Source organism: Cynocephalus volans, chromosome 11, assembly GCF_027409185.1.
Source record: "Cynocephalus volans isolate mCynVol1 chromosome 11, mCynVol1.pri, whole genome shotgun sequence".
Lineage (NCBI taxonomy): Eukaryota > Metazoa > Chordata > Mammalia > Dermoptera > Cynocephalidae > Cynocephalus > Cynocephalus volans.
In genome coordinates, this window is record NC_084470.1 from 5197489 (window position 1) to 5341667 (window position 144179).

Below are 144179 nucleotides of genomic sequence, written 5' to 3' on the forward strand. Positions count from 1 at the left end.
CCAAGGATGTGAAAAATCTCTATGATGAGAAATACAAACCACAGTTCAGAGAAATTAAAGAGGACACAAGAAGATGGAAAGATATCCCATGCTCTTGGATTGGAAGAATTAGCATTATGAAAATGTCCACACTATCCAAAGTGATCAACAAATTCAATGCAATCCCCATGGAAATTACAAAGACTTTTTTCTCAGAATTGGAAAAAACAAACCTAACATTCATATGTCATAATGAAAGACCACAAATGGCCAAAAGAATACGGAGCAAAAACAATAAAGCCAGAGTCATAACATTATCTGGCTTTTAAACTATACTACAAAGCTATAGTAAACAAAACAGCATTGTACTGGCATAAAAACAGACACACAGACCAAGGGAACAGAATAGAGAATCCAGAAATCAACCCATACACCTACAGTCATCTTATCTTTGACAAAAGTACCAAGTCTACACACTGGGGAAGAGACTGTCTCTTCAGTAAATGGTGCTGGGAAAATTAGACATTCATATCTAGGAGAATGAAACTAGATCTGTCCCTCTCACAATATATCAAAATCAGCTCAAAATGGATTGAGGAATTAAATATATGTCCTGAAACAGTAGAGCTCCTTCAAGAAAACATATGGGAAACACTCCAGGAAGTAAGACTGGGTACAGACTTTATGAATATGACCCCAAAAGCACAGGCCGACAAAGGAAAAATAAACAAATGGGATTATATCCAACTAAATAAACTCTACACAGCAAAAGACACAATTAAAAGAGTGAAAATACAACCAACATAATGGGAGAAAATATTTACAAAATATACATCTGACCGAGGATTAATATCCAGAATATACAAGGAAGTCAAACAACTTAACAGCAGAAAAAACTGTTACCCAATTTAAAAATGGATAAAAGAGCTGAAGAGTCATTTCTCAAAGGAAGGTACACAAATGGCCAACAGACACATGAAAAAATGCTAAACATTACTCAGCATTCATGAAATGCAAATCAAAACCACTTTGAGATACCATCTCACTCCAGTTTGGATGGCTGATATCCAAAGTACTGAGAATGATAAATGCTGGCGAGTATGCAGAAAAAACGGAATCCTCCTAGACTGTTGGTGGGACTGCCAAAGGGTGCAGCCTTTACGGAAAATGTTATGGGGGTTCCTTAAACATTTACAGATAGATCTACCATATCACCTAGTATTCCACTGCTGGGTATATAACCAGAGGAATGGAAATCATCGTGTCAAAGGAAAACTTGTAGCAGCAGTATTTACAATAGCCAAGAGATGGAACCAGTCTAAATGCCCATCACCAGATGAGCGGATACGGAAAACGTATATCTACACAATGGAATACTACTCTACTATAAAAAAATAATGAAATACTACCATTCGCAGCAACACGGATGGACAGAGGAAGTTATATTAAGTGAAATAAGACAGGCACAGAAATAGAAATACTGTGTGTTCTCACTTATTTGTGGGAGCTAATAAAAATAAATAACTATACAAATAAATAAATAGTGGGGTGGGGGGAAAGAAGACACAATTATAACAACTCCTTGAACTTGTGAAGATAAGTGAACAGGTACGAGGCAGATGGGTGGGGGCAGGAGGGGGAGGGGAAAAGTAGGAATTGGGTAAAGGGACACAAAAATCAGCTACATTCTATATTGATAAATTAAAATAAATAATAAATAATAAATTTTAAAAGTTTTAGAAATGTGAAAAAAAGATGAAAACGCGTTCCTAAGCATCATTGTTTTCACTGAGCTGGCTAAAGTGACTTAGTTATAATGGGAAAGGAAAACGCATTTGTTGAACTTTCATATATGAAACCTCATTCAGTCCTCAGCAACTCCATGTGATTGTACATCCTATCCCCACCTAAAGTAGGATAAGCAGATTGAAAAAGCAACTTTCCCAGATCACACTGTCAGTAAGTGGCCCAGCAGGAATTTGCAACCCAGGAACATGTCACACAAAAGGCCTTGTATTTTCTATAATTCATTCATTCAAGTCAACCAACGATTCTGACTTCCACATGACTTTGTTCCCAGGAAGCTTCCCATAGATATGGAAGCAGAAACAATCTGGGACACTGAAGCCAGGCCAGCCCCCAGAGGGATGCACACAGACAGGAAAGTTCCCCACTGAAAGCAGCAGCACAGGTTGGGCCCCGAAGCTCTTGCTCAGACCATGCTCAGGACATTTGTGCAGGAGAACATGCTGTGTGCACAGTAGTCAGGTCCCTCTGGGAAATAGTAAGGAGGTGCATGCTTGCACAGGTCAGACTGGAAAGGAAGGGGTTTTGTTCAGTTCAGTGGCAAATTCTGATGCAGTGTACACCAGCAGGTGCAGCCGTACACCATGGTGTCTTCCCCAGCCCCTCAGTGTACCCTGAGGCTACAGGACAAGTTGATCTTTGGTTTCCTTGCTTCGTGTGCTTCCTAATCCCTTGTTCTTAGACAACCCTTTCATCTGAGGAACTACGCAGAATTCGTTTTATAGGCTGGTCTGGCTCTAGTGGTACCAGCGTACATATACATTCTTCTGTAAGCTGTTTGTATTTGGCATTCACAAAATGCTGTATTTCATTTTTTCTTGGTGATGAATGTTACAGGTTGTGTTATGAGAATGTCTCCACCTGTTCTGGGGGACCAAAAAGCAAAAATTTTGAAATTTTTCAAACTTGTGAAATTTTGAGTTCCATTAAGATATTATGCATTTGTTTTCTATAATGACGAGACTGGGGTCTGAAGATTACTTTTTCTTCCTGAGGAATTCAAGGTCATGGTGGAATTTGTCAGCTTACTTTGAGTGACCACATGGCTTTCTTCCACCCGGATGTGGTGTGATGTCCTTTGGCTAAAGCCACTTGTGAGTCTGCATGGTGGCCACCACAGTGACCAGCAGCAGGAACAGCCTCTGCCAGCAGCTGTCCAGAGAGGTGCCGAGCACGGCGATCACTGAGCAGCTCTGAGGTGTGAGGAGTGTCGAGGTGGCAGACTGAGCACAGAGCTGAGCCCTGCAGACTGCATAGAACAGGACCCGCTTCCACACATCCTGTGTAAATTGGTTTTCCAACTCAGTTTATCAGCACATTTCTCTCATTACTGTGTGGTGCTAACCATCTGAAGATGTTAGTGTCATGAAGCCATTTTCATGTTAAAGGTCTAAAGTTTCTTATTGGTCTAAAACAGAGAGAGAGGGACCCTAAAGTCTGCATGTGTCATACCTCCTGGGAAAGGGTTGTGACATCGCTGCCCATCACTGAACTTCACTGGAAACCATAGGCACAGGCTAGGAAGGGAGCCTACCTTGGTATGACCCTGCTTTATACATTATGTGACTCAGCCAGGGAAAAATTATTTCAGCCTCTCTTACCTTTGATTGTTACCATTAAATGGGAACCTCACAGATACTGTGTCCTCAGGGTGTCTTCATACACCTTAAGCACAAAAGTCATTGTTATTTCCTGTTACAAAATGAGCACATCCTCTACAAGGATATAAAGAAACACAGGCAGGACAGAAAACAGTCACTCTTTGTCCCACCATCCAGAGACAACGACTATTAACTGCTGGTTGTATTCCTCATGTGGTGGTCTCTGCCCATAATTCTGATTTGTTTCATGTAGATACCATAAGACCATTGCATTCAGTTTCATGCTCCGTCTTCATTGCTTAAGATGACACTGGGGACATTCTGTAGTCACTTCCTTGCCATTTTGTGACTCTTGGCAAGAACCCCCTGTTCACCACCATGTTGGGCAGCAGATCAGTTGGGATTCCACAGATTGCTTTCATTTTATATGGCCAGTCCCACAAAATATGGGAGCAGAAGAACAAGCCTGACTAGACTTTTCTACTTTCCTTAGACTAAGTTATCAGGATAGGAGTTTGGTTTTCTCAGGGCATCAGAGATTTCGGGGGACTCAGCCATACCCTGTTCTTGTCTCCCCACTTGCCTTTGAGTCTTCCCTTTGTTGGGCTCCCCGGAGAGCGTCTCTCCTGAAGCTCTCTTAGCTGTATCCCACTGCTGTGTTTACTGCAGGCTTGTTAGCATGGTGGTGAGAGGTGGGGAAGGGGGACGTGCTCCGCTGTTTTCATTACACTTCTCTCTTAAACAGGCAGAGTGGAACTGGGCCTGAGGTCATGGCCTTGCACTTTCTCTCCTCGTGCCCTCCCTCAGCTGCCACAGGAATGTACTAGTGCCCCCGGGCTGTGGTTGGATACCCACCTTCTGCAGATTAAAGCCTGGCCCTTGTGGAGCTCGGAGAGGTGGGTGTGGGCAGAGTTTAGGTGGGGGCCTCCTTTCTCCCCCTACACCTGTGATAAGATTCCACCAGGGCCCTCTCCTTAGTGCAGACTAAGTCTTCTCTTCTGAAGTGGAGAGGGGCTGGGATGGGTCTGGGCGAGTCTCAGCAGTGGCTTCTGTTCCCCTCCTTTGGCCAGTGGCAAGGAGGGAGCTTTCTCTGGATTCTCCATGACATTTCCCGCAAGAGACTTCTGGGGTTCCTGAAGAAAAAGCCTAAAAGATGGTGGGAAATTCCCTGTATTTGTGGTCCCTAAGTGTTTCCATTCTCCCACTAGTCTGAACTCAGCCCTTCTTATTTCACTAAGACTTTCTAGTTTCATCTTCATACCAGTTTTCTCTATAGCTGTAGGGAGCACATATTATGTACCATTTTTCTTCCTGTGCTTCAGAGGCAGGATAGTAGGGTGGTTAAAAGGACAGACATTGAGCCAGAAAAGTAGACCCTTCCCCACCCCATTTTGTAGCTCAGTGACCACGAAGTAATAATATCTCTATACCTCTGCATCCTCATCTATAAAATGAAAATCATGAGAGCACCAATGGCAAAGGATTGTCACCAGGATGAGATGAGTCACATGTATAGCATTCACCACACTGCCCGATAAGGAGCACGAGGCACTGAATAAATGGCCACTGGGCCATCAGGCAGGCTCACAGGCAGAATCGCAAGGAAGAGCATGCTGGTGGGGGTCTCTCCCCTCCACAGAGGATCTGAGGACTGTGCAAAAGGATTGTGAGGTTTGAGCTGTAACAAGACCCCTGGGTGTGAAATGCTCAGTGTCTTCCTCTCCAGAGCAAAGGGCTTGAGCCCCTACCACATTCACCCCCTACAAGAATGACACAGAACTGCTTCAGGGGGACAGGGCAAAGTTGAAGAAGCAGGGGTCTTTGGGTTTAAAATGTAATTTCATCTCTCTAATTATTCCTATGAATGTGTGAGAAATGAGCAGTACATTACAAAAGTGTTGTGACAACTGTGTGAGATGCGTGACGTACCAGCACGTGTCCTGCTGCTCAGTGATGCCTCCTGGAGTCTGAGCCATCTAAACCTCCAGGAAGTCTCCGGACATGAAAACGGCACATGACTGATCTCGGAAGATCCTGATGCGTGAAGGTAATCCAGGCCTTTTGAAGCTGAGGGGTCGGGTGCTGGGAGGTGGAGGACAGCCTGGGAACCGGGCTGAGGGCTGGTGCTCATGCTGGGCCGGATGTGGTAGGGACACACCTGAGAGGGGCTTCTGTGTGACTTGTCTTGGCGCCCCTCCAGCTGTGGTTCCATCAAGCACATAAATACCCACATTCCCTCTTCAAGGTCACAGTGGAACTGGGAACATCATTTTTGGCCCCAGCACCTACCTGAACTTGAGCAGGTGACATTGTTGAGGAAAATGTGTCAGGTCGTGCTTCAACCAGTATAAGTGGCTCGAGATCACCACATATTCTTATCCAGAAGTGAATATTTCAGGTAGCTCCAACCTTAACTGTCCCAAACCAACTGTAAGCAAAGAAGAGGAATCTGTATGAACATCTGATATATAAAGATGCAGCATTGAAGGATTCCTTTGCTCTCTCTTCAAGAGTTGAAATAGTTGGGGAGCAGCTGTGAGCCCAGATGAGTGCTTCCCACAGTGACATCCTGCTGTGTCCCAAGAGAAAGACAGGAAAGTGAGTTCTCAATGCCCAGATGTCTCATTGGGAACAGGAGTAAGTGTTCGCTTCTTCGTCTTCATGAAATTTAGTCTTGCGGTTCGGGTGGAAGGGTGGACATCACTGTCAGCCACAGCACCTGATGACAGGTGTCACTGTCAAGGAAACATATATCAGATGAGCCCAAATCTGACTTTGGTGTCAGCATCCCAGTGTATGGCTTTATTTTCAAAGTCTTGGCTGGACATTTTACAAGATAAAAAAGCATCTTTGTCTTTTTCCCTGGAAATCGATATTTTAAACTTTAACTCCCTGAGTATGACTGTGAACAAAGAAAATGCTCATGAGCACCTGGTATATAAAGGGAAAGGATTAAAGAATTTCTCCGTCTGTGGTACAGACTGAAGGGACAGAGGAGCAACCCTCAATGCCAGAGGGAGCTCCTGTCTGCCAGGCTGTGTCCCCAAGGAGAAGCAGGAAAGTGAGGACACACCAGTGGTTAAGAGATGTAGGTGGCAGGAGGCAGCATGGCCTGAGCCGGTGCCATGGAAAGAATGGGTGAGTCACGGGGACTCCAGGACACTCTTCCCTGTGGAGTACAGAGCGGGTGTGTCTGAAATGCAGTTTCTGCCCATCCCCCACTCCCCAGGAGTGCCCTGCAGATGTGGTGACAGGACACTGGTTGGAAAGAGCTCTTCTGGTGAATGGTGAGGTGTGGGTGGATGGACAGGGTGGCAATTAACTTACCTCCCTCCCCTTCTGATCTCTCCTCTTTTGTTTTACGCAGCAGCATTGCCCTAGCGATATGAGGACCTGTCTTTTGTGATCGATGCAAAAATTTCTCTCCCTGTGGATTGGCTATGGATCAAAAACTCTATCTAAGATACTGAAATAAGGCCTGTATTTTTCTGTACATAAAATAACCACTGAAAATGTGTTCTTATTTGATAACAAAATTTATCAATGATAGCAAAAGTACATACGTTTGGACAGTGAGATACACTGTTTTTTAATTAATTCGGAGGTCACCATTCATTTCAGCCTCAGAGAGACCAAATATCAACTCTGTGTTCCCATCTAGAAATGAGAGAGGACACTGTGGAAACAGGGTCAGTTGCACTTGTCCTGGCCTGTGGGGCTGGTCTCTTGAGCAGCCTGGCATGTGGACCCCTGCTCCCCAGAACAGAAAATAGACAGGAGTGACCTGGGGATCCTGTGAATGGGACTGTGACTCAGCAGGTCAAGCTGAGGCTTGCTTTCCTGCATTTCTGACAAGCTCCTAGGTGAAGCAGGTGCTGCTGGTTCACAAACCAGACAGCAAGTCCCGAGGACTTAAAGTATTATTCAACATGAGTTTATTTTGTAATGTGCAATAATAACCCTTGTAATCAATGAAATGCCTCCATTTATTGAGCATTAAGCATGCTCCAAACACTCGGAAGAATTTTTCATGTGTTATTTAGATTACTCTTTGCAACAGTTCAGGTAAATATGATGTTCTCTATTTTTGAATGAGGAAAATGGATCAATGATATGTGAAGTAATTGATCCAAAGTCACACAGTGAATATGGAGAGGGTAGATATATAGGAAACGATCCCTGAGAAAACAGAGACATTAGGAAACATAAAATTACATGTCTCTCATAAGTACATCACTCTAGGACAGTGATTGACAAATGCTTCCTATAACGGGCCAAAAAATAAATATTTTGGCTTGAAGTGGCAGCTACTGCACTGTCCCCTGCACTGCAGCAGCAGCCGGCACCGGGTGTGAGTGAGTGGGCAGGGCGGTGTGTTCACGCACCCGTGGCCACTGACCTGGTAGCAGGGTGTGACCCTTTGCTCCATGGTAATCACTGCTGCCATTAAGGCTAGTTATGGCTCTGAGTTTTATTTATTCATTGATTTATTCTTTTCTGAAAGCTATAGAGTAGTAATACGATTACGTGGGAAAATATACATATAAAATTATTTTGTGTGCCTTATGCAAGTATGTGTTGTTAGATAAGAAGTTTTATTATTAAAAGGGTGAATCAATAAAATATTGAATCTGTTTTGCATATGTGTCTTTTGAATTGATAGTAGTTTTTCACTAAAATGTGTAAAATCTGTAAAAGTGCCAAGAAGTAATTAAAACTATCCATCCTTCCAGAGACAACCACTCTGTCAACTTTGGAGAATTTCCTACTATTTGTTCTTCTGTATACCTTTATGGATTTGACAGTTTACTGTGTAAACCAGTTCTGTGTCCCTGCTAATGTGTGGTAAATATTTTCAATTTTCCTTATAATTTTTCAGAAAACATTGTACTAATGGCTGCATGGCATTTCATCCCTTTACAGCCACACAGGTAAGGTATCCCTGTCCCTCCTGCTCATCACTTCAGTATGTCACCAGCTCTGCATCCCCGTGAATATCCCAGGGGTGTGTGGAAAAGTCGAGGTGGCTTCTCCTCCTGAGATCTGACCCTGTGTGGCCACCGCAGTGGACTCTGCACTGCTCTGCAGATGAAATGAAATAATGTGTGGAAAGGACTTAGCACGGATATCGCGTGAAGCTGAGTCCCCTCTTTCTATTCACACCTGTCAGGAAAGCGTTGATGTTCCCAGAATTTTCTCCCTGTGACGATCCTCTTCTCACCTGTGCTCCTATGTACGCGTTAGGTGAGAGGCAGGACTGCTGAGACTCAGGCACTGGGGACATCCCACTGTGGAGCACCAGGGCCAGGAGTCGGGATGGGACTGGGACACACACCCCAGGGTGACGCTGCTGTGGAGCCCCCGGGGTCCCCTCATGCAGCGTTCAGCAGCATCTCTGCTCCTCGTGCTACACCTGATCCTTGGAAGGGAGACATGGAGAGTGAGCACGTGGCAGTTATTGCAAGAGCTCTATGTAAACCGCACGTGTGGCAAGTAGGTGGTAAGACATCGTGTTACTAAAGGCAGCGGCGTTAGGACCATTTCCAAAGTGAGCATTTTCCCTCATTAATCTCCTCCTTGTTTGGAAGTGGACAGTGGAGGTGGAAAAAGAGTTCTGTGGTTTTACAATTTACATTTTGTTTCACAATTCTCTGAAAGTTCCCTACCACTCACCTATGAATCACAGAATAAACAAAATAATCCTCAATAATTATTTTTTATTGTATTCGTCTGTGAGGAATATCACACTTGTTTCCTCTACAGATGCAGGGAGCATGAATTATCTTTCTTTTCAACCATCTCATCGTATCTTACTCAGGATTGGGGGGTGTTTTTGGCAGAATCCTGGAGAATAAGGCCTTGAAGTCACCTGTGCTGCATTGGCGTCACCAACTGTGCCCAGGGGCTCTGTTCCGATGGAGCCCTGAGTGTGGAGTGACCGCACCCTCTTCCCCTGGGACAGAAGACTCCTACTTCTGTCTCTCAAGTGCCGCAAGTAGCTCATGGTTTACTTAGAGCTTTATGGTCTCTGGATTTCTTCAGGATGGCCTCAGGGTGCTAATAAAAGTCATAAGATTATTACATTTGACAGATCATTCTACCTCTAAAAACCTCCAATGCTCATGAAAAATAACAACGGGAAACACTTACGTGGCATGCACACCCTCCCTGGTGTGCACCCCTGCCCTGCCTTCATTCAAAAGCTTTCAATCTCTGGAAATCACTGTCTGTGCAGTGAACTGATGGACAAATGGGTTTTGCTCTGACCCATCCACCCCATATTGTCAGAGTTTCAAGATAGACTAATTTAGTAGGAAATAGTGTCAAATATAGTCCTTAATTTGGACCGTAATTGCTGCCACCATGTGAGGCTCACTGTGGCACCAGAAGCAGAGACTCTTCCTGCAAAGTTCCAGAAGTGCTGCAGGGAGGGGAGGCCCGGGCCGGTGCCCTGTGGAGCTGCCCGCTGTGGTTGCCCACAGTGACAAGGATGTGGGTTGGCACAGACATGCAGAGGTTCTTGTGTAGCTTATTTCAGCAATTCTAATGCTGTGCTCAACCCAACAGGCACAGTAATATGTGGCCTCATCTTCTTTCTCTAAGAAACGTATTTTCAAGGTCACAGTGGAAGTACGAGAATTTTTACTTGCCTCGAGTTTGTTCCTCTTCCCACCTAAGTGACCTTGAGCAGTGGTTGTCGAAATGTACATTAGGTGTTCTAAACCTTGATTTGGTTTCTGCCGGTACCAGTGTAAAACTGCACTTTCAAAGTTTTGGACGGACACCTTACAAGGTATTTGGACACTCTGGTCTGTTGCTCTGGAAATTGACATTTCAGGTTGTTCCACCTGCCCAAGTCCACCTGCAAGCAAAGAAGAGAAATCCCCATGAGCAAACGACATGTAATAAGGCCATAATGAAGAGTGACTTCTGTCTCTCCTGTAGACTGAAATGACTGGGGGCTACTCACATGCCCAGAGGCCAGAGAAGAGGACCATCTCCAGCAGCAGCATCCTGCCTCCCAGGCGGGCTTCCCAGCACCCCGTAGCCGGAGGTCACAAGCCAGTGACAGGCAGGTGGGGCTGTTCTGGTGTCTCCGGAGAAGTGGTGGGTGAGGTGGCTCCCTGGGGCTTTTTATGAACTGCTACAGTTCTGAGCAGTTCTGAGGTCTCCTGTACCCACGAGTGCTGGGCAGATGGGTAAGTGGGTTAAGCATCTGGAAAGAAATCCCTAGCATGAATGTCCACATCGCGGGGTGGGGCAGGGCTTGTTCTCTTACCCATTCAGTCATTCACTGACATTCCGTACTCTGGAAATATTGTTCTGGAAATATAAGGACATACCTGCTGTGTTCAGTCCCTATGTCTATATTTCTGTGATTTGCTGTTGATTCAGGACTCACCTAAGAATGCTGATCTTTATTTTTCCATAACACACAACAGAAAAAACAGTTAGATGCTGGAATATCTCATTGACATTATTTAATATGCCATATACACAAGCACTGGGGTATTTAGTGTTTTTGAAATCAATTGAGACGTCACCAATCAGCTTATGACTCAGAAAAATCAAATTTTATTTGTAATCCGGATGCATCCAAGAATAGACTAGACTACAATTGCTGGCAGATGTGAGGCAGAGCAGGCTGTGGAAATCAGCTTCTACTTGCCCAGGACCTTGGAACTGGGTCTTGAATGTTTGTCACATGAAGTAGTATTTTCAAAGAAATATTATGTTTAATGTGTAGCGATAAGATTTAAGATTAATTTAGCATCTAATGTCCATAGAGGACTTGCTGCTTGTCAGGCATTATTCTTGATGCGTTCTTATATTATTTTATTTAACACCTCAACAGCCCTGTGCAATGGGTGTTATGGTAATCTCTGTTTGACAAATGAGGACAGAGACAAAGAGAGGTTAAGTGACTCATTCCAAGACCCAGAGCTGGTACATATAAGAACTCAGATAAATAATAACTCTTCATTAAAGAAAATCTCAGTAAAATGAGTTACAATACTGACAATAAATGTACCCATCCTTACCTTTTCCTTTGAAATTTTCTCTGCATATTTATAGATAGAAGTAGAATTGCTTGGTATTATTTATACATATATAAGAGTGGAATTTGAATATTTGGCTTAATATTCTCTTCTTTTGATTAACTTGTTATCATGAGCAATACTGCAGGTCTTCAAATAATCTATATGAACATTATTTTTAATGACCAGAGAAAATTAAACACACTTCATACCACTTAACCCTGTAGAATGTTGAGTATGTTATTTAAGCTTTGTGGGCCTCAGATTCCACACAGGTCTCTTGCCTATATATTTCTTGGAGGTCGAGTAGCTTATATTATAACATTACACAAGGGTAATGCAGAAAATGCTCAGATATTTGTACCTAGCACATCATGAGTCTTCAGTGATGCTATCAAGTCTTGGTATTACTAAGAAAATAAGAACAAAGTATTTTGTTAAATATTTTTTACAACAAAACCATAGTATCTCATTTAGGAAAAACATGTAACATTAAGAAAAGTACACAGAAGAAATTAAAACCATCTATTTCCTCAGGAATAATAATTCTTAAAATTTTGGAGAATTCCCTTCCCTTTCATAAAAAGAAATTCTTGTATTGATACAGACATATTTTTAAGAGGTTATTATATACTTTATGAATCTTTTTTTATATTATATTGTGAACATTTTCTAATTATATTGATAAATCCATAAAGCATTGTTTTCAAAGTCTACGTAGTATTCTATCATTTGAATGCAACATGAATCAGGTGTCTCTTTCCCTGTGTTTCATCATGTTGTCCGATGCCTGGTAAGTTCTTCTAAGATCTGAGCACAGGGTATCTCACTGTGCTCTGGGCTCTTTGCAGACTAGTTGGGACAACCGTGGGAAGAAGTTGGCACACGGGATTCCACAGCAGGTTTGTGCATTCCTGTCTGAAAAGGGCTTATGTCCTCAGAATTTTTGTGTTTCTCTCAAGTCTTTCTCTTTACTTTAATCCTGTATTAAGCATTTAGGTAACCAGTGAGGCCCTATATGGGCTCAAGAATTCAATACATTATCCTGTATCCAATACTATATGGACTCAAGAACTCAGTACTCTATCCTGTATTAAACATTTAGGTGGCCAGTAAGGTTCTATATGGGCTCAAGTATTCGGCCATGGCCCACGCTGAGGGAATGTGATGGTCAGGATGCATTAAAAATGCATGGATTAAGGGTATCCTTCATCGGTTTCACAACATTTTAGGAAGGCATCATAAATCAATACAGTTTTTTTATTTTATATTTTAAAAGACAAACATAATTTATTGGCATTTCACTTACTCTGTTGAAGACTCCTAATCACTCAAATCCTGCTCCATGGTTTAGCACAAAATGACTTGGACAGCAAATGTTTCACGGAGGTTAGTTTTGTCTTCCCGTGAGGGTGGGAGCAGCGTCCACCACTGCTTTCCACCCGCTTCCAGTTAAGACAACAACTTAGGAGCCAAAATGCCTGGGTCCAACCCTTCTCTGCCACGAACCAGCTGTGTGGCTTGGACAAGTGACTGAGACACACAGTATGTCACTTACTTCATGAGTCAAATGCACTTCAGGATAACAGAAAGGACCTCACAGGTGGCTGAAGGGTGTAGTGAGCTAATCTATGCAAGGATTGGGACCACTACTAGGGACCTCTTCCACACACAGAGTTACCAGCTGTGCTCCTGGCCCACTCTCTCCTCTTTCGTGGGCAGAACCAAGGCTGCCCACACTGTGCTGAGCTCATCTGACAGCCCCGTGGCAGGGAGCTCTGTTCTGATGATGTCATGTTGGCACAGCCTACAACAGCAAGTGAAGAACCATTTCCTCCTCCCCCAGAAAGAAGATACTCGATCCACTCCAACTTACCTTATCTGTTCTGTTCGTTACCGAATTGTCAAGGTGGCTTCATCGTCCAGTTTTTAAAACATCGTCATTTTGTTCTTGAAAATCACTAACTCTCTAAGCTTTAATTTCTTTATCTGTAAAATGGAGAAATAATAGATATTTTACAGGGGCATCGTGGTAACTACATGTGAGATCTTTCCCTTAGCCTGAGCCATTCACAGTCGGTGGAAGCCTCTGGATGCTGATCTGAGTGGGGCCTTAGCCTGTGTCCACTCATTCCCTGAGAAAACCTTAATTCACTAGGAAGCAGTGCTAGATGAAGATGTGGGGACGTCATGGTCAGGAATGCTTCCTCCTGCACTGACGTTAACCCAAGAGAGCTTCCTGGAAAGCTCAGGATGTGCTGTGGAGCAGGCAGGGCTGAGGCTGGAAGCCCCGTGAGGAGTTTGTTGGGTTTGCTCCTGTGGGGCGGATGTGGTTGGGCAGAGGCTCAAGAGAGGCTGTTGTGTGGGACACTTTGGCACCTCTGGTGCTGTGGGTCCCATGCAGCACAGTAGTATATGGCACATCTTGATTTCCCCTAAGTTTATGGTAAGGACTGAAAGAGACATCTGAATGTTTCTTCTTGCCTCACGTTTGTTGTTTTTCACATCTACGTGAACTCGAGCTGGGTGTTTACTGAAGTGGTGTATATCAGATGTCCTATAATTTGATTTTTTTTCTCCTGGTACCATTACGTAACACAAAGCCTTCCATGGAGACCGTACAAGATATGCAGGCACTCTTTTCTATTGCTCTAGAATTAACATTTTTGGTTGCTTCAAATTTAACATTCCAAGTCCAACTGCAAACAGAAAAGGGAATTCCCATGAACATATGAGATAGAGAGAGGAAATGATAAAGAATGTCTTTCATCTCCCATCTGCATTGAAATAATTAAGGAGCAACTCACAAGCTCAAAGGGAGAGAATATCAGTGTCCCCTGCAATGAACTCCTCCTGTCTGCCAGGCCATGTCTCCAGGAGAAGGCAGGAAGGTGGGGAGCTTGGTTGCTGCAGGGCCCAGGGGTGGCATGACTCAGTGCAAGAGGAGGAAGAGGAGGTCAGAGGTCCCCAATGCCTTCATGGCCTGCCACAGGGCTGAGCAGTACCCACACGTGCAGAAGGTTCATGATCTGGACAGGAATGTGTCTGTGGGCCAGGGTGGAGGTGGTTCTGGTGTTGACTGATTCTGTTTCAAACTTAGCTGCTCCCTCCTTAATTTTCAGACTACAGAAACACTGCTCTGGAGATGTGAGCACATGGCTTTTGCATCCAGCACAAAAATTGATCTCATTGTTAATTTGTTTGGGATTCGAGACTCGGGAAGATGAAACAGAACAGTACTTTATATTTCTTTAAAAACAGGCAAAATAATGGCTGCTGGTTCAGTGATAATGTGAAAGTCTGCTGCAGGTCAAATAAAACACCTATCCTACTAGACTCCATGAAGCTTCCATTATTAACTACTGTAAGTGAATTAAAACACTGGGCTACAAAAAAGACAACAACTTTTATGAAACAATAGTGGTGAGGTAAAGTGGCCAAAATGCTGTTCAGTCGGTCCCCACATCTTAAATTCAATCCTGGAGAGCCCGTGAGCACCAGCTCTTGGCCTTTCTAACCTCCCAAGTGGGTCATTCGAGGCTTGGCAGATGGATTTTATCCAGCTACCTTCCACACATGGATTCAAATATGTTTTGGTCTTCATCTTGGGTTGCATTCCCATAGAGATGAGCCCCTGCCTCAGCAGTAGAACAGATAAGTTGTACTTGGGGTACCCCTCTCGAGCTTCATAGTGATCACGGAACCCATTTTACGGGACATGTTTTAAACCAGTGTGTGCCATATGGCCAGTCTTCCAGCATTTCCACTGTGCGGATCGCCCCCAGGCCCCTGGATGAGTTGAACTCACCAGTAGTGTTCTTAAGATCAGGTTGCAAAAGTTTATGGAACTTTACAACTGCCATGGCCAGTGGCCAAATGCCCTGCTTATGAGTGCTCTTGAACTTAAGAGATGCACCCTGTGAATTACACAAGCTCTCATCGTTTGAGATAATTACTAGACATCCCATGCATCTGGCCCCAAAATGAATCAGAGGTGAAATGCTTCAGTATTGTAAAGGTATAATTAAAGCTACGAATTAAAATTATACTCTGGTAGAACAATCTTTCCACAGTGTGCTTTTAGGAGACGAAGACCTAAAGCAGCATAACCCACAACCAGGAGATTTTTGTCTGTTGGAAAAGATATTTGCAGAAGGACTCCCTCCAAACTTGCTGGAAAGTTACACACCAGGTAACTTTCCAGCTGACCAACTCCTGTACAGCCAAATTTAAAGGAATTGATTCCTGGATACATGTATTTCATTTAAAGAAAAATCATGTCCCGAATGGACCTGCACTCCTATCAATGAATTAAAACTGAAAATTCCAGGATTTGAAGCAGACAGCCCCTGAGTAGACTTTTTCCAAAGATGTCTAGACCAAGCCCATATAAGCTTTCCTTACTTTAATTTTTTTTACAGGAATAGAAATTGTGTACTTTTATTTATTTTTTTTAAACTTTATTTTGTCAATATACAATGTGGTTGATTATTGTGGCCCACTACCGAAACCTTCCTTCCTCCCCTCCCACCCAACAATGTCCTTTCTGTTTGCTTGTTATATCAACCTCAAGGAACTGTAGTTGTTATATCTTCTTCCCCCGCCCCCGGTTTGTGTGTGTGAGTGTGTGAATTTATTTAATTATTTTTAGCTCCCACCAATAAGTGAGGACATGTGGTATTTCTCTTTCTGTGCCTAACTCGTTTCACTTAATATAATTCTCTCAAGGTCCATCCATGTTGTTACAAATTGCCGTATTTCATTCATTTTTATACCTGAGTAGTATTCCATCGTGTAGATGTACCACATTTTCCGTATCCACTCATCTGATGATGGACATTTGTGCTGGTTCCAAATCTTGGCTATTGCAAAGAGTGCTGCGATGAACATTGAGGAACAGGTATAACTTCAACTTGATAATTTCCATTCCTCTGGGTTTATTCCCAACAGTGGGATAGCTGGGTCCTATGGTAGATCTATCTGCAATTGTTTGAGGAACCTCCATACCATTTTCCATAGAGGCTGCACCACTTTGCAGTCCCACCTACAATGTATGAGGGTTCCTTTTTCTCCGCAACCTTGCCAGCTTTTATCACTCAGTCTTTTGGATTTTAGCCATCCTAACTGAGGTGAGATGGTATCTCAGTATAGTTTGGATTTGCATTTCCCAGATGCTGAGTGTTGTTGAGAATTTTTTCATATGTCTGTTGGCCATTTGTATATCTTCCTTAGAGAAATGCCTACTTAGCTCTTTTGCCCATTTTTTAATTGGGTTGCTTGTTTTTGTCTTGTAAAGTTGAGTTCCTTGCATATTCTAGATATTACTCCTTTGTCAGATGTATATTTTGCAAATATTTTCTCCCACTCTGTTGGTTGTCTTTTAACTCTGTTAATTGTTTCTTTTGCTGTGCAGAAGCTTTTTAGTTCGATATAATCCCATTTGTTTATTTTTCATTTGGTTGCCCGTGCTTTTGGGGTCGTATTGATGAAGTCTGTGCCCAGTCCTACTTCCTGAAGTGTTTCTCCTATGTTTTCTTTAAGAAGTTTTATTGTTTCAGGGTGTATATTTAAAGGCTTAATCCATTTTGAGTTGACTTTAGTATACGGTGAGAGGTATGGGTCTAGTTTCATTCTCCTGCATATGGATATCCAGTTATCCCCGCACCATTTGCTGAAGAGGAAGTCCCTTCCCCAGTGAATTGGCTTGGTGTCTTTGTCAAAGATCAGATGGTAGTAAGTGTGTGGGTTGATTTCTGTATTCTCTATTCTATTCCATTGATCAGTATGTCTGTTTTTTGCCAGTACCATACTGTTTTGGTTATTATAGCTTTGTAGTATAGTTTAAGGTCAGGTAGTGTTATGCCTCCAGCTTTATTTATTTATTTATTTATTGCTCAGCATTGCTTTGGCTATGCGTGGTTTTTTATTATTCCATATAAATGTATGGGTATTTCTTTCCATTTCTGAGAAAAATGTCATTGGAATTTTGATGGGGATTGCATTGAATTTGTATATCACTTGGGTTGTATGGACATTTTTACTATGTTGATTCTTCCAATCCAAGAGCATGGGATATCTTTCCATCTTCTTGTATCCTGTCTATTTTCTCTCAGCAGTGGTTTGTAGTTTCAATTCTTCGGTTACTTTCACCCTCTTTTTCCAAGAAAGCCAATGTCCTTATCTTCATTTCCCAGTCTGTTACCACAGGGGGAGACCTTGCTGATTGTCAAAGTTGTCACCAGAAACCTTGATCTGTTACCCCTAGTTTAACCTGTAACAAAATTCTCCAACATCCCAGATGCAACCATCTGTACAGATTGTGTCCCTAGAAAATCTTATAGGATTAAACTTTCTCATCCACCTTCAACTCCTGTCCCCTGTCTCACCTACTCAAAATGGTGTTCTCATAGTTGTACCTAAAAATGTAGAATGGGTCATCACCTTTAGAATGTTCCCTGGGGCTCCCAAACATATGTAAAAAAGTTTTGGGGGCCAATTCTGAAAGGAGGGGCCATCAGCAATATTTAGTAATACAACTGACCCTTGGTTTAATTCCATTATTCGAGTATACAGAAAATGCACAGACAGAAGAATTGTTTGTGCTCTTATGGGGTACATTTAATTTTGTGGTTGGGACATTTCATTCTAGGCCTTCAGGTAGTTAGACACCTGGACAACCAGAGGACAAGGTGGATCAGGATATTTGCTCTCTTATCAATGCAAAATAGACCTGAAACTGATCACTGGAATAATCACTGAACTAGCCCCCTCTCACTAAACCTGAGGTCAAATGTGAGTTACCTGGTGAATTATGGGATTCTGGATTTGCTTCCTGTGGCAGATCTTTTCTACCATGGTGTGTCATTTCCATGAATGAAGAAATGATAAGAAATGTATCTGCTACCCTGGGAATTATTGCAGACTCCACTGCAAAGAGTATTGCTGCTCAACAGTGCTCAACTTCTCTTCTGGGACTGTCTTACATCATAATATCACTCGGTTACCTATCAGCTGAGCAAGGTTGTGTCTGTGCTATTGCTAGTACCACACACTGTACCTGGATGAACTCCTCTGGGGAAGCTGAGACTTAGTTGCATAAAACAAGAGAACAAGCGACATGGCTACAAGTCTCACCATTTCATGTGGACATTGATCTATTTAGTTTCTTCCCCTTACGTCTATGTTCATGGCTTAAAACCATAATACAAACTGGAATTGTTGTATTTCTGTTATCTTTACTCTGTATTTTCTTTTTTTAAATTCTATACTTGTTTCCTGTTAAACCTCTGCAGAAATGCAACTCCTGGCAAAGGAACACTGGCCCAGCACATTGAGATGGAACCGATGCTTGTGGAACAGACATCATCGAACTTAACTGTGAAATCCAGACAACCCAGGCCTCAGAGTTCTTCCTCCTGAGAGCTCCGCCTTCTGGCCTTCTTGCTGCTCACATGTGGCTACAAGGATCTTGACACTGACATCCAGCTGTTTATCACCTCCCCCGAGGTGGGACCAGACCAACTCTAACTGGGACAGATTCATCCCAGCATCGAGGGACACTTAAAGCCTAACAACAAGCTAATGGATCGGTGGTGCTTTCATGGAAAGACATTTTCATTTATTTCCTTTTCTTTTTTATGGGGGTGGTGGGGGGCAGTGACTGGTGGGTATGGGGATCTGAACCCATGACCTTGGTGTCATAAGGCTGCACTCTAACCAAGTAAGCTAACCAACCTGCCACAGAGAAAGACCTTGATCAAAAGGGGGAAATGTGAAAGTTGACGAAGGGAGTTTCTGTCAGACCCAGACAAAAGGGAGCCAGGAAAGGCACAAAGGAGGGGCTCATGCTAGCTTGTCTGAGATGAGAACTGTTTCCTAGAACCTTCTAAAAACCCACAGTAATCCCTTTCCCATCCTTACGCACGCCCTGCTTTGCGCACACTCAATTTTGTGGGACAAAGTCTGTCATCAGATATTCTTTACAACTGCAGTAATGCAGACAAGATGCTCCAAGAAGAACCTGCCCAGGAACAGCATCTCAAACAACGAACGTGGTGCTCTGAGAGACAGTGACAGCCTGTGTCCTCTCAGTCCACAGACAGGACTTTCACTCCTCAGGAATTAGTGTGAAGTAAATATTTTGAAGCACCATGCCTGGGGTCAGCTGGGAACTACTGTGTGAGTGTGACCCATTGTGGCTTCCTGGAACACCTAGGCAGGGCTGCAGAGAAGGCAGGCCTGAGGCTGGGAGCCACCTGGCCAGCTGCTTGCGGTGGCCCCTGTTGGGAAGGATGTGGCAGGCACCTACTTAAGGAGGGGGTCTTGTGTGGGTTGTCTCAACAGTTCTAATACTGTGGGTCCCACCCAGCACAGTAGTAGATGGCCACATCTTTTTTTCCTGTGAAATTTATGGTAAGGACAGAGCTGAAAATTTGCCATTTCTTTTTGGCCACCACTTTGTTTTCAATCCCACCTAAGGCTCTTCGAGCTGGGGATTTTGTCGAGGTTACATGAATCAGATGCTCCGAAGCCTGATTCTTTTTCTGCCGGTACCAGTGAATGACTTCAGTTTCAAACTATGTGCTGGATACCTTGCAATACATGTCAACACTCTTTTTCTCTTCTGTGGAAATGGATATCTGGGACTGCTCCACTCTTAATCCAAGTCCAACTGTAAGAAAAGAGGGGAATTTCCAATGAGCTTCTGAGAAGATAAGAAGGAAACGCTGAACAATTGCTCTGGCCACGCGTCTAGACTGATGGTCAGAGAGCGACTCACAGGCCCAGAAGGAGAAGGCAGCGAATGCTTCCAGCAGTGACATCCTGTCTGCCAGGCGTGTCCCCAGGAGAAGTCAGGGAAGGGGGGCCTGCGGGCTGGACGCCTAGGGTCTAGGGTCAGTGACAGGAGGGCGTGGCCTGAATCAGGAGAGGGAAGGAAGCAGGCGTTGAGTGGTTCCTTGGGCCCTGAGTGCTGGTGACAGAGTCAGCTGTGTGCACTTGCTGTGCACTCGGCCTGTCTCATGGTTGGCTGGTGGTCTTTGCAAGAATGGGAGGGGCCGGGGAGGTGCCTCAGTTTCAGTGGAAATGGGAAGCATTTCTACTTGCCTGGGAGTTATTTTCTGAGCCCTTTTTCTAAGCATCATATTCTTAAATAGGGAATGGAATTTGGAGCATGAAGCTGGCATCGTGCTGTCTGCTTCCTTTTCCTATCGCCTTGAGGACCGAGGGGACATTCAGGGAACTCAGGTGGGGCTGAGGCTGAGGCTGGGAGCAGAGACGAGGCTGCTCGTGTGGGAAGGATTCAAGTCCAGAAGTGAAGAGGGATTCGTGGACTAATCCTGGCTCCTCTAGTACTTTGAACCTAGCTGTACACGGCTTCAGCTACTTTAGTCTGTGGACTTTCTGGACAGACTGCAGTGGAGGTGACAGAATCTCTCAGCGCTTCTCTGTCATTCTTCTCACTTAAATGCCTGCAAGCAGCTGTTGTAACTACGCAAATACTTATCGGATGCTCCAGAGCCTCATTTGCTTTGTCAAGTGCATGGTGAAGGCAGCAGAAGCAAGTTGGGTACTGCACGTGAATACAAGATCCTTCTCTTCTGTGGATGTAGATATTTTTGGTCCTGCCGGTTTGATTGTCCAACTAGGAGGAGAGAGACGGAATGAAACAGACTTTTCAATAAATACCCAAAATATCAAGAGCAAGCACGAGATAATTGCCTTAGGTTCTCACATAACTAAACAAAGGGAAAAACAAACTCACTGGGCAGAGAAAGGGGCAGATGAGTGCTTGTAACTGGGTATCTGGTCTACCAGGCTTTGCCTCCAAAGACAAGCCAGAGGTCTCAGGTCAGTGTAAGGTGTGACTGCTGGTCTCAGGGGAGGAGACAGGTGGGTCAAGCAGGAGCCACTGTTCCAGGCCATTTCTGAGGTTTCTGATTTGTCAGGATGATGTTAGTGAGGTTGTGGCAACAAGAAACCCACCAGTTCATTAGCAGATAATTAGCTAAATAGTTGCCAGGGAGATAGAGAAACAGAGACAGAGACAGAGAGAGACAGGGATAGACACAGAGACAGGGATACATAGAGACAGAGTCAGAGTCTGAGATAGACAGAGACACAGAGATAGAGATAGAGACAGAGACAGAGACAGAGATACATAGAGACAGAGTCAGAGACTGAGATAGACAGAGACAGAGATCGACAGAGATAGAGATAGAGACAGAGACGCAGAGGTGGAGGTGGAGGTAGGCATTTGTAGCGCAGATAGCAATATTGGAAATGTCCCCAAAGGAAGATGTTTCTTGGTTAATTGTCCCAGTTATTTTACACAAGGGCATGTGGACAGACACGAGATTTAACCCCAAGTACGGTACTGACAATTAGTGCTCACCAAGTCCCTTCTCTGCTCCCGGCTTCATGCTGAGCACTTCGTGTTTATTACCCCAGCTGTCCTGACAGCAGTCCTGGCAGGGACACTACCATCTCTGCTATGCCAGTGGACAAAGCAGAAGAAAGTTGAGTTGACTCAGGCATCCCAACACCAGAGTCCCTTGACTTTATGTCACAGGACCTCCTATGCACAAGACTTTTATTAAACTATATATTTTAGGGCCATCAATTTCTCTCAAGGCTCTGGAATTTAAAATCTGGTTACCAGATTCAAACAATACTATTTTTATTAGTCATTTGATAATTCTTTTTATATAGCCTAATTCTGTCATTCCTTAGGGTTATGAAGGTTCATTGATTCCATTTATTTAAAACCCTGTGTCTTGTCTACATAACTCTAGGAATTTATTACCTTCTAATCCCCCGCCCCCCAGCACACAAGGGCTCTTTTTACTAATTATCCAAAGGCACATCACTAGGCAGAATAATTAGACACAGGCACCCTTTCTCTGGCTGACACAACCCAGCCCCTGAGTGTACAGGGGTTGGTTGTGGGATGGGATGTTGGTCACCACTGGTGACCCCTCACCTTGGGACCTTCGAGGAGGGCACAGTGGTGGAACTGCCACCAGAGGGAGGACAAATGTCATTACTGTGTATGACCAATATGTCTCATCTCATCCTCATTCTGATATTGGGGAGGCACTACGCTCACTGCTCTGCAACAGTTCACTTTGGGTTAGCTCGGTCTCTTTTTGGTACATTCTTGGTCCTTTCTGCATTTATCTCTCTCTTCTTCCTTGTCATCCCCAGGATGGCATCAGCACACAGGGGAAGCGTGTGTGGGTCCTTACGGTTGTCTTCCTTCTCCCCTCTGTGTCCTCAGCACCTTTCCCCCTGCTTTGCTGGTCTCTGGGACGTGACCTCTTCCTCTGAGTTGATGGTGCCACAGCCAGACCTGGACTCACCACTGGTGACTGCACACCACGCCTCAGGATGCAAAGTAGTCACCCTGCAGCTTCTCATGCAAGTCCCGGGCACCGTGTCACCCAGCCCCTGGCACCTCTGTACCCTCTTAGAGACCCTGAGAGGCACTTGCATGTCTTGTGTGCAAAGCAGTGCTGGCTTGGCCTCATCTTTGCAAATGCCTTTCACTGTTGAGTCTTCCACAGCCATACCGGGAAAGCCAGACAGCAGCCAGATGCTGTTTCTCCCTCCATCTAGCTCAGGTTTCTCTCCCCTGGGGGCGAAATCCCTCGAGGTGAGGGAACCAGGAGTCCCTTTGCTTTACCCTCTGCCCCTCTGACTGGCTCCCACCATCTCACACACTTCCCGCCAGAAGTGCCCCTTCTCTCTGGACGGTGCTGACTTCACAGACACCGTACCCCGAGTCTCCTGCATCTAGCACCTCCAGTGAAAGTCCGTGTTCTTGGTTTGCCAGGCTTGCCTTTTGATCTATGAATGGGAGATTAAGAGATTGAGAAAAGCCTTTTCTCTTGAAACATAATCTGATTTTCAAGCTCATTATCTCAATTAACTCAAAAAACTAGTTTGTTCTGGGCATGTCAACCATCTCTTCCTGTGCCTAATAAATCTCACGGTGTGGCCTTAACAGAAGAAAGGCCACAGGTGACATAATTTATGTGAGAGAATAAAAATATGCTGCTACGTATTTCCAAAACATTATCCTCATTTCATATTTTGAGCATTTACTTAAGTCCAGACTACAGGGTTTGGAGCCCACACCATGTTTCACCGCATGATATTTGCTGCTAAAGCAAGTTCACAAGAACAAAGAAGATATGCAGCTTTCTTAGCCTTCTTCCCTCCAGAGTGGAGAAAGGTCATTGGGCAGAATGTCCCAAAAGGGGACACTTCCAGGTCTGTGCCCAAGGCACCCTCTAAGCATCGCTTCTCGAGTGGCTGCTCATTCTGTCCTGACCAAGCTGTTCTGGGGTAGGTAGCAGGTCAGGGCCACCCCATATTTGCCCACAAATGCCCCAGCATATTCTCATAAAGTTAATAAGCATGAAGGGTATTCAAAGTGGCCTGACAAGGTAATTGAAACAGCATGGAGACTATTTGGGGCAGATCACTGACCCTCTCTAAGCATCGTTCTTTCTTCCATGCATAGGTTTATTTGCAGGGTCTTTTACAATGACCCCCTGAAACTGTAAAGCTATAAAACCTCCAGCATTTTATCTGGCTGCCAGTGGGAGCTGAATGGGTACGAATTCCATCTTGATCCTTCCTGGCATCCTCTCCCTGAACACCTCACCCTTACTGGAAACCTCTGGGAAAAGAAAGAATGAAGCTTACCTTCTCTCTAAAATAATCAGGCAATTTCAACATACATGGTCTCTAAATGGGAACCCATGTTATAGGAAATGATGCCAAACCAGACATTTGGGGGCACAGTTACTGCCATCTGTTGTGGTGCAATGACAGCCATCAGACTCCATTTCCGGTTTCCTCTGGTGGGAGGCATCTCCCCGAGGAGTGCAGGAAGCCCTACAGGCTGAGACCAGGCCCGGCCAGGCTGAGGGTCAGGCGAGCGCTCCAGGTGGGGAGGATGTGGTCACAGTGAGATAAGGGCGCGTGTGCTCAGGGGCAGTTATATCAGGTCACTGTGTTTTCTTCCTCTATGGATTTTATATTGAGGACCAAAGAGAGCAGACAGATTTCATATATACCTCTTGGTTGCAGCTCTTTGCCTCTAACTAAGCTTAAAAAGGGGGGTTTCTTTTGTTTTGTTTTGTTTTTGAGTAAAAATATCAGATCCTCAAAAGCCCAGTTTGGTGTTTATCAGTAAGTGTGTATGTATGAAAAGGTCTCACTAGCCATCCTATGGTGAAAATAATATGCTTCCTGTCTGCTGGGAAAATAAGTATTTTCTCTCGCTTCAGTCATATTCACTCCATTTCAACTAGAAATGAAAGAAAAGCATTTTCAACAAAACCAGGATTATCAAGAAATAAAACATTTATTTTTAAAAAAATCCCTCAAACAGTCTGAGAAACAGGGGACCAGGCTCACATTCCCAGAGTGAAGAGCAGGTGAGAATTTGCAGCTGCGACATCCATCGCCCAGGCTGTGTGCCCAAGAAGGCTGAAGGCAGGGAACCTGGAACAGAGGTGCCAGGGCAGGCTCAGAGGGGTGCCTCCGAGAGTTTAGCAGGGTAAAGTGTGTCTCAAGGCCCAGCGTCCAATCAGTCAGGACCACATAGGGGCTTTATTCATATACACATGATGCCAAAATAATCAGTCCATTTGTCAAAATAAAAGTTATTAACACCTTCTTACCTTGTGGTTCTTAGAAACTTTTAGGAACATTCTTAATTATTATTTCATCAACATTATTTCACTGATTTCAGGGGACAGTTTGTCACGTTACCAAGTCTGCTATGACCTGAAGTCAGCTTTTGACTTAAAATGAGAGTTCCCACTCTCTCTCTGCCCACCCAACCCTCATGACCCAGGTCAAACACTTCTGTGACCCTTCACACAGGGCTCTGGACCCGTGGAGCTCCAAGACCTGGGGGGTTCCTTTTGGAGTGGTGATGGGAGATCTCACCTCCGGACCTCCTTACTGGGAGTGGAGGGGACCTGCCAGGGCACTCCCAACAGTGCTATTTAGAGGAAGTCTTTGCAGAATTAGTGTCTCCAGGGATTCTCTAGGCTCCTCTTGTATCCAGGCTAAACATAGTTCATGAGCCAAAGGTTGGAGTTATCAATGTCCGCCTCTTAGCAAGTCTTTGGGAAATGTCACTAGCACAGAGTTTCGCAACCTCTGCATTATTGGCATTATTGCATTTTGAGCTGAGTATTTCTCCATTATGGGGGTCGGGGTCTGTTGGTGCATTGTGGGATGACGAACAGCATCACTGGCTTCTACTCACGAGATGCAGTAGCCCACTCACTCTGTTGTGACAACCAAAAACATCTCCCCAGAGAGGAGGTTGCCCCCAGCTGAGAATCACTGGTTCAGTCACTTTCTTTAGGATGCAGATACGACTTTTTCCTATTGTCCTGAGCTTTGGGTCTCAACCAAGATGGAGACAAGATGAAACGTCCACTAGACATCCAGCATGTGAACTTCCTACTCACCCGTGAGCAATATCATTTAACCCTCTTTGCCACCACCTCTTTCCTTGAGAAATTGGAGCAGATAGAACAACCAATGACCCTGTCGCTCACTTAGCACGTAGCTCTGCAGCTTCCCCTGCCCAGCTGTGACCTGTTACTTTCATATATCCTGTGCTCAATGTCATTTTTGCTACCTCAGGCATGTGGTTTAGTGATTGTTAGATTCCTTTACTGCTCAAGCAGGATGCCTTCCCTGCGGTGAGTGCTCTGCAAATACTGGTTATCGTTAGGAGATAATTCCTATTAAGAGGTCTTACTGGAACTAATGAAAGAGGCTAAACTGAAACTCAGTTTCATACTTTGAAATGGTATTTACCATTTCTAAAACACTTTTACATACATTGGCTCATTTGAGCCAATCAATGATATTTGGAGGCAGGAAGGGAGCCTCAGAGGGGTGAGGGTGGATGTAGGGCCTCTCAGCTAGTACACGGTAGAGCTGGGAATCAGAACTACTTTTTTAGTCCCAAGGCAACCTAGTGTGCTATAGCAGAGGGCATGAAATCACTCAGTCCTGCTTTTAATTCCAATTCTGCCTGTCATTCATTCTACTTGCTGCCGTCTGACACTCAGTGCCCTCAATTATGAAAACAAAATAAAAACATGTATCTCGCATCGTCGGTTTAAGGAAGGTGCATAACACAGCACCTGGCATAGCTGGGGAGCTCGGTGGACCCACAGCCTTCACCTCCGTCCTCTCGACCCTGCCTCCTGTTGAAGTAGAGAGTACTTCCTGAGTACAGAGCTACTGTGGGGAGACCGAATTTTGGACTTGGGGTATGCTTCTTGCATGATCTTAGTTCTTTCACTTAATCACGTCCACAGCACCTCCAGACAGAAGAACTCCCCAGTCTAGGCACAGTAGGGTCCTCAGCGTTGCCCTCCTGGAAGGCACTGTGGGGTGGCCACAGCCATCCTCTTCCCCAGAGAGACCCCCCACACCCCAGCCGGCAGCAAACATGGGCAAGGAGGGAACTGGCTGCAAATGTCCTATTACTCCTGTACTCCAGAGGTGGCGAAAATTAACTGAAGAGTCTGATTCAAAAAATAGTAAAGATCTGTAAACAATGGTATATTTGAAAATTTGGGTGCTGTTTTCCCAGGATATGTCCTTTTGGCACTAGAAAACTTGATAACAAAGCTCGTTAAGTAACCCTTCCCCTGCATCAGCCAGGCCGTCTGCAGCAGAAGTGGACTTTCTCCTTTTCTTACCTTGCAAAACTTCTACTTAAATCTTCTGGCTCCATGAAGCCTTCCCAATGACCCATTAATTTCTGCCTTTGCAGAGAACTTGCACATGTTAGGAAATCAAGGAGTCACTAGTTTAGTTCTTAGTGACCAACATGGTGCTGTTTCTACCATTAGTCAATCAAATACTCAGGCCCTTGGATTGCTTGATTACATTTCATCCAATAAATTGGAATTCTGTCTGCTTCAGCCCTTTTGATTAAAGGACCAAAATACCTAGTTGGGAACATTTGTGGGAACACATTCTGCATCCTCATGAATGTGCAGAGAAGTCAGACCCACTCTTCTCTCCTTTGTCCTTTAATTCAATTCTTGCTGGGTCAGTGTGGGGGGCTAGGAAAAGGGTCACTTTTAATGACAGTCATACTTGGCTTTAAATCCCTTCTCTGCTGCTAGTGATGCCTGCATGTGGCCCTGGGGAATGGAGCCCAGCCTTGCACGTAAAAGCACTAATCATGAAGTGAATTCTCTCTCTGTTTCACCCCAACGTGTCTCCATTGAAAAGTTTTTGAATGTTTTGCTCGTCACTCTGGGATCACGGAAATAGATTTTGTAATCAGAAAGACCTGAATTCAAATCCCAGCCTTGCTGCTTACTAACAAGTCACGTAATTTATCAAAGTCTCCAATTTGAACGTATAAAATATCTATAAGATAGAGATATAGTAATAATAGCTATCTCCAGTATTGTTATTAGGATTAAATGACATAAAGTATATAGAGTGCTTAACAGAGGGCCCAGCACATAAAGAGCACTCAGCAGATGATAGCTTGCTGTTACCACACTCATCGAAATGCTACTACATTATTTTTATATAGAACTGGTATCCTTGAGAGAATATCCTCTATAACCAACTCTGTACATAAAAACTAATTAATTTCTATCCTTTTCTTAGGCTAAGCGAAGAAAATAAGGAGGGTCAAAGGAATCTGGTGACGATGGACTGCAAATTCTAGTTCTGCCACTCTCAGAATATATCTATGGATTTGAGGTAATTACTTTTTAACTTTCAATTTATAAGTTAAAAAAGATAAAGACAACAGGTCGAAGGTAGAATACTCACGATCTGCATGTGATTGAAATACCTAAATGTTGACCCGAAAGTGTTTAGAACGTGCATTAAGGATCTAAAGAAGAGACAGCTTACAACAAGTGTGTTGGGGATAAGTTTTGGTTGACAGAATTGTGCAGGCATCTCTCTATTCTCAATCCTTTAACAGGAGTTGCGATTGTTTCACTACTTTACACTTATTGTTTTAAAAAACATTAACACGATACTGGATAAATCAAAATATTGATTCACAAAGCACTATAATCATTAATCCAAGCGTAGCTCTCTTTCCTGTTATTTATTTTATAATCTTGGATGTTATGAAAAAAATCTTGTATCTTACGAAAGTCAAGCATGATTATAACCTCAAAAAACATCAGGATGGAAAATAGCCTTCCTAGTGGCTTTATTTTGGAAAGTCTCATTTACAGAGAAGAAATCTTGAAGACAAGAAGTAGAATTCAAGAGTAGACTTTAAAACCATGTTAGTCAGACTGGGATGTGTCTTCTGTCCTGTGCCCTGTGTTCCCTTATGAACACATGTTGTGGGCAGGAGATAGGTAAAGTTCATGGAGGTATCTTTTTAACACTGTATATAAATGTGTGAACTTTATTGAAAACATAACAACTGTTAATATGACCGAGGCTTGAATGGCCATGTGATTAAATCAAATTCAAAGTAATAAACAAAGCAGAAGACATGATTATTGAAAACCGTGTTAAGACAGCACTCATCTTCACTGTCAGAGGCATCTGTTACGCGTGTCCCTGGCCCTGCTCCCTGGCCTGGTGCTTCTTCCCACGTTATCTAACGTTAACTCAGCCATTAGCCAAAGGAACGCAGGTGTCAGTGGCCCTTCTCTTCACCTGTCCGTGCTCCTGATCTTCACATCACGCTTCCTTCTCTTCCCTTCTCTTTGTTCTTTAGTACACTTCTCATTGAAGTCCTTTTTATCACATAAATATTTCTTCAACATCTTAATTACTCTTTCTGTATGTATAAAAGGCCACTTATGTATTATGCATAATCTGCATAATACATAATTTCTCTAACCAGATGCAGTCCAGAGAACTGAGTGGGTTTTTTATTTCACATTGTGTTTTGGTTTTGATGTTGTTCCCTTTTGTAGGGAGGTAGGTATTCCCAAGGGAAAGATGCTGTAAATACTGAGTTAAGGAATCCCATGCGTAACATGAGGCAATGTTTTAAACTACTTGGTTATTTATCCTTACAGTATTGCTTCATAATTTATTAACGAAACCATTATCTTTTTTTCAAAATATTTTTGAATATCACTTTTATCTAGGAAGTTTTTAGTATACTGATAATACCATTTAATGGTACTTCATCTTGCCAAGAAGCTTCCAGAATGGTGAAATCATTCCTGGCATCTGAATTTCTTCTCTTCCAGGACTCCTGATAGTTCAGGATGCTTCAGAGAGGGCGGCACTTATACCTCGTGGTCTTTCTGATGGCCAGTTTTATTCCCCTCCTGAATCTGAAGCAGGTAAAACATTTGAATGTCATTTGTGTTTTTGTTCCTCGTGCAAAAACTCTGCCTCTGTCCCTCTCCCTTCCCCCTCTATTTCTCAATACACTTAGCAAACATTTAACATACCAGGCATTCAGAACAGGAAAATAAGTAAGACACAGCCTTATCTGAGACCAGCGGTGAGACTCAGAGATGGAAGCATATGTATAGTAGAGGGGCACAGACACTGTGATTTGTGATCCGCATCTTAGAAGACGGACAGACAAAGTGGTGGCTCCTGACTCCTTCTGTGTCACCTGTCATCCCTAAACCAGCCTTACTGTAGGATTTCCTGCGTCTAAGAATAGCAGCGCCATCCTCCCACTTGACCACGTCAGAAGCCAGAGCCTCACTGCAGATTGTGTCCCTTTCTTACAGCTCACATTGTGTCATTCTCAAAGCTGCTGAGATTCTCCCTCCTTTATGTCTGCCTCCACGCTCTCATTTGAATCTCTCACTTCCTGTCAGTTCCAACCTCAGTTCAGCATTTCTTGCTTCAGTTTCTGCAACAGGCTCTGTCTCCCTGCCTCTAGTTTTGCCTTCCACTAACCAGTCACCAGAGTGCTCTGTTAGAAATAGCAGTTGCACTCAGCCATAAAAAAACAGACAACCCAATTAATAGTGGGCAAAGGTCTTGAATAGACTTTACCAAAAAGATATACAAATGGCCAAGAAGCGCACGAAAAGATGCTTAACATCAGTGATCATTAGGAAAATGTAAATCAAAACCACAATGAGATCCCACTTCTAACCCGTGTGATGACTATTATATGGAAAGAACAAACCAGGAGATAACAAGTGTTGGTAAGGACATGGAGGAATTGGACCGCTTGTGCATTGCCAGTGGGAAGGTAAAATGGTACAGCCTCTGGAGAAAACAGTGTGGCCTTTTGTCAAAAAATTAAACATAGAACTAGCGTATGACTCAACAATTCCAACTCTGGGTATATATCCATCCAAAAGAAATGAAAGCAGGGACTGGAACTGATTGTTGTTACACCTGTGCTCATGGCAGTGTTATTCACCATACCCAAAAGGTGCAAACAACCCAGATGGCCATCAGCAGGCGAATGCATAAACAAACTGTGATTTACGAGGATGCTTCAAAAAGTTTGTGGAAGGATTCTTGTAATTTTTAATTCTATTTTTCCATAACCTTTTGAAGTTCCCTCGCATATATATCCCATGGGATATTATTCAGCCTTCAGAAGCCGTGCCAACACATGCTACAACATGTATGAACCTTGAACACATTATGGGAAGTAAAATATGCCAGACATGACAGGACAACTATGTATGATTCCACCTACACGAGGCACCTAGAGAAGTCAAATTCATGGAGAAGATGTAGAACGGTGGTCTCCAGGGGCTAGGGAAATTCTGGAGGAGGAGGGTGGTGATGGTTGCACTACCATGTGGATGTACTTAATTCTACTAAATGGTACACGAAAAATGGATAAAATGGTCCATTTTATGTTAACTATATTTTGCCACAAAAAAAATATTTAAACAATTGCTAACACTGTTGTAAGTGCCAGGTGTTGCTCTAAGGCGTCACTAGAATACACTCATTTCTCCTCATGACCAGTCTTAATTCTTATTGTCCCTGCTGTAGGGATGAACAAATCGAGGCACAGAGAAGTGACACACTTTGCCCAACACCACAGAAATAGTATGTGGTGGAGCTGGGGTTCGAACCCAGGCTTCAGGGTCAGAGTCCGTGTTCTTAACTACTAACTGACATGGCCTTTCTGTATTTACAGAAAGTAGAATTGATTCTGTCAGACCCCTGATCAAAGGCCTTCAGAGGAATAAAGGATTGAGAATGAATAGATCCTCAGCCTGGCAAAAAGTATCTCTGTGACCACTTCTAACCAGTTGTCCGACCTCTTGCCTTGTTACGGCTTCCTGTGTTCTATTCATGACTTTTCTTAAAATGCTGTGCTGTGAGGCCTTCAAGCCATTGTGCACATTGCTGTTTCTGTTCCGAACATCATCCCCTCTGCGATCCTAGTCTCCACTCACATATTCCAAAGGCTTCTACCCCTCCACTCCTCCCCACCCCGTCGCTTTGCCAGTCTTAGTTAGGGTGTTTTGCATGATCTTAGGGACCGCTTTCACAACCCAGTCATCCAGTGTCACCTGCACTGTCTCAGCACTGACCTGGTCTCTTTCCACCACTGGGATCTAAACTTGAGTGTTTTAGTCCATTTCCTGTTGCTTAGAACAGCATACCTGAAACTGAGAGTGTATAAAGAAATAAAACGTATTTCTTACAGTTTTGGAGGCTGGGAAGTCCACACTCATGTTGTGGGCACATATGATGAGGGCCTTGGTGGTGACTACAGCGATGCAGAGTGTCACATGGTGGGAATGGCTGAGCAAGAGAGGGCTGAGCAGCTCACTCACTCTCCTCATAAAGCCATCAGAACCAAGCCCATTACCACCCATTCAGTCATCGACTTATTACTCCATGAATGGATTGATCCATTCACTAGGGCATGATCCTCACAGTCTAATCATCTCTTCAAGACCCCACCTTTCAATTACTTGAATAGGATTTCCCACCCTCAACATTGTTACAGTGGGGATTAATACATGAACTTTGGGGGACACATTCAACCCATAGCGTTGAGTGAGAGACTACATTATTGTATTCCCAGTGTTAAGCATGGTAAATATTTTAAACACATACACACAAACACACAATGTAATAAAACACATTCCAGGCAGAAAGAGCCACATGACTGACAGTAGACCCAGCACTGTAAAACATCACTGTCGTAGAGGAACTCCAAGCAACTTGACATCCTGGACTACTGGTGTTGGGTCTAAAAGCTGCGTAAAACACAGAACACATGGAGCCAGATGAAATGCACAGGTGGATTCGCAGAAAATCTGTTTCTAAGAAAGTAGAGACTAGAGTGAAGTATTAAACTTCTCTATCTCATTGTGAGGATTCCCGCATTCAAATGTTTTATGTCATTTTTCTTTAAAAGAGGAAGTTCATATTATAATTTATGCTTTTCTGTTTCTCTTTCTAAGACTAAGAAAATTTCTCAGTCCTAATGTATTTTCTTAATTAGAAGTTCAGGACAGCTGGATGATAAAAACGTGAGGAATATGCCACCTCAGGCAGCCTCCGGCTTCCCTCATGGACCAGCTGGCTTCTTATCTGTGACTTCTACCACCACCTAGTGGTGCTATGGAGCATTACCACGTCATTGGGTTATGAGCTAAACAAGAACGTTGCGCAGCTGCTTTGTGTAGGACATAATGCAGAGGAGGAGTGTGCACAATGGCTTACTTTACTGTATTGTGTTTGCATCGTCTGAATCTTCCATTTAGGAAAGAATTAAAAATTTAAACATTACTGTTCATCAAAAAAGACGACTCAACTCTAGAGCAAAGTTTTCTTGTGATGCCAGTAGCTAACAATTCAGCAGACTTCTGGTACCTGAAATTATAAGCTGCTGTTGCCCTGATATAGCACTGACCTACCCCTGGTACACAGGAGGGCATCTGAAAAGGCCCAGCTTGCCTTTTTTGTCTTTTTCTCCCAGCACCTAATACAATACCTAGCACTTGTTAGATTTATAACTGTTGAATGAGTGGAGGAAAAGACGAGATAAATAGGAGGCATCATAAGTAAAAGTGTTAGCATTTTTCCTTGTAAAGAAACAACTTGAATTTTTGTATCACAGGGACTTGGGAAATTCACACATTTTATTAGGTGTCCTTTTAAAGGATATAAAGGTCGTTTGCAGACTTTCTTGTTGATCTGACCACGTCCAAGGAAGCACGATCCTCCCTCAGATGACTGGGTTGAACCTATTATATGTGACCCATTATGATGTGAGGAAAGTGTAATTCTTCACCTCGCACATCAGGGCAAGACTGACTGACAATGAGGAATAGCTCAGTTGCATAATGTCTTCTGTTCTAAGCAAGTCTGGGTGAAGGCATTAAAATTCTAATTTAATGTGCCTGCTCCACTGCCCTGTGTAGTTGTTATTAGAGACCCTTTGATCTCTCCATAGTGTTCTTCTTGAGATGATCAATCATGGCATCACCTTTGTGAGTGAATAGATTTGAAATGCAGTTTTTCCCATCTGTTAATTAAAATTTTGAAAAGTTTTCAAAAATCATTACCAGGGATATTGAATAACATGCACTTTTCAAAAAAGCTTGAGTGAGGTATAATTTCCATACCATAAAATTCATCTATCGTGGATGTATTGTTGCATAATTTTTTGTAATAATTTTTCATCTAACATCGCAATATAATTTTAGAACATTTTCATCGCACAAAAATCTTCTTCTATGCCCATTTGCAGTTAATCCCTGCTCGTCCTGAGTAACCACTAAACTGCATTCTATGTTGATAAATTTACCATTTCTGGGTGTTTAATATAAATCTCGTCATATGATGTGGAGTGTTTTACATTCACCTTCTTTTGTTTAGAAGGTTTTATTTTTCTTTTTTATTTATTTCTTTTATTTATTTTATTTTATTTTTTTAAATTTTATCTTGTCGATATACAATGTGGTTGATTATTGTGGCCCATTACCGAAACCTCCTTGCCTCCTCCCTCTCCCCCCTCCCACCCAACAATGTCCTTTCTGTATACTTGTAGTGTCAACTTCAAGGAATTGTAATTGTTATGTCTTCTCCCCCCCACCCCCGGTTTCTTTTTGTGTGTGTTTGTGTGTGTGTGTGTGAATTTATTTATTTATTTTTAGCTCCCACCAATAAGTGAGAAGGTGTGGTATTTCTCTTTCTGTGCCTGACTTGTTTCACTTAATATAATTCTATCAAGGTCCATCCATGTCATTGCAAATGGCAGTATTTCATTCTTTTTTATAGCAGAGTAGAATTCCATTGTGTGGATATACCATATTTTCCATATCCACTCATCCGATGATGGACATTTGGGCTGGTTCCAACTCTTAGGTATTGTAAGGAGTGCTGTGATGAACATTGGGAAACAGGTATAGCTTTGACTTGATGATTTCCATTCCTCTGGGTATATTCCCAGCAGTGGGATAGCTGGGTCATATGGTAGATCTATCTGCAATTGTTTGAGGAACCTCCATACCATTTTCCATAGAGGCTGCAACATTTTGCAGTCCCGTAAACAACGTATGAGAGTTCCTTTTTCTCCGCAACCTCGCCAGCATTTATCATTCAGAGTCTTTTGGATTTTAGCCATCCTAACTGAGGTGAGATGGTATCTCAGTGTAGTTTTGATTTGCATTTCCCGAATGCTGAGTAATGTGGAGCTTTTTTTCATGTGTCTGTTGGCCATTTGTATATCTTCCTTAGAGAAATGCCTACTTAGCTCTTTTGCCCATTTTTTAATTGGGTTGCTTGGTTTTGTCTTGTAAAGTTGTTTGAGTTCCTTGCATATTCTGGATATTAATCCTTTGTCAGACGTATATTTTGCAAATATTTTCTTCCACTCTGTTGGTTGTCTTTTAACTCTGTTAATTGTTTCTTTTGCTGTGCAGAAGCTCTTTAGTTTGATATAATCCCATTTGTTTATTTTTCCTTTGGTTGCCCGTGCTTTTGGGGTCGTATTCATGAAGTCTGTGCCCAGTCCTACTTCCTGAAGTGTTTCTCCTATGTTTTCTAAGAAGTTTTATTGTTTCAGGGTGTATATTTAATTCTTTAATCCATTTTCTGTTGACTTTAGTGTATGGTGAAAGGTATGGGTCTAGTTTCATTCTCCTGCATATGGATATCCAGTTCTCCCAGCACCATTTGCTGAAGAGGCAGTCTCCTCCCCAGTGTATAGGCTTGGTGCCTTTGTCAAAGATCAGATGGCTGTAGGTGTGTGGGGTAATATCTGGATTCTCTGTTCTGTTCCATTGATCACTGTGTCTGTTTTTAGTAGTGTTATGCCTCCAACTTTATTTTTTTTTTGCTCAGCGTTGCTTTGGCTATGCGTGGTCTTTTGTTATTCCATATAAATGTCTGGATAGTTCTTTCCATATCTGAGAAAAATGTCATTGGAATTTTGATGGGTATTGCATTGAATTTGTATATCACTTTGGGTAGTATGGACATTTTCACTATGTTGATTCTTCCAATCCAAGAGCATGGGATATCTTTCCATCTTCTTGTATCCTCTCTAATTTCTCTCAGCAGTGGTTTGTAGTTCTCATTATAGAGATTTTTCACCTCCTTGGTTAACTCAATTCCTAAGTATTTTATTTTTTTGCTGGCTATTGTAAATGGGCAAGCTTTCTTGATTTCCCTTTCTGCATGTTCACCATTGGAGAATAGAAATGCTACTGATTTTTGCCTGTTGATTTTGTATCCTGCTACTGTGTTGAAATCATTTATCAACTCCAAGAGTTTTTTTGTAGAGGCTTTAGACTGTTCAATATATAGGATCATGTCATCTGCAAACAGGGACAGTTTGACTTCATCTGTTCCAATCTGGATGCCATTTATTTCCTTCTCTTCTCTGATTGCTCTGGCTAGTACTTCCAACACTATATTGAATAGGAGTGGTGAGAGTGGGCATCCTTGTGTAGTTCCTGTTCTTAAAGGAAAAGCTTTCAGCTTTTCCCCATTCAGGATGATATTGGCAGTGGGTTTATCATATATGGCTTTAATTATGTTGAGATACTTTCCATCTATACCTAACTTATAGAGAGTCTTTGTCATGAATGAATGTTGAATTCTGTCAAATGCTTTTTCAGCATCTATAGCGATGATCATATGGTCCTTGTGTTTGATTTTATTAATATGGTGTATCACGTTTATTGATTTGCTTCTATTGAACCAACCTTGCATCCCTGGGATGAATCCCACTTGATCGTGGTGAATAATTTTACTTATGTGTTGCTGTATTCTGTTTGCTAGTATTTTAGTGAGGATTTTTGCATCTATATTCATCAAGGATATCAGCCTGTTGTTTTCTTTTTTGGTTATAGCCTTACTTGATTTTGGTATCAGGATGATGTTTGCTTCATAGAATGAGTTTGGGATATTTGCATCTGTTTCAATCTTTTGGAATAGTTTGTAAAGAATCGGTGTCAATTCCTCTTCGAATGTTTGGTAAAATTTTGCTGTGAATCCATCTGGTCCTGGGCTTTTCTTTGTTGGGAGCCTTCTGATAACAGCTTCAATCTCCTTTATTGTTATTGGTATGATCAGATTTTCTACGTCTTCATGGCTCAGTTTTGGGAGCTTGTGTGTGTCCAGAAATTTATCCATTTCTTCCAGATTTTCAAATTTGTTGTCGTATAGTTGTTTATAGTAGTCTCAAATGATTCCTTGTATTTCAGATGAATCAGTTGTAATATCACCTTTTTCATTTCTAATTTTTGTTATTTGAATCTTCTCTCTCCTTTTTTTTGTTAGTCATGTAATGGTTTGTAAATTTTATTTATCTTTTCAAAAAACCAACTTTTTGATTCATTGATCTTTTGTATTGTTTTTTTGGTTTCAATTTCATTGAGTTCTGCTCTGATCTTAATGATTTCTTTCCATCTGCTAACTTTAGTTTTGGATTGTTCTTGTTTTTCTAGTTCTTTAAGGTGAAGTGTTCAGTTGTTCACTCACCATCTTTCCATTCTTCTGAGGTGAGCATTTAATGTAATAAATTTCCCCCTTAGTACTACTTTTGCAGTATCCCACAGGTTTTGGTATGATGTATCGTTATTTTCATTAGTTTCAATAAATTTTTTGATTTCCTGCTTGATTTCTTCTTGGACCCATATGTCATTAAGTAGAATGCTGTTTAATTTCCTTGTGTTCGTATAGTTTGCAGAATTTCGTTTGTTATTGATTTCTAATTTTAATCCATTGTGGTCTGAGAAAATACATGGGATAATTCCGATTTTTTTGAATTTGTTGAGACTTGATTTGTGACCTAATATACTCTAGACCAATTGGACTTGGGAGATATCTACAGAACGTTCCATCAAACCACCTCAGAATATCATTCTTCTCATCAGCACATGGATCATTCTCCAGGACAGATCACATATTAGCATAACGTTTTTGAGGACCAGTCATGTCGTACCAAGTATCATTACTTTGTCCGTTCTATGCTGGATACTGTTCCACTGTGTGGATCTGCAACATTTTGTTCATCTGTTCACCATCTGATGGACATTTAGATCGTTTCGACTTTTTGGCTATTGTGAATAATCCAGCTATGAAAATTTACATACGTCTTGTGTGGAAGTTCTTTTTGTTCTTCTTGGATAGATTTCTGAGAGAGGATTTTCTGAGTCATATGGCAAGTTCTTGTTTAACTTTATACGAAATCACCAATCCAAAAATCCAAAATTTGAAACACTCCAAAATTTGAGACTGTTTGAGTGCTGACATGATGCTTAAAAGAAATACTCATTGGAGCATTTTGGATTTCATATTTTCAGATTAGGAATGTTCAACCAGCATGTATTCTGCAAATATTCCAAAATCCAAGGAGATCCAAAATCTGAAATACTCCAGGTCCCATGCATTTTGGATAAGCGATACTCATCATGTACTTTACATTTTGTCCAACAACATATAAGGGTTTCAGTTTCTTCATATACTCATCAACGCTTGGAGTTATCATTATTTTTGATTATAGCCAGCCAGTCTCACGGGTTTCAAGTGGTATCTCATTGTCGTTTTAATTTGTATGTCCCTAATGACAGATTTTTTTTTAAGTTCCCGTTACGTTCATACGTGTCTCCTTGGAGACACGTCTATTTCATCTTTTGCCATTTTTTTAGTTGTATTCTTTTGTTATTTATTAAGTAGTAAGTGTTCATTATACATTCTAGAAAAAAAATTCTTTATCAATTGTATGGTTTGCAATTATTTCCTCCCCGTTCGTCTTTTCACTTCTTCATACCGTCTTTTGAAACACAAGTTACATTCATTCTCTTGCTTTTGGATATCCAGTTGTCCCAGCACCAGTTGTTGAAAACACAACCTTTCCCCCATTGAAAAGACTTTGGCACATTCTTCCAAAATCAGTTGACCATCAATGTGCCAAGTCAGCTCTTACTTCCTTTACTCTGTTTATATTGGGATTAGCTGGCTCTTCTTTTTCTACTTTCTTCAGGTGCCCTTACAGGATTGACTTGAGACTTTTCATCTTGGCTGATAGATGCATTTAAAGCCATATGTTTTCTTCTAGGCTTTGCTTTCGTGACATCTCATGAGTTTTGATATGTTTTCATTGTCGTGCATTCCTCGGCTTCTAGCAGGTTAATGATGATGTACATTTAGATCTCTTCGTATATATCCTAGTCTGTGTTCGTTCAGCTAATTAAATGTGTAGATTGATATTTCTCAACAAATTTGGGGAATCGTGGCCATAATTTCTTCAACATTTTCCTGACTCTTTTCTCTTCCCTTCTTCTGGGACCCTCATTACATGTATGTTGTTATGCTTGATGTTATCTCACAGGCCTCTGGGCTCTAATCAATTTTTCTTCTGTCTCTTTCTCTCTGTTTTTCAGATTGGATAGTTGCTATCAATTTATCTTCAACTTTGTGGATTTTTTTCTTCTGCCATCTTTAATATTTTCTTGATCCCCTCTAGTGAATATTTCATTATACTTATGCTTTTCTAATCCAGAATTTCTTTTTTTAAATTTCTGTCCCTTTTTGTAATTTCTGTTTCCTTTTTGAGAATCTGTAGTAATTGATTTATTTTTGTCATATTTACCTTAAAATTTTAAAATTGGCTAGCTATAGTTCTTTGAACATGTTTATAAGAGCTGCTTTGATGCTTTTGTCTGCTAAATACAATATTTGGAGACAGATTGTTTTGACCGTTTGTTGTTGTTCCGTGAGAATGGTCACACTTCCTTTGCATGTCATATTTTTAGTTGGAGAGTATTTTGCTGAAACTATATTGTAGCCACTCTAGATTCTAATGTTTTTTCTCAAAAGGTGGCTACTGTTGCTATTTGTTTATTTGTTTAATAAATGGTGCTACATCTGCAAAATCTAGACTCCCTGGGATGTGTGGCTGCTTCTGTCTTCCGTTTTTTGTTTCATTGTTTTTTTCTTTTTAAGTCTTGCTTTTCTTTCTAAGCCTAGCTTCATACAAGTCACCTTGTGTCTACAGAGCTTAGTGGTAGCCAGTGATTGCACAGAGGTTGTACTGAAACACTGGATTAAGGCTTCCATCCTGTGCCTAGGGGATATGAACATGGGCTGGTTAACACATTCATAGTCAGGCCATTTTCAGGTCTTCCCCAGCTTTTACTTCTGACTGTGTCCTTTCATGCCCTCTCTGCTCGTGCTCACAGCTCAGTGTGTTTGGCTAGCTTGGGCTTTCTTGGTTCTCCTCTGTGCATGCCCTCAGCCTCAGCCAGGCAAATGCTTGCTGCAGCAATGACCACAACCTCAGTCCAGCAGAGCAGCTGGCTCTTCTTCTCACCTAAATGTGCCCCACCCCTAGAGAACCACAAGCCATGGAGCTGGGAGGTGGGAGGTGGGGGAGGAGTGGGAGCAGCTCCAGGCAAGAGCACCATGTGGGTCCCTGCATTCTGCAGTTTTTCAAACATAAACACTGCTCCCATTGTAGTCTGCCTTTAGCCACTTCCAGAGAGGTGAAATGCCTAGTTTTGTCCATTTTGCCAAGTTTTATGAGTGCTTTTTAGGGAGAGGCTTTATTGACCTCCTCACTATACCACAGAAAAAGTTCCTTTTAAAGTACGTAAGGAATGAATTTTGTTATGTTTTTCCTAAGAATTAACTTTTAAAAAATGAATTTACCTTTATTTAGGATTACCGCATAATTCCAAGACTCATTGTAGAGGTAGAGATAACCCCCAACCTTTTGGGGTAAACAATACCAGGTACTTAGGACTTTCCGCTACCAGGTGCTTGAGACTTTCCGTTACCAGAAGATAAGGTCTTTCCATTGCCAGCGGGAAGGGACTTTCCAAAGAGCCCAAAGTTCACCCAGTTCCAGGAAGGGCCTAACCACAAAAGGGGTGGGCTATTGGTCAATTCCCCAGTTCCTCGTCTGTGTACCACCCCACTGAAGGCCACCAACGAAATTAAAATCATCTCAGATGACCAATAAGCTGTGTACAACTCATCCTGTTGCCAAAGTCTGCCTACCAAACTGAATAAAAAGTGCTTGTGTTAAGAGCTCGGGGCCGCTTCTGTCCTGAAGATGGGGCGACCCCAGCATGCTGGAATAAAAACCTCTTGCTTGATTGCAACGATCTCTGTCTCCTGGACTTTGGGAGATGAGTCTTCCTAACAAGTAGGATTTGCACTTTTGGGCCAGTCTTACATTTTGGTGCATTGGCCCTGAAACGGCTCGCTCTGGGACCAGAGACTAGAGAATGGAGGATCGCTCGAGTAGGTACCGCTCTTGTCTGTCTGTCTGCTGTGTCTTTCTTTGTGTCTTTGTTGTCTGCCTTAATCTGGCTTCGGCTTTTTGGTGGCTCCGGGATGGGGTCGTCGGTCTGGTTTTGGTTTTTTGGAGGCTCCGAGACAGAGTCACCGGTCTGTGGTCTTCCATAGAGGCAGGTAGACGTACCGGTATGCTGCGGTCACAGGAATACTGGAGGACGCTTCAGATTCCTATGTGGGAGATGAACGGGTTGAGCTTCATGGGAGATCTCTAGGAAGGAGACCCCTTCTGAGTTCTCTGATAATCAGGTTGTGGCGCCTGTGGCAGGGGTGCGTCAGTGTTTTGGTTTTTGTTTGTCTGTTCTTGGAGATGAATGGGTTCACCTTCATGGGAGATCTCTAGGAAGGAGACCCCTTCTGAGTTCTCTGATAATCAGGTTGTGGCGCCTGTGGCAGGGGTGCATCAGTGTTTTGGTTTTTGTTTGTCTGTTCTTGGAGATGAATGGGTTCACCTTCATGGGAGATCTCTAGGAAGGAGACCCCTTCTGAGTTCTCTGATAATCAGGTTGTGGCGCCTGTGGCAGGGGTGCGTCAGTGTTTTGGTTTTTGTTTGTCTGTTCTTGGAGATGAATGGGTTCACCTTCATGGGAGATCTCTAGGAAGGAGACCCCTTCTGAGTTCTATGATAATCAGGTTGTGGCGCCTGTGGCAGGGGTGCGTCAGTGTTTTGGTTTTTGTTTGTCTGGTTGTGTGTGTGTTGGCACTGATGACGTTCTGGGGCAACATGGGGCAGACTGTCTCGACCCCTTTAAATCTGACTCTGAAATACTGGACTGATGTGAAGGCCAGGGCACATAATCTGTATGTACAGGTGAAAAAGGATAAGTGGGCAAGGCTTTGTTCCTCGGAGTGGCCGACTTTCCAACTCGGGTGGCCCGCCGAAGGCTTCTTCTCTCTGCCGCTGATCACGGTAGTAAAGAGAAAAATTTTTGGTTTCGATTCTAAAAGTCACCCAGACCAGGTCCCTTATATCATCATCTGGGAAGATCTGGTCAAGGACCCTCCTCCGTAGGTCGGTCCCTTTGTTCTCCTAACAGGTCCATCGGCCGTGTTTGCTCTTAAAGAGATGGGAAAGAAACCAGAGGGCCTACCTCCCACCGAATCGGACTTGTTTCTCCTAGACCCTCCTTCTCCTTATCCTCCCTCCCTCCACCAACAGGTAGCCTGCCTGTCAACTCCGCCGGAGGACCCACAAGGAACAAGGGAGGGACCTGTGCAGGGGACGCGTAGTAGGTGAGCAGCCCCTAAAGAGGCAATTCCTATCTTTCCCTGCAGGCTTATGGCCCTCCTGATGAAGAGGGCAACCAGCCCTTACAGTACTGGCCTTTCTACTCTTCTGATCTTTACAATTGGAAATCTCATAATCCCCTTTTTCTGAAAACCCCCAGGGTCTCACTAACCTTGTAGAATCCCTCCTCTTTACTCATCAGCCCACCTGGGATGACTGCCAGCAGCTCCTCCAGGTCCTGTTCACCACCGAGGACAAACAACGAATCCTCCTGGAGGCTTGAAAGAATGTTGCAGGAGATGAAGGGTGACCTACACTCCTCCCTGATGTCATAGATGCAGGATTTGCATTGACCAGACCGAACCGGGATTTCAACTCGGCAGAAGGTAGGGAGAACCTGAAGGTCTATCACCAGGCTCTAATGGCAGGTCTCTGAGGGGCAGCAAAACGCCCCACCAATTTGACTAAGGTAAGAGAGGTAATCCAGGGGCCGAATGAGTCTCCATCAGCATTTCTGGAGAGACTCATGGAGGCATTCCGTCAGTTTATCCTGTATGATCTTAGTAGTGAGGAGCACAAGGCTCCAGTGACACTTGCTTTTATTGACCAGTCTAGTAGAGACATCAGGAAGAAACTGCAGAGGTTTGAAGGGTTACAACATAAGTCATTGAGGGAATTAGTGCAGGTGGCTGAAAAGGTTTATCATAATAGAGAGTCACAGGAAGAAAAAGAAGACAGAAAGCAGAAAGAGCAGGAGGCTAAAGAAATAAAGAGAGAAAAGCGCCAAGAAAGAAATCTTCACAAAATTCTGGCCACTGTAGTCAGGGAAACTAGGGAACCTAGTAAGACAGTACCGGGCAGCAAGAAGGAACCCCTAGCAAAAGATCAGTGTGCATACTGCAAGGAGAAAGGACACTGGGCTCGAGAATGCCCCAAGAAAAAGAAATAGCCTCAGGCCCCAAAGTCTTGGCCCTGCAGGAAGACAGTGATTAGAGGGGATGGGGTTTGGACCCCCTCCCCAAACCCAGGGTAACCCTAACAGTGGAAGGGAAGCCCACTCAGTTCTTGGTAGATACTGGTTCTCAGCATTCAGTGTTACTGCAAACAAATGGACCCCTCTTGAATAAAAAATTGTAGGTGCAAGGAGCTACAGGGAACAGACAGTACCCATGGACTACCTGAAGAATGGTAGACCTAGGCGTGGGCTGGGTATCCCACTCGTTCATTGTCATTCCTGAGTGCTCCTACCCATTACTGGGAAGAGGCCTCCTCACCAAAATGGGTGCTCAAATTCATTTTGACCCTGAGGGAGCTCGGGTGTAAAATCGACAAGGAAAGCCTCTCCAGGTACTAACTCTCAGGCTGGAAGATGAATACCAATTGTTTGAAAAACAAGGGAGGGAGACCAGACGGATGGACTGGTGGTTAGAAAACTACACCCAGGTGTGGGCAGAAACTGCAGGGATAGGGAAGGCTAAAAACCAGCCCCTCGTCCACATAGAGCTGAAGGCTCAGGCCAGTCCTATAGCTGTCTGACAATACCCAATGTCCCGAGAGGCACACAAAGGCATCCGAACCCACATGTGCTCAAATTCATTTTGACCCTGAGGGAGCTCGGGTGTTAAATTGAAAAGGAAAGCCTCTCCAGGTACTAACTCTCAGGCTGGAAGATGAATACCAATTGTTTGAAAAACAAGGGCGGGAGACCAGACAGATGGACTGGTGGTTAGAAAACTACACCCAGGTGTGGGCAGAAACTGCAGGGATAGGGAAGGCTAAAAACCAGCCCCTCGTCCACATAGAGCTGAAGGCTCAGGCCAGTCCTATAGCTGTCTGACAATACCCAATGTCCCGAGAGGCACACAAAGGCATCCGAACCCACATTGCCCATTTGCTCCAGCTGGGGATCCCACAGAAGTGCCAATAAGCCTGGAACACGCCATTGCTACTGGTCCAAAAACCTGGGACTAATGACTACCGACCAGTCCAAGACCTCTGAGAGGTAAACAAGTGGGTGGCCAACCTCCACTCCAAAACCCCTAGCCCCTATAATCTTTTAAGCTCTCTACCCCCAGACAGGACCTGGTACGCAGTACTGGATCTCAAAGATGCATTCTTCTGTTTACCGCTGGCTGTAAAAGTCAAGATTACTTTGCCTTCAAATGGAAAGATCCAGAGACTGGCCTAGCAGGGCAACTCACATGGACCCGCCTGCCCGAAGGATTCAAAAACTCACCCACCATCTTTGACAAGGCTCTCCACCAAGACTTGGCTATGTTCCTGGCCTCTAACCCCCAGGGAACTCTGTTGCAGTATGTAGATGACCTCCTCCTGGCAGCAGCCGATGAAGAACTGTGTCTGGAAGGAACAAAGCATCTCCTTACAGAGTTGGGAGAACTGGGCTATCGAGCTTCTGCCAAAAAGTCTCAGATCTGCAAGTGACAGGTCAGTTACCTGGGGTACCTTCTTAAAAATGGGAAGAGATGGTTATCTGAGGCCAGAAAAGAGACAGTGTTCCACATTGCACCATTCGCTAACCCAAGACAAGTCAGGGAAGTTTTAGGTACTGCCGGGTTCTGCCACTGATGGATACCTGGTTTTGCTGAGATGGCAGCCCTGTTATATCCCCTCACTAAGAACAGTCAGCCCTTCAAGTGGGGAAAAGAAGAACAACAGGCTTTTAACAACATCAAGACAGCCTTGATGTCCGCACCGGCTCTGGGGCTCTCCAACGTAACCAAGCCCTTCCACCTGTATGTGGCAGAAAATAAGGGGGTTGCAAAGGGGGTCATATCTCAAAACTGGGCCCCTGGAAAAAGCCTGTAGCATATCTGTCTAAAAGACTAGGCCCAGTAGCCTCGGGGTGGCCAGCTTGTCTAAGGATCATAGCGGCAGTAGCAGTTCTGGTAAAAGATGCTAACAAGTTGACTATGGGACAGAGTTTGGTAATCTCGGCACCTCATGCTTTAGAGAGTATTGTCCACCAGCCACCCGACCGCTGGCTCACAAATGCTCGCATGACTCACTATCAGACTCTGTTACTGAACTCAGACTGAGTTACTTTCACTCCCCTGGTGAGCTTAAATCCAGCCACGTTGCTCCCAGACCCTGACCTCGACCCTCCTATCCATGACTGCCAACAAGCGCTTGCTGAGGCACATGGATGATGGAAAGACTTGTCAGATCAGCCTCTGATGGACACCGAAGCCACCTGGTTCACTGATGGCAGCAGTTTCCTGGAGGAAGGAGTACGAAAGGCAGGAGCTGCTATAGTAGATGGCCAGAACCTGATATGGGCACAGGCCTTACCTGCAGGAACGTCCACCCAGTAGGCAGAACTCATCGCCCTCACGAAAGCCCTTGAACTAGGAGAGGGCAAAAGAATCAACATCTATACAGACAGCAGGTATGCCTTTGCCACTGCCCATGTGCATGGCGCTATCTGTCAGCAACGGGGTCTGTAAACCTCTGGAGGAAAAGAAATAAAAAACAAGGCAGAGATCATAGCCCTGCTAGAGGCACTTCACTGACTGCTAAAAGTGAGTATTATACACTGCCCAGGCCACCAGAAAAGGGATTCCCCCAACGAAAGGGGAAACAACTTGGCCGATTCTGAAGCAAGGGCGGCAGCCAACAGGTCCACTTCTCTTCTGCTAGTTAGCATCACAAAGCTAGAGGGGCCCAAGTTAAGTCCTCTGCTGAAGACTAGCAGAGGTCTCGAGGGACTCTAATAACCACTTCAATCAGGAAAAAGGGCGCTGGCATGCAGTGTCAGGCAAGCCTATCTTGCCACAAGAACAAGCACATGCCATGATTAAACAAATGCACCAATGGACTCATCTGGGAGTAAACAAATTGGTCCAGACTGCCCTAAGGACAAAATATCACATCACAGGGCTAAAACAATTAGCAGAACAGATAGTTTATAAGTGTGTGCCATGTCAAAATGTAAATGCTTGTAAGAATACCACAGGGCCTGGCAAAAGACCCAGGGGAGAAAGACCTGGGGTATATTGGGAAGTGGACTTTACAGAGATCAAGCCAGGTGAATATGGTTACAAGTATCTCCTAGTTTTTGTAGACACCTTCTCTGGATGGGTAGAAGCATTCCCAACAAAGCAGGAAACTGCCACCGTCGTGGTCAAGAAAATCCTGGAAGAAATCTTCCCACGCTTCGGGGTGCCCAAGGTAATCGGGTCCGACAATGGACCCGCCTTCATTGCCAAGGTAAGCCAGGGTGTGGCCAGATACCTAGGGGTCAATTGGAAATTACATTGTATCTACAGACCCCAGAGTTCAGGACAGGTGGAAAGGATGAACAGAACTCAAAGGAGACCCTGACTAAATTAACCATGGAGACTGGCGTGTACTGGGTGGTGCTCCTTCCCTTGGCCCTGTTTAGAGCTAGGACCACACCCTCCCAGTTCAACCTGACCCCCCTTTGAAATTCTCTATGGTACCCCTGCCCACTAGACTTTACTGGGGGATGCCTTTGAACCCACCTGCCACAGTAACAGTGACTTATATGCCAGGTTAAAAGGACTGCAAGCAGTGTAGAAGGAACTCTGGATGCAGCTGGTGGCCGCCTATGAACCTGGGACCCCTGAAGTTTCTCACCAGTTTCAGGTCGGGGACACGGTCTACATAAGACGACATCACTCCCAGACTCTGGAACTCCGCAGGAATGGACCTTACCTGGTGCTCCTGACAACACCAATGGCCGTAAAAGTAGACGGGATCACTGTTTGGATCCACGCCTCGCACGTAAAGCCTGCACCACTAGCTGAGGGCCAAAGATCAAAAGACGCCACCTGGAGAGTCCAGAGTTCCAAGGAGCACCCCTTAAAACTTAACATTGTTTGGACACCTTAGGTATTATAAGATGAAAATTCTTTAACTCCTTCTGTGCCTGGAAGTCTTTCCCCAGAGCTTGGGATCTTCCAGCCCACTTACCCCTCAAAAGTTAACTTGGTATGTTATAAATGGAGTAGGGGATAAGATCTGGAACTCATCCATAGTCACCTCGTGGTCATGGTGGCCTGACCTGTTTCCCGATGTGTGCAAATTATCCATGGGAGCCCCAGCCGACTGGGATTTAGAAGGATACTTTGATGCTCACAAACCCCCTTCTACCCCCTCCCCACCGGGGTGGCTCGGGCTCGATCCATGGGGGGGTTGCTCTACTAGAGATCGGAGAAGTAGGCTGAGCGCTCTCACCTTCTATGTGTGCCCTGGGTTCCACCATAACAGGGCACTTAACCACAGATGTGGAGGGAAAGGAGATTAGTTCTGTAAGAACTCGGGCTGCGAGACCTCGGGGGACATGCATTGGGGTCCCTCATCATCCTGGGATTATATAAAGGTAACTGCTAATTATACCTACCAAAAGACAGGGAGCCAAGGAAACCCAAATTAGAAAAATGTCCCTGCCTGCAAGGGATGGTACCGCCCCATCCGAGTGTCCTTCGCGGATTAAGGAAAGAAAATCACTGGATGGGAAACAGGGTTTACGTGGGGATTAAGGTTCTATAAAGAGAGGTATGATGATGGACTGTTGTTCTTCATGAAGCTCAAAATAGAAACCCAGTATACCGCCATAGGCCCAAATGAATACCTAGCTCCAGTGGTCAAACCAAAGACCACCCCAACACCCCTGGGTACCCAACCAGAGTCCTCAGTCCCCACTGTAGGGTCAGAGGCTACAGCACCAAAGAAAATAACTCAGCCCCCTGAACCTAGGCCTCAAAAACACCCTGGGTTATTCCGCTTAATCTCTGAAGCCTTCAAGGTCTTAAATAGTACCAACGCCAATGCTACCCGCTCCTGCTGGCTTTGTTATAATGTTGCTCCCCCATATTATGAAGGAATAGCCTTCAGAAACGAAATTAATACTACAACTGATGCCTCCGACTGTCATTGGCAGCAACGACAGGTCAAACTCACTCTGTCAGCTGTTGCGGGGCAAGGAACATGTATGGGAAAAATCCCTTCCTCACACAGCCAGCTGTGCAACCAGACTCTTAACTTGACCGAGTGGTCTGGTGACACGTATCTGTTGCCCCCTCCAGAAGGATGGTGGGCCTGCGCTACTGGGGTCACGCCCTGTGTTAGCTTGCAGGCCCTAGACGAGACCCAGGATTTCTGTGTCTTGGTTCAGTTGTTGCCTCGGCTTGTTTACCATCCCTATGAAGAACTATTATCACACTGGGATGAAAATAACGGGAACTACCGAAAAGAAGGGAGCCCCTAAGTATCACACTTTCTATCCTTTTAGGCTTAGGATTGGGAACAGCTGGGGCAGCAACAGGAGCTTCAGCTCTGGCTATTCAACATCAGAATTACCAAAGTTTACAGGCAGCCATAGATGCTGATATTAAAGAAATAGAAAATTCAATTACTAAATTACAAGAGTCCCTCACCTCTCTATCTGAGGTGGTCCTACAAAATAGAAGGGGACTAGACCTCTTGTTCCTTCAGCAGGGGGGACTCTGCGCTGCACTAAGAGAAGAATGTTGTTTTTACATTGATCACTCAGAGGTAATTAAAGACTCCATGGCCAAAATTAGGGAAGGCCTAGCCAAAAGAAAGAGAACAAAATCAGGGATGGTTTGAGTCATGGTTCAACTCCTCTCCGTGGCTCACGACACTCATGTCTACCTGACTAGGACCGCTAGTCATTTTGGTGTTGCTCCTGACCTTTGGTCCTTGCATTTTGAAACACTTGCTAGCTTTTGTTAGAGAACATGTTGGTACTGTTCTAATTATGATGTTAAGGCAACAATATCAGGAATTAAACCAACAGGAAAAAGTATTTCATGATTGAAATACACACAAGAAAAAGGGGGGAATGTAGAGGTAGAGATAACCCCCAACCTTTTGGGGTAAACAATACCAGGTACTTAGGACTTTCCGCTACCAGGTGCTTGAGACTTTCCATTACCAGAAGATAAGGACTTTCCATTGCCGGCGCGAAGGGACTTTCCAAAGAGCCCAAAGCTCACCCAGTTCCAGGAAGGGTCTAACCACAAAAGGGGTGGGCTATTGGTCAATTCCCCAGTTCCTCGTCTGTGTACCACCCCACTGAAGGCCACCAACGAAATTAGAAGTCACCTCAGATGACCAATAAGCTGTGTACAACTCATCCTGTTGCCAAAGTCTGCCTACCAAACTGAATAAAAAGTGCTTAAGAGCTCGGGGCCGCTTCTGCCCTGAAGATGGAGCGACCCCAGCATGCTGGAATAAAAATCTCTTGCTTGATTGCAACGATCTCTGTCTCCTGGTCTTTGTGAGATGAGCCTTCCCAACAAGTAAGATTCGCACTTTTGGGTCAGTCTTACAATATCAATTCATTGCGGCTCAAATGCCATTGGCCTGGCAGTTGGAAAGTGAACCTGGGAGCAGGAAGACTTGCTGTGACTGTCCTCCCCAGACTCTTTCAAAGTGAGAAAGCAGTTCAGCCACCCACGTCTCTGTGACTTGCAGCAGCTTAATAGTCTGGAAAGCAAATTCTTCCTACACTGCACACTTATGTATTTATTTCACCACAAATTCAACCTGGACTGTGTGACATTTATGAGGCTGAGATGAGAGACAGTCTTTTCTTAAGATTCTTAAGATGGAGTCTCAGCTTTCTTCCTCCTTTACCAGAAGTGTTCTTGGCTGTGATCCAGGCGGACACTCTCATAGGATAAAAATGTCCTCCTGAAAGTGTATCTAACAAGAGCAAAGCAGCAGTTGAGGCAGGCTGCGTCTTTTATGTGTGAATTTATTAAATCCCTAACCTGCCTGCTTGGTCTTCTCACAGCTCCCTTTTTATTTCCCTTCCCTGGCTGTGAAAGAAACACATGCTTTTTATAAAAAGATGGAACAAACAAAGATTAAAAATCACCTATCCTTCAAACTATTAGGCAATATTGCGTTGACAGTGTAGTTTGTTTCCTGCTAGTTGTTTGTTTGTGTGTGTGTGTGTGTGTGTGTGTGTGTGTGTGTGTGATTTTACATCATTGTGCCCATCCTGCCTATATTATTTACATTGTGCTTTGAAAAAATAAAATGTAAAAATTATAAAGTCAATTAAAGTACCTTATACCAAATTTGGAATATCCAGAAATATATATAAAAGTCACATGGTTATTTTCTTCTCACTCTTTGTCATTTGCACGTATACATTTGGCTTTTAAATTTTATCAAACGTGATCTTGCGGTACATAAAGTTTTATTCATTACGTATTTGCTTTTACCCTACGGCAGGTGCACTTTCTGTGTTGTTATAAGCTACCTGCAACATGATTGTAAGTGGAGGCATCCACTTACTAATTCATGGAAACGTAATATTTAATCTTTTTAAAGTTCCAGATAGTTAGCTTTCTTTTCTACTTTTTAGAGAGACTCTACCTAATGAACCATAAATATTATTTCTTTAGAGATGGTTCCTAAGGAAAGAATCCAGAGTAGGCTGACTGGGGTGCGTGTAGGAATCATATAAGGCTCACTGGACCTTGACGCAGCACTGCTGGACAGTGGTCACTGGAAGTGACACAAGGGTGACCGTCAGACACAGCACTCATAGCCTTAGGAAACTGCTCTCTCACCTGACATAGCAATTTCTAGAAATACCTAGATTAAATTCTTTGTCCCAAAGCTCAGCATTATTTACCCTTCAACCATACATACAAGCTTGTCAGCCGAGAGGGGGAGAAGGACCAGCCAAGGGTGACAACTACTGGTCTGTGTGAACACTTTTCCTCGTGCACAAGTGAAAGCCATGTTGACAGATTTGTGCAAGTGATAGATTGTTTTTTTCAGTTTTCATCCTATATGAAATAAAGTAAAGCTTTAAATGCGCTGTTGTTAACTTAAATCTCCTGAGGATTAAACATTTGCATCTTTCATTTAAACTTTTATGCATGTGTATTGTCATCTGAATGACACGTTTGTCCCTTTAATGGAGTGACATGCTTTTTCTCCTGCCTCTTCCCCTGGTGTAGGATCTGAGGAAGAAGCTGAAGAGAAACAGGACGGTGAAAAACCACTTTTAGAGCTTTGAGCGCCACTTCTGTTAAAGTAAGTGTTTGGAAATGAAACTGGCCACAAAGTAGGATCTTCTCTGAGTAGATTCAGAATCAAATACATACTCAGATTTGTGTTATTCACATGAATTTACCAGTCAGTTTAATTAATGTAAATTTCTTAACATGTTCTCTGTAGATATAAATTTGTAAATATGAGAAATACCTCAGAGACCCACATTTCTAGAAAAGGATGAGTCACATTTGTTTACATAGGCGGGACATCTGTGCCAGTCACTGTCCTAGTTGCAGGGAGTCACCTGCGCACACGTGCAGATGCCTCCTTTTACACCCGAGGCCACAGAGGCACAGAGTGGCCGTGTGACTTGTGCAGAGTCACAGGAGGGACAAGTGGCAGCACTGGGCCCGTCTGGTGCAGAGCGGTCTAGCACCGCGTCGCCTGTCGCTCGAGGGGCTGCGGGTGACCGGGGAAGCTGCGCACGTGGACGCAGGAGTACAGGGAGCTCTGGGCAGAGCCCCTCGTCATGTCCCTTCAAACTGTCAAAGGAGCCACTTCCACCTCGTAAATAGAGGCAGAGACATGAATTGTAGCGGCAGCCACTCGGTCTAATTGTCCAACCAAGAAGGAAACACAGTTGGTGGCTTTCGAGTGGCAGGAAGCCGGGACAGAGGCGGCTGAGGTCCTGCCGGATGGAGCCTGCGCATGCACCAGCCTGCGCTCCGCCACCGCCCTGCCCGGCGCCCGGGGACGCGAGCGCCACTGCGCCCCCTGCCGGAGCCCTCGGGAGGAGCCGCCCTGCCCGCCGCCCTCAGCGCAGGCGCCTGGGAACGTGTGCGGGGCGTTCTGTGTTCACGCTGCAGCCCACCTGCCTCTGTCTCTCCCTAAGTGTGAAGAGCCTCCCTGAGAGTCATCCCAGGGGAAGACGCCTGGCCATGGGGACGCCGCTGCTGACTGCACTGGGCAGCTGAGCCAGCACGTGTTTACACGGGACCTCGCGGACAGGGCACCGCGTTCACATGGCTCGGCCGCCTGCCTGGGGCTGGGGAGATGGGGACACTGCCCAGTGATGACACTGCCCAGTGAGAGACACTGCCCAGTGACACTTCCCAGTGAGTGACACTGCCGCCCAGTGAGTGACACTGCCCAGTGAGTGACACTGCCCAGTGAGTGACACTGCTCAGTGAGTGACACTGCCCAGTGAGTGACACTGCCCAGTGAGTGACACTGCTCCGCTCTGTCCCAGAGCAGCTGAAGGAACGTCTGTGCCGGGTTCCTCATCAAGACACTCATTAACATACTGAAATAACAGTTTTGTAGTAGGCAAAACACTTTTTTTGTTTTATGTCTCAGATTTCTTTCGTATTTCTTTTTTAACACCCTACATTTCCCTTGTGGTTTTTAACTCATGCACATGTGCCGTTTGGACAATTGTAAAAAGTAATAAAATCCAACATATCAAAATGATTAATTTTTCTTCTTCTGTGTCATGCATTCGGTCTAAAGTGTTGGAGTTATGAAAGGGGCACGTGAGAGATTGTGAATCCATGTAAAATGTCACCAGACATTTTGCGTTATTTGTGTCATGAAATGGTGTCTGCCTTAGCAATGTGCTTCTGAAATACGCTGAAGACTCTTATTGAATCCACACTATGAAATCATTGGTGTCGTTTTGCCTTCCTCTCTAGCTTATTTGAATTAAAAGGAACTAAATTGTATCATGAGCTACTTTGTCCAAAACAGATATTCACCTTAATGCTTCCGGGAAGGCAAGATGTCTATTAGATTTCTCTCCTTGGTCTCTGTGTCATTTAAGAAAACTTTAATTGAGTATAGTGGTGACGACGCTGGTGTGGGGGACAGTGACTGTCTGTGCAGCTCAGATCAACCCATCTGTGCTTGTTCTAAGAGTGGGCCAGACCTCAGCGGTGCAACTGGCGGCCTTGCTGGGAGGCTGGGGTCTCACCAGGAGGAGCTTTTCATGGCAGAGAAGGGACAAAGACGATCTCTGGGTTCTGGCCTTGGGACCGAAACCTCAGGAACTCAGTGGAGTTTCTAGTGAGAGTGTTCTGTCTCAGGAGTGGAGTCGTCCCTATACCAAGCCTACAGACAATGCCCTAAGCCAAGGTTCGGGTTATTAATTTATCTTAAGAAACAAGTCTCTCCCTCATAGGAAGCCAGGGCTGGTGCAGAAGGGGCTCTCAGAGCACAGACCAAGGGGGATGAGGTATGTGATTAGAATGTGCCGTGGAATTCCAGCTGTGGAAGCCTGAAGTGATTATCTCAGTGATGGAGACACGCTTCCCCCAGGGACAGAGACGGAGCCCAAGGGCCTGGGTACCAGCTCCCCACCATGTGGAGTGCGGCAGGGATGGGGAGCTTCGCTCTTTGTGCTCACATTGCTGTACAGCCCTCTTCTAATGGACCCCAATCACACTTCTGTCTGACGTTAGTGTCGTCTCGTAAGCCAAGCTCCCGTGGGCTCTGAAGTCATTTTGTCTCTGTAGAGGGATTCAGTGGGTGACATTCAGTTACATGGTTGAACTCAGGGCATCCATATCTCTGAGTCCCAGAAGCAACCTATGCTAATAGGTTCACAGTCATGGGGCTTGTGTCGCCCTGTCTACACTGAGAAATGAAACCGAAGGTACTAACTTCTGTAATCACACACCACCTGAAAGCACAGACACTCGTTAGGGATCATCTCAGTGCTGTGTGGCATCGTTCTCTGCTCTGTCCTTCAGAACAGGGTTGTGGGACTGGACCGAAGGTGCAGGGTCCCAGTAGTCCTGGGCATCACATTCCCAACTCACACAGCAGCCAATGAACTTTGAATATCAGATGCCGGGGGCCCAACCTGCCCTCAGGACAAAGATGAAGTTTGAGAGCATCTCATACGTGTGGAGATGGAGATTTCCTTCCCATTAGCTGTGGCCTTTTGAAGTGAGCAAAGTTAGCTGTGGTTTAACTGTCCTTATTTTCCCTTGTAACACCCTAGCCACCCTGTGCACAGCCCCAACCAGTAGGGGCAGGTTTGACTTAGTATTTTCCGTGAGTTAACCACATTTGTCAGCATATAAACAAAAGAAGCCTGAGAAAATTGAACACCATCAGCCGCACTGTGCCCTCCCAGCACCCACTCCGGCTCCTCCACCACTGCGCTCCCTCTGCATGACTGCCGTTCAGGGCAGCCCAGGGCGAGCTGGGGAAGGACGTTGCTAAGAAGTTTGAAACCACAGGAAACGCTACCTGGTGCCCCAGGCAGTGACATAAGTCGCACACAGCTAGTAGACATTTGAAAGTTTCCTCTTTGCTTCTGTGCTTTCCTAGTGCAGAAACAGGTCCAGATCTCTAACAAGGGGGCCAGGTATATGGCCTAAGGAGCTCTGATATATTCAGAAGAATCAAGGAACAGATCTAAATTAAATTTAATCTTTCTTGAGTCTGGTTGGTCTTCTTTTTACTGACTTTATTTTCTCTTCCAACACCCTAGCAACCCCACACACAGCCCCAACCAGTAGAGGCTGGTTTGACCTTGAGCGTTTTCCACGAATGAACCATGTTTGTCAAGGCATGGGAACCTTCACTTGGTTTCCAGGAGAATCTGTTTCACAGAAACTGAAGCTGATTTTAAATAAGAAAAAATCCTTCCCAATGTTAAATAACATTGTTCTAATTCTAATGTATAAGTTTTTACTTTAAATAGATTTATTAGAGAAAATAGAAAAATGCAGTCATTTTTTCACCCACCTATCATATATGGAATATTTTGTTTTATAACTTTGGCTGCAGAAATACAGAGACACACAAAATGAGTGCCAAGTTTTAGTATCATTACTCAGAAAAACAGTCAAAGGAGAGAGCAAATATTGCACAGAAGAAGAAATATAGACAGGCCTTAAACATGTGGCAGCATGCCTGTCTTCAGGAAAACCTCGTTGAGGCCCTGCTTCTCACCAGTCACATCAGCCAGATCCCAGCGTGGTGCACACTCAGCAGCGTTCCCACCCGTGGGGGAGAAGAGACGACTGGGGCCAGTGCACAGGGCGAGCTGCCTCACCTGTCGGAATTGACAATGCCACGCGTTCAAGTCATACAAAGCTCTCATGTCAGGGCTCTTCATAATAGCAGAATATTGGAAATGACCAAGGATCTGTTGCAGGGAATGGATTAAATCTCATCTGGTCACTAGTGAACTACCTTGTTGCCATCCAAATGTCCCGGTACGCAGACACGAAAAGAGCTCTAGCACTTACACATGAAAAGAGAAGCGCGTAACGTGTATGGTGTACAGTCTTAGCATAAGAGGGAAAATGAGAACATAGACAAATGCACATATATTTGTATACGTACATTTATATTTACATGAAAACTTGTGTTTTTATTTTTGAGCCATGTGCATATATTATCTAACAATGTTAGCAGGATCATGCTATACATATTATTATTATTATTATTATTATTTATTTTTTCTTTTTTAAATTTAATTTTGTCGATATACATTGGGCTGATTATTGCTCCCCATCACCAAAACCTCCCTCCCTTCTCCCTCCCCCCCTCCCCCGCAACAATGTCCTTTCTGTTTGCTTGTCGTATCAACTTCAAATAATTGTGGTTGCTACATCTTCTCCCCCGCCCGGTTTGTGTGTGTGTGTGTGTGTGTGTGTGTGTGTGTGAATTTATATATTAATTTTTAGCTCCCACCAATAAGTGAGAACATGTGGTATTTCTCTTTCTGTGCCTGCCTTGTTTCACTTAATATAATTCTCTCAAGGTCCATCTATGTTGTTGCAAATGGCAGTATTTCATTCGTTTTTATAGCTGAGTAGTATTCCATTGTGTAGATGTACCACATTTTCCGTATCCACTCATCTGATGATGGGCATTTGGGCTGGTTCCAACTCTTGGCTATTGTAAAGAGTGCTGTGATAAACATTGGGAAACAGGTATACCTTCGACTTGATGATTTCCATTCCTCTGGGTATATTCCCAACAGTGGGATAGCTGGGTCGTATGGTAGATCTATCTGCAATTGTTTGAGGAACCTCCATACCATTTTCCATAGAGGCTGCACCATTTTGCAGTCCCACCAACAATGTATGAGAGTTCCTTTTTCTCCGCAGCCTCGCCAGCATTTATTGTTCATAGTCTTTTGGATTTTAGCCATCCTAACTGGGGTTAGATGGTATCTCAATGTGGTTTTGATTTGCATTTCCCGGATGCTGACTGATGTTGAGCAATTTTTCATATGTCTGTTGGCCATTTGGATATCTTTCTTAGAGAAATGCCTATTTAGCTCTTTTGCCCATTTTTTAATTGGGTTGCTTGTTTTCTTCTTGTAAAGTTGTTTGAGTTCCTTATATATTCTGGATATTAATCCTTTGTCAGATATATATTTTGCAAATATTTTCACCCACTCTGTTGGTTGTCTTTTAAGTCTTTTAATTGTTTCTTTAGCTGTGCAGAAGCTTTTTAGTTTGATATGATCCCATTTGTTTATTTTTCCTTTCGTTGCCCATGCTTTTGGGGTCGTATTCATGAAGTCTGTGCCCAGTCCTATTTCCTGGAGTGTTTCTCCTATGTTTTCTTTAAGAAGTTTTATTGTTTCAGGGTGTATATTTAAATCCTTAGTCCATTTTGAGTTGATTTTAGTATACGGCGAGAGGTATGGATCTAGTTTCAGTCTCCTGCATATGGATATCCCGTTATCCCAGCACCATTTGCTGAAGAGGCGGTCCCTTCGCCAGTGAATAGGCTTGGTGCCTTTGTCACAGATCAGATGGCAGTAAGTGTGTGGGTTGATTTCTGGATTCTCTATTCTATTCCATTGGTCAGTGTGTCTGTTTTTATGCTAGTACCATACTGTTTTGGTTATTATAGCTTTGTAGTATAGCTTAAAGTCAGGTAGTGTTATGCCTCCAGCTTTATTTGTTTTGCTCAGCATTGCTTTGGCTATGCGTGGTCTTTTATTGTTCCATATGAATGTCTGGATAGTTTTTTCCATTTCTGAGAAAAATGTCTTTGGAATTTTGATGGGGATTGCATTGAATTTGTATATCACTTTGGGTAGTATGGACATTTTCACTATGTTGATTCTTCCAATCCAAGAGCATGGGATATCTTTCCATCTTCTTGTATCCTCTCTAATTTCTCTCAGCAGTGGTTTGTAGTTCTCATTATAGAGATTTTTCACCTCCTTGGTTAACTCAATTCCTAAGTATTTTATTTTTTTGGTGGCTATTGTAAATGGGCAGGCTTTCTTGATTTCTCATTCTGCATGTTCACTATTGGAGAAAAGAAATGCTACTGATTTTGGTGTGTTGATTTTGTATCCTGCTACTGTGCTGAAATCATTTATCAATTCCAAGAGTTTTTTTGTAGAGGTTTTAGGCTGTTCGATATATAGGATCATGTCATCTGCAAACAGGGACAGTTTGACTTCATCTTTTCCAATCTGGATGCCCTTTATTTCCTTCTCTTCTCTGATACCTCTGGCTAGTACTTCCAACACTATGTTGAATAGGAGTGGTGAGAGTGGGCATCCTTGTCTAGTTCCTGTTCTTAAAGGAAAAGCTTTCAGCTTTTCCCCATTCAGGATGATATTGGCTGTAGGTTTGGCATATATGGCTTTAATTATGTTGAGATACTTTCCCTCTATACCTAACTTATAGAGGGTCTTTGTCATGAATGAGTGCTGAACTTTATCAAATGCTTTTTCAGCATCTATAGAGATGATCATATGGTCCTTGTGTTTGAGTTTATTAATATGGTGTATCACATTTATTGATTTGCGTACGTTGAACAAACCTTGCATCCTGGGATGAATCCCACTTGATCGTGATGAATAATTTTACGTATGTATTGCTGTATTCTGTTTGCTAGTATTTTAGTGAGGATTTTTGCATCTATATTCATCAAGGATATTGGCCTGTAGTTTTCTTTTTTGGTTATATCTTTACCTTGTTTTTGGTATCAGGATGATGTTTGCTTCATAGAATGAGTTTGGGAGATTTGCGTCCATTTTAATCTTTTGGAATAGTTTGTAAAGAATCGGTGTCAATTCCTCGTTGAATGTTTGGTAAAATTCTGCTGTGAATCCATCTGGTCCTGGGCTTTTCTTTGTTGGGAGCCTTCTGATAACAGCTTCAATCTCCTTTATTGTTATTGGTCTGTTCAAACTTTCTACGTCTTCACGGTTCAGTTTTGGGAGCTTGTGTGTGTCCAGAAATTTATCCATTTCCTCCAGATTTTCAAATTTGTTGACATATAGTTGTTTATAGTAGTCTCGAATGATTCCTTGTATTTCAGATGAATCAGTTGTAATATTGCCTTTTTCATTTCTAATTTTTGTTATTTGAGTCTTCTCTCTTCATTTTTTTTGTTAGCCATGCTAATGGTTTGTCAATTTTATTTATCTTTTCAAAAAACCAACTTTTTGATTCATTGATCTTTTGAATTGTTTTTTGGTTTTCAATTTCATTCAGTTATGCTCTGATCTTAATGATTTCTTTCTGTCTGCTAACTTTAGGTTTGGATACTTCTTGTTTTTCTAGTTCTTTAAGGTGAAGTGTTAGGTTGTTCACTTGCCATCTTTCTATTCTTCTGAAGTGAGCATTTAATGCAATAAATTTTCCCCTCAATACTGCTTTTGCAGTATCCCACAGGTTTTGGTATGATGTATCATTGTTTTCATTAGTTTCAATAAATTTTTTGATTTCCTGCTTGATTTCTTCTTGGACCCATATGTCATTAAGTACAATGCTGTTTAATTTCCATGTGTTTGTATAGTTTCCAGAGTTTCATTTGTTATTAATTTCTAGTTTTAATCCATTGTGGTCTGAGAAGATACATGGGATAATTCCAATTTTTTTAAAATTTATTGAGACTTGATTTGTGACCTAATATGTGATCTATCCTGGAGAATGATCCATGTGCTGATGAGAAAAATGAATATTCTGAGGTTGTTGGGTGGAATGTTCTGTAGATATCTGCCAATTCCAATTGGTCTAGAGTCTTGTTTAGATCTTGTGATTCTCTACTGATTCTTTGCCTAGATGATCTGTCTAATATTGACAGTGGGGTGTTCAGGTCCCCTGCTATTATGGTATTAGTGTCTATTTCCTTCTTTACGTCTAATAGAGTTTGTTTTATAAATCTGGCTGCTCCATCATTGGGTGCATACATATTTATGATTGTTATGTCTTCTTGATGGATCAGACTTTTATCATTAAGTAGTGTCCCTCATTGTCTCTTTTTATGGTTTTTAGTTTAAAGTCTATTTTGTCAGATATAAGAATAGCTACTCCAGCTCGTTTTTCTTTTCTGTTTGCATCGTAAATCTTTTTCCATCCTTTCACTCTTAGTCTGTGTGAATCTTTATGGGTGAGGTGGGTCTCTTGTAGGCCCCAAATAGTTGGGTCCTGCTTTTTGATCCAGTCAGCCAGTCTGTGTCTTTTGATTGGGGAATTTAAGCCTTTTACATTAAGAGTTGTTATTGAAAGGTGTTGATTTATTCCTAGCATTTTCTTGGTTGTTTGGTTGTCTTAGGTGTCTTTTGTTCCTTGCTTTCTGATTTACTGTTTGTTTTCTGTGTTTGTTGGTTCCTTAGGTTGTAGATAGTGTTTTTGTTAGCTTGTTTTCTCTTCATGAATGCCATTTTTATAATACTAGCGGGTTTAGATTTTTCTTGGGTTTTTATGGCAGTGGTAGTCATTTTTCAGGACCCAAACCCAGTACTCCCTTGAGGATTTCTTGTAAGGGTGGTCGTCTGGTAGTGAACTCCCACAGTTTTTGTTTGTCTGAGAAATATACTATTTGCCCCTCATTTCGGAAGGATAGCCTTGCAGGGCAGAGTATTCTTGGCTGGCAATCTTTGTCTTTTAGTATTTTGAAAATATCATCCCATTCCTTTCTAGCTTTTAGGGTTTGTGATGAAAAGTCTGATGTTAACCTGATTGGGGCTCCCTTATAGGTGATTTGATGCTTCTCTCTTTCAGCTTTTAAGATTCTCTCTTTGTCTCTGAGTTTTGCCAATTTGACTATGACATGTCTTGGAGAAGGTCTTTTCGGTTGAATACATTTGGAGATCTTTGAGCTTCCTGGATCTGAAGATCTGTGATTTTCCCTATACCTGGGAAGTTTTCTGCCACTATTTTGTTGAATATGTTTTCAATGGAATCTCCATTTTCCTCCCCTTCTGGAATACCCATGACTCAGATATTTGATCGCTTAAGGTTGTCTGATATCTCCCTCAGATTTTCTTCAATGTCCTTGATTCCTTTTTCTTTCTTTTTGTCTGCTTGTGTTATTTCAAACAGCCCATCTTCAAGTTCAGAGGTTCTCTCTTCAACTTCGACAAGCCTGCTGGTTAAACTCTCCATTGTGTTTTTTATTTCATTGAATAACTTCTTCAGTTCTGCAAGTTCTGCTACATTTTTTTTCAGGACATTGATTTCCTTGTACATTTCCTCTTTCAGATCCTGTATACTTTTCCTCATTTCATCATGATATCTAGCTGAGTTTTCTTGTATCTCATTCAGTTTCCTTAGAATTATCACTCGAAATTCCTTGTCAGTCATTTCAAGGGCTTCTTGTTCTATAGGATCTAGAGTTTGAGATTTATTAACTTTTGGTGGTGTACTTTGTTGATTTTTTGTATTTCCGGTATCTTTTTTTTTTGGTGTTTATTCATTGTGGCAGGGTTTTTCACAGTCCACCGGTTTGAGACTAATGACTAACTAGGATGTTGCTGTGGTTGCCAATTTCGTATGGCTCCCTCCGTGACTGCTCAGTTGGCCTCTAGTTCCTTGTGTGTGTGGTTGCCTTGGGTCTTGGGCTTCTCCGGGGAGCCACCTTTCTGGTCAGCTTGGACTCTGCTGGGCTGGTGGATCATGTACCACAGGGTGTGTGATCTCTGTTGAGCTTTCACTTCCTGTGCAGGACTTCTCCCTGTTCTGTGTGCTCTGACCCAGGCTGTTAGATCGTGCAGTGGGGACCCCACCGGATGTGTGGTTTCTGTCGAGTCTCCGCCTCCCTGGCCGCGCGTCTCCCCACTCTGTGAGCACTGTGCTGCGCTGGGGCATGTCTTCTGCACCCCTCGTCTATCAGCTGGGCCTTCAAGACCCTGCTCGGCACCGCCTCACCCAGGAAGTCTACCAGGTTTCTGCTAGGCACAGACAACCGGTCTCTCTGGGTGCCTTTGTAGCACTATGTAGATCTTTCTCGGGTCTTGTTCACCTTTGAATCCCCCCAGTATAATCCGAGTCTAGCGCCCACCTGCAGCCTGCTCTCCGGCAGGTTCAAGTGGACCTGGGAACTCTCCTACCACACTATTCCCAACCAGAAATTCGTTAGGCTTTTTTCCAAACTGGTGGCCACAGAGGTGGTATCTGCCTCCTTGTAACAGGGAGTTTACCTGGGGCTGGAGTCCAGGGTGTGGTGGAGTGACAGTCGGCCCGCCCGTACTTCCTTGCCCTCCCGACACTGGCCGGGGACAACCCCCGTCACCAGCCCCACCAGAGAACCACGGAGGGAGAGGGAGAGGAGGCCGGTCCGCAGGCTCCAGAAAGCCCCGCGCCAGGCCAAGCAAGTGGGAGGGCTCAGTGATGGCCGAGCTGTGCGGGGCTGCCCACACCTGGGAAAATGGAGGCAGCACAGGGGCGGTGAGTGGCCTGGTGGTGCAGGCAGGAGCCGGGTGGGCATCCACCCCCGAACAGAGCTGTGCCAGGGGTCACTCACAGTGCTGTGCCAGGTCAGCGCTCACTTTGTCTCTGGTTTGTTGCCTTCCCAGTTCTCGGCCGCTGCCGCCTCGGGCTGTTCAGTCGCAGCCCAGCTCGGGCACTCCCAGGAATCTTCTTTAATGCCGGCCTGAAACCTTGAATCCTGAATAGGGCAGCTGGCTGCCTTCAGCGCGGCCCCAGCCTCCGGGATCCTGTCTGCATCCACAGCAGACCTGGCACCGCGTTCCCTGTTTCGAGACTCGCTTTTGCAGCTAAGAAACAGTTCTTTTCCTGCTCCACACTTCTAAGCTGTTGCCTGTAAATGAGGCAGCCTCTCCTGCCGGGGGCAAGTGGCGGTCACCCCCCACGACCGGCCAGCAGCAGCGGTTCTCCCCTAAGAGATGGCAAGAGGAAGGTCCACAAGTTTCCCGGCTGCCTGAGGCCCAGTGGCCACCTTTTCCACCTCAGCGACTCCGCGCCAGCCGCCGCAGCCGCCGCCATCTTGAGTATCTATGCATATTATTTTTTAACACCATGTCCTGATCATTTTCCATTTCTTTAAAGAATCTACCTTTTTTCAAGATGCATATTGGCCTATTGTATGACATCCTTTATTTTAAGAATTTCTTATTGGCCATTTGGGTTACTTTGCGGCTGCTGTATGTGGTGCTGTAGGGACTGAACATCCTAGCACATCGATCTAGTAGACACCTTGTGTTTCCTTAGGTAACTGATGGATGAAATGGGAAAAACACTTTCCAGGTGCTGCGGGTCCACACGTGTGTTGTGCTCTGGTGGCTCCCCCGGCTTGTGGTCTGAGACAGCAAGGCTGTGGCTCAGAAGCTGTTTCTGTAACTTGTGGGCCTCAACCCATGCTGCACCTTAGAACTACCGAGGAGTTTTGAAGTCCCCATGCCTGGCCTGTGACAGATTCCGGGTCTCCATGACTGTTAAAGGCCTCCAGGAGGAGTGCCACCAACAGAACAGATAGGGCCGCCGGTCTTCAGTCCGACAGGGCTGGAGTCATGTGCACTCCGGGTGGTTGACATTCAGCATGTCTTTTCGCCTCTCTGAGACCTGGTTTTCTTGTCACCGAAGTGAGTGAAGTGCCCGTGGCACATTTGGAGCCTTACAGGGAAAGGACGCAGACTGCCTAACAGAGTTCGCAGTGCTCAGTCAGGTGCACAGTGATCACCATTCAAACAAACAGAAATTGCCTAACAGAATACGATGGAAACCCAGCATCTACTCAGAGATGTGCTCACGGCTAACAGAAATGCTGAGTTTCCACCCTTTTGACTGATGGTATCATCTTGGGGCAGTATCTCTGTTTATCTCTTATGGCTCAGAATCTCCAGTTATACAGGACTTTGGTTAAAATCATGGGGGAAATCAAGTATTGCTTAGTTATGGCCTGCTTCCTAGACCAAAAGCCTCCAAATTTAATCTGGGAGGAAAAGAACCCAAAACAGTCATGAGAATTTGTAATCGGGAAAATTTTGACAACGGTTTCCTTGAAGTTTCCCTTTTTAATACTTAGAAGCATATGGAGTTCTCTAGCTCTGTAATGACTATGGGACCTGAGAGTTTTCTGTGGGACTGTGTAAATCTTTGCCTAATTTTTCCATTGCACACGTACGGATGTCGTCTGTTCTTGTGATATGTATTTTGTATGCAGGTGCTGTGGACTTTAATCCCAGAGGTCCTAGTGGTGGATGGGAGACCAGTATATAGAAACCTTCCCAGTATGAGCACTGGTGAGGCTGGTTGGCCTGGAATCCTCTAATTGTATGAACAGCGTAGGAGAAGGAGAAGAAATATGGACAGGTCAAGAGGCAAATCTCTTCCCCAGCCCTGAACCTGATAAGGAAGGAAATTTTTGTTTTAATTGAAACTGAAAGTAACCTGTTCCCACTCTAGGAGCAAATAATGTAGAAGTTAAGAGCTCTGAAGCCAGGCTGCTTGGGTTCAAATCCCAGCCCTATTTCTTACTGCCTGTGTAGTTATGGGGAATTGTCTTAATCCTCTGTGCCTCAGTTTCCCCATCTGTAGAACAGTGATAACTGTACATGTCCCATAGGGTCCTCGTGAAAATTAAATGAGTTAACACGTACTAGTCCGGTGCCTGGTGCACAGTGAGCACTGTACAAGTGATCGCTGTTATTACTTCCTTAGGATGTCAATCACTGAACTTGTGACTTCTGATAGAAATGCAATATTATTTAGTTTGAACACGTTCTTCTAAGGATGGATAAACTCAGGGAATGTGGGGTGGTCAGCAACAAATGACACAGCTCCTTAGAGCCAAACCTCATTGCCAGGGCTCTAACCAGCTATGAAGTGTGGATTCTGGTCCAGAATTCCTCCCAACATACTTGGGGCTTCCCTCTGTAGTGGAAACACACTGGACCAAAAAGCAGGCATAACCTAGTGCCTACCTCAGACGTACACCTGGATATACCGGATACTTGCACAAGGTGATTCTGGGGACCTCTGGGCCCTCTCAGACTGTGGAAGGAGCTTGGGCATCAGAATGGTATACACACCCGAAAGCACCATTAACAGGCCTGCTATGTCTGAGACTCGCAGTCCACTTCATCGGCAGCCCCTGGGAAGAGCAGTGCAGATCTGAGACACACACTCACAAAGCGAGGCAGAGCGTTTATACTGTTTATAGCAAGGGGAGCAGTCACGGGCAAACCAGAGTAGGTCATAGTTTTATCCGAAGGGGAAAGAGAAATGGGAAATTAGTAACGAACCAGTGGCCTGGTGTCTAAATGAGGAGAAAACATAGCAGAATATCCTCACTGCCCCCTTGGATGAGAAGAGAAGCAATGCGTGTTTTCATTTGTTTTGTTTTTGCCAGTTGAAAGTGGATGGGTGGAAGACACATGATATTGGGTAAAAAGAAAAGGGGGCTGTGGGTTCAGGGAGACCTGGCTTTAAATTATGACCATTACTTAATAAAACATGACCTTCCACAGAAAAAGAAACATACAAACAACAATCACAGTCATTAATACATTGAATTTTTAGAAAACTAGAGGTGGAAAAGGGGAGGGTATGGGGGGCGGGAAGGGGCTAATGAGGAACTGGTCAATGGACACAAAGAATGATTGCGTGCTGTAATGATGAATAAGCTAACTATACTGATCAAACCACCACGCATTCTACACAATTACTGAAAATCAATGTTGTACCCCACATTTATGTATAATAAATTATCTAAGAAGAAATCATGACCTTGAGTGGGTAGCTTAATCTTTCCCATCTATAAACTGTGGACCCTGATTGTGTCCACCTTCAGGAACTCTGAGAGGGTTCATGGATTGCATAGTGCATGGTAGAAACTCACTGAATCCCTGTTCCATCCCACCTAACCTCTCTGCAGAGAAGAATAGCAATCATTGTTAGTGCTTTCATATGTGTGTGTGCGGGGCTGTATCTACTATTTCTAAAGTAGAGCTATCAAGAGCACATATCAATGCAGCTGAGGACTCGCATGTATCAAGCATTATTAACTCATCTAATCCATAGAACAACTCCAGGAGAAAGGACACTGCACCTTCAATTTACATGAAGAAATTATGGCACACAGAGTTCAAGTAACTTGTCAGAGGCAACTCAGATACTAAATACCAGACCCGTGAATCGAACTCTGGCACTCGGTCCAGAGTCCTATGTGCCTAGCTCCCCCATCGTGCTGCCTGTCTGGTGCATGCAGCTTTCATGGGATTGTCGTGAGGACCAGGAAACACGTTGTTTGTGAAACACTAGCATAGAGCTGAGCAAACACAGTGCAAATCACTGTAGACGTTGTCCTGTTGCCATTGAAATGTCCCAAATGAAATGAATCTGACCTTTAAAAGAGAAGTAACATGTGTTTGCAGCAAGTGCTCCATAACCACTGTATCAGAAAGGATCAGAAGTTGCACTGCATGTGGTAGCAGACCATGATTACAACCAACACCGAATGTCATGGCCCAGTGGGCATGCTATTTGTTACCTTGAACTTTCCATTCAATTTCATCAACTTTAGGTACACATGAACAAAAGTAGACTTTGGGGTTTGTTTGCTCGTTTGTTTATTATTGTGCTTATGAAAAACAAAGCACAGAATTTGAACAGCACTCAGGCCACTCCAGGGTGTGCGAAGGGCAGGTTTGCATGCTGCTGTCAGCGCGAGGGCACTGGAGTACGGCTGGAGGCTGTGCGCTGTCTACACTGCAGCTGCCACGACTCGGGCTGGCTGGAGGAGCTGGGGGAGACTGGAGAGAGGGGTGCTAATGGCTGCTGTGGGCTACTGTGTCAGGGACAATACATGATGCAGAAAAGATGTCCCCTTTCTGCAACCGTCTGTTAGGAACTCTTCCCATCACCACAGACAGCTGTTCTTCTATACAGACAGAAGGCAGCAAAGGCAAAGTAGACCACGCTGTTGAGGAGCAGGAGCAGGTAGGTGTAGTAGACAGAGGTGCCGGTGAGCTGCTGCCCCAGTGCTTCTGAGAAAAGTTGTTCAGCTAGTTTCACCTGTTCTTTGGACAGGGTAAGACACATTAATCGGGAAGGGATCACAAATATTTATTTCTGATATTCTACATTGAAGTGATATCCCACCACCACCAAAACCCAAAAGTAAACATCTGCCACCAGCACCAGAGCAAGACAAGTCAGTTCAGCTCACAGGTCAAGTTGATTAACCTCTGTTCAATTCACTTAGAACATTCCAAAGTACAGAAGAATAAGGTTGGGTTTTTAATGAATGAGTCCAATTAAGAAAAAAGTGTTGTGATAATTAGATTCTAGAATTTCTTCACCCCAAAAATGTTCTAAGTAATAATAACATCAATACTTATTACCGCTAACTAAATAGCAAACACTATTCTGACAGCTTTGCTTGTAAAGTTTTTATCTTATTTAATCTTTATAACAAGCTATGAGAGAGATGGAAAGAGGGAGATTATTTTCATTGCCATTAACAAAGAAACTGAGGACAGAGAGAAGGAATTTGGCTCATGACGTGCATTCAGTGTCAGAGCCCAGCTTTCAGCCCCAGCAACAAGATGCTAAAGAACCCATGGAGCTGCTCTGTAATTCTACATCTTCGTGTGCAATAAACATACCAGACGTCAAAAGGTTAAGCCTAAATACAAAGTTGAGTTGCTGATTTAGAAGCATCCACGCCATCGCACACTGTGCGTGCAATGAGACCTCTAGGAAGGGTCAGTGCATGGGAATTTGGTCGTGTTTGCAGCAGGGTGGGTGGGAGGTTTTAGTAAAGAGGGCTTTATAGAAAATGGGAGAATGGGGTTAATCCAAATTCTCTGAGATGTTAGGTGGTTGTGACACACTCACCTGTATTTCCTAAGTGTGTCATGGTGGCTTTGATGTTATTGGGTAATTGCACTTAACACCAGTTGAAGTTTTGCAAGACCCACGTGATGTCAAGGAGTACTTAAATACCCGGGTGGGCCACAGTGGCTACATGGTGAGCCGTGGGGCCAAGTCACTTCCTGTGGAAATTTCCATTTTACATGTTCTGTCCTCACAGTGTCAAAACTCCAGAAGCATTAGTCCGTGGTGTAGAAAGATTCCTAACTCCCTGCCTTTGGTGGGACGAGATGTTACCTCCACTCCTCACCTGTGTGGCAGCTGAGGTCCAGAGCTCCCTGCATACTGGAATAGAGGAAGGGTCAGCAGGGCTGGAGCCCATGCTTCTAGTCGTGTTCTCTGTGCACGTGTGGAGAGAAAGGGCCAGAACCTAGTGCTTATTCTGTGCCTGCTAAATGAGATTCCCAGTGCTAGACATGTCACATCTGTGCCCTTATCTCTTCAACAAACACGAGTTTGGTGTAATTCTTCTCACTGGCATTTGAGAAAAGTACCACTCACAGAATGCAAGTCACTTACCCATGTTCATGCAACTAGTCACTGAGAGAACTAGGTTGGGGGCCGGTCTGGGGAAGTCAGAACCCACTCCCTCCCCCCTCCCCCCCATGTGTCCTTCATGTCCTGGTGCCTCAGCTGCAGAATTTCTTGCTCCATGACTACATCACAGAGGAAGACTAGAGAACTTGCTGTGTGAAATCTTCATCAGAAGGCCTCATTTGAAACCCCAGATCTGACTGGGTGGCATGTGTCAGGGACTTAATTTTCCCTCATTGCCCTCATGTGTGGAATGGGTGAACCACATTGCCCCACTTCCTGGGAACATCGTGAGGTTTCAACAAGAAAACCACACGGAGCACAGCCCACAGCCTCCGCATAAAGAGCACTCGGTAGGCACTAGTTCCTGTTATTAGCTGCCAGCAAGGACCAAAGACTAAAACATAAACAAATGATCTGGAAGCTTCTTGGTATCATGCTTTCCCCAGTTACAGAAACAGAAGACATACGGATAAATCCATGAGTTGAATCAACAAGCCCATTGCTGAGATAGTTCAGAGCCCATCACTGCAGCCTCTGATTTACAGTCATCTCAGACCAAGACCAGCAGTTGACTGAGCTAATGTGACTCCTAGGAAATGAAGGATTAATACAATGGCACTCAGTCCATCCTGCTACCCCAAGCCAGTCTATTTTCTACCTGAAGCCAGGGAAGTTCAGATAGTTAAGATGATCAGGAGGGGAAAAAGCACAAATACTTACCATTTTCACCTTCCAAACAAGGCTTTTTAGGATCTAGAAGAAATGAGAGCAAGTATTAGGCAGTTGTTCATGCCTGTTATTTGACTGGGTGCGTGTGTGTATGCGTATGTGTGTGTGCATATGTATGTGTGTGTATATATACACAGACATAAAATGTTCTGACAGCGAGACAGTCATTAACAATATGAGCCCCCACAATTCCAGAAATAATTGGTCTGATTCTATAACACTGTCAAATAACACTTCAGTGAGCTGTGGGATGCGGGGCCCATGATAGAAAAGAGGAAATAAAGTTTAGAAAACAGAGGTAACTTGCTGAGAGTCACAGCAGTGAATGGCAGAGCTGGTATCCAAAGGATAGCTGTAGGGGATTAAGTGAGATAGGGCATGTGGAAAGTACTTTGTAAAAATAATCTATACAAATAAAAAAGTAATTCACAGAGAGACAACGTAATTCCAACATTGTGGACACGTAAAAAGTAAAAAAAAAAAAAAAAAAAAAAAAAAACCCCTCTTTTCCAGATAACTTAATTATTCCTAGCTAGTGGCCTTTTTTATTATAGGAGCTCAGCATCTCAGTGCCACTCGTTCTGGGAACAGGACAGGCCCAGTCACATTTATGTTTCTCTGAATAAAACCTGAGATGAGAGTTGTACTTCACTATGATGTATTAAAAAAAAAAAAGAAGAAAAGAAAAGAAAGGTAAACATACATACAAAGACAAAATGTTTTTAAATAGATGGAAGAAAACAGAGTCACAATTTTCTTCTCCTGGATGTGTTCTTGTCCACATGTATATGGTTCTGGTGTGCAATTTTATACACTCAACGAGTCCTTTTCTTTTCTTTTTCTTTTCTTGATCTGCTCTAAAAAATAGGTTTTAGGGTAAGTTTGAAGAATGAAAATATTAGTTTAATCATGTTCAGATATTCAAATGTCTTCAACAACTGACTTCGACGGGTCTTAAAAGTCTCCTTCTTTTTCTTGTAGTGACTTTGTTCATTAAAAGGTACATAAAAACATCACCGTGCATTGAACGAGCAACTCCTCATCAGGAAATCTATGTGTGTATCGTAAGTTCTGTCTCTCAGTCAAAGTTGGTTGAAAACTTGGACCAGATTAGTTTTATTTCACTTGAAAATGATATGTTCCCATGTATATTTTTAACATTGATCAGAAAGGGGGGAGGGGACACTTCGAGGACATGGCATTGAGAGTTTGCTGCTGAGTAACATCAACAGAAGTGTCCTCCTGGGCTCTGTCGCCATGAGAAGCCACGAAGGACGCTTGTGCTAGGATTTAGTGTCTAGTGTTGGGTGAAGCCCACTGTAAGACTGGACTTCCGTCCTGTGTGCCCTTCACTGCTGTGGAACTTACTGCACTGTTACTGTCCCTGTCACTGGAGACGTCGGACCCTAACTGGGCTCATGAGAGTGGCGGGTCTGCAGGGCACGTGCTTTGGTGTCTGTGCACCCTGCGCTTCTCAGCAATTAAACAGAACAAAGGGGCACTATCATAGTTGTATTAGTTGAACTTAAGAGAGGATATAAATAAGTACAATGACTGCGTGAATAAAGGCGGCCACTCCATGTATTTGAAAGCACGCACTGTCACTGACATCATTTCCACTTCTCTCCATCACAGCCCCGGGAGAAAGTCAAGGCAATGCTCCAAACCTCATTCAATCATCACAGAAACTAAGGCTCTGAGAGGATACAGACGTCAGGAGAGATGGGGGCTGGTGGGAGGCAAAGGCCTTCCTGCGTTTTGCGATGTGCCTGTTCCCACCGGTTAAAGAGGGCTTGTCGGCTCCAGGGAGGAATACAAAATGATTCCTTCTCATGACCACTCTGGGGCCTTTGGCCTGGACACGTGCAGCATCTGCAGCAAAGGGACTGCTTTGGACATCATGCCTGAACCCCGGTGACCCTCGTTGATTAGGAAAAGAGGGTGCTGTCTTGACTGCTCATCGCAGTGCATTCCTGCGCATTTCCACGCAGGCCTGGCTTGTCCACTAGAAGTTTGGTGAGCTGCGTTTACCAATGACAATGAAGACATCCACTAGGAAGGATGAAGTGTGTGTGTGCACATTAGCCTCACCCCATCTTTAATCATGAAACTTTACTTACAGTGATACATGAAATAAAAATCTGAAAAACCCAAGGCTGCCATAAAACTGCAGCAGCCAAGGTTATTTCATTTTTCGTTGAGTCGTGCTCTGGTTCCTTCATGTGAATACCATTTTGACAAAAAGACCTCATTGTTTGTACTTAAACTTTGTGTACAGCAAGATTAAAGGGAGTGTTGATGCTGCCTGCTTGGTGGAACATTTCTGCAAGACATACAGTTGTGCTTACTTCCTGACCAAGCAAAGTCACGAAAAGTGGAAACCTTCCTGAACATTTACTGTGTGATAAGCTGCTAGATGCTTCCCGTATTTTGTGTCATTTAATCCATATAAAAGTTCTAAAAAACATCATGTGACCTTAATATTTTGAATGATGAAACTGGAGCTGAGGAAGCTTAAGTAAATTTTTCCTTTTTTTTTCTCCAACACCCATACCATTTTAATTCTATGGGAAATAGCAGAGCATTGATGCTACCATTAAAGTAACAACATTTAAGAAAGATTTATATTTGTTTTTTATTATTACTTGGCAGGAAAAAGGTGGGGCATTCCCATTCAGATAAGTTTCCTGGGAGGTTCCACTTACATTTATATACACATACCTTTCTTTATTGCAGGAAACAGAATCTCTTGATCAACTCCTCCTTTATTATTCTCGTGTTTGACGATGCATTTGTGTTCTTTATCTAGTGACTTTTCAGTCACTGTCAGCCAGCTCAATTTCATGTACGTGTTGTTAGTCTTCATGGTATTTCCCTGCTGAGATTCCAGAATTGTATTGCCATTTTTTTCTTTCCAATACACTTTAATAACGTCAGGGAAAAAATTCTCAAGAAGACAAAGATGTGTTCCAGCCTTATGGAGGTTTGTTTCAGCAATTGACGGAAGAAAAATAGTGGGCTTGGGGAAAATGTCTCCAGCAGGGGTTTTACCTGTGGGGAAAAACGGAATATCAGTTAAATGGAATTCTTAGACAAATGTAAATACCCTGGATTGTTGCAAACAACACCATGCACAGCAATAGGAGGAAAAGTTGCCATTGGATTAGCACCTGCCATGGCCTTTCATCCCCAATAGGTTGCAAGGTTGTTTATTATTGTCCTTATTTTATAGATGTGAGAAGAGAATCAAGAGTTTAAGTAACTTCCAGAAGTCACAGCTATTGAGTTTCAGAACCTGGATCAAAACCAGGACTTGCTCTTTCTCCACATGCTGTGATGGTGCATGACTTTTAACTGCCTCATGCCAAGATTTCCAACATTCATGAACACATTCTTTTTAAATGTGTTTTTGTCTTTTTTTTTTTTTTTTTTTTTTTTTACTGGAGCATGGTTTCCAGGTGGGTGGCAGGAGAAGAGGGAAGGAGGCCAGGTAACTTGGATGATCTCTCTGCAGACGACAATCTTTGGCCCCTTCCAAAGTGCATCCCTTCCCCGTCCTTTGTAACTTATGCTCTTTGGCCAAACAACTCATGTCCTCATGGTGCACAACTCTGTGCATCCCCCCTTTTCATGTACCGGCTTCTGGAATGCACCACACTTGTCGTATTTCCCATATGAATAAATGTCAGGAAGAAGTTTTTCATTTTTATTTTTAACAGTATGCAGTCACTTGTTTCAATGGGAATCTGCTTTCCTGTGTGCTTTTAATCTGTTGGGTTGAACTTTTAGCTTCAAACGTGGATCTCCTTCGCAGTTCTGAATTTCATGGGGTTTTCCAAGTTAATTTTTAACTTGACATAACATCTCACTTTCACATCTGGACCATTCCAGGTTTTGGGTGGGGCAGTATTTAAAGCTGTACCTCCAAATTTTTCACAATGTCTTGGATTTAGAAGCAAAATAGCAACATTTCCAAAACTTCTCTTAAAAAGTGTTATTATTTTCAGAAATGCTCTTGTGTTACTCCTACCAAGTCATACACTTATCAAAATTATGTTTTGCTTTAAAAAACATTCACCTAAGGCACATTTTATTTTGGAATTTCCTTTGAAGTTTAAGCACAACTAAGTATACAGTAGGGGTGTATTTTTCATATTTGCTTTAATGTGGATTTACTCCATCAGTGAGAAGGTCTATACATATCAGTATATCCATAGTTCAACTCTCAGTGTCTCTCCAAAAATTTGTATCTACCCCGTATGCATTTAACTGTTTTGCAGCTCCGTATTCCCTTTGTCTTAATCTACTGAATAAAGTTTAAATATAATTAGTATAATGTTAAAAGTTACAGGTCCCCCCCAAAAAGTTATAGGTCCAGTGTTTTTTGCACATATAATGTCAAAATATATAATGAAGCCTCGTATGCCTTTATAATAATATATAACAAATATTACATAATATATAATATAAACAAATCATCATATGCCTTTGTAAAAAGGCATGTCACTTGAATCTGGAATGTGAATTGCTTATATGTTTATTTTAATCTAATACTGAAACTATAAATGTTAGAATGCTTTCTAATTAGATTTGCAATTGAAACTCAAATGCATTGCTAATATTTGGGGGGCTACTTTGAAGTTAGTTTAATAATTCAACAGGCAATTTCTTAAGATAGAAATTGAATTTCACATTTGAGAAGAAAAGGAAAAAAATTATTCATGATTTCTGCCTATGCAGCAAAACTCCTGATTTTGATACAAAATCAGTAAGCATATATTATTAATTTTTGAGCATGCTATAAATATACTTATGTCATAATGTGCTTATTTTAATTTTATGTATGTTGCTTTTAGTGCAGATAGTATTTTATTTATTATAATAGTAAGATACTGTATATTTCTCTAAATGTATACATTGTTTGTAATTTTAAAAGCATGTTACAAAAGATAAGGTTAATATTTCCATAGTATTTTATAATAATATAATTTTAGTCTATAGTCAATACATTAGCAAATCTAATTTTCATCTTAGATACTTGTGTTTCTTCATGGGAATACTTCTCACTTATTGTACTCAAGAAATTGAAAATCACATGATGAAGGAAATTTTCTACATGGTACCGCACTGTTTATTGTCTCTTGTTTCTTTTTCTTGACTAGATTTTTTAGTTTCATTCTTATGAGGATAAAATAAATCTTGAACCTTCATAACTTCCCAATGTATTAGTTGACTAAACATTAAATAGTGCATTTGATTATATATGGTTAGTACCTATATTCTGGATCGTTACGTTGCATGTTTGTTTTGGTTTTTTAAAATTATTTTTAAGAGTGACTTTCATGGTTAAAATTTTTTTCATGATGTATTTTTTCACATTTCTTAAAAATAAATGAACCTGTCCAATTCATTTATGTACATTCATTTACATAACCGAATAATATATTCGAGGCAAATTCCCTAAGTTGTTTGTATTTTATTAAGTTGCAGCACTGTGAATTGTATATAAAGTTAACAAATATCAGCTACTGTTCAATTGAAAGTAAATATTTCAAATCTACATATGTATATTTATTTTAGTGTTCTCTATTTCTTGTCTTCTCTTTTATCAAATAAATAGTTATAGCTATTTAATAATTAAATATGTATTTCAGGTTTATAACAAGTTTCCAACTATATTTAATATTGGCTATTCAATAATTGGTGATTCTAAATTTTCTTGCTAAAGAACACGTACACAGAAAGTGGTACCCCAGAAGTCTTATTTCAGGATCAAAGTCCTTCCCTTTTCCTGCACTGCCCTTCCCAAAAATTCACTTCTCGGAGAACTTGTGAGTTATATCTGTGCCACCTTTATTAACTTTATTGCCAAAATACACACTATCAGTTGGTCAAAAGGGGAAAGAAAAGTCACTTTTCCTTTTATGAGTTCATTTCTTCAAATAATATCCAATGCTAAAAAGCCCATAATATACTATCCCTTTCATTTTTTTCAGTGCTATTTTTTAATATTATCACCTTTGTGAAAATTCTCTGAAAACGTCCATTTCAGTAAATCTGACCCTCATCCAGGCAAAACCACATCCTTAAGGCTCATGAGGAATAAAGAAACTTATGGGACTGGATTTTTTTAAAAACAAATGAGGGCAGCTTGTGTCATTCTTGAATATGGTTACACAGAGAAATATTTTGCCATTTGATATTGATTACTTATGGCCAAATTACCAACTATTTAATCCTTCTGTGACCAAATGATGAGTCTAGAAGATGAGTTTTTTTGTTTGTTTGTTTTTTCATTTTTTCCATTGGTTATTTTAAAAGTCAAATAAGTAAGATATATGACCTAAAGTTGCTTACAAGCCTTTCAACAGAAAGATGCTGACAGGACCACCTGTCTCCTTTCTTTAGGATCTAAAGTTGCTCTAGACTCCTTGCATGTCTCCCGTGCAAGGTCAGGAATAGCACTACCTCCCAGGACCTGGGCCCGTCTCCTGAACTCTTTGGAGATACCCCCATGGCTAGGGACCAAACCAGGAGCAATTCCAAGACTTCCAAGCCAGTACCTGCACCGGAGATTTCAGCACCTGCACCAGAGCCTGCAGCACTTGCCTACCTGCCTCTCCTCCCTATAATACACTGGAGAATTTAAAGAAAATTTACCTGTAACAATGAGCTTTGTGCCAGGACCAAACACTTTGATTCTGCGGCCTTGTATTGCCCACTATCTGAAAAGACTTTATAAAAATCTCCCTCATGCAGGAAAAATACCTCATGTCCTCACTCATAAGTGGGAGCAAAGACAGAAAGCAGGAAGGAAAGAAAGACCACAGTGGTGCATTGGACTTGCAGAGGGAGAGAACAGACCTAGGAATACAAAGTGGAGTAGGGGGAAAGGCGATAGAGTGGGAGATTGGGGATTAATTGGGTGGGGGATATGGGGTATAACACAATGTGTGGTAATGGACATGCTGCCAGTATGGATCTTGGGCACGAGTGGTGACAGTCAGCTTTCTACCCATGAATAACCAATAAAAAAATTTTTAAAATAAAATAAAATAAAATTAGCTTAGGGGCAAATGTGAAAGTAAGAGAAAGAGTGTAGGTGTTAGTAATATCATCCTGCCCTGGATTAGGTTTTCATACAACATTGCTGGCAGAAATAAATTTGTTTTCATGAATTCTTGATGAAGTTTCACTTCTCGGGAGTTATAGGCTTAGGAATGTGTGTGTATACGGTGACATTTTATGCAATTAAGCCTCACAATGTTCTACATATTTTACTGTTCTGGGAAGGAGAACACTTGAACACATTGGTTCCTGTATCCACAGGCTAATCCTGAAAGTGCACATTCATAACTGAGCATGTCTATAATTTTGGAATAAATCCCATGACATTGATTCACTAAAAGAAATCTCCCTCTTGCTTATTTTAAAATTGTGCCAATATGTTTTCAATATTTATGTAAGTACAAGAAAATTGGCCGCGCTGACATTAAAGAAAGACAAATCTCAAATAAAATCAGACTAGATCTGCACGTAATCAGTAATATAAGAACTGATTTCACTCTGCCTGATCAGCCTGGGGTATGTCTGTTCCCTTCCTGTGTCACGTACACTGGAGAGTCTGATCTTATCTTTTCTCATGGTTTTTCCTGAACCTTGTAAATCTCCTCCTTATGTATTTTTTATATAAAGTCACTTCTTTGTCTAGAGTTGTAATTTAGAATTAATTAATATTTCCTTACTTTTCAAAGAGAAACTAATAGAAATTTTATGTTTGAACATTGACTAAATTTATACTCAATATTATTTAGAGGTATTTTGTGATTTATGTGTATGGAGGAATGGGTATCTGGATTGGTTCTGAAGTAACTTTTTTCAGAATCCAGTTCCCATTGAGAGTAGACCAGATGAGTTGTTATGAAATATGAATTGTTAACGTTGATTTCTGAAGCCATTTACTGCTGACAGACTGTTCTTTGTGACTTGAATATACCCTAAGAGTTTGGTAAATCTCCTTGACCATCGTCAACATTTCTAGCAAATTTGAAACCAATACAAAAAGAAAATTCAGTGGAATGGTGTCAAAATAACTATCAAGTTCTGTAGAAATATCTCAAGATTATATTTTGAGTATTTAATAAATACATATTTAATATGACTTCCACGATGTTTTTTGGAGGGAGAGATGTAATTTCAATGCCAAGATTAGCAGCAGAAGCATTGTTCCCACACTTTAGTAGTGAGCTATTAGTAAGAAATAGTCAATTAAAGAGTGTATTTAAAAGTTCAGATACAAAAGAGGAAATGTTCCTAATAAAAAGACATGATTTTATATTTCTAAAATCACATATTGGTCCCGATCATGCACTTTGGAATAGACAGGTCTCGACTGGATCCCAAACTTTGCCACAGTTACTACTCATATGACTTTAGGAAAGTCACCGAACTTCTGTCAGCCTCAGTTTCCTCATCTGTGAAATGGCCATGAGGATCTCCCGCTTAGGGCTTTTGAGGATGGAGACAAGGGACTGAAACTGTTCAGCATGGTGTCTGGCTCTTGATAATTATTACCTGATATTAATTTTCTCTTTAATGGGATGATAAAGGGCAATTACATCAAATTCTTCCACTAAACACAATATATGGATTTTATAAGCAATAACTACTACACAGATTAAGGAAGGAAATGAGCTAATGGACCCAAGACCTCCTGCTTGTCTGGTAGCCACAGACTGAAGAACACAAACTGAATCAAGCCAAAATCTAGAAGATTTATCCTTTAGACTGGAAGCTTTTGGGTGTGGAAACTGTGTCTCGCTTACTCTTTTATCTTCAGCATCCAGCACAAAATTGTCTTTAATAAATATTTGCTGAAAGAAGAATGAATAAATGAGGATGTAAACCATCAAGACTCTCTTCACTGACGTTGAAGCTGAAATGTCTCGTTGGACATGGGAATTCCATGAAACTGGCCCATGAGCAGGCAACGTAACAAAAGTCACAGTAGCAGAAATGTTGACTGATCTCAGCCTGCCCTCTAAGAAGCTAGGTCAATGACAAGTAGAATGTATTGAGATTCTACAGTAATTGACTATAAGAAATATTTTTGCACTGTTGTTAGGGATGATATAATAATAAAACAAATAATAGAGGGAGGGTTTGCAGGTTTTAGGGAGAAAGCACTAAGTTATATCCTAAAATATAGTGAAGAGGTAATTAACAAAGTTCATTTTGATGCCTCTCACTCAAAAGTCCTTCTACAAAAAAGTACCTTGGACCGATAACTTATGCCAGTGGTTCACTGACATGATCCCGAAGTCATTTTAATTTCTAGCCTGAGTCTATTCTTTGTGTATGTGTGTGTGCTCTAAACATAGCATTTTAATCTGCTTACAGCCAGGGAAGGGAGAAAGCATTTACAAAGTAGTGTTGTTTCCATGTCCTGTGCCTGTACCTACAAAATTGCTATTCACATACTGAGGCCAAGAATGTGGCAATGACAGACAAGGTTGGTAGTAAATTGTCTTTTTTCTAGAAAGTATCTATCAGGTTTTCAATAGTACAGTAGAAATAGAAAAAGTTACTCACCGGGAGGAGTTACTGTGAGCTTAGTGCCATCTCCAAATATCTTGATCCAGACATTGTTATCACACTGGTCACGGCTTCTACAAAAATCTCAGCCTGTTCCAATCATCATGTGACTAGCAGGGTAACAACTTCGTACTGGCCATTTGATCCTCTGGGTTCCTCTGGAAGTCCTTAAATACAGGTTTTGTGGCATCTGATAGTTTATAATTTTTCCTTATGAATTGACTTCATAAATTGTTTTCCACTAAGGCAGTCATTATTGAAAAGCACCAAGAGAGAACAGAAATGGGAAGAAAAGGAAAAGAGGAGAGTCGTCTCAACTGTTCAACCAGCTATTTTTCCAAATTACGAAGAAAAGTATTCAGAGAATCAAGTCTTGTGTTTCTTTCTTTCTTTTTTTCTTTTCTTTTTTTTTTTTTTCCTTTCCAGGTGTTCAATTGTGTTGAAACTGTTCAGAAATTGCATCAAAGGAAAGGACCTTCTGTTCTCACAAACACCAGGGCCTCTCTCTTAGCAATTTGAGAATATATTTGTGAAAGAAGAAAGCTCTTTAGTAACTGAAAATGCAAATGTGCCAACACAGACATACTTGAGAACAGAGAATCAAAGTTTTCATTTTTAATAAAGCCACTTCTTATCATTTGGTAACGTGATTCTCGACCATGGCGATGCCAAACGAGAAAAGAAGTTCTGGGATGCCTTATTATTTTCCTGGAATAGCAGAAGAACTTTGCAGAATCCTACCTTCCATGAAATCCTTGTGTAAACAACAACAACAAAAAAAGAAAAAGAAAACAAAAAACTCCAGTTCTGTGAAATGTTGGAGGAAGAAACCTCTTGAAGTCTGTTCTGCAATCTTATGTCACTCATCTGGGAGCAGGGAAAATAGAAATTGCCAGAATCAGATGAGGTGTTCAGCCGCAAAAACCAAGGAGCACAGGCTCTGCTGACCCTCTGTCCACTCCAGACCCACCCTGTCCCAGCCTAAGTCCCATGAGCCGATGTTGTCTCTGTCCCAAGGAAGACAGCATGGATGTGGTCACAGTGGCAAATATGCATTCACAGATCCTCCAGTCACCAACCACACTGGAGGAGACAAGAGGACTAGATGAAGATTATGTTTGGAAAGATTTTATTTAAACTGAGAATTCCAAGTTATTACTACTTGGAGCTGTCGAGTGCCCTTTGCACCCACTGTGGATGTGATTGATGCCCACTGGAGCCCTTGCTGATGCTTTGTCCTCTGTTTATCCTTATTCCATGATCAAGAGGAGAATGACTAGAAGACTTTTTTTTAAACATTTTTTCATAGATTTTACTTTTTTAAAAATTAATGTATATATATATTTTTTACGTTTTATAAAGTTGTGGAGCAGTTGGGATGAAGAAGGAGGTGTGGGATTGAGGTCTGTGGAACCCCCCTCATTCCTACCAGGGAGACTGGGGGCTTCCAGTGGTGGCTTGGTCATTGCCGGGCTGAGTTCAGATGTCAGAGGGGTGTGGCAAAGGCCCTCACCCCTGCCACCCCAGCTCAGGAGAGACAGGGGTGCTTCCTGCAGTGGCTCAGTAGTAGTCACTGGGCTGGTTGTGTGTGTAAGGGGGCGTGGCTGAAGCCTGAAGCCTCCCACTGCCCTCGCTTGGGAGAGCCTGGGGTGCTTCCTGCAGTGGCTCGGAGTTCGTCATTGGGGTGGTTGTGCATGTCAGGGGGTGTGGGCAAGGCCTTAGGCCCCGACCCTCAGGACTGGTTGTAGGTGTTGGGGTGCCAGGCTGAGGCCCCCGGCCCTCGCCCATTTCTGTCTTGGTAGCCCAGGGCACTTCTGGTCCTTCTAGGTGTTATAGGTGATCTTTGGTGAAATGAGACCTTTACTAGAGAATATCAAACTTTGTCTTTGGTTGCAAGTACTTTGTTTTTTCTTTCAGTTTGGTTTTGGGTTATTTGCTCTTCCCACCACTTAAAGTCTGCACTGGAACTAATTTGTTGTCCTTTGCTCACTTCTAAACTGGGTGAACTTACTGTGGGGAAAAGTGCTTGAGCTCTGTGGTTGAGCTAAATTGCTGCTTTGCTGCTGATTTCCTAGGAAATGCTTTTTGTGCAGCTCAGGTTTTAGGGGTTGACTTTACATGTCCTTCCAGCTCTTGTGAGGTCAGTACACCTGGGTTGTGTGGAAACTCTGATCTGGGCCTGAGTCTTTTCATCAATCTGTCCCCCATGCAATTCTGTATTCCTGTCCAGTCTCCTCTGAAGGGTTCTGTGCCAATTGGGGGGGCAGATCAGTCTCCTTGCTGTGCCACAGTGTTCACCCAGTGGCCCATCGTCCCAAGGCCCATGCTCAAAACACTTCCCATGGGACGGGCCATGCTCTGGTCCCTTGCAATGACCCACCAGCCTCTGAGTGGCTCCTTTTTTTCAGTTATTGTGGCCCCTTGTTCCTATGTGAGTCCACAAGAACCTGATTAGTGGTCTTGCTGACCTGGGGGCCACCAAGGCCCTCTTCTCCCCTGCCACCTCCAGGCAACTTCATCTGGAGGGCACAGCTGCGGCTTTTGCTGGCTCCTGCTCTGTGTGCTCACCAGCTCCAGCCTGGAAGCAGCCAGGATACGAAATGTTTGAAGCAGTTCTCTGTTTCTCTCATTGTGGCATCTCCCACCTTCATGAGCTCCGTAGGTCTCTCCTCCTCTTCCCCTGAGCTCTAATGGTTCTAGCTTGGCTGTCGTTGCTTTTTTATACTTGTAAATTTGTTGCTTTGTGCGAGAGAGTGATGCTGGGGACCGTCTAGCCTGCCATCTTGACAGGAAGTCCCCAGAAGCCTTAAGAGTTGCCTATATTTGAAGAACTGTGAGAGATTTAGCTAATCAAATGCAAAAGAGTGAGTAATGAATTATAAAATTTTTATTAAATTTACAGAAAATTTAAGAATTGAATAAGTGACAAATTATAAGTAAGGTTTTACTAAAGGTCTAAAATAAAACTTCAATCAATGGAGAGACATATACTCATGAAGGAAAAACTACTGTTGTTAAGAGGTAACACCCTCCTAAGTTTATATATAAGTTCACTGCAATTCAATCAGAATTTCTACAACATTTTTTTTCTGGGGTATGAGGGTCGGAAATGGGCTAGATAAGTTTATTTTACATTCTGTCTTAAGGGTGAATAAAAATGAGATAATTGAAAAAGATTTTTTTGAAAATGATAGCAAACAGACGCTTGGCATATTGGATCTTGCTACTTACTACAAATCTATGAACATAATATAATAATATAAAAATAATGCAACAGATAAACGAAACAGAAATCCTATAGAAAATGTTCCAGGTATTTGTGCATATTTAAAATACAATGCATCATTTTTCAATTGTAGGAAAATGATAGGTTATTTAAAAACTGTCATTGGGACTATTGATTATCTATAGGGAAAACAAAAGCCCTTTACGTTATACCATATAAAACAGGTTCCAAGTAGATTAAAATTTAATTTAAATTTTAAATTTAAAAGCAACACATGTGCTAGAAAGAACATGCAGGACAATAATTGCATCCACTGGGTTGAGGAGTGTGGAATGGATGGTTTCACTTACTATGTCAATTTTCAAATAGTAGAAATATAGGGAACTTTTACTTTTTACAGTATTTTCAATTAAACATTCTTGAAAGAAGAGTCAGCAATGAGGTCTTACGAAAGGCTTTAGGGAGCAGAGTGACATCTCACAGGCACTGTGATAAGATGAACGTGTGAGCAGAGGGAAGGGCGCTGCCCCGAGGAGCGATTCTGGAGCAGCAGACACGTTTCACAGATGACGCCCATCAAGCACTCGACAGGTGACCAAGGACTACGCTGCTGCAGTGACAGTGCAGATGTGCAGAGAGGCTGGCATAATAAACATTAACTAGTTTATTAGGGTTTCAAAAAGATTCTTATTAAATAAATCATCTTACCATCTCAAGAGGTTGGAGATGAATGAAAAGACTCTTCAAAATCAGAAAGACCCAGTTCCGATTCAGTTCTTCCACCCCTGGTGCTGTGTCCTTGGGCAAAAACACTTCTCGGACCCTTGGCTTCCTCAATTTTAAGATGGACTAGTTCTCGGGACTTTTGCAAAGTATCTAGCATAGAGCCTGAGACACAGTAGGTGCTCAAAAAATGAGTAATTTTCTCTTATTGTTGATGCAAAAATTCAGACATGGAGAATTCACTTCCTAAGAATGGAAACATCTCATTCTTGTGTGTAAAGATTAGTAATTTTGCTTCTAACCCTGCTTTCTGTCACACACACGACACACACAAACACACACAGACACACACAGACACACACCATCTGCTGAGATTACAACTGGGGCAATTTAAATCCTACTTCAAACAGGGTAAGGGATTAATAAACATATATAAAAATAGCAACCAAGTCAAGTGAGGTGAAGTAGAAGTTTCACCTGAATTGCTTGAACTTTTCCACAACATTTTCAAGTTTGATGTTGGTAATTTTCATAGCTGACCAACCAAATGTGTTAGATGATCAAAAGGTGTGAAGATACATCACATTTTTCATTTCAGGGTTTAGTTGCCATCTTGAAACAAAATAATAATTTATACATTTCTTTCACATTGTTTTATCTTCTACAAATTTGGATAGCTTTTAATGAAATTTTGTACATGAACAATTACAGACTCCCAATAAGAAAAATGAACACCATTGTCTGAAGCAAAATAAACATATTATATTTCATGTGCTAGACATAAAAACTACTTTCTTCTTCAATGAACCACTAACTTTCAGTCTGGAATAATCTTGATTTCATATACGTCATGACTTAGATACGAGATGTGTTCCTTTATGCTACCATGTGATGTTGGAGGAAGAGTCTGTGGGGCTTCATAGTTGGGGCCTCAACCCAGCCCATCCTCTTACCAGGTTCTTCTTTGTTTTTAACTTATTTATTTATTTACTTTTATTTATTTATTTTTTATTTTAACTTCTCAATATACACTGTAGATGACTTTCATGACACTTACTAGGTTCTTGATTCTACCAAGGAAAGAAATCGAGAGCAGAGTCACAGTAGAAAGTGAGAACAGATTTACTATAATGAATAAGAGATACAGATTTGGCCTGCAAAGTATGCACTGACCCCAGGAAAGTGAGCAGCAACCCTACCTTCTGCTAGGATTTGGTTTTTATCTTTTTGCTGTCTAATGAATATTCAGTTAAGGGGATGGTTCCCAGTCCTGTAACACAGTCTTACACATGCTCAGTTGGTCTCTTTGTGGAGCGTGTTCATTGGTCAAATCTTATCAAATGCGTCAGACATATTTAGGAATATTCTGTGCTCTCTAGTGCTAGCACCCCTAGCAGAAGGTCATTCAGCCACCAGGGTTACACAACCCCTCTCTACTGAGCATAACCAGCCAGTGGTTTTGCATGAGCCAGCCCCTTGTGGTCTCATTTTCCCCACCTTGGTGCTGAATATAGGTCTAATTGGCAACAGTGACCTTCCTCAGGGGAGGGCTTAGAGGAGGGGCGGGAAGCTTTGGGGAGTGGCTGGAAACCCAGATGTGTGTCCTGTAACTGAAGCCCGGGGAGCCTGAGCACCTCCTGTCTCAGATGGATCTTTTCAAAGATTGGAGTTTACTTGTGTATAAAAACACAGAAGTGTGTGGAAGAAGCTGGGTAACTTCACTCTCAAGCATGTTCTTCTCTTCAGGGATTTTGCCATTGATCTTCATTCTGAATTGAAGACCTTCTGGTCTCTCAGGCTTCTTTCGCACTTTGGGTGCTTAACATACCACTGTGTACACTACAGACGCTTCTCAGTTTATACAGCATCCATAGGCAGACACTCCTGCTGAAGCACTTGTTTCTTTCTGGCAAACAAGAAATGCTTGTCTTTTCTGAACAGGTATGCATGGAGGCCCTTCTATGTGCAAGAATCTCTCTTGGGGAATTAGTGGTGTTCCCTCAGTTCCAAACCTCCTTTCCCCTTCCTTTCTCCCTGCTCAAGGAGTGAGAGCCATGCCTGCACTCTCTGGTAGTGAAAGGAAAGACAACTCATGATTATAGAGTCTGTGATGAGTCAGGCACCATTCATACATGTCTCTCCTTCAGCCTCACCTGTAAACGGTGATTACTATGTGAAGTCAAATGGGAAACTTAGAGTCAGGGAACTGGGATTTGAGTTCAGGATTGCAAGATCCTGAGCCCAGTTTGATCAGCCACTTCACTCTGATGGGGTGAAGTTGGGCAGATATCTCTGACAGGGACACATTTTCCAGGTCTTTTCCAGGTCTATACAAGGGAACTTTGAAAGTTCATGGTAAGATTTGTATTATCTTTTAATTCTTTTTTTCTATTAACTTTTGAAGTATAGAGGATCTGTATCTCAAATGGCCAAATATAAAATATTGGGTATTGCTTTGTGAGAATCACAGGAAATATCAACCTAAATAAAAAGTAGATGAAAAGGTTGATTTGCATATTCTGAAAAGTAACGAACAGTCAGTGCACCCACCCAGCAAAAGAATCTGTGAGCACTGGGTCTACTTACTGAATCCCATGATTTACCTTTTCCATTTGTCCTTGAGTTACACTGCATGGGACATTATAGTGTCCATGGGAGCATTTGGGCTGTGCTCTTCAGAATTACAATTAGGTGGTTGTTGGCGTCATGGGCTTGTCTGTTACCCTGCACATGCCAGTGGGAACATAAAGAATTTCTAAACCTCCTTCCTTTTAGATAGAGGAGTGGGAGTTGTCTGTGTAGGAGCCTCAGGTTTGGTTGGGGCTTGGTCTTGACAGCCAACTCCAGTCTCAGGAGTGTCAGGCAGAGATGGGACTGGTTTGTGGTTGACTTTCTGGCAAGTGACACCACAGTTCCAGGCTCTCATGTCTCCTTTCAGATCACAGGACACTCAGGAATAGCTGGGATTCCTCATATCTGCTTCTCTCTTTATCAGAAGAGTCAGGGGATGGTCAAGAAAGCATAATTTGCTCAACAAAACATCCTTGCCATTGTGAGATGTGACTAAAATACCATTGCCACTTACTGAGATAAGAGAATTTGGGGATAAAAGTAATACATGTTGTGGAGATCAGGATGAGAATTAGTTGGGATTGGGGTCAATGAATGTTGGCATTGGAATCAATAATTTTGTTTTGACCACTTATTAGACACCAAAAGGAGAGGTATTTAGTTATAATGTAATGGTATAGAAACTGTTCTTACTGCTGTTCTTGTTATTTTCAGTGTGTTTGGTAAGATCTTGGATATGAAGACATCCTGCATCTTTCTAACAAGGCAGAAAGTGGGGCAGTGCTGCCGAACTTGAACCAAGTGCACGGCCATGCAGTTATGACTGACACCAGGTTTCAAAGTGAAGAGAAGGAAATGTGGGCCCTGGTTTGGCCGGTGGAGTCCATGCCCTGCGGACTTTATCCCCTTCTCAACACTGTGGTCTTCACACACTTGCCCTATATGTCAGACCTGCTTGGGTTCTGGGGGAATCACTTATGAAGATAACACACAGCTGTGACAGCTCCTTTGGTAAGAAATGCTACTTTGCTAGAAGAAGAGGTTCAACACTGACCGCAGCAAGACAGGAAGAAGCACTGGACTGAGAATACGAAATGCAGGAGTGTGGCCCTGTCTCTGTGGTTACCCAGCTCAGGACAAGTCACTTGCTGTCTCTGCGCCCCAGCTTTCTCATTTGAAGTAGGGACACTGTCCCAAGGCCCATCCTGTGCCTAAGCCTACTCCTAGAATAAGAGCATTAGAGAGTCTGTTGTGGTCAGATGAGTATAAGCCATTGGAGGTGTTGGGGAGGTTTTCTTAAAGGTCCCTTCTGGCTCTGTGACACTGTGAGATCCCAGCAAGCACAATAGTATGTGGCTTCATCTGACTGAGCAACATTATTAATTATCAGGTATAAGATACCATCATCTTTCTTATCTGTCTCCAAGCAGGAATTGGGCTTCTCATGCTTGTAATTCTTGGATGAGCCATAGAAGATTCATTTCAGAGGCTCCCCTTATTTTTCTTGGTACCAGTGCACAATGGCATTCTTGAGGGGAACGCCGGAGTGCTTGCAGCTTATGTGCACTGTTCTGTTGGGACTTCGGGTAAAGGAGAGTTGATACTGAGATAGTCTCATTTTGGTGTCTCCACCTGAAAAACAAGAAAGAGAAATCAGAGGCACTAAAGAGTTGACTCTGGACAGAAGCATAATGAAAGGACAAGAAAGGTGGAAAGTCCACCTACAAACCCAAGCCACAGACACAAGAAAAAGCCATGGGGTTGACATTGCCCGTGAGTAGTCAGAACAGACCCTATGAGAGAACGTGAATTAGGACCAAAGATGTAGCAGCAGCCCTTGCTCTGTGAAGGCAAGGATGGGGGGAGGGAGAGGTTTGTTTTAGAACCAATGAAAGCCTCTTCCTGTGAGTGCTGTCACAGTGTGGTTTACACCAGCACTATACGCCAGAGCTTTCTGTTGTAAAATATGCATCAGATCCCAGAAGACCTCATTGAAACACCCAGTTCACAATAATTCAGTGTTAACTCCCCCTTGGAAGCAATCCCCTTCCATCTTTCCTTTACTTACTCCTTCCAACACACCTATATTTGACCTTGTTTTTTGGCCCCCAAGGTATACATTTTTCATATTTTGTAACAGCTGTAATTATCTACGGCTATCATGAGTATTGGGAGAAAAGTGTTATTACTTGATATAGTAACAAGTCAGATAATAATTCACAACCTTCTGTAGTAGTATGTACATTTTATAGATCGGTAGTTTGCCCAAAGTTCACAGTTTGAAAAATATTAACAACTATGTAGTTATTGTTTTAGATACTGTGATGCTGTTATACTATGTAGTTAGTGAAGCAAAATTTTGTAGGAAAAAAATTCCACTTGGTTCATTACACTCCACTCTTTTCCCATTCATAATTCTTAGTTTTTCAGAATTAAAGCTATGCTTTACTGTTATTTGGAGGACAAAATAAGATGCAATTTTTAAAAATGAGTTTCTTCCGTGCCACCAGTCCAGGAGAGTCCCTTCCCCACTACGGCCCACCCAATGACCCGCTGGCCCCAAGGCAGCAACCGACAGTTAAGTGTCAACAAAACTCCCTGATATGGCTGCAGACACCAGGGTGGAACAAGTAGACTGTGATAACCTCTACCACAATGATTATACGCCAACAGAGGTATATTAGAAATATTAAAAACCAAGAAAGTATGACACCACCAAAGGAATATAATAACTCTCAGGTTCTAGATCCTATAGAACAGGAAGTCTTTGAGATGACTGACAAGGAATTTTGAGCAACAATTCTAAAGAAACTAAATGAGATAAAAGAACACTCAGTTAGAAAAGACAACCAAATGAGACAAAGTATACAGGACCTGAAAGAGAAAATATACAAAGAAATCAATGCCCTGAAAAAAAATGTAGCATAGCTTGTGGAGCTGAAGGATTCATTCAATGAAATAAAAAACACAACAGAGAGCTAAACCAGCAGGCTAGAAGAGAGAATTTCTGACCTTGAAGATGGGCTGTTTGAAATAACACAGGCAGAAGAATAAAAAGGAAGAATAGAAAAGAAGGAAGGAAGGAAAGAAAGAAAGAAGGAAAGAAAGAAAAGAAAGAAGACAGAAAGAAAGAAAAAAAAGAATTTATAAACTTGAAGAAAATCTAAGAGATACAACAAACAACCTTAAGCACTCAAATATCCAAATCACAGGTATTCCAGAGGGGTTAGAAAAAGGAAATGGCATTGAAAACGTGCTCAATGAAATAACAGCAAAAAACTTTCCAGGTTTATGGAGAAAGACAGATCTTCAAATTCAGAAAGCTCAAAGATCCCCAAACATATTCAACCCAAAAAGGTCCTCTCCAAGACATGTTATAGTCATACTGGCAAAACTCAAAGGCGAAGAGAGAACCTTAAAAGCTGCAAGAGAGAAGTGTCCTCACCTATAAGAGAGCCCCTATGAGACAAACAGCAGACTTTTCATCAGAAACCCTAAAACCCAGAAGAGAATGTTATGATATATTCTAAATACTAAAAGACAAAAATTGCCAGCCAAGAATACTTTACCCAGCATGACAAATAGTATGTTTCCCACACAGACAAAAATGGCAGGAGCTCACTACCACGTGACCAGTCTCATAAGAAATTCTCAAGGGAGTACTGGGTCTGGTACCTGAAAAACAAACATCACTACCATGAATACATGAGAAAGAACAAAACCCACCAGTAAAATAAAAATGCTGACAATAAAGAGGAAAAAAGTTTATCTACCATCCCAAGAAACCAACAACCACAGAAGACAAACATTCAATCAGAAAGAAAGGAACAAAGATATTTAAAACTTCCAAACAAAACTTAAGGAAATGCTGGGAGTAAATCAACACCTTTCAATAGTAACTCTTTATGTAGGTAGATTAAATTCCCCACGCAAAATACACAGACTGACTGACTGGATTAACAAGATGACCCAACAATATGCTGCCTTCCAGTTACTCATGTCACCTGTACAGACACACCTTGACTAAGAGTGAAAGGATGGAAAAAGATATACCATGCAAATAGAAATGAAAAATGAGCTGAAGTAGCTGTTCTCATACCATGTAAAATAGACTTTCAACCAAAAACCATAGAAAGAGATAAAGAAGGCCACTATACAATGATAAAAGGATCTATCCAACAAGAAGATATAACAATCATAAATATATATGCACCCAAAATTGGAGCAGCCAGATCTATATATCAAACATTATTAGACCTAAACAAAGAGATAGATACTAATACCATAATCGTAGGGAACCTGAAAACCATCACCATTGGACAGATCATCTAGGCAAAACATCAACAGAGAAACATTTTGGAAGAATTGGAATTGGGAGATATCTACAGAACATCTCATCCAACGAGCACATAATATTCATTCTTTTCATCAGCACATCTAACATTCTCCAGGATAGACTACATGTTAGGTCACAAATCAAGTCTCAACAAATTTTAAAGAACTGGAATTATTCTATGTATTTTTTTCAGACCACAATGGATTAAAACTAGAAATCAATAACAAATGAAACTCTGGAAACAATACAAACACATGGAAATTAAACAATATTCTATTCAATGACATATGGGTCCAAGACTAAATTAAACGGGAAATCAAAACATATATTGAAACTAATGAAAATAATGACACATCAATCCAAATCCTGTGGGATAGTGCAAAAGCAGTACTGAGGGGGAAATTTTTTGCAATAAATGCTTACTTCAGAAGAATGGAAAGATGATAAGTAAACAACCTTAACACTTCACCTTAAAGAACTAGAACCACAAGAATAATCCAAGCCCAAAGTTAATAGATAGAAAGAAATAATTAAGATCAGTACAGAACTAAATGAAATAGAATCTCCCCAAAATTATACAACAGATCAATGAAACAAACAGTTGATTTTTTGAGAAAAGAAATAAAATTGACAAGCCATAAGCAAGGCTAACTAAAAAAAGAAAAGAGAAGATACAAATAACAAAAATTAGAAATGAAAAAGGTGCTATTACAGACAATACCTCAGAAATACACGGAATCATTAGAGAGTACTATAAACAACTTTAGGCCAACAAATTTGATAGCTTGGAGGAAATGGATAAATTTTGGGACAGACACAACTGAGCCAAAAAGACACAGAAAATCTAAACAGACCAATAACAGTCAAAGCGTTTAAAGCTATTATCAGCTGTCTCCCAGTAAAGAAAGCCCAGGACCCGATGGCTTCAGTGCAGATTTCTATGAAACCTTAAATAAGAATTAATGCCAATTCTGTGCAAACTATTCCAAGAAAGTGAAACAGAGGCCATTCTCCCAAACTCATTCCATGAGGCAAACATCACCCTGTTACCAAAAACAAAAATAAAACACAAAAGAAAACCACAGGCCAATATCTTTGCTTAATATAGATGCAAAAATCCTCAATGAAATACTAGCTATTAGAATACAGCAGCACATACACAAAATAATACACCATGTCAAGTGGGAATCATCCCTAGGATGCAAGGTTGGTTCAATGTATGCAAAACCATAAATGTGATATACCACATCCACAAAATAAAAGAAAAATACCATATGATCATCTCTATAGACACTGAAAAATCATTTGACAAAATTGAGCATTCACTTATGATAAAGACTCTCTATAAACTGGGTATGAAAGGAAAGTACTTCAACACAATTAAAGCCATATATGACAAACCCACTGCCAATATCATCCTGAATGGGGAAACTTTGAAAGTTTTTCCTTAAGAACATGAACTAGACAAGGATGCCCACTCTCACCACTCCTGTTCAACACAGTGTTGGAAGTACTAGCCAGAGCAATCAGAGAGGAGAAGGAAATAAAGGGCATCCGGAATGGAAAAGTTGAAGTCGAACTGTCCCTTTTTGCAGATGATAGGATCCTATATATCAAACAGCCTAAAGCCTCTACCAAAAAACTCTTAGAGCTGATAAATGATTTCAGCAAACTTGCAGAAAACAAAATCAACATGCAAAAATCACTAGAATTTCTATACTCCAACAATGAACTAGCAGAAAAAGAAATGAAGGAAGCTAGACCGTTTACAGTAGTCACCAAAAACATAAAATACCTAGGAACAAACTTAACCAAGGATGTGAAAAATCTCTATGATGAGAAATACAAACCACAGTTCACAGAAATCAAAGAGGACACAAGAAGATGGAAAGATATCCCATTCTCTTGGATTGGAAGAATTAGCATTATGAAAATGTCCACACTATCCAAAGTGATCAACAAATTCAATGCAATCCCCATGGAAATTACAAAGACTTTTTTCTCAGAATTGGAAAAAACAAACCTAACATTCATATGTCATAATGAAAGACCACAAATGGCCAAAAGAATACGGAGCAAAAACAATAAAGCCAGAGTCATAACATTATCTGGCTTTTAAACTATACTACAAAGCTATAGTAACCAAAACAGCATGGTACTGGCATAAAAACAGACACACAGACCAAGGGAACAGAATAGAGAATCCAGAAATCAACCCATACACCTACAGTCATCTTATCTTTGACAAAAGTACCAAGTCTACACACTGGGGAAGAGACTGTCTCTTCAGTAAATGGTGCTGGGAAAATTAGACATTCATATCTAGGAGAATGAAACTAGATCTGTCCCTCTCACAGTATATCAAAATCAGCTCAAAATGGATTGAGGAATTAAATATATGTCCTGAAACAGTAGAGCTCCTTCAAGAAAACATATGGGAAACACTCCAGGAAGTAAGACTGGGTACAGACTTTATGAATATGACCCCAAAAGCACAGGCCGACAAAGGAAAAATAAACAAATGGGATTATATCCAACTAAATAAACTCTGCACAGCAAAAGACACAATTAAAAGAGTGAAAATACAACCAACATAATGGGAGAAAATATTTACAAAATATACATCTGACCGAGGATTAATATCCAGAATATACAAGGAAGTCAAACAACTTAACAGCAGAAAAAACTGTTACCCAATTTAAAAATGGATAAAAGAGCTGAAGAGTCATTTCTCAAAGGAAAGTACACAAATGGCCAACAGACACATGAAAAAATGCTAAACATTACTCAGCATTCATGAAATGCAAATCAAAACCACTTTGAGATACCATCTCACTCCAGTTTGGATGGCTAAAATCCAAAGTACTGAGAATGATAAATGCTGGTGAGGATGCAGAAAAAACGGAATCCTCCTACAGTGTTGGTGGGACTGCCAGAGGGTGCAGCCTTTACGGAAAATGTTATGGGGGTTCCTTAAACATTTACAGATAGATCTACCATATCACCTAGTATTCCACTGCTGGGTATATAACCAGAGGAATGGAAATCATCGTGTCAAAGGAAAACTTGTAGCAGCAGTATTTACAATAGCCAAGAGATGGAACCAGCCTAACTGCCCATCACCAGATGAGCAGATACGGAAAACGTCTATCTACACAATGGAATACTACTCTGCTATAAAAAAATAATGAAATACTACCATTTGCAGCAACACGGATGGACAGAGGAAGTTATATTAAGTGAAATAAGACAGGCACAGAAATAGAAATACTGTGTGTTCTCACTTATTTGTGGGAGCTAATAAAAATAAATAAATAACTATACAAATAAATAAATAGTGGGGTGGGGGGAAAGAAGACACAATTATAACAACTCCTTGAACTTGTGAAAATAAATGAACAGGTACGAGGCAGATGGGTGGGGGCAGGAGGGGGAGGGGAAAAGTAGGAATTGGGTAAAGGGACACAAAAATCAGCTACATTCTATACTGATAAATTAAAATAAATAAATAAATAAATAATAAATTTAAAAAGTTTTAGAAATGTGAAAAAAAGATGAAAACGCGTTCCTAAGCATCATTGTTTTCACTGAGCTGGCTAAAGTGACTTAGTTATAATGGGAAAGGAAAACTCATTTGTTGAACTTTCATATATGAAACCTCATTCAGTCCTCAGCAACTCCATGTGATCGTACATCCTATCCCCACCTAAAGTTGGATAAGCAGATTGAAAAAGCAACTTTCCCAGATCACACTGTCAGTAAGTGGCCCAGCAGGAATTTGCAACCCAGGAACATGTCACACAAAAGGCCTTGTATTTTCTGTAATTCATTCATTCAAGTCAACCAACGATTCTGACTTCCACATGACTTTGTTCCCAGGAAGCTTCCCATAGATATGGAAGCAGAAACAATCTGGGACACTGAAGCCAGCCCAGCCCCCAGAGGGATGCACACAGACAGGAAAGTTCCCCACTGAAAGCAGCAGCACAGGTTGGGCCCCGAAGTTCTTGCTCAGACCATGCTCAGGACATTTGTGCAGGAGAACGTGCTGTGTGCACAGTAGTCAGGTCCCTCTGGGAAATAGTAAGGAGGTGCATGCTTGCACAGGTCAGACTGGAAAGGAAGGGGTTTTGTTCAGTTCAGTGGCAAATTCTGATGCAGTGTACACCAGCAGGTGCAGCCGTACATCCTGGTGTCTTCCCCAGCCCCTCAGTGTACCCTGAGACTCCAGGACAAGTTGATCTTTGGTTTCCTTGCTTCGTGTGCTTCCTAATCCCTTGTTCCTAGACAACACTTTCATCTGAGGAACTACACAGAATTCATTTTATAGGTTGTTCTGGCTCTAGTGGTACCAGCGTACATATACCTTCTTCTGTAAGCTGTTTGTATTTGGCATTCACGAAATGCTGTATTTCGTTTTTTCTTGGTGATGAATGTTACAGGTTGTGTTATGAGAATGTCTCCACCTGTTCTGGGGGACAAAGAAGCAAAAATTTTGAAACTTTTCAAACTTGTGAAATTTTGAGTTCCATTAAGATATTATGCATTTGTTTTCTATAATGACGAGACTGGGGTCTGAAGATTACTTTTTCTTCCTGAGGAATTCAAGGTCATGGTGGAATTTGTCAGCTGACTTTGAGTGACCACATGGCTTTCTTCCACCTGGATGTGGTGTGATGTCCTTTGGCTAAAGCCACTTGTGAGTCTGCATGGTGGCCACCACAGTGACCAGCAGCAGGAGCAGCCTCTGCCAGCAGCTGTCCAGAGAGGTGCCGAGCACGGCGATCACTGAGCAGCTCTGAGGTGTGAGGAGTGACGAGGTGGCAGACTGAGCACAGAGCTGAGCCCTGCAGACTGCATAGAACAGGACCCGCTTCCGCACATCCTGTGTAAATTGGTTTTCCAACTCAGTTTATCAGCACATTTTTCTCATTACTGTGTGGTTCTAACCATCTGAAGATGTTGGTGTCATGAAGCCATTTTCATGTTAAAGGTCTAAAGTTTCTTATTGGTCTAAAACAGAGAGAGAGGGACCCTAAAGTCTGCATGTGTCATGCCTCCTGGGAAAGGGTTGTGAGATCGCTACCCATCACTGCACTTCACTGGAAACCACAGGCACAGGCTAGGAAGGGAGCCTACCTAGGTATGACCCTGCTTTATACATTATGTGACTCAGCCAGGGAAAAATTATTTCAGCCTCTCTTACCTTTGATTGTTACCATTAAATGGGAACCTCACAGATACTGTGTCCTCAGGGTGTCTTCATACACCTTAAGCACAAAAGTCATTGTTATTTCCTGTTACAAAATGAGCACATCCTCTACAGGGATATAAAGAAACACAAGCAGGAGAGAAAACAGTCACTCTTTGTCCCACCATCCAGAGACAACGACTATTAAATGCTGGTTGTACTCCTCATGTGGTGGTCTCTGCCCATAATTCTAATTCTGATTTGTTTCACGTAGATACCATAAGACCATTGCATTCAATTGCATGCTCCATCTTCATTGCTTAAGATGACAGCAGGGATATTCTGTAGTCACTTCCTTGCCATGTTGTGACTCTTGGCAAGAACCCCCGGTTCACCGCCATGTTGGGCAGCAGATCACTTGGGATTCCACAGATTGCTTTCATTTTATATGGCCAGTCCCACAAAATATGGGAGCAGAAGAACAAGCCTGACTAGACTTTTCTACTTTCCTTAGACTAAGTTATCAGGATAGGAGTTTGTTTTTCTCAGGGCATCAGAGACTTCGGGGATCTCAGCCATACCCGGTTCTTGTCTCCCCACTTGCCTTTGAGTCTTCCCTTTGTTGTGCTCCCCGGAGAGCCTGTCTCTCCTGAAGCTCTCTTAGCTGTATCCCACTGCTGTGTTTACTGCAGGCTTGTTAGCATGGTGGTGAGAGGTGGGGAAGGGGGACGTGCTCCGCTGTTTTCATTACACTTCTGTCTTAAACTGGCAGAGTGGAACTGGGCTTGAGGTCATGGCCTTGCACTTTCTCTCCTCGTGCCCTCCCTCAGCTGCCACAGGCATGTACTAGTGCCCCCGGGCTGTGGTTGGATACCCACCTTCTGCAGATTAAAGCCTGGCCCTTGTGGAGCTCGGAGAGGCGGGTGTGGGCAGAGTTTAGGTGGGGGCCTCCTTTCTCCCCCTACACCTGTGATAAGATTCCACAAGGGCCCTCTCCTTAGTGCAGACTAAGTCTTCTCTTCTGAAGTGGAGAGGGGCTGGGATGGGTCTGGGCGAGTCTCAGCAGGGGCTTCTGTTCCCCTCCTTTGGCCAGTGGCAAGGAGGGAGCTTTCTCTGGATTCTCCATGACATTTCATGCAAGAGCCTGCTGGGGTTCCTGAAGAAAAAGCCTAAAAGATGGTGGGAAATTCCCTGTATGTGTGGTCCCCAAGGGTTTCCATTCTCCCACTAGTCTGAACTCAGCCCTTCTTATTTCACTAAGACTTTCTAGTTTCATCTTCATACCAGTTTTCTCTTTAGCTGTAGGGACCACATATTATGTAACATTTTTCTTCCTGTGCTTCAGAGGCAGGATAGTAGTGTGGTTCAGATATTGAGCCAGAAAAGTAGACACTTCCCACCAAATTTTGTAGCTCTGTGAACACAAAGTAATAAAATCTCTATACCTCTGCATCCTCATCTATAAAATGAAAATCATGAGAGCACCAATGGCAAAGGATTGTCACCAGGATGAGATGAGTCACATGTATAGCATTCACCACACTGCCCGATAAGGAGCACGAGGCACTGAATAAATGGCCACTGGGCCATCAGGCAGGCTCACAGGCAGAATCGCAAGGAAGAACATGCTGGTGGGGGTCTCTCCCCTCCACAGAGGATCTGAGGACTGTGCAAAAGGACTGTGTGCTTTGAGCTGTAACAGGACCCCTGGGTGTGAAATGCTCAGTGTCTTCCTCTCCAGAGCAAAGGGCTTGAGCCCCTACCACATTCACCCCCTACAAGAATGACACAGAACTGCTTCAGGGGGACAGGGCAAAGTTGAAGATGCAGGGGTCTTTGGGTTTAAAACGCAATTTCATCACTCAAATTAATCATATGAAAGTGTGAGAAATGAGCAGTACTTTACAAAAGTGTTGTGACAACTGTGTGAGATGCGTGACGTACCAGCACGTGTCCTGCTGCTCAGTGATGCCTCCTGGACCCTGAGCCATCTAAACCTCCAGGAAGTCTCCGGACATGAAAACGGCACATGATTGATCTCAGAAGATCCTGATGCGTGAAGGTAATCCAGGCCTTTTGAAGCTGAGGGGGCGGGTGCTGGGAGGTGGAGGACAACCTGGGAACCGGGCTGAGGGCTGGTGCTCATGCTGGGCCGGATGTGGTAGGGACACACCTGAGAGGGGCTTCTGTGTGACTAGTCTTGGCGCCCCTCCAGCTGGGGTTCCAGCAAGCACATAAATACCCACATTCCCTCTTCAAGGTCACAGTGGAACTGGGAACATCATTTTTGGCCCCAGCACCTACCTGAACTTGAGCAGGTGACATTGTTGAGGAAAATGTGTCAGGTCGTGCTTCAACCAGTATAAGTGGCTCGAGATCACCACATATTCTTATCCAGAAGTGAATATTTCAGGTAGCTCCAACCTTAACTGTCCCAAACCAACTGTAAGCAAAGAAGAGGAATCTGTATGAACATCTGATATATAAAGATGCGGCATTAAAGGATTCCTTTGCTCTCTCTTCAAGAGTTGAAATAGTTGGGGAGCAGCTGTGAGCCCAGATGAGTGCTTCCCACAGTGACATCCTGCTGTGTCGCAAGAGAAAGACAGGAAAGTGAGGTCTCAACGCCCAGATGTCTCAGTGGAACAGGAGTAAGTGTTCGCTTCTTCGTCTTCATGAAATTTAGTCTTGCGGTTCGGGGGGAAGGGTGGACATCACCGTCAGCCACAGCACCCGATGACAGGTGTCACTGTCAAGGAAACATATATCAGATGAGCCCAAATCTGACTTTGGTGTCAGCATCCCAGTGTATGGCTTTATTTTCAAAGTCTTGGCTGGATATTTTACAAGATAAAAAAGCATCTTCGTCTTTTTCCCTGGAAATCGATATTTTAAACTTTAACTCCCTGAGAATGACTGTGAACAAAGAAAATGCTCATGAGCACCTGGCATATAAAGGGAAAGCATTAAAGAATTTCTCCGTCTGTGGTTCAGACTGAAGGGACAGAGGAGCAACTCTCAATGCCAGAGGGAGAAGTAAATGCTCCTGGTGCTGACAGCTCCTGTCTGCCAGGCTGTGTCCCCAAGGAGAAGCAGGAAAGTGAGGACACCAGTGGTTAAGAGATGTAGGTGGCAGGAGGCAGCATGGCCCGAGCCGGTGCCATGGAAAGAATGGGTGAGTCAGGGGGACTCCAGTACACTCTTCCCTGTGGAGTGCAGAGCGGGTGTGTCTGAAATGCAGTTTCTGCCCATCCCCCACTCCCCAGGAGTGCCCTGCAGATGTGGTGACAGGGCACTGGTTAGGAAGAGCTCTTCCTGTGAAGGGTGAGGTGTGGGTGGTTGGACAGGGTGGCAATTAACTTACTTCCCTCCCCTTCTGATCTCTCCTCTTTTGTTTTACACAGCAGCATTGCCCTAGCGATATGAGGTCCTGTCTTTTGTGATCGATGCAAAAATTTCTCTCCCTGTGGATTGGCTATGGATCAAAATCTCTATCTAAGATACTGAAATAAGGCCTGTATTTCTCAGTACATAAAATAACGACTGAAAATGTGTTCTTATTTGATAACAAAATTTATCAATGATAGCAAAAGTACATATGTTTGGACAGTGAGGTACATTGTTTTTTAATTAATTCGGAGGTCACCATTCATTTCAGCCTCAGAGAGACCAAATATCAACTCTGTGTTCCCATCTAGAAATGAGAGAGGACACTGTGGAAACAGGGTCAGTTGCACTTGTCCTGGCCTGTGGGGCTGGTCTCTTGAGCAGCCTGGGATGTGGACCTCTGCTCCCCAGACCAGAAAGTAGGACCTGGGGATCCTGTGAATGGGACTGTGACTCAGCAGGTCAAGCTGAGGCTTGCTTTCCTGCATTTCTGACAAGCTCCTAGGTGAAGCAGGTGCTGCTGGTTCACAAACCAGACAGCAAGTCCCGAGGACTTAAAGTATTATTCGACATGAGTTTATTTTGTAATGTGCAATAATAACCCTTGTAATCAATGAAATGCCTCCATTTATTGAGCAGTAGGCATGCTCCAAGCACTCGGAAGAATTTTTCATGTGTTATTTAGATTACTCTTTGCAACAGTTCAGGTAAATATGATGTTCTCTATTTTTGAATGAGGAAAATGGATCAATGATATGTGAAGTAATTGATCCAAAGTCACACAGTGAATATGGAGAGGGTAGATATATAGGAAACGATCCCTGAGAAAACAGAGAAATTAGGAAACATAAAATTACATGTCTCTCATAAGTACATCATCTAGGACAGTGATTGACAAATGCTTCCTATAAAGGGCCAAAAAATAAATATTTTGGCTTCAAGTGGCAGCTACTGCACTGTCCCCTGCACTGCAGCAGCAGCCGGCACCGGGTGTGAGTGAGTGGGCAGGGCGGTGTGTTAATGCACCCGTGGTCACTGACCTGGTAGCAGGGTGTGACCCTTTGCTCCATGGTAATCACTGCTGCCTTTAAGGCTAGTTATGGCTCTGAGTTTTATTTATTCATTTATTTATTCTTTTCTGAAAGCTAGAGAGTAGTAATACGATTACGTGGGAAAATAAACATACAAAATTATTTTGTGTGCCTTATTCAAGTATGTGTTGTTAGATAAGAGGTTTCATTATTAAAAGGGTGAATCAATAAAATATTGAATCTGTTTTGCATATGTGTCTTTTGAATTGATAGTAGTTTTTCACTAAAATGTGTGAAATCTGTAAAAGTGACAAGAAGTAATTAAAACGATCCATCCTTCCAGAGACAACCACTCTGTCAACTTTGGAGAATTTCCTACTATTTGTTCTTCTGTATACCTTTATGGATTTGAGAGTTTACTGTGTAAACCAGTTCTGTGTCCCTGCTAATGTGTGGTAAATATTTTCAATTTTACTTATAATTTTTCAGAAAACATTGTACTAATGGCTGCATGGCATTTCATCCCTTTACAGCCACACAGGTAAGGTATCCCTGTCCCTCCTGCTCATCACTTCAGTATGTCACCAGCTCTGCATCCCCGTGAATATCCCAGGGGTGTGTGGAAACGTCGAGGTGGCTTCTCCTCCTGAGATCTGACCCTGTGTGGCCACCGCAGTGGACTCTGCACTGCTCTGCAGATGAAATGAAATAATCTGTGGAAAGGACTTAGCACGGATATCGTGTGAAGCTGAGTCCCCTCTTTCTATTCACACCTGTCAGGAAAGCGTTGATGTTCCCAGAATTTTCTCCCTGTGACGATCCTCTTCTCACCTGTGCTCCTATGTACGCGTTAGGTGAGAGGCAGGACTGCTGAGACTCAGGCACTGGGGACATCCCACTGTGGAGCACCAGGGTCAGGAGTCGGGATGGGACTGGGACACACACCCCAGGGTGACGCTGCTGTGGAGCCCCCGGGGTCCCCTCATGCGGCGTTCAGCAGCATCTCTGCTCCTCGTGCTACACCTGATCCTTGGAAGGGAGACATGGAGAGTGAGCACGTGGCGGTTATTTCAAGAGCTCTATGTAAACCGCACGTGTGGCAAGTAGGTGGTAAGACCTCGTGTTACTAAAGGCAGCGGCGTCAGGAACATTTCCAAAGGGAGCATTTTCCCTCATTAATCTCCTCCTTGTTTGGAAGTGGACAGTGGAGGTGGGAAAAGAGTTCTGTGGTTTTACATTTTACATTTTGTTTCACAATTCTCTGAAAGTTCCCTACCACTCACCTATGAATCACAGAATAAACAAAATAATCCTCAATAATTATTTTTTATTATATTCATCTGTGAGGAATATCACACTTGTTTCCTCTACAGATGCAGGGGGCATGAATTATCTTTCTTTCCAACCATGTGATCGCATCTTACTCAGGATTGGGGGGTGTTTTTGGCAGAAACCTGGAGAATAAGGTCATGAAGGCACCTGTGCTGCATTGGCGTCACCAACTGTGCCCAGGGGCTCGGTTCCGATGGAGCCCTGAGTGTGGAGTGACCGCAGCCTCTTCCCCTGGGACAGAAGACTCGTACTTCTGTCTCTCAAGTGCCGCAAGTAGCTGATGGTTTACTTAGAGCTTTAGGGTCTCTGGATTTCTTCAGGATGGCCTCAGGGTGCTAATAAAAGTCATGAGATTATTACATTTGACAGATCATTCTACCTCTGAAAACCTCCAATGCTCATGAAAAATAACAACGGGAAACACTTACGTGGCATGCACACCCTCCCCTGGTGTGCACACCCACCCTGCCTTCATTCAAAAGCTTTCAATCTCTGGAAATCACTGTCTGTGCAGTGAACTGATGGACAAATGGGTTTTGCTCTGACCCATCCACCCCATATTGTCAGAGTTTCAAGACAGACTAATTTAGTAGGAAATAGTGTCAAATATAGTCCTTAATTTGGACCGTAATTGCTGCCACCACGTGGGGCTCGCTGTGGAAGCAGAAGCGGAGACTCTTCCTGCAAAGTTCCAGAAGTGCTGCAGGGAGGGGATGCCCGGGCCGGTGTCCTGTGGAGCTGCCCGCTGTGGTTGCCCACAGTGACAAGGATGTGGGTTGGCACAGACATGCAGAGGTTCTTGTGTAGCTTATTTCAGCAATTCTAATGCTGTGCTCAACCCAACAGGCACAGTAATATGTGGCCTCATCTTCTTTCTCTAAGAAACGTATTTTCAAGGTCGCAGTGGAAGTACGAGAATTTTTACTTGCCTCGAGTTTGTTCCTCATCCCACCTAAGTGACCTTGAGCAGTGGTTGTCGAAATGTACATTAGGTGTTCTAAACCTTGATTTGGTTTCTGCCAGTACCAGTGTACAACTGCACTTTCAAAGTTTTGGACGGACACCTTACAAGGTATTTGGACACTCTCGCCGGTTGCTCTGGAAATTGACATTTCAGGTTGTTCCAACCGCCCAAGTCCACCTGCAAGCAAAGAAGAGAAATCCCCATGAGCAAACGATATGTAATGAGGCCATAATGAAGAGTGACTTCTGTCTCTCCTGTAGACTGAAATGACTGGGGGCTACTCACATGCCCAGAGGCCAGAGAAGAGGACCATCTCCAGCAGCAGCATCCTGCCTCCCAGGCGGGCTCCCCAGCACCCGGTAGCCGGAGGTCACAGGCCAGTGACAGGCAGGCGGGGCTGTTCTGGTGTCTCCGGAGAAGTGGTAGGTGAGGTGGCTCCCTGGGGCTTTTTATGAACTGCTACAGTTCTGAGCAGTTCTGAGGTCTCCTGTACCCACGAGTGCTGGGAAGAAGGGTAAGTGAGTTAAGCATCTGGAAAGAAATCCCTGGCATGAATGTGCACATCGCGGGGTGGGGCAAGGCTTGTTCTCTTACCCATTCAGTCATTCACTGACATTCCATACTGTGGAAACATTGTTCTAGAAATATAAGGACATACATGCTGTGTTCAGTCCCTATGTCTATATTTCTGTGATTTGCTGTTGATTCAGGACTCACCTAAGAATGCTGATCTTTATTTTTCCATAACACACAACAGAATAAAAAGTTAGATGCTGGAATATGTCATTGACATTATTTATTATGCCATATACACAAGCACTGGGGTATTTAGTGTTTTTGAAATCAATTGAGACGTCACCAAGCAGCTTATGACTCAGAAAAATCAAATTTTATTTGTAATCCGGATGCATCCAAGAATAGACTAGACTACAATTGCTGGCAGATGTGAGGCAGAGCAGGCTGTGGAAATCAGCTTCTACTTGCCCAGGACCTTGGAACTGTGTCTTGAATGTTTGTCACATGAAGGAGTATTTTCAAAGAAATGTTATGTTTAATGTGTAGCGATAAGGTTTGAGATTAATTTAGCATCTAATGTCCATAGAGGACTTGCGGCTTGTCAGGCATTATTCTTGATGTGTTCTTATATTATTTTATTTAACACCTCAACAGCCCTGTGCAATGGGTGTTATGGTAATCTCTGTTTGACAAATGAGGACAGTGACAAAGAGAGGTTAAGTGACTCATTCCAAGACCCAGAGCTGGTACATATAAGAACTCAGATAAATAATAACTCTTCATTAAAGGAAATCTCGATAAAATGAGTTACAATAATGACAATAAATGTACCCGTCATTACCTTTTCCTTTGAATTTTTCTCTGCATATTTATACATAGAAGTAGAATTGCTTGGTATTATTTATACATGTATAAGAGTGGAATTTGCATATTTGGCTTAATATTCTCTTCTTTTGATTAACTTGTTATCATGAGCAATACTGCAGGTCTTCAAATAATCTATATGAACATTATTTTTAATGACCAGAGAAAATTAAACACACTTCATACCACTTAACCCTGTAGAATGTTGAATGTGTTATTTAAGCTCTGTGGGCCTCAGATTCCACACAGGTCTCTTGCCTACATATATATTTCTTGGAGGTCGAGTGGCTTATATTATAACATTACACAAGGGTAATGCATAAAATGCTCAGATATTTGTAACTAGCATATCATGAGTCTTCAGTGATGCTATCACGTCTTGGTATTACTAAGAAAATAAGAACAAAGTATTTTGTTAAATATTTTTTACAGCAAACAATAGTATCTCATTTAGGGAAAACATGTAACATTAAGAAAAGTACACAGAAGAAATTAAAACCATCTATTAACTCAGGAATAATAATTCTTAAAATTTTGGAGAATTCCCTTCCCTTTCAAAAAAAAGAAATTCTTGTATTGATACAGACATATTTTTAAGAGGTTATTATATACTTTATGAATCTTTTTTTATATTATATTGTGAACATTTTCTAATTATATTGATAAATCCATAAAGCATTGTTTTCAAAATCTACGTAGTATTCTATTATTTGAATGCAACATGAATCAGGTGTCTCTTTCCCTGTGTTTCATCATGTTGTCCGATGCCTGGTAAGTTCTTCTAAGATCTGAGCACAGGGTATCTCACTGTGCTCTGGGCTCTTTGGAGACTAGGTGGGACAACCGTGGGAAGAAGGTGGCACACGTGATTCCACAGCAGGTCTCTGCATTCCTGTCTGAAAAGAGCTTATGTCCTCAGAATTTTTGTGTATCTCTCAAGTCTTTCTCTTTACTTTATCCTGTATTAAGCATTTAGGTAACCAGTGAGGCCCTATATGGGCTCAAGAATTCAATACATTATCCTGTATCCAAAACTATATGGACTCAAGAACTCAATACTCTATCCTGTATTAAACATTTAGGTGGCCAGTAAGGCTCTATATGGGCTCAAGAATTCGGCCATGGCCCACGCTGAGGGAATGTGATGGTCAGGATGCGTTAAAAATGCATGGATTGAGGGTATCCTTCATCGGTTTCACAACATTTTAGGAAGGCATCATAAATCAATACAGATTTTTTTATTTTATATTTTAAAAGACAAACATAATTTATTGGCATTTCACTTACTCTGTTGAAGACTCCTAATCACTCAAATCCTGCTCCATCGTTTAGCACAAAATGACTTGGACAGCAAATGTTTCACGGAGGTTAGTTTTGTCTTCCTGTGAGGGTGGGAGCAGCGTCCACCACTGCTTTCCACCCTCCTCCAGTTAAGACAACAACTTAGGAGCCAAAATGCATGGGTCCAACCCTTCTCTGCCACGAACCAGCTGTGTGGCTTGGACAAGTGACTGAGACACACAGTATGTCACTTACCTCATGAGTCAAATGCACTTCAGGATAACAGAAAGGACCTCACAGGTGGCTGAAGGGTGTAGTGAGCTAATCTATGCAAGGATTGGGACCACTACTAGGGAACTCTTCCACACACAGAGTTACCAGCTGTGCTCCTGGCCCACTCTCTCTCCTCTTTCGTGGGCAGAACCAAGGCTGCCCACACTGTGCTGAGCTCATCTGACAGCCCCGTGGCAGGGAGCTCTGTTCTGATGACGTCATGTTGGCACAGCCTACAACAGCAAGTGAAGAACCATTTCCTCCTCCCCCAGAAAGAAGACACTCGATCCACTGCAACTTACCTTATCTGTTCTGTTCGTTACCGAATTGTGAGCTTTGAATATGCAAGGTGGCTTCATCGTCCAATTTTTAAACATCGTCATTTTGTTTTTGAAAATCACTAACTCTCTAAGCTTTAATTTCTTTATCTGTAAAATGGAGAAATAATAGATATTTTACAGGGGCATCGTGGTAACTACATGTGAGATCTTTCCCTCAGCCTGAGCCATTCACACTGGGTGGAAGCCTCTGGATGCTGATCTGAGTGGGGCCTTAGCCTGTGTCCACTCATTCCCTGAGAAAACCTTAATTCACTAGGAAGCAGTGATAGATGAAGATGTGGGGACGTCATGGTCAGGAATGCTTCCTCCTGCACTGACGTTAACCCAAGAGAGCTTCCTGGAAAGCTCAGGATGTGCTGTGGAGCAGGCAGGGCTGAGGCTGGGAGCCCCGTGAGGAGTTTGTTGGGTTTGCTCCTGTGGGGCGGATGTGGTTGGGCAGAGGCTCAAGAGAGGCTGTTGTGTGGGACACTTTGGCACCTCTGGTGCTGTGGGTCCCATGCAGCACAGTAGTACATGGCACATCTTGATTTCCCCTAAGTTTATGGTAAGGAATGAAAGAGACATCTGAATGTTTCTTCTTGCCTCACGTTTGTTGTTTTTCACATCTACATGAACTCGAGCTGGGTGTTTACTGAAATGGTGTATGTCAGATGTCCTATAATTTGATTTTTTTTCTGCTGGTACCATTACGTAACACAAAGTCTTCCATGGAGACTGTACAAGATATGCAGGCACTCTTTTCTATTGCTCTGGAATTAACATTTTTGGTTGCTTCAAATTTAACATTCCAAGTCCAACTGCAAACAGAAAAGGGAATTCCCATGAACATATGAGATAGAGAGAGGAAATGATAAAGAATGTTTTTCATCTCCCATCTGCATTGAAATAATTAAGGAGCAACTCACAAGCTCAAAGGGAGAGAATATCAGTGTCCCCTGCAATGATCTCCTCCTGTCTGCCAGGCCATGTCCCCAGGAGAAGGCAGGAAGTTGGGGAGCTTGGTTGCTGCAGGGCCCAGGGGTGGCATGACTCAGTGCAAGAGGAGGAAGAGGAGGTCAGAAGTCCCCAATGCCTTCATGGCCTGCCACAGGGCTGAGCAGTTCCCACACGTGCAGAAGGTTCATGATCTGGACAGGAATGTGTCTTTGGGCCAGGGTGGAGGTGGTTCTGGTGTTGACTGATTCTGTTTCAAACTTAGCTGCTCCCTCCTTAATTTTCAGACTACAGAAACACTGCTCTGGAGATGTGAGTACATGGCTTTTGCATCCAGCACAGAACTTGATCTCATTGTTAATTTGTTTGGGATTCAAGACTCGGGAAGATGAAACAAGAACAGTACTTTATATTTCTTTAAAAACAGGCAAAATAATGGCTGCTGGTTCAGTGATACTCTGAAAGTCTTCTGCAGGTCAAATAAAAAACCTATCCTACTAGACTCCACGAAGCTTCCATTATTAACTACTTTAAGTGAATTAAAACACTGGGCTATACAGAAAAGACAACAACTTTTATGAAACAATAGTGGTGAGGTAAAGTGGCCAAAATGCTGTTCAGTCGGTCCCCACATCTTAAATTCAATCCTGGAGAGCCCGTGAGCACCAGCTCTTGGCCTTTTTAACCTCCCAAGTGGGTCATTCGAGGCTTGGCAGATGGATTTTAGCCAGCTACCTTCCACACATGGATTCAAATATGTTTTGATCTTCATCTTGGGTTGCATTCCCATACAGATGAGCCCCTGCCTCAGCAGTAGAACAGATAAGTTCTACTTGGGGTACCCCTCTCGAGCTTCATAGTGATCACGGAACCCATTTTACGGGACATGTTTTAAACCAGTGTGTGCCATATGGCCAGTCTTCCAGCATTTCCACTGTGCTGATCTTCCCCAGGCCCCTGGACAAGTTGAACTCACCAGGAGTTTTCTTAAGATCAGGTTGCAAAGTTTATGGAACTTTACAACTGCCATGGCCAGTGTCCAAAAGCCCTGTTTATGAGTGCTCTTGAACTTAAGAGATGCACCCTGTGAATTACACAAGCTCTCATCATTTGAGATAATTACTAGACATCCCATGCATCTGGCCCCAAAATGAATCAGAGGTGAAATGCTTCAGTATTGTAAAGGTATAATTAAGGCTATGAATTAAAAATATACTCTGGTAGAACAATCTTTCCACAGTGCCCTTTTAGGAGACGAAGACCTAAAGCAGCATAAGCCACAACCAGGATATTTTTGTCTGTTGGAAAAGATATTTGCAAAAAGACTCCGTCCAATATTGCTGGAAAGTTCCACACCAGGTCCTGCTGACCAACTCCTGCACAGCCAAATTTAATGGAATTGATTCCTGGATACATGTATTTCATTTAAAGAAAACATCACATCCCAAATGGACCTGCACTCCTATCAATGAATTAATACCGAAAATTTCCAGGATTTGAAGCAGACAGCCCCTGAGTAGACTTTTTCCAAAGCTGTCTAGACCAAGCCCACATAAGCTTTCCTTACTTTCTTTTTTTTTTAAAGGAATAGAAATTGTGTACTTTTATTCTTTTTTTTTTTAATTTTATTTTGTCGATATACAATGTGGTTGATTATTGTGGCCCACTACCGAAAACTTCCTTCCTCCCCCCCCACTCAACAATGTCCTTTCTCTTTGCTTGTCGTACCAACCTTAAGGAATTGTAGTTGTTATATTTTCTTCCCCCGCCCCCATTTATTTTTTTAGTTGTGTGTGTGTGTGTGTGTGTGTGTGTGTGTGTGTGTGTGTGTGTGTGAATTTCTTTATTTATTTTTAGCTCCCACCAATAAGTGAGAACTTCTGGTATTTCTCTTTCTTTGCCTAACTCGTTTCACTTAATATAATTCTCTCAAGGTCCATCCATGTTGTTGCAAATGGCAGTATTTCATTCATTTTTATAGCTGAGTAGTATTCCATTGTGTAGATATGCCACATTTTCCGTATCCACTCATCCGATGATGGACATTTGGGCTGGTTCCAACTCTTGACTATTGTTAAGAGTGCTGTAATGAACACTGGGGAGCAGGTATACCTTCAACTTGATGATTTCCATTACTCTGGGTATATTCCCAGCAGTGGGATAGCTGGGTCGTATGGTAGATCTATCTGCAATTGTTTGAGGAACCTGCATACCATTTTCCATAAAGGCTGCACCATTTTGCAGTCCCACCAACAGTGTATGAGAGTTCCTTTTTCTCCAAAACCTTGCCAGCATTTATCGCTCAGTCTTTTGGATTTTAGCCATCCTAACTGGGGTGAGATGGTATCTCAGTGAAGTTTGGATTTGCATTTCCCGGATGCTGAGTGATGTTGAGCATTTTTTCATATGTCTGTTGGCCATTTGTATAACTTCCTTAGAGAAATGCCTACTTAGCTCCTTTGCCCATTTTTTAATTGGGTTGCTTGTTTTTTTCTTGTAAAGTTGTTTGAGTTCCTTGCATATTCTGGATATTAATCCTTTGTCAGATGTATATTTTGCAAATATTTTCTCCCACTCTGTTGGTTGACTTTTAACTCTGTTAATTGTTTCTTTTGCTGTGCAGAAGCTTTTTAGTTTGATATAATCCCATTTATTTATTTTTCCTTTGGTTGCTTGTGCTTTTGGGGTCGTATTCATGAAGTCTGTGCCCAGTCCTACTTCCTGAAGTGTTTCTCCTATGTTTTCTTTAAGAAGTTTTATTGTTTCAGGGTGTATATTTAAATGCTTAATCCATTTTGAGTTGATTTTAGTATATGGTGAGAGGTATGGGCCTAGTTTCATTCTCCTGCATATGGATATCCCGTTATCCCAGCACCATTTGCTGAAGAGGCAGTGTTTTCCCCAGTGAATAGGCTTGGTGCCTTTGTCAAAGATCAGATGGCAGTAAGTGTGTGGGTTGATTTCTGGATTCTCTATTCTATTCCGTTGATCAGTGTGTCGATTTTTATGCCAGTACCATACTGTTTTGGTTATTATAGCTTTGTAGTATAGTTTAAGGTCAGGTAGGGTTATGCCTCCAGCTTTATTTATTTATTTTTTTTGCTCAGCATTGCTTTGGCTATGCGTGGTCTTTTATTATTCCATATAAATGTCTGGATAGTTCTTTCCATTTCTGAGAAAAATGTCTTTGGAATTTTGATGGGGATTGTATTCAATTTGTATATCACTTTGGGTAGTATGGACATTTTCACTATGTTGATTCCTCCAATCCAAGAGCATGGGATATCTTTCCATCTTCTTGTATCCTGTCTACTTTCTCTCAGCCGTGGTTTGTAGTTTCAATTCTTAGGTTACTTTCGCCCTTTTTTTTCCCAGAAACACAATGTCCTTATCTGCATTTCCCAGTCTGTTACCACAGGGGGAGACCTTGCTGATTGTCAAAGTTGTCAACAGAAACCTTGATCTGTTACCCCTAGTTTAAGCTGTAACAAACTTCTCCAACATCCCAGATCCAACCATCTGTATAGATTGCGTCCCTAGAAAATCCTATAGGATTAAACTTTCTCATCCACCTTCAACTCCTGTCCCCTGTCCCACCTACTCAAAATGGTGTTCTCATAGTTGTACCTAGAAATGTGGAATGGGTCATCCCCTTCAAAATGTTCCCTGGGGCTCCCAAACATATATAAAAAAAGTTTTGGGGGCCAATTCTGAAAGGAGGGGCCATTAGCAATATTTAGTGATACAATTGACCCTTGATTTAATTCCATTATTCGAGTATACAGAAAATTCACAGACAGAAGAATTGTTTGTGCTCTTATGGGATAGATTTAATATTGTGGTTGGGACATTTCATTCTAGGCCTTCAGGTAGTTAGGCACCTGGACAACCAGAGGACAAGGTGGATCGGGATATTTGCTGTCTTATCAATGCAAAAATAGACCTGAAACTGATCACTGGAATAATCACTGAACTAGCCCCCTCTCACTAAACCTGAGGTCAAATGTGAGTTACCTGGCGAATTATGGGATTCTGGATTTGATTCCTGTGGCAGATCTTTTCTACCATGGTGTGTCGTAGCCATAAATGAAGAAACGATAAGAAATGTATCTGCTACACTGGGAATTATTCCAGACTCCACTGCAAAGAGTATTGCTTCTCAACAGTGCTCAACTTTTCTTCTGGGGCTGTCTTTGATCATAATGTCACTCGGTTACCTATCAGCTGAGCAAGGTTGTGTCTGTGCTATTGCTAGTACCACACACTGTACCTTGATAAACTCCTCTGGGGAAGCTGAGACTTAGTTGCATAAAACAAGAGAACAAGCCACATAGCTATGAGTCTCACCATTTCATGTGGTCATTGATCTATTTAGTTTCTTCCCCTTACATCTATGTTCATGGCTTAAAACCATAATACAAACTGGAATTGTTGTATTTCTGTTCTCTTTACTCTGTATTTTCTTTTTTTAAATTCTATACTTGTTTCCTGTTAAACCTCTGCAGAAATGCAACTCCTGGCAAAGGAACACTGGCCCAGCACATTGAGATGGAACCGATGCTTGTGGAGCAGACATCATCGAACTTAACTGTGAAATCCAGACAACCCAGGCCTCAGAGCTCTTCCTCCTGAGAGCCCCACCTTCTGGCCTCCTTGCTGCTCACATGTGGCTACAAAGATCTTGACACTGACATCCAGCTGTTTATCACCTCCCCCAATGTGGGACCAGACCAACTCTAACTGGGACAGATTCATCCCAACTTCGAGGGACACTTAAAGCCTAACTACAAGCTGATTGATCGGTGGTGCTTTCATGGAAGGTCCTTTTCATTTTTTTTCCTTTTCTTTTTTCTGGGGGTGGGGGGTCAGTGGCTGGCAGGTAAGGGGATCCAAACCCATGACCTTGGTGTCATAAGGCTGCACTCTAACCAAGTAAGCTAACCAACCTGCCACTGAGAAAGACCTTGATCAAAAGGGGGAAATGTGAAAGTTGACGAAGGGAGTTTCTGTCAGACCCAGACAAAAGGGAGCCAGGAAAGGCACAAAGGAGGGGCTCATGCTAGCTTGTCTGAGATGAGAACTGTTTCCTAGAACCTTCTAAAAACCCACCAGTAATCCCTTTCCCATCCTTACGCACACCCTGCTTTGCGCACACTCATGTTTCTGGGACGAAGTTTGTCATCAGATATTCTTTACAACTGCAGTAGTGCAGACAAGATGCTCCAAGAAGAACCTGCCCAGGAACAGCATCTCAAACAACGAACGTGGTGCTCTGAGGGACAGTGACAGCCTGTGTCCTCTCAGTCCACAGACAGGACTTTCACTCCTCAGGAATTAGTGTCAAGTAAAGATTTTGAAGCACCATACCTGGGGTCAGCTGGGAACTACTGTGTGAGTGTGACACATGGTGGCTTCCTGGAACACCTAGGCAGAGCTGCAGAGAAGGCAGCCCTGAGGCTGGGAGCCACCTGGCCAGCTGCTTGCAGTGGCCCCTGTTGGGAAGGATGTGGCAGGGTCCCACTTAAGGAGGGGGTCTTGTGTGGGTTGTCTCAACAGTTCTTTTTTTTTTTTTTTTTGTCTTTTTCGTGACCGGCACTCAGCCAGTGAGTGCACCGGCCAGTCCTATATAGGATCCGAACCACGGCGGGAGCGTCACCACACTGCCAGCAGCAGCACTCTACCGAGTGCACCACGGACTCGGCCCTCAACAGTTCTAATACTGTGGGTCCCACCCAGCACAGTAGTAGATGGCCACAACTTCTTTTCCTGTGAAATTTATGGTAAGGACAGAACTGAAAATTTGCCATTCCGTTTTGGCCACCACTTTGTTTTCAATCCCACCTAAGGCTCTTCGAGCTGGGAATTTTGTCGAGGTTACATGAATCAGATGCTCCAAAGCCTGACTCGGTTTCTGCCGGTACCAGTGAATGACTTCAGTTTCAAACTCTGTGCTGGATACCTTGCAATACATGTCAACACTCTTTTTCTCTTCTGTGGAAATGGATATCTGGGACTGCTCCACTCTTAATCCAAGTCCAACTCTAAGAAAAGAGGGGAATTTCCAATGAGCTTCTGAGAAGATAAGAAGGAAATGCTGAACAATTGCTCTGGCCACACGTCTAGACTGATGGTCAGAGAATGACTCACAGGCCCAGAAGGAGAAGGCAGCGAATGCTTCCAGCAGTGACATCCTGTCTGCCAGGCGTGTCCCCAGGAGAAGTCAGGGAAGGGGGGCCTGTGGGCTGGACACCTAGGGTCTAGGGTGGGTGACGGGAGGGCGTGGCCTGAATCAGGAGAGGGAAGGAAGCAGGTGTTGGGTGGTTCCTTGGGCCCTGAGTGCTGGTGACAGAGTCAGCTGTGTGCACTTGCTGCGCACTCGGCCTGTCTCATGGTTGGCTGGTGGTCTTTGCAAGAATGGGAGGGGCCAGGGAGGTGCCTCAGTTTCTGTGGAAATGGGAAGCATTTCTACTTGCCTGGGAGTTACTTTCTGAGCCCTTTTTCTAAGCATCATATTCTTAAATAGGGAATGGAATTTGGAGCATGAAGCTGGCGTTGTGCTATCTGCTTCCTTTTCCTATCACCTTGAGGACCGAGGTGACATTCAGGGAAATCAGGTGAGGCTGAGGCTGAGGCTGGGAGCAGAGACGAGGCTGCTCATGTGGGAAGGATTCAAGTCCAGAAGTGAAGAGGGATTCGTGGACTAATCCTGGCTCCTCTAGTACTTTGAACCTAGCTGTACACGGCTTCAGCTCATTTAGTCTGTGGACTTTCTGGACAGACTGCAGTGGAGGTGACAGAATCTCGCAGCGCTTCTCTGTCATTCTTCTCACCTAACTGCCTGTGAGCAGCTGTTGTAACTAAGCAAATACTTATCGGATGCTCCAGAGCCTCATTTGTTTTTGTCAAGTGCATGGTGAAGGCAGCAGAAGCAAGTTGGGTACTGCACATGAATACAAGTTCCTTCTCTTCTGTGGATATAGATATTTTTGGTCCTGCCGGTTTGATTGTCTAACGAGGATGAGAGAGATGGGATGAAACAGACTTTTCAATAAATACCCAAAATATCAAGAGCAAGCACGAGATAATTGCCTTAGGTTCTCACATAACTAATCAAAGGGAAAAACAAACTCACTGGGCAGAGAAAGGGGCAGATGATTGCTTGTAGCTGGGTATCTGGTCTACCAGGCTTTGCCTCCAAAGACAAGCCAGAGGTCTCAGGTCAGTGTCAGGTGTGACTGCTGGTCTCAGGGGAGGAGACAGGTGGGTCAAGCAGGAGCCACTGTTCCAGGCCATTGCTGAGTATTCTGATTTGTCAGGATGAAGTTAGTGAAGTTGTGGCAACAAGAAACCCACCAGTTCATTAGCAGATAATTAGCTAGATAGTTGCCAGGGAGATAGAGAAACAGAGACAGAGACAGAGAGAGACAGGGATAGACACAGAGACAGGGATACATAGAGACAGAGTCAGAGACTGAGATAGACAGAGACACAGAGATAGATAGAGATAGAGATAGAGACAGAGACGCAGAGGTGGAGGTGGAGGTAGGCATTTCTAGCGCAGACAACAATATTGGAAATATCCCCAAAGGAAGATGTTTCTTGGTTAATTGTCCCAGTTATTTTACACAAGGGCATGTGGACAGACACGAGATTTAACCCCAAGTACGGTACTGACAATTAGTACTCACCAAGTCCCTTCTCTGCTCCCAGCTTCACGCTGAGCACTTCGTGTTTATTACCCCAGCTGTCCTGACAGCAGTCCTGGCAGGGACACTACCATCTCTGCTGCGCCAGTGGACAAAGCCGAAGAAAGTTGAGTTGACTCAAGCATCCTGACTCCAGAGTCCCTTGACTTTATGTCACAGGACCTCCTTTGCACAAGACGTTTTTTAAACTATATATTTTAGGGCCATCAATTTCTCTCAAGGCTCTGGAATTTAAAATCAGGTTACCAGATTCAAACAATACTATTTTCATTAGTCATTTGATAATTCTTTTTATATAGCCTAATTCTGTCATTCCTTAGGGTTACGAAGGTTCATTGATTCCATTTATTTAAAACCCTGTGTCTTGTCTAAATAATTCTAGGAATTTATGACCTTCTAATCCCCCGCCCCCTGCACACAAGAGCCCTTTTTACTAATTATCCAAAGGCACATCCCTAGGCAGAATAATTAGACACAGGCACCCTTTCTCTGGCTGACACAACCCAGCTCCTGAGTGTAGAGGGGTTGGTTGTGGGATGGGATGTTGGTCACCACTGGAGCCCCCCTCACCTTGGGACTTTTGAGGAGGGCACAGTGGTGGAACTGCCACCAGACGGGAGGACAAATGTCATTACTGTGTATGACCAATATGTCTCATCTCATTCTCATTCTGATATTGGGGAGGCAGTATGCTCACTGCTCTGCAACAGTTCACTTTGGGTTAGCTCGGTCTCTTTTTGGTGCATTCTTGGTCCTTTCTGCATTCATCTCTCTCTTCTTCCTTGTCATCCCCAGGATGGCATCAGCACACAGGGGAAGCGTGTGTGGGTCCTTACACTTGACTTCCTGCTCCCCTCTGTGTCCTCAGCACCTTCCCCGCTGCCCCGCTGATCTCTGGGACGTGACCTCTTCCTCTGAGTTGATGGTGCCACAGCCAGACCTGGACTCACCACTGGTGACTGCACACCATGCCTCAGGATGCAAAGTGCTCACCCTACAGCTTCTCATTCAAGTCCCGTGCACTGTGTCACCCAGCCCTTGGCACCTCTGTACCCTCTTAGAGACCCTGAGAGGCACTTGGATGTCTTGTGTGCAAAGCAGTGCCGGCATGGGCTCATCTTTGCAAATGCCTTTCACTGTGAGTCTTCCACAGCCATACCAGAGAAGCCAGACAGCAGCCAGATGCTGTTTCTCCCTCCATCTAGTTCAGGTATCTCTCCCCTGTGGGCGAAAACCCTCGAGGTGAGGGAACCAGGAGTCCCTTTGCTTTACCCTCTGCCCCTCTGACTGGCCCCCACCATCTCACACACTTCCCGCCAGAAGTGCCCCTTATCTCTGGACGGTGCTGACTTCACAGACACCGTACACCGAGTCTCCTGCATCTAGCAGCTCCAGTGAAATTCCGTGTTCTTGGTTTGCCAGGCTTGCCTTTTGATCTATGAATGGGAGATTAAGAGATTGAGAAAAGCCTTTTCTCTTGAAACATAATCAGATTTTCAAGCTCATTATCTCAATTAACTCAAAAAACTAGTTTTTTCTGGGCATGTCTACCATCTCTTCCTGTGCCTAACAAATCTCACGGTGTAGCCTTAACAGAAAAAAGGCCACAGGTGACATAATTTATGTGAGAGAATAAAAATATGCTGCTACATATTTCCAAAACATTATCCTCATTTCATATTTTGACCATTTACTTAAGTCCAGACTACAGAGTTTGGAGCCCACTCCATGTGTCACCACATGATATTTGCTGCTAAAGCAAGTTCACAAGAACAAAGAAGATATGCAGTTTTCTTAGCCTTCTTCCCTCCAGAGTGGAGAAAGGTCAATGGGCAGAATGTCCCAAAAGGGGACACTTCCAGGTCTGTGCCCAAGGCACCCTCTAAGCATGGCTTCTCGAGTGGCTGCTCATTCTGTCCTGACCAAGCTGTTCTGGGCTAGGTAGCAGGTCAGGGCCACCCCATATTTGCCCACAAATGCCCCAGCATATTCTCATAAAGTTAATAAGCATGAAGGGTATTCAAAGTGGCCTGACAAGGTAATTGAAACAGCATGGAGACTATTTGGGGCAGATCACTGACCCTCTCTAAGCATCGTTCTTTCTTCCATGCATAGGGTTATTTGCAGGGTCTTTACAATGACCCCCTGAAACTGTAAAGCTATAGAACCTTCAGCATTTTATCTGGCTGCCAGTGGGAGCTGAATGGGTATGAATTCCATCTTGATCCTTCCTGGCACCATCTCCCTGAGTACCTCACCTTTACTGGAAATCTCTGGGAAAAGAAAGAATGAAGCTTGCCTTCTCTCTAAAATAATCAGGCAATTTCAACATACATGGTCTCTAAATGGGAACCCATGTTATGGGAAATGATGCCAAACCAGACATTTGGGGCCACAGTTACTGCCATCTGTTATGGTGCAATGACGGCCATCAGACTCCATTTCCGGTTTCCTCTGGTGGGAGGCATCGCCCCGAGGAGTGCAGGAAGCTCTGCAGGCTGAGACCAGGCCCGGCCAGGCTGAGGGTCAGGCGAGCGCTCCACGTGGGGAGGATGTGGTCACAGTGAGATAAGGGCGCGTGTGCTCAGGGGCAGTTGTATCAGGTCACTGTGTTTTCTTCCTCTATGGATTTTATATTGAGGACCAAAGAGAGCAGACAGATTTCATATATACCTCTTGGTTGCAGCTCTTTGCCTCTAACTGAGCTTAAAAAGGGGGGTTTCTTTTGTTTTGTTTTGTTTTTGAGTAAAAATATCAGATCCTCAAAAGCCCAGTTTGGCGTTTATCAGTAAGTGTGTATGTATGAAAAGGTCTCACTAGCCATCCTATGGTGAAAATAATATGCTTCCTGTCTGCTGGGAAAATAAGTATTTTCTCTCGCTTCAGTCGTATTCACTCCATTTCAACTAGAAATGAAAGAAAAGCATTTTCAACAAAACCAGGATTATCAAGAAATAAAACATTTATTTTTTAAAAAATCCCTCAAACAGTCTGAGAAACAGGGGACCAGGCTCACATTCCCACAGTGAAGAGCAGGTGAGAATTTGCAGCTGCGACATCCATCGCCCAGGCTGTGTGCCCAAGAAGGCTGACGGCAGGGAACCTGGAACGGAGGTGCCAGGGCAGGCTCAGAGGGGTGCCTCAGAGAGTTTAGCAGGGTAAAGTGTGTCTCAAGGCCCAGCGTCCAATCAGTCAGGACCACATAGGGGCTTTATTCATATACACATGATGCCAAAATAATCAGTCCATTTATCAAAATAAAAGTTATTAACACCTTCTTACCTTGTGGTTCTTAGAAACTTTTAGGAACATTCTTAATTATTATTTCATCAACATTATTTCACTGATTTCAGGGGACAGTTTGTCACGTTACCAAGTCTGCTATGACCTGAAGTCAGCTTTTGACTTAAAATGAGAGTTCCCACTCTCTCTGCCCACCCAACCCTCATGACCCAGGTCAAACACTTCTGTGACCCTTCACACAGGGCTCTGGACCCGTGGAGCTCCAAGACCTGAGGGGTTCCTTTTGGAGTGGTGATGGGAGATCTCACCTCCTGACCTCCTCACTGGGAGTGGAGGGGACCTGCCAGGGCACTCCCAACAGTGCTTTTTAGAGGAAGTCTTTGCAGAATTAGTGTCTCCAGGGATTCTCTAGGCTCCTCTTGTATCCAGGCTAAACATAGTTCATGAGCCAAAGGTTGGATTTATTAATGTCTGCCTCTTAGCACGTCTTTGGGAAATGTCACTAGCACAGAGTTTCACAACCTCTGCATTATTGGCATTATTGCATTTTGAGCTGAGTATTTCTCCATTAAGGGGGTCGGGGTCTGTTGGTGCATTGTGGGATGACAAACAGCATCACTGGCCTCTACTCATGAGATGCCAGTAGCACATTCACTCTGTTGTGACAACCAAAAACATCTCCCCAGAGAGGAGGTTGCCCCCAGCTGAGAATCACTGGTTCAGCCACTTTCTTTAGGATGCAGATACAACTTTTTCCTATTGTCCTGAGCTTTCGGTCTCAACCAAGATGGAGACGAGATGAAACATCCACTAGACATCCAGCATGTGCCCTCCTACTCACCCGTGAGCAATATCATTTAACCCTCTTTGCCACCACCTCTTTCCTTGAGAAATTGGAGCAGATAGAACAACCAATGACCCTGTCGCTCACTTAGCACGTAGCTCTGCAGCCTCCCCTGCCCAGTTGTGACCTGTTACTTTCATATGTCCTGTGCTCAATGTCATTTTTGCTACCTCAGGCATGTGGTTTAGTGATTGTTAGATTCCTTTACTGCTCAAGCAGGATGCCTTCCCTGCGGTGAGTGCTCAGCAAATACTGGTTATCGTTAGGAGATAATTCCTATTAAGAGGTCTTACTGGAACTAATGAAAGAGGCTAAACTGAAACTCAGTTTCATACTTTGAAATGGTATTTACCATTTCCAAAACACTTTTACATACATTGGCTCATTTGAGCCAATCAATGATATTTGGAGGCAGGAAGGGAGCCTCAGAGGGGTGAGGGTGGATGTAGGGCCTCTCAGCTAGTACACGGTAGAGCTGGGAATCAGAACTACTTTTTTAGTCCCAAGGCAACCTAGTGTGCTATAGCAGAGGGCATGAAATCACTCAGTCCTGCTTTTAATTCCAATTCTGCCTGTCATTCATTCTACTTGCTGCCGTCTGACACTCAGTGCCCTCAATTATGAAAACAAAATAAAAACATGTATCTCGCATCGTCGGTTTAAGGAAGGTGCATAACACAGCACCTGGCATAGCTGGGGAGCTCGGTGGACCCACAGCCTTCACCTCCGTACTCTCGACCCTGCCTCCTGTTGAAGTAGAGAGTACTTCCTGAGTACAGAGCTACTGTGGGGAGACCTAATTTTGGACTTGGGGTATGCTTCTTGCATGATCTTAGTTCTTTCACTTAATCACGTCCACAGCACCTCCAGACAGAAGAACTCCCCAGTCTAGGCACAGTAGGGTCCTCAGCGTTGCCCTCCTGGAAGGCACTGTGGGGTGGCCACAGCCATCCTCTTCCCCAGAGAGACCCCCCACACCCCACACAGCAGCAAACATGGGCAAGGAGGGAACTGGCTGCAAATGTCCTATTACTCCTGTACTCCAGAGGTGGCGAAAATTAACTGAAGAGTCTGATTCAAAAAATAGTAAAGATCTGTAAACAATGGTATATTTGAAAATTTGGGTGCTGTTTTCCCAGGATGTGTCCTTTCGGCACTAGAAAACTTGATAACAAAGCTCGTTAAGTAACCCTTCCCCTGCTTCAGCCAGGCCGTCTGCAGCAGAAGTGGACTTTCTCCTTTTCTTACCTTGCAAAACTTCTACTTAAATCTTCTGGCTCCGTGAAGCCTTCTTGATGACCCATTAATTTCTGCCTTTGCAGAGAACTTGCACATGTTAGGAAATCAAGGAGTCACTCGTTTAGTTCTTAGTGACCAACATGGTGCTGTTTCTACCATTAGTCAATCAAATACTCAGGCCCTTGGATTGCTTGATTACATTTCATCCAATAAATTGGAATTCTGTCTGCTTCAGCCCTTTTGATGAAAGGACCAAAATACCTAGTTGGGAACATTTGTGGGAACACATTCTGCATCCTCATGAATGTGCAGAGAAGTCAAACCCACTCTTCTCTCCTTTGTCCTTTAATTCAATTCTTGCTGGGTCAGTGTGGGGGGCTAGGAAAAGGGTCACTTTTAATGACAGTCATACTTGGCTTTAAATCCCTTCTCTGCTGCTAGTGGTGCCTGCATGTGGCCCTGGGGAATGGAGCCCAGCGTTGCAGGTAAAAGCACTAATCATGAAGTGAATTCTCTCTCTGTTTCACCCCAACGTGTCTCCATTGAAAAGTTTTTGAATGTTTTGCTCGTCACTCTGGGATCACGGAAATAGATTTTGTAATCAGAAAGACCTGAATTCAAATCCCAGCCTTGCTGCTTACTAACAAGTCACGTAATTTATCAAAGTCTCCAATTTGAACGTATAAAATATATATAAGATAGAGATATAGTAATAATAGCTATCTCCAGTATTGTTATTAGGATTAAATGACATAAAGTATATAGAGTGCTTAACAGAGGGCCCAGCACATAAAGAGCACTCAGCAGATGATAGCTTGCTGTTACCACACTCATCGAAATGCTACTACATTATTTTTATATAGAACTGGTATCCTTGAGAGAATACCCTCTATAACCAACTCTGTACATAAAAACTAATTAATTTCTATCCTTTTCTTAGGCTAAGCGAAGAAAATAAGGAGGGTCAAAGGAATCTGGTGACGATGGACTGCAAATTCTAGTTCTGCCACTCTCAGAATATATCTATGGATTTGAGGTAATTACTTTTTAACTTTCAATTTATAAGTTAAAAAAGATAAAGACAACAGGTCGACGGTAGAATACTCACGATCTGCATGTGATTGAAATACCTAAATGTTGACCCGAAAGTGTTTAGAACGTGCATTAAGGATCTAAAGAAGAGACAGATTACAACAAGTGTGTTGGGGATAAGTTTTGGTTGACAGAATTGTGCAGGCATCTCTCTATTCTCAATCCTTTAACAGGAGTTGCGATTGTTTCACTACTTTACACTTATTGTTTTAAAAAACATTAACACGATACTGGATAAATCAAAATATTGATTCACAAAGCACTATAATCATTAATCCAAGCGTAGCTCTCTTTCCTGTTATTTATTTTATAATCTTGGATGTTATCAAAAAAATCTTGTATCTTACGAAAGTCAAGCATGATTATAACCTCAAAAAACATCAGGATGGAAAATAGCCTTCCTAGTGGCTTTATTTTGGAAAGTCTCATTTACAGAGAAGAAATCTTGAAGACAAGAAGTAGAATTCAAGAGTAGACTTTAAAACCATGTTAGTCAGACTGGGATGTGTCTTCTGTCCTGTGCCCTGTGTTCCCTTATGAACACATGTTGTGGGCAGGAGATAGGTAAAGTTCATGGAGGTATCTTTTTAACACTGTATATAAATGTGTGAACTTTATTGAAAACATAACAACTGTTAATATGACCGAGGCTTGAATGGCCATGTGATTAAATCAAATTCAAAGTAATAAACAAAGCAGAAGACATGATTAATGAAAACCGTGTTAAGACAGCACTCGTCTTCACTGTCAGAGGCATCTGTTACGCGTGTCCCTGGCCCTGCTCCCTGGCCTGGTGCTTCTTCCCACGTTATCTAACGTTAACTCAGCCATTAGCCAAAGGAACGCAGGTGTCAGTGGCCCTTCTCTTCACCTGTCCGTGCTCCTGATCTTCACATCACGCTTCCTTCTCTTCCCTTCTCTTTGTTCTTTAGTACACTTCTCATTGAAGTCCTTTTTATCACATAAATATTTCTTCAACATCTTAATTACTCTTTCTGTATGTATAAAAGGCCACTTATGTATTATGCATAATCTGGCATTTCTCTAACCAGATGCAGTCCAGAGAACTGAGTGGGTTTTTTATTTCACTTTGTGTTTTGGTTTTGATGTTGTTCACTTTTGTAGGGAGGTAGGTATTCCCAAGGGAAAGATGCTGTAAATACTGAGTTAAGGAATCCCATGAGTAACACAAGGCAATGTTTTAAACTACTTGGTGATTTTTCCTTACAGTATTGCTTCATAATTTATTAACGAAACCATTATCTTTTTTTCAAAATATTTTTGAATATCACTTTTATCTAGGAAGTTTTTAGTATAATGATAATACCATTTAATGGTACTTCATCTTGCCAAAAAACTTCCAGAATGGTGAAATCATTTCTGGCATCTGAATTTCTTCTCTTCCAGGACTCCTGATAGTTCAGGATGCTTCAGAGAGGGCGGCACTTATACCTCGTGGTCTTTCTGATGGCCAGTTTTATTCCCCTCCTGAATCTGAAGCAGGTAAAACATTTGAATGTCATTTGTGTTTTTGTTCCTCATGCAAAAACTCTGCCTCTGTCCCTCTCCCTACCCCCTCTATTTCTCAATACACTTAGCAAACATTTAACATACCAGGCATTCAGAACAGGAAAATAAGTAAGACACAGCTTTATCTGAGACCAGTAGTGAGACTCAGAGATGGAAGCATATGTATAGTAGAGGGGCACAGACACTGTGATTTGTGATCCGCATCTTAGAAGACGGACAGACAAAGTGGTGGGTCCTGACTCCTTCTGTGTCACCTGTCATCCCTAAACCAGCCTTACTGTAGGGTTTCCTGCATCTAAGAATAGCAGCACCATCCTCCCACTTGACCACGTCAGAAGCCAGAGCCTCACTGCAGATTGTGTCCCTTTCTTACAGCTCACATTGTGTCATTCTCAAAGCTGCTGAGATTCTCCCTCCTTTATGTCTGCCTCCACGCTCTCATTGGAATCTCTCACTTCCTGTCAGTTCCAACCTCAGTTCAGCATTTCTTGCTTCAGTTTCTGCAACAGGCTCTGTCTCCCTGCCTCTAGTTTTGCCTTCCACTAACCAGTCACCAGAGTGCTCTGTTAGAAATAGCAGTTGCACTCAGCAATAAAAAAACAGACAACCCGATTAATAGTGGGCAAAGGTCTTGAATAGACTTTATCCAAAAAGATATACAAATGGCCAATAAGCCCATGAAAAAATGCTTAACATCAGTGATCATTAGAAAAATGTAAATCAAAACCACAATGAGATCCCACTTCTAACCCGTGTGATGACTAATATATGGAAAGAACAAACCAGGAGATAACAAGTGTTGGTAAGGACGTGGAGGAATTGGACCGCTTGTGCATTGCCGGTGGGAAGGTAAAATGGTACAGCCTCTGGAGAAAACAGTGTGGCCTTTTGTCAAAAAATTAAACATAGAACTAGCGTATGACTCAACAATTCCAACTCTGGGTATATATCCATCCAAAAGAAATGAAAGCAGGGACTGGAACTGATTGTTGTTACACCTGTGCTCATGGCAGTGTTATTCACAATACCCAAAAGGTACAAACAACCCAGATGGCCATCAGCAGGCGAATGCATAAACAAACTGTGATTTACGGGGATGCTTCAAAAAGTTTGTGGAAGGATTCTTGTATTTTTTAATTCTATTTTTCCATAACCTTTTGAAGTCCCCTCGCATATATATCCCATGGGATATTATTCAGCCTTCAGAAGCCGTGCCGACACATGCTACAACATGTATGAACCTTGAACACATTATGGGAAGTAAAATATGCCACACATGACAGGACAACTATGTATGATTCCACCTACACTACACGAGGCACCTAGAGAAGTCAAATTCATGGAGAAGATGTAGAATGGTGGTCTCCAGGGGCTGGGGACATTCTGGAGGTGGAGGGTGGTGATGGTTGCACAACCATGTGGATGTACTTAATTCTACTAAATGGTACACAAAAAATGGTTAACATGGTCCATTTTATGTTAAGTATATTTTGCCACAAAAAATTATTTTAAAAAAATATTTAAACAATTGCTAACACTGTTGTAAGTGCCAGGTGCTCCTCTAAGGCTTCACTAGAATCCACTCATTTCTCCTCGTGACCAATCTAAATTCTTATTGTCCCTGCTGTAGGGATGAACAAATCGAGGCACAGAGAAGTGACACACTTTGCCCAACAGAACAGAAATAGTATGTGGTGGAGCTGGGGGTCGAACCCAGGCTTCAGGGTCACAGTCCGTGTTCTTAACTACTAACTGACATGGCCTTTCTGTATTTACAAAAAGCAGAATTGATTCTGTCAGACCCCTGACCAAGGCCTTCAGAGGAATAAAGGATTGAGAATGAATAGATCCTCAGCCTGGCAAAAAGTATCTCTGTGACCACTTCTACCCAGTTGTCCGACCTCTTGCCTTGTTACGGCTTCCTGTGTTCTATTCATGGCTTTTCTTAAAATGCTGTGCTGTGAGGCCTTCAAGCCATTGTGCACATTGCTGTTTCTGTTCCGAACATCATCCCCTCTGCGATCCTAGTCTCCACTCACATATTCCAAAGGCTTCTACCCCTCCACTCCTCCCCACCCCCTTGCTTTTCCAGTCTTAGTTAGGGTGTTTTGCACGATCTTAGGGACCTCTTTCACAACCCAGTCATCCAGTGTCACCTGCACTGTCTCAGCACTGACCTGGTCTCTTTCCACCACTTGGATCTAAACTTGAGTGTTTTAGTCCTTTTCCTGTTGCTTAGAACAGCATACCTGAAACTGAGAGTGTATAAAGAAATAAAATGTATTTCTTACAGATTTGGAGGCTGGGAAGTCCACACTCATGGTACTGGCACATCTGATGAGGGCCTCGGTGGTGACTACAGCGATGCAGAGTGTCACATGGTGGGAATGGCTGAGCAAGAGAGAGCTGAGCAGCTCACTCACTCTCCTCATAAAGCCATCAGAACCAAGCCCATTACCACCCATTCAGTCATCGACTTATTACTCCATGAATGGATTGATCCATTCACTAGGGCATGATCCTCACAGTCTAATCATCTCTTCAAGACCCCACCTTTCAATTACTTGAATAGGATTTCCCACCCTCAACATTGTTACAGTGGGGATTAATACATGAACTGTGGGGGACACATTCAACCCATAGCATTGAGTTAGTGACTACATTATTGTATTCCCAGTGTTAAGCATGGTAAATATTTTAAACACATACACACAAACACACAATGTAATAAAACAGATTCCAGGCAGAAAGAGCCACATGACTGACAGTAGGCCCAGCACTGTAAAACGTCACTGTCGTAGAGGAACTCCAAGCAACTTGACATCCTGGACTACTGGTGTTGGGTCTAAAAGCTGCGTAAAACACAGAACACATGGAGCCAGATGAAATGCACAGGTGGATTCGCAGAAAATCTGTTTCTACGAAAGTAGAGACTAGAGTGAAGTATTAAACTTCTCTATCTCATTGTGAGGATTCCCGCATTCAAATGTTGTATGTCATTTTTCTTTAAAAAAGTAAGTTCATATTATAATTTATGCTTTTCTGTTTCTCTTTCTAAAACTAAGAAAATTTCTCAGTCCTAATGTATTTTCTTAATTAGAAGTTCAGGACAGCTGGATGATAATAACGTGAGGAATATGCCACCTCAGGCAGCCTCCAGCTTCCCTCGTGGACCAGCTCGCTTCTTATCTGTGACTTCTACCACCACCTAGTGGTGCTATGGAGCATTACCACGTCATTGGGTTATGAGCTAAACAAGAACGTTGGGCAGCTGCTTTGTGTAGGACATAATGCAGAGGAGGAGTGTGCACAATGGCTTACTTTACTGTATTGTGTTTGCATCGTCTGAATCTTCCATTTAGGAAAGAATTAAAATTTTAAACTATTATTGGCATTAATGTTCATCGAAAAAGATGACTCAAATCTAGAGCAAAGTTTTCTTGTGATGCCAGTAGCTAACAATTCAGCAGACTTCTGGTACCTGAAATTATAAGCTGCTGTTGCCCTGATATAGCACTGACCTACCCCTGGTACACAGGAGGGCTTCTGAAAAGGCCCAACTTGCCTTTTTTGTCTTTTTCTCCCAGCACCTAATACAATACCTAGCACATGTTAGATTTATAACTGTTGAATGAGTGGAGGAAAAGACTAGATAAATAGGAGGCACCATAAATAAAAATGTTAGCATTTTTCCTTGTAAAGAAACAACTTGAATTTTTGTATCACAGGGACTTGGGAAATTCACACATTTTATTAGGTGCCCTTTTAAAGGATATAAAGGTAGTTTGTAGACTTTCTTGTTGATCTGACCACATCAAGGAAGCATGATCCTCCCTCAGTTGACTGGGTTGAAGCTGTTATATGTGACTCATTACGATGTGAGAAAAGTGTAATTCTTCACCTCGCACGTCAGGGCAAGACTGACTGACAATGAGGAATAGCTCAGTTGCATAATGTCTTCTGTTCTAAGCAAGTCTGGGTGAAGGCATTAAATTCTAATTTAATGTGCCTGCTCCACAGCCCTGTGTAGTTGTTATTAGAGACCCTTTGATCTCTCCATAGTGTTCTTCTTGAGATGATCAATCATGTCATCACCTTTGTGAGTGAATAGATTTAAAATGCAGTTTTTCCCATCTGTTAATTAAAATTTTGAAAAGTTTTCAAAAATCATTACCAGGGATATTGAATAACATGCACTTTTCAAAAAAGCTTGAGTGAGGTATAATTTGCATACCATAAAATTCATCTGTTGTGGATGTATTGTTGCATAATTTTTTTAAACAATTTTTCATCTAACATCACAATATAATTTTAGAACATTTTCATCGCACAGAAAACTTCTTCTATTCCCATTTGCAGATAATCCCTGCTCGTCCTGAGTAACCACTAAACTGCTTTCTATGTTGATAAATTTACCATTTCTGGGTGTTTAATATAAATCTAGTCATATGATGTGGAGTGTTTTACATTCACCTTCTTTTGTTTCGAAGGTTTTGTTTTTTAATGTATTTTATTTATTTTATTTTTATAAATTTTATTTTGTCGGTATACAATGTGGTTGATTACTGTGGCCCCTGTGGCCCATCACCAAAACCTCCCTCCCTCCTCCCTCTCCCCTCTCCCACCCAACAATGTCCTTTCTGTATACTTGTAGTGTCAACTTCAAGGAATTGTAATTGTTATGTCTTCTCGCCCCCCCCCGCCCCCGGTTTCTTTCTGTGTGTGTGTGTGTGTGTGTGTGTGTGTGTGAATTTATTTATTTATTTTTACCTCCCTCCAATAAGTGAGAAGATGCGGTATTTCTCTTTCTGTGCCTGACTTGTTTCACTTACTATAATTCTATCAAGGTCCATCCATGTCATTGCAAATGGCAGTATTTCATTCTTTTTTGTAACAGAGTAGAATTCCAATGTGTAGATATACCACATTTTCCATATCCACTCATCCGATGATGGACATTTGGGCTGGTTCCAACTCTTAGCTATTGTAAGGAGTGCTGCGATGAACATTGGGAAACAGGTATAGCTTTGACTTGATGATTTCCATTCCTCAGGGTATATTCCCAACAGGGGGATAGCTGGGTCGTATGGTAGATCTATCTGCAATTGTTTGAGGAACCTCCATACCATTTTCCATAGAGCCTGCACCATTTTGCAGTCCCGCCAACAATGTATGAGAGTTCCTTTTTCTCCGCAACCTTGCCAGCATTTATCATTCAGAGTCTTTTGGATTTTAGCCATCCTAACTGAGGTGAGATGGTATCTCAGTGTAGTTTTGATTTGCATTTCCCGAATGCTGAGTGATGTTGAGCTTTTTTTCATGTGTCTGTTGGCCATTTGTATATCTTCCTTAGAGAAATGCCTACTTAGCTCTTTTGCCCATTTTTTAATTGGGTTGCTTGTTTTTTTCTTGTAAAGTTGCTTGAGTTCCTTGCATATTCTGGATATTAGTCCTTTGTCAGATGTATATTTTGCAAATATTTTCTTCCACTATGTTGGTTGTCTTTTAACTCTGTTAATTGTTTCTTTTGCTGTGCAGAAGCTCTTTAGTTTGATATAATCCCATTTGTTTATTTTTCCTTTGGTTGCCCGTGCTTTTGGGGTCGTATTCATGAAGTCTGTGCCCAGTCCTACTTCCTGAAGTGTTTCTCCTATGTTTTCTTTAAGAAGATTTATTGTTTCAGGGTGTATATTTAATTCTTTAATCCATTTTCTGTTGACTTTAGTGTATGGTGAAAGGTATGGGTCTAGTTTCATTCTCCTGCATATTGATATCCAGTTCTCCCAGCACCATTTTCTGAAGAGGTAGTCTCTTCCCCAGTGTATAGGATTGGTGCCTTTGTCAAAGATCAGATGGCTGTAGGTGTGTGGGATGGTATCTGGATTCTCTGTTCTGTTCCATTGATCAATGTGTCTGTTTTCATGCCAGTACAATACTGTTTTGGTTATTATACCTTTGTAGTATAGTTTAAAGTCAGGTAGTGTTATGCCTCCAGCTTTATATTTTTTGCTCAGCATTGCTTTGGCTATGTGTGGTCTTTTGTTATTCCATATAAATGTCTGGATGGTTCTTTCCATTTCTGAGAAAAATGTCATTGGAATTTTGATGGGGATTGCATTGAATTTGTAAATCACTATGGGTAGTATGGACATTTTCACTATGTTGATTCTTCCAATCCAAGAGCACGGGATATGTTTCCATCATCTTGTATCCTCTCTAATTTCTGTCAGCACTGGTTTGTAGTTCTCATTATAGAGATTTTTCACATCCTTGGTTAGCTCTATTCCTAAGTATTTTATTTTTTTGGTGGCTATTGTAAATGGGCAAGCTTTCTTGATTTCCCTTTCTGCATGTTCACCATTGGAGAATAGAAATGCTACTGATTTTTGCCTGTTGATTTTGTATCCTGCTACTGTGCTGAAATCATTTATCAACTCCAAGAGTTTTTTTGTAGAGGCTTTAGGCTGTTCAATATATAGGATCATGTCATCTGCAAACAGGGACAGTTTGACTTCATCTGTTCCAATGTGGATGCCCTTTATTTCCTTCTCTTCTCTGATTGCTCTGGCTAGTACTTCCAACACTATATTGAATAGGAGTGGTGACTGTGGGCATCCTTGTCTAGTTCTTGTTCTTAAAGGAAAAGCTTTCAGCTTTTCCCCATTCAGGATGATATTGGCAGTGGGTTTATCATATATGACTTTAAATATGTTGAGATACTTTCCATCTATACCTAACTTATAGAGAGTCTTTGTCATGAATGAATGTTGAATTCTGTCAAATGCTTTTTCAACATCTATAGAGATGATCATATGGTCCCTGTGTTTGATTTTATTAATATGGTATATCACGTTAATTGATTTGCTTCTATTGAACCAACCTTGCATCCCTGGGATGAATCCCACTTGATCATGGTGAATAATTTTACTTATGTGTTGCTGTATTCTGTTTGCTAGTATTTTAGTGAGGATTTTTGTATCTATATTCATCAAGGATATCAGCCTGTAGTTTTCTTTTTTGGTTATATCTTTACTTGATTTTGGTATCAGGATGATGTTTGCTTCATAGAATGAGTTTGGGAGATTTGCGTCTGTTTCAATCTTTTGGAATATTTTGTAAAGAATCGGTGTCAATTCCTCTTCAAGTGTTTGGTAAAATTTTGCTCTGAATCCGTCTGGTCCTGGGCTTTTCTTTGTTGGGAGCCTTCTGATAACAGCTTCAATCTCCTTTATTGTTATTGGTCTGAACAGATTTTCTACGTCTTCATGGCTCAGTTTTGGGAGATTGTGTGTGTCCAGAAATTTATCCATTTCCTCCAGATATTCAAATTTGTTGGCGTATAGTTGTTTATAGTAGTCTCAAATGATTCCTTGTATTTCAGATGAATCAGTTGTAATATCACTTTTTTCATTTCTAATTTTTGTTATTTGAATCTTCTCTCTCCTTTTTTTGTTAGTCATGTAATGGTTTGTCAATTTTATTTATCTTTTTAAAAAAACAACGTTTTGATTCATTGATCTTTTGTATTGTTTTTTGGGTTTCAATTTCATTGAGTTCTGCTCTGATCTTAATGATTTCTTTCTGTCTGCTAACTTCAGGTTTCGATTGTTCTTGTTTTTCTAGGTCTTTAAGGTGAAGTGTTCAGTTGTTCACTCGCCATCTTTCCATTCTTCTGAGGTGAGCATTTAATGTAATAAATTTCCCCCTTAGTACTACTTTTGCAGTATCCCACAGGTTTTGGTATGATGTATCATTATTTTCATTAGTTTCAATAAATTTTTTGATTTCCTGCTTGATTTCTTCTTGGACCCATATGTCATTAAGTAGAATGCTGTTTAATTTCCATGTGTTTGTATAGTTCCCAGAATTTCTTTTGTTATTGATTTCTTATTTTAATCCATTGTGGTCTGAGAAAATACATGGGATAATTCCAATTTTTTTGAATTTGTTGAGATTTGATTTGTGACCTAATATACTCTAGACCAATTGGACTTCACAGATATCTACAGAACATTCCATCCAAAAACCTCAGAAAATCATTCTTCTCATCAGCACATGAGTCATTCTCCAGGACAGATCACATATTAGCATAACGTTTTTGAGGACCAGTCATGTCGTACCACGTATCATTACTTTGTCCCTTCTATGCTGGATACTATTCCACTGTGTGGATCTGCAACATTTTGTTCATCTGTTCACCATCTGATGGACATTTAGATCGTTTCCACTTTTTGGCTATTGTGAATAATCCAGCTATGAAAATTTACATACGTCATGTGTGGAAGTTCTTTTTGTTCTTCTTGGATAGATTTCTAAGAGAAGATTTGCTGAGTCATATGGCAAGTTCTTCTTTAACTTTTTAGGAAATCACCAATCCACAAATCCAAAATTTGAAACAATACAAAATTTGAGACTTTTTGAGTGCTGACATGATGCTTAAAAGAAATACTCATTGGAGCATTTTGGATTTCATATTTTCAGATTAGGAATGTTCAACCAGCATGTATTCTGCAAGTATTCCAAAATCCAAGGAGATCCAAATCTGAAATACTCCAGGTCCCATGCATTTTCGATACGAGATACTCAACATATACTTTACATTCTGTCTAACAACATATAAGGGTGTCAGTTTCTTCATATACTCATCAACGCTTGGAATTATCAGTATTTTTTATTATAGCCAGCCAGTCTCACGGGTTTCAAGTGGTATCTCATTGTCGTTTTAATTTGTATGTCCCTAATGACAGATTTTTTTTTATGTTCCCGTTACGTTCATATGTCTTCCTTGGAGACACGTCTATTTCATCTTTTGCCATTTTTTTTAGTTGTATTCTTTTGTTATTTATTAAGTAGTAAGTGTTCATTAAACATTCCACAAAAAAAATTCTTTATCAGATATATGGTTTGCAATTATTTCCTCCCCGTTCGTCTTTTCACTTCTTCATACCGTCTTTTGGAACACAAGTTACATTCATTCTCTTGCCTTTGGATATCCAGTTGTCCCAGCACCAGTTGTTGAAAACACAACCTTTCCCCCATTGAAAAGACTTTGGCACATTCTTCCAAAATCAGCTGACCATCAATGTGCCAAGTCAGCTCTTACTTCCTTTACTCTGATTATATTGGGATTAGCTTGCTCTTCTTTTTCTACTTTTTTCAGGTGCCCTTACATGATTGACTTGAGACTTTTCATCGTGGCTGATAGATGCATTTAAAGCCGTATGTTTTCTTCTAGGCTTTGCTTTCGTGACATCTCATGAGTTTTGATATGTTTTCATTGTCGTGCATTCCTCGGCTTCTAGCAGGTTAATGATGATGTACATTTAGATCTCTTCGTATATATCCTAGTCTGTGTTCGTTCAGCTAATTAAATGTGTAGATTGATATTTCTCAACAAATTTGGGGAATCGTGGCCATAATTTCTTCAACATTTTCCTGACTCTTTTCTCTTCCCTTCTTCTGGGACCCTCATTACATGTATGTTGTTATGCTTGATGTTATCTCACAGGCCTCTGGGCTCTAATCAATTTTTCTTCTGTCTCTTTCTCTCTGTTTTTCAGATTGGATAGTTGCTATCAATTTATCTTCAACTTTGTGGATTTTTTTCTTCTGCCATCTTGAATATTTTCTTGATCCCCTCTAGTGAATATTTCATTATACTTATGCTTTTCTAATCCAGAATTTCTTTTTTTAAGTTTCTGTCCCTTTTTGTAATTTCTGTTTCCTTTTTGAGAATCTGTATTTATTGATTTATTTTTGTCATATTTACCTTAAATTTAAGAATTTGCTTACTATAGTTCTTTGAACATATTTATAATAGCTACTTTGATGTTTTTGTCTGCTAAATACAATATTTGGAGACAGATTGTTTTGACTGTTTGTTGTTGTTGTTTCATGACAATGGTCACACTTCCTTTGCATGTCATACTTTTAGTTGGAGAGTATTTTGCTGAAACTATATTGTAGCAACTCTAGATTCTAATGTTTTTTCTCAAAAGGTGGCTACTTTTGCTATTTGTTTATTTGTTTAATAAATGATGCTACATCTGCAAAATCTAGACTCCCTGGGATGTGTGCCTGCTTCTGTCTTCCGTTTTTTGTTTCATTGTTTTTTTCTTTTTAAGTCTTGCTTTTCTTTCTAAGCCTAGCTTCATACAAGTCACCTTGTGTCTACAGAGCTTAGTGGTAGCCAGTGATTGCACAGAGGTGGCACTGAGACACTGGATAAAGGCTTCCATCCTGTGCCTAGGGGCTATGTACATGGGCTGGTTAACACATTCATAGTCAGGCCGTTTTCAGGTCTTCCCCAGCTTTTACTTCTGACTGTGTCCTTTCAAGCCCTCTGTGCTCGTGCTCACAGCTCAGCATGTTTGGCTAGCTTGGGGTTTCTTGGTTCTCTTCTGTGCATGCCCTCAGCCTCAGCCAGGCAAATGCTTACTGCAGCAATGACCACAACCTCAGTCCAGCAGAGCAGCTGGCTCTTCTTCTCACCTAAATGTGCCCCACCCCTGGAGAACCTGCAGGCCATGGAGCTGGGAGGTGGGAGGTGGGGGAGGAGCGGGAGCAGCTCCAGGCAAGAGCACCATGTGGGTCCCAGCATTCTGCAGTTTTTCAAACATAAACACTGCTCCCCTTGTAGTCTGCCTTTAGCCACTTCCAGCGAGGTGAAATGCCTAGTTTTGTCCATTTTGCCAAGTTTTATGAGTGCTTTTTAGGGAGAGGCTTTATTGACCTCCTCACTATACCACAGAAAAAGTTCCTTTTAAAGTACGTAAGGAATGAATTTTGTTATGTTTTTCCTAAGAATTAACTTTTAAAAAATGAATTTACCTTTATTTAGGATAACCACATAATTCCAAACTCATTGTAGAGGTAGAGATAACCCCCAACCTTTTGGGGTAAAAAATACCAGGTACTTAGGACTTTCCGCTACCACGTGCTTGAGACTTTCCGTTACCAGAAGATAAGGTCTTTCCATTGCCAGCGGGAAGGGACTTTCCAAAGAGCCCAAAGTTCACCCAGTTCCAGGAAGGGCCTAACCACAAAAGGGGTGGGCTATTGGTCAATTCCCCAGTTCCTCGTCTGTGTAACACCCCACTGAAGGCCACCAACGAAATTAAAATCATCTCAGATGACCAATAAGCTGTGTACAACTCATCCTGTTGCCAAAGTCTGCCTACCAAACTGAATAAAAAGTGCTTGTGTTAAGAGCTCGGGGCCGCTTCTGTTCTGAAGATGGGGCGACCCCAGCATGCTGGAATAAAAACCTCTTGCTTGATTGCAACGATCTCTGTCTCCTGGACTTTGGGAGATGAGTCTTCCTAACAAGTAGGATTTGCACTTTTGGGCCAGTCTTACATTTTGGTGCATTGGCCCTGAAACGGCTCGCTCTGGGACCAGAGATTAGGGAATGGAGGATCGCTCGAGTAGGTACCGCTCTTGTCTGTCTGTCTGCTGTGTCTTTCTTTGTGTCTTTGTTGTCTGCCTTAATCTGGCTTCGGCTTTTTGGTGGCTCCGGGATGGGGTCGTCGGTCTGGTTTTGGTTTTTTGGAGGCTCTGAGACAGAGTCACCGGTCTGTGGTCTTCCATAGAGGCAGGTAGACGTACCGGTATGCTGCGGTCACAGGAATACTGGAGGACGCTTCAGATTCCTATGTGGGAGATGAACGGGTTGAGCTTCATGGGAGATCTCTAGGAAGGAGACCCCTTCTGAGTTCTCTGATAATCAGGTTGTGGCGCCTGTGGCAGGGGTGCGTCAGTGTTTTGGTTTTTGTTTGTCTGTTCTTGGAGATGAATGGGTTCACCTTCATGGGAGATCTCTAGGAAGGAGACCCCTTCTGAGTTCTCTGATAATCAGGTTGTGGCGCCTGTGGCAGGGGTGCGTCAGTGTTTTGGTTTTTGTTTGTCTGGTTGTGTGTGTGTTGGTACTGATGACGTTCTGGGGCAACATGGGGCAGACTGTCTCGACCCCTTTAAATCTGACTCTGAAATACTGGACTGATGTGAAGGCCAGGGCACATAATCTGTATGTACAGGTGAAAAAGGATAAGTGGGCAAGGCTTTGTTCCTCGGAGTGGCCGACTTTCCAACTCAGGTGGCCCGCCGAAGGCTTCTTCTCTCTGCCGCTGATCACGGTAGTAAAGAGAAAAATTTTTGGTTTCAATTCTAAAAGTCACCCAGACCAGGTCCCTTATATCATTGTCTGGGAAGATCTTGTCAAGGACCCTCCTCCGTAGGTCAGTCCCTTTGTTCTCCTAACAGGTCCATCGGCCGTGTTTGCTCTTAAAGACATGGGAAAGAAACCAGAGGGCCTACCTCCCACCGAATCAGACTTGTTTCTCCTAGACCCTCCTTCTCCTTATCCTCCCTCCCTCCACCAACAGGTAGCCTGCCTGTCAACTCCGCCGGAGGACCCACAAGGAACAAGGGAGGGACCTGTGCAGGGGACGCGTAGTAGGTGAGCAGCCCCTCCAGAGGCAATTCCTATCTTTCTCTGCAGGCTTATGGCCCTCCTGATGAAGAGGGCAACCAGCCCTTACAGTACTGGCCTTTCTACTCTTCTGATCTTTACAATTGGAAATCTCATAATCCCCTTTTTCTGAAAACCCCCAGGGTCTCACGAACCTTGTAGAATCCCTCCTCTTTACTCATCAGCCCACCTGGGATGACTGCCAGCAGCTCCTCCAGGTCCTGTTCACCACCGAGGACAAACAACGAATCCTCCTGGAGGCTTGAAAGAATGTTGCAGGAGATGAAGGGCGACCTACACTCCTCCCTGATGTCATAGATGCAGGATTTGCATTGACCAGACCGAACTGGGATTTCAACTCGGCAGAAGGTAGGGAGAACCTGAAGGTCTATCACCAGGCTCTAATGGCAGGTCTCTGAGGGGCAGCAAAACGCCCCGCCAATTTGACTAAGGTAAGAGAGGTAATCCAGGGGCCCAATGAGTCTCCATCAGCATTTCTGGAGAGACTCATGGAGGCATTCCGTCAGTTTATCCTGTATGATCTTAGTAGTGAGGAGCACAAGGCTCCAGTGACACTTGCTTTTATTGACCAGTCTAGTAGAGACATCAGGAAGAAACTGCAGAGGTTTGAAGGGTTACAAGATAAGTCATTGAGGGAAATAGTGCAGGTGGCTGAAAAGGTTTATCATAATAGAGAGTCACAAGAAGAAAAAGAAGACAGAAAGCAGAAAGAGCAGGAGGCTAAAGAAATAAAGAGAGAAAAGCGCCAAGAAAGAAATCTTCACAAAATTCTGGCAACTGTAGTCAGGGAAACTAGGGAACCTAGTAAGACAGTACCGGGCAGCAAGAATGAACCCCTAGCAAAAGATCAGTGTGCATACTGCAAGGAGAAAGGACACTGGGCTCGAGAATGCCCCAAGAAAATGAAATAGCCTCAGGCCCCAAAGTCTTGGCCCTGCAGGAAGACAGTGATTAGAGGGGATGGGGTTTGGACCCCCTCCCCAAACCCAGGGTAACCCTAACAGTGGAAGGGAAGCCCACTCAGTTCTTGGTAGATACTGGTTCTCAGCATTCAGTGTTACTGCAAACAGATGGACCCCTCTTGAATAAAAAATTGTGGGTGCAAGGAGCTACAGGGAACAGACAGTACCCATGGACTACCTGAAGAATGGTAGACCTAGGCGTGGGCTGGGTATCCCACTCGTTCATTGTCATTCCTGAGTGCTCCTACCCATTACTGGGAAGAGGCCTCCTCACCAAAATGGGTGCTCAAATTCATTTTGACCCCGAGGGAGCTCGGGTGTTAAATCGACAAGGAAAGACTCTCCAGGTACTAACTCTCAGGCTGGAAGATGAATACCAATTGTTTGAAAAACAAGGGCGGAAGACCGGACAGATGGACTGGTGGTTAGAAAACTACACCCAGGTGTGGGCAGAAACTGCAGGGATAGGGAAGGCTAAAAACCAGTCCCTCGTCCACATAGAGCTGAAGGCTCAGGCCAGTCCTATAGCTGTCTGACAATAGCCAATGTCCCGAGAGGCACACAAAGGCATCCGAACCCACATTGCCCATTTGCTCCAGCTGGGGATCCCACAGAAGTGCCAATAAGCCTGGAACACGCCATTGCTACCGGTCCAAAAACCTGGGACTAATGACTACCGACCAGTCCAAGACCTCTGAGAGGTAAACAAGTGGGTGGCCAATCTCCACTCCAAAACCCCTAGCCCCTATAATCTTTTAAGCTCTCTACCCCCAGACAGGACCTGGTACGCAGTACTGGATCTCAAAGATGCATTCTTCTGTTTACCGCTGGCTGTAAAATCAAGATTACTTTGCCTTCAAATGGAAAGATCCAGAGACTGGCCTAGCAGGGCAACTCACATGGACCCGCCTGCCCCAAGGATTCAAAAACTCGTCCACCATCTTTGACGAGGCCCTCCACCAAGACTTGGCTATGTTCCCGGCCTCTAACCCCCAGGGAACTCTGTTGCAGTATGTAGATGACCTCCTCCTGGCAGCAGCCGATGAAGAACTGTGTCTGGAAGGAACAAAGCATCTCCTTACAGAGTTGGGAGAACTGGGCTATCGAGCTTCTGCCAAAAAGTCTCAGATCTGCAAGTGACAGGTCAGTTACCTGGAGTACCTTCTTAAAAATGGGAAGAGATGGTTATCTGAGGCCAGAAAAGAGACAGTGTTCCACATTGCACCACTCGCTAACCCAAGACAAGTCAGGGAAGTTTTAGGTACTGCCGGGTTCTGCCACCGATGGATACCTGGTTTTGCTGAGATGGCAGCCCTGTTATATCCCCTCACTAAGAACAGTCAGCCCTTCAAGTGGGGAAAAGAAGAACAACAGGCTTTTAACAACATCAAGACAGCCTTGATGTCCGCACCGGCTCTGGGGCTCTCCGACGTAACCAAGCCCTTCCACCTGTATGTGGCAGAAAATAAGGGTGTTGCAAAGGGGGTCATAACTCACAAACTGGGCCCCTGGAAAAGGCCTGTAGCATATCTGTCTAAAAGACTAGGCCCAGTAGCCTCGGGGTGGCCAGCTTGTCTAAGGATCATAGCGGCGGTAGCAGTTCTGGTAAAAGATGCTAACAAGTTGACTATGGGACAGAGCTTGGTAATCTCGGCACCTCATGCCTTAGAGAGTATTGTCTGCCAGCCCCCCGACCGCTGGCTCACAAATGCTCGCATGACTCACTATCAGACTCTGTTACTGCACTCAGACTGAGTCACTTTCACTCCCCCGGTGAGCTTAAATCCAGCCACGTTGCTCCCAGACCCGGACCTTGACCCTCCTATCCATGACTGCCAACAAGCGCTTGCTGAGGCACATGGATGGTGGAAAGACTTGTCAGATCAGCCTCTGACGGACGCCGAAGCCACCTGGTTCACAGATGGCAGCAGTTTCCTGGAGGAAGGAGTGCAAAAGGCAGGAGCCGCTATAGTAGATGGCCAGAACCTGATATGGGCACAGGCCTTACCTGCAGGAACGTCCACCCAGTAGGCAGAACTCATCGCCCTCACGAAAGCCCTTGAACTAGGAGAGGGCAAAAGAATCAACATCTATACAGACAGCAGGTATGCCTTTGCCACTGCCCATGTGCATGGCGCTATCTGTCAGCAACGGGGTCTGTAAACCTCTGGAGGAAAAGAAATAAAAAACAAGGCAGAGATCATAGCCCTGCTAGAGGCACTTCACCGACTGCTAAAAGTGAGTATTATACACTGCCCAGGCCACCAGAAAGGGGGTTTCCCAATCACCAGGGGAAACAACTTGGCCGATTCTGAAGCAAGGGCGGCAGCCAACAGGTCCACTTCTCTTCTGCTAGTTAGCATCACAAAGCTAGAGGGGCCCAAGTTAAGTACTCTGCTGAAGACTAGCAGAGGTCTCGAGGGACTCTAATAACCACTTCAATCAGGAAAAGGGGCGCTGGCATGCAGTGTCAGGCAAGCCTATCTTGCCACAAGAACAAGCACATGCCATGATTAAACAAATGCACCAATGGACTCATCTGGGAGTAAACAAATTGGTCCAGACTGCCCTAAGGACAAAATATCACATCACAGGGCTAAAACAATTAGCAGAACAGATAGTTTATAAGTGTGTGCCATGTCAAAATGTAAATGCTTGTAAGAATACCACAGGACCTGGCAAAAGACCCAGGGGAGAAAGACCTGGGGTATATTGGGAAGTGGACTTTACAGAGATCAAGCCAGGTAAATATGGTTACAAGTACCTCCTAGTTTTTGTACATGCCTTCTCTGGATGGGTAGAAGCATTCCCAACAAAGCAGGAAACTGCCACCGTCGTGGTCAAGAAAATCCTGGAAGAAATCTTCCCACGCTTCGGGGTGCCCAAGGTAATCGGGTCCGACAATGGACCCGCCTTCATTGCCAAGGTAAGCCAGGGTGTGGCCAGATACCTAGGGGTCAATTGGAAATTACATTGTATCTACAGACCCCAGAGTTCAGGACAGGTGGAAAGGATGAACAGAACTCTAAAAGAGACCCTGACTAAATTAACCATGGAGACTGGCGTGGACTGGGTGGTGCTCCTTCCCTTGGCCCTGTTTAGAGCTAGGACCACCCCCTCCCAATTCAACCTGACCCCCCTTTGAAATTCTCTATGGTACCCCTGCCCACTAGACTTTACTGGGGGATGCCTTTGAACCCACCTGCCACAGTAACAGTGACTTATATGCCAGGTTAAAAAGACTGCAAGCAGTGTAGAAGGAACTCTGGATGCAGCTGGTGGCCGCCTATGAACCTGGGACCCCTGAAGTTTCTCACCAGTTTCAGGTCGGGGACACGGTCTACATAAGACGACATCACTCCCAGACTCTGGAACTCCGCAGGAATGGACCTTACCTGGTGCTCCTGACAACACCAATGGCTGTAAAAGTAGACGGGATCACTGTTTGGATCCACGCCTCGCACGTAAAGCCTGCACCACTAGCTGAGGGCCAAAGATCAAAAGACGCCACCTGGAGAGTCCAGAGTTCCAAGGAGCACCCCTTAAAACTTAACATTGTTTGGACACCTTAGGTATTATAAGATGAAAATTCTTTAACTCCTTCTGTGCCTGGAAGTCTTTCCCCAGAGCTTGGGAGCTTCCAGCCCACATACCTCTCAAAAGTTAACTTGGTATGTTATAAATGGAGTAGGGGATAAGATCTGGAACTCATCCATAGTCACCTCGTGGTCATGGTGGCCTGACCTGTTTCCTGATGTGTGCAAATTATCCATGGGAGCCCCAGCCGACTGGGATTTAGAAGGATACTTTGATGCTCACAAACCCCCTTCTACCCCCTCCCCACCAGGGTGGCTCGGGCTCGATCCATGGGGGGGTTGCTCTACTAGAGATCAGAGAAGTAGGCTGAACACTCTCACCTTCTATGTGTGCCCTGGGTTCCACCATAACAGGGCACTTAACCACAGATGTGGAGGAAAAGGAGATTAGTTCTGTAAGAACTCGGGCTGCGAGACCTCGGGGGACATGCATTGGGGTCCCTCATCATCCTGGGATTATATAAAGGTAACTGCTAATTATACCCACCAAAAGACAGGGAGCCAAGGAAATCCAAATTAGAAAAATGTCCCTGCCTGCAAGGGATGGTACCGCCCCATCCGAGTGTCCTTCACGGATTCAGGAAAGAAAATCACTGGATGGGAAACAGGGTTTACGTGGGGATTAAGGTTCTATAAAGAGAGGTATGATGATGGACTGTTGTTCATCATCAAGCTCAAAATAGAAACCCAGTATACCGCCATAGGCCCAAATGAATACATAGCTCCAGTGGTCAAACCAAAGACTACCCTAGCACCCCCAGGTACCCAACCAGAGTCCTCAGTCCCCACTGTAGGGTCAGAGGCTACAGCACCAAAGAAAATAACTCAGCCCCTTGAACCTAGGCCTCAAAAACAACCTGGGTTATTCTGCTTAATCTCTGAAGCCTTCAAGGTCTTAATTAGTACCAACCCCAATGCTACCTGCTCTTGCTGGCTTTGTTATAATGTTGCTCCCCCATATTATGAAGGAATAGCCTTCAGAAATGAAATTAATACTACAACTGATGCCTCCAACTGTCGTTGGCAGCAACAACAGGTCAAACTCACTCTGTCAGCTGTTGCGGGGCAAGGAACATGTATGGGAAAAATCCCTTCCTCACACAGCCAGCTGTGCAACCAGACTCTTAACTTGACCAAGTGGTCTGGTGACACATATCTGTTGCCCCCTCCAGAAAGATGGTGGGACTGTGCTACTGGGGTCATGCCCTCTGTTAGCTTACAGGCCCTAGATGAGACCCAGGATTTCTGTGTCTTGGTTCAGTTGTTGCCTCGGCTCGTTTATCATCCCTATGAAGAACTATTATCACACTGGGATGAAAATAACGGGAACTACCGAAGAGAAGGGAGCCCCTAAGTATCACACTTTCTATCCTTTTAGGCTTAGGATTGGGAACAGCTGGGGCAGCAACAGGAGCTTCAGCTCTGGCTATTCAACATCAGAATTACCAAAGTTTACAGGCAGCCATAGATGCTGATATTAAAGAAACAGAAAATTCAATTACTAAATTACAAGAGTCCCTCACCTCTCTATCTGAGGTGGTCCTACAAAATAGAAGGGGACTAGACCTGTTGTTCCTTCAGCAGAGGGGACTCTGTGCTGCACTGAGAGAAGAATGTTGTTTTTACATTGATCACTCAGAGGTAATTAAAGACTCCATGGCCAAAATTAGGGAAGGCCTAGCCAAAAGAAAAAAAGAAAGAGAACAAAATCAGGGATGGTTTGAGTCATGGTTCAACTCCTCTCCGTGGCTCACGACCCTCGTGTCTACCCAACTAGGACCACTAGTCATTTTGGTGTTGCTTCTGACCTTCGGTCCCTGCATTTTGAAACGCTTGCTAGCTTTTGTTAGAGAACGTGTTGGTACTGTCCAAATTATGATATTAAGGCAATAATATCAGGAATTAAACCAACAGGAAACAGTATTTCATGACTGAAATACACACAAGAAAAAGGGGGGAATGTAGAGGAAGAGATAACCCCCAACCTTTTGGGGTAAACAATACCAGGTACTTAGGACTTTCTGCTACCAGGTGCTTGAGACTTTCCATTACCAGAAGATAAGGACTTTCCATTGCCGGCGGGAAGGGACTTTCCAAAGAGCCCAAAGCTCACCCATTTCCAAGAAGGGTCTAACCACAAAACAGGTGGGCTATTGGTCAATTCCCCAGTTCCTCGTCTGTGTACCACCCCACTGAAGGCCACCAACGAAATTAAAAGTCACCTCAGATGACTAATAAGCTGTGTACAACTCATCCTGTTGCCAAAGTCTGCCTACCAAACTGAATAAAAAGTGCTTGTGTTAAGAGCTTGGGGCCGCTTCTGTTCTGAAGATGGGGTGACCCCAGCAGGCTGGAATAAAAACCTCTTGCTTGATTGCAACGATCTCTGTCTCCTGGTCTTTGTGAGATGAGCCTTCCCAACAAGTAAGATTCGCACTTTTGGGCCAGTCTTACAACATCAATTCATTGCGGCTCAAATGCCATTGGCCTGGCAGGTGGAAAGTGAACCTGGGAGCAGGAAGACTTGCTGTGACTGTCCTCCCCAGACTCTTTCAAAGTGAGAAAGCAGTTCAGCCACCCACGTCTCTGTGACTTGCAGCAGCTTAATAGTCTGGAAAGCAAATTCTTCCTACACTGCACCCTTATGTATTTATTTCACCACAAATTCAACCTGGACTGTGTGACATTTATGAGGCTGAGATGAGGGACAGTCTTTTCTTAAGATTCTTAAGATGGAGTCTCAGCTTTCTTCCTCCTTTACCAGAAGTGTTCTTGGCTGTGATCCAGGCAGACATGCTCATAAGATAAAAATGTCCTCCTGAAAGTGTATCTAACAAGAGCAAAGCAGCAGTTGAGGCACGCTGCGTCTTTTTTGTGTGAATTTATTAAATCCCTAACCTGCCTGCTTGGTCTTCTCACAGCTCCCTTTTTATTTCCCTTTCCTGGCTGTGAAAGTAACACATGCTTTTTATAAAAAGATGCAACAAACAAAGATTAAAAATCACCTATCCTTCAAACTATTAGGCAATATTGCGTTGACAGTGTGATTTTACATCATTGTGCCCATCCTGCCTATATTATTTACATCGTGCTTTGAAAAAATAAAATGTAAAAATTGTAAAGTCAATTAAAGTACCTTATACCAAATTTGGAATATCCAGAAATATATATAAAAGTCACATGGTTATTTTCTTCTCACTCTTTGTCATTTGCACCTATACATTTGGCTTTTAAATTTTATCAAACCTGATCTTGCGGTACATAAAGTTTTTTTCATTACATATTTGCTTTTACCTTACGGCAGGTGCACTTTCTGTGTTGTTATAAGCTACCTACAAACATGATTGTAAGTGGAGGCATCCATTTACTAATTCATGGAAATGTAATAATCATTTAATCTTTTTAAAGTTCCAGATAGTTAGCTTTCTTTTCTACTTTTTAGAGAGACTTTACCTAATGAACCATAAATATTATTTCTTTTGAGATGGTTCCTAAGGAAAGAATCCAGAGTAGGCTGACTGGGGTGCGTTTAGGAATCATATAAGGCTCACTGGACCTTGACGCAGCACTGCTGGACAGTGGTCACTGGAAGTGACACAAGGGTGACTGTCAGGCACAGCACTCATAGCCTTAGGAAACCCTCACTGCTCTCTCACCTGGCATAGCAATTTCTAGAAATACCTAGATTAAATTCTTTGTCCCAAAGCTCAGCATTATTTACCCTTCAACAATATATACAAGCTTGTCAGCCGAGAGGGGGAGGAGGACCAGCCAAGGGTGACAACTACTGGTCTGTGTGAACACTTTTCCTCGTGCACAAGTGAAAGCCATGTTGACAGATTTGTGCAAGTGATAGATAGTTTTTTAAGTTTTCATCCTATATGAAATAAAGCTTTAAATGCACTAAATGCGCCGTTGTTAACTTAAATCTCCTGAGGATTAAACATTTGCATCTTTCATTTAAACTTTTATGCATGTGTATTGTCATCTGAATGACACGTTTGTCCCTTTAATGGAGTGACATGCTTTTTCTCCTGCCTCTTCCCCTGGTGTAGGATCTGAGGAAGAAGCTGAAGAGAAACAGGACGGTGAAAAACCACTTTTAGAGCTTTGAGCGCCACTTCTGATAAAGTAAGTGTTTGGAAATGAAACTGGCCACAAAGTAGTATTTTCTCTGAGTAGATTCAGAATCAAATTAGCAGAATGTGCGTGTAAGTACATACTCAGATTTGTGTTATTCACATGAATTTACCAGTCAGTTTAATTAATGTAAATTTCTTAACATATTCTCTGTAGATATAAATTTGTAAATATGAGAAATACCTCAGAGACCCACATTTCTAGAAAAGGATGAGTCACGTTTGTTTACATAGGCGGGACATCTGTGGCAGTCACTGTCCTAGTTGCAGGGAGTCACCTGCGCACGCGTGCAGATGCCTCCTTTTACACCCGAGGCCACAGAGGCACAGAGTGGCCGTGTGACTTGTGCACAGTCACAGGAGGGACAAGTGGCAGCACTGGGCCCGTCTGGTGCAGAGCGGTCTAGCACCGCGTCGCCTGTCGCTCGAGGGGCTGCGGGTGACCAGGGAAGCTGCGCACGTGGACGCGGGAGTACAGGGAGCTCTGGGCAGAGCCCCTCGTCATGTCCCTTCAAACTGTCAAAGGAGCCACTTCCACCTCGTAAATAGAGGCAGAGACATGAACTGTAGCGGCAGCCACTCGGTCTAATTGTCCAACCAAGAAGGAAACACAGTTGGTGGCTTGTGAGTGGCAGGAAGCCGGGACAGAGGCGGCTGAGGTCCTGCCGGATGGAGCCTGCGCATGCACCAGCCTGCGCTCCGCCACCGCCCTGCCCGGCGCCCGGGGACGCGAGCGCCACTGCGCCCCCTGCCGGAGCCCTCGGGAGGAGCCGCCCTGCCCGCCGCCCTCAGCGCAGGCGCCTGCGAACGTGTGCGGGGCGTTCTGTGTTCACGCTGCAGCCCACCTGCCTCTGTCTCTCCCTAAGTGTGAAGAGCCTCCCTGAGAGTCATCCCAGGGGAAGACGCCTGGCCATGGGGACGCCGCTGCTGACTGCACTGGGCAGCTGAGCCAGCACGTGTTTACGCGGGACCTCGCGGACAGGGCACCGCGTTCACATGGCTCAGCCGCCTGCCTGAGGCTGGGGAGATGGGGACACTGCCCAGTGACACTGCCCAGTGAGTGACAGTGCCCAGTGAGTGACACTGCCCAGTGAGTGACACTGCCCAGTGAGTGACAGTGCCCAGTGACACTGCTCAGTGAGTGACACTGCTCCGCTCTGTCCCAGAGCAGCTGAAGGAACGTCTGTGCTGGGTTCCTCATCAAGAGACTCATTAACATACTGAAATAACAGTTTTGTAGTAGGCAAAACACTTTTTTTTGTTTTATGTCTCAGATTTCTTTCGTATTTCTTTTTTAACACCCTACATTTCCCTTGTGGTTTTTAACTCATGCACATGTGCCGTTTGGACAATTGTAAAAAGTAATAAAATCCAACATATCAAAATGATTAATTTTTCTTCTTCTGTGTCGTGCATTCGGTCTAAAGTGTTGGAGTTATGAAAGCTGCACGTGAGAGATTGTGAATACATGTAAAATGTCACCAGACATTTTGCGTTATTTGTGTCATGAAATGGTGTCTGCCTTAGCAATGTGCTTCTGAAATACGCTGAAGACTCTTATTGAACCCACACTATGAAATCATTGCTGTCGTTTTGCCTTCCTCTCTAGCTTATTTGAATTTCAAGGAACTAAATTGTATCATGAGCTACTTTGTCCAAAACAGATATTCACCTTAATGCTCCTGGAAGGCAAGATGTCTATTAGATTTCTCTCATTGGTCTCTGCGTCATTTAAGAAAACTTTAATTGAGTATCGTGGTGACGACGCTGGTGTGGGGGACAGTGACTGTCTGTGCAGCTCAGATCAACCCATCTGTGCTTGTTCTAAGAGTGGGCCAGACCTCAGCGGTGCAACTGGCGGCCTTGCTGGGAGGCTGGGGTCTCACAGGAGGAGCTTTTCATGGCAGAGAAGGGACAAAGACGATCTCTGGGTTCTGGCCTTGGGACCGAAACC

General features: G+C 43.0%; 1 long non-coding RNA gene and 1 gene segment (V, D, J or C); one reads left to right on the forward strand and one right to left on the reverse strand.

Moving 5' to 3' along the window:
* Positions 1 to 29679: 29679 nt before the first annotated feature.
* On the forward strand, positions 29680 to 52486 carry LOC134390333 (uncharacterized). The gene is made up of 3 exons (XR_010024853.1): positions 29680 to 29769; positions 51407 to 51482; positions 52336 to 52486. It is a non-coding gene; the product is annotated as an uncharacterized LOC134390333 (long non-coding RNA).
* Positions 52487 to 66523: 14037 nt separating this feature from the next.
* LOC134390938 (T-cell receptor gamma chain C region C10.5-like) lies at positions 66524 to 101504 on the reverse strand. The segment is given in 5 exon segments: positions 66524 to 66699; positions 71543 to 71872; positions 78413 to 78467; positions 101040 to 101353; positions 101462 to 101504. Coding segments are annotated over 5 exon segments (918 nt in total).
* Between the last annotated feature and the right edge of the window lie 42675 nt (positions 101505 to 144179).